The sequence below is a fragment of the Scyliorhinus canicula genome, chromosome 7, assembly GCF_902713615.1.
Source record: "Scyliorhinus canicula chromosome 7, sScyCan1.1, whole genome shotgun sequence".
NCBI classification, from domain to species: domain Eukaryota; kingdom Metazoa; phylum Chordata; class Chondrichthyes; order Carcharhiniformes; family Scyliorhinidae; genus Scyliorhinus; species Scyliorhinus canicula.
This window is the reverse complement of record NC_052152.1, coordinates 195,614,068-195,758,246: the sequence shown is the minus strand read 5'-3', so window position 1 is coordinate 195,758,246 and position 144,179 is coordinate 195,614,068. Positions and strand designations below refer to the sequence as shown.

The 144,179-nt window shown below is 46.6% G+C and overlaps 2 protein-coding genes across 2 annotated transcripts; both read left to right on the top strand.

The window, feature by feature from the left end:
• Nucleotides 1-15,371: 15,371 nt before the first annotated feature.
• fam83d (family with sequence similarity 83 member D) lies at nucleotides 15,372-38,106 on the top strand. Its single transcript, XM_038803594.1, has 4 exons — nucleotides 15,372-16,017; nucleotides 34,071-34,238; nucleotides 34,523-34,647; nucleotides 36,127-38,106. The coding sequence occupies exons 1-4, from the start codon at nucleotides 15,544-15,546 to the stop codon at nucleotides 37,130-37,132; spliced, it is 1,773 nt and encodes a 590-aa protein (XP_038659522.1). The 5' UTR covers nucleotides 15,372-15,543; the 3' UTR covers nucleotides 37,133-38,106.
• Nucleotides 38,107-45,941: 7,835 nt separating this feature from the next.
• Nucleotides 45,942-137,899, top strand: dhx35 (DEAH-box helicase 35). Its single transcript, XM_038803593.1, has 22 exons — nucleotides 45,942-46,036; nucleotides 59,812-59,939; nucleotides 69,202-69,294; nucleotides 70,372-70,449; nucleotides 73,822-73,926; nucleotides 78,473-78,534; nucleotides 85,028-85,097; nucleotides 87,766-87,825; nucleotides 91,029-91,141; nucleotides 94,740-94,836; nucleotides 102,508-102,666; nucleotides 105,728-105,938; nucleotides 108,586-108,710; nucleotides 110,615-110,669; nucleotides 113,372-113,467; nucleotides 119,030-119,124; nucleotides 121,594-121,671; nucleotides 124,830-124,959; nucleotides 128,417-128,498; nucleotides 129,856-129,927; nucleotides 130,269-130,380; nucleotides 136,997-137,899. The coding sequence occupies exons 1-22, from the start codon at nucleotides 45,997-45,999 to the stop codon at nucleotides 137,033-137,035; spliced, it is 2,100 nt and encodes a 699-aa protein (XP_038659521.1). The 5' UTR covers nucleotides 45,942-45,996; the 3' UTR covers nucleotides 137,036-137,899.
• Nucleotides 137,900-144,179: the final 6,280 nt, after the last annotated feature.

The following is a 144,179-nucleotide window of genomic DNA, read 5'->3' as shown; positions in this document are numbered from 1 at the left end:
AGAGCTTTCCAAAATTTGTCTAAAAATAAAAGCTGTACTAGATATATTGACATATATATTTATATACGTGTGTTAAATGTTGTTTATATTTTTATAAGTGTCTACGTTTCATTTTATGCCCCCAATTAAAACAAAATCAGTTGATCTAAATGACACCCATTTCAATTCAGCTTCACCTACAGAGATTTTCCTATTGTCAACTGCATACACAAACCACGGACCTGTCACTGGGCAGTGATGATGTATCACCCTCTTGTGGAATAAATATGAGTGGTCTAGCCGCATCAGATCACCAGGTGACAGCTGACTTAGTGGACTGTGCTGGAAAAAGTGAAGGCTATTTGTTTGGTTCTGGGATATGGACATCACTGGTAAAGCCGCAGGTTTTTTTTTTTGCTCACTCCCAAAGGCTGGTAACCAGTCAAGTTTCGGTTGTTTATACAAATGAGCAACTTGCAAGGCTATTTCAGAGGATATTAAGAGCCAAGCACGCAGAGTGGACCGGAGGTGTGTGTAATCCTAAACCAGTGTCCCCTCCTTGATCCGTCCGAGATTTGATGACATGCTTTGATAGTCATGTTTTTTTGGCATGAGCCCCACAACTCAATGAGTGCTGGGTACAGGACAACCACTTTGCTATTGTACCGAACAAGGAAGATGTAAATAATGATAGACTTGCATTTATATGCTCACAATGTCCAAAACACATTACAACCAATTAAGTATTTTTGAGGTGTAGTCACTGTTATAGAATGGACAACATGTATTTATATAGCATCCTTAACATTGAAAGGTGCTTCGTGGGCGGCACGGTGGGGCAGTGGTTAGCACTGCTGCCTCGCGGTGCCAAGGACCCAGGTTCGATCCCAGCCCCGGGTCAATATTCGTGTGGAGTTTGCACATTCTCCCCATATCTGTGTGGGTCTCACCCCCACAACCCAGAGATGTGCGTGGTAGGTGGAATGGCCACGCAAAATTGCTCCTTAATTGGAAGAAAAAAGAATTGGGTACTCTAAATTTATAAAACAAAATTAAAAGGTGCTTAGTGGAAGCATTTAAAGCAGAGTATGATCCCAAGCCAAGGAAGGAGATTTTAGGCCAAAAGACCAAAGCCTGATCAAAGAGGTAGGCTTTCAAGGTGTCTTAAAGATGGACTGCAAGATAGAGAGGTGGGCGGATGTAGGTATTCCAGAACGTGGAGCCCAGGCGACTGAAAGCGAGCCATCAGTGGTGGAACGATTTGTGGTGAACGTGTTGCTGCTACAATTCACCATTGTATTGCATTGTATTGTATTATGTTGATGCCCTTGTGGGCTCCGCCTATGGCTCCGCCCCCTCCGCCTATGGCTCCGCCAATCGATTTCTCCAATACTGGAGCTGTTCCCTGATCGCTGGGTGGTTCCTATGCGTCCGTTGGCCTTCCTTTGTCCTGGCTCCTGCTGGCGCCGGGGAGTCTGTCTTGGCCCCGATCGCTTCAATGTATCTAATTGTTCCTGGGGATTGCTCATTAATATGTAGATGGCTATTGGTTTCGGTTCTGTCTGGGTTCTGCAAGTCTTAATACACAGGAAACCTTGCACCTGCTGTTTTCCTGTGGCTGGCCAATTTTCCCTGTATTCTTTGCGGGCATCCATTTTGGAATCGGGATGTGGCCACCCCAGGTGGGTACAGCATACAACGACAGCCAATGCTCCTCTCCCCCCCTCCCCCGCACGATCCCCCTCCAGTTCCTCGATTCCCTCAGCGCCATGGCCAGGGGTTCGATCGTCAACGCAAACAGCAGGGGAGACAGGGGGGCGCCCCTGCCTCGTCCCCCGGTACAACCGAAAGTTCTCCGACCTCCCATTCGTCACCACACTCGCCACCGGGGCATTATACAACAGCCTCACCCACCTAATAAATCCCTCACCAAACCCGAACCTCTTCAAAACCTCCCAAAGGTATCTCCACTCCACCCTGTCAAAGGCCTTCTCCGCATCCATCGACGCCACTATCTCCGCCTCCCCGTCCACCGCTGGCATCATTATGACATTGAGAAGCCTCCGCACATTAACGTTCAACTGCCTCCCCTTCACAAAACCCGTTTGATCCTCGTGAATAACCTGCGGCACCACATCCTCCACCCTCCTGGCCAATATCTTGGCCAGCAGTTTCGCATCCACATTGAGGAGCGAAATCGGCTTATATGATCCACACTGAAGGGGGTCCTTATCCCACTTCAGAATCAATGAGATTAACGCCCTGGGCATCTTCGGGGCAAAGCCGGCTTCCCCTCTTCCCTTGCCTCATTCAAGGTCCTCACTAGCAGTGGGCCCAGCAGGTCTGAAAACTTCTTATAAAATTCCACCGGGAACCCATTGGGTCCCGGTGCCTTCCCTGACTGCATACTCCCCATCGCATTAACCAGCTCCTCCAGCTCAACTGGCGCCCCAAGACCCTCCACCTGCTCCTCCCCGACTCTCGGGAACTCCAGCTTGCCAAAAAAGCGGTCCATTCCTCCCTCCTCCACTGGGGGCACTGACCGGTATAACTCCTCATACAAGGTCCTAAACACTCCGTTAATGCCCCTTGCACTCCGCACCAGACTCCCTCCTCCATCCCTCACTCCCCCTACCTCCCTCGCCGCCTCCCGCTTCCGGAGCTGGTGCGCCAGCATCCCACTCGCCTTCTCCCCGTATTCGTATACCGCCCCTTACGCCGTCCTCCACTGCGCCTCTGCTTTCCTGATGGTCAATAGATCAAACTCCGCTTGGAGACTACGACGCTTCCTCAATAGCCCTTCCTCTGGGACCTCCGCGTACCTCCTATCCACCCTCACCAACCTCTCCCTCTCCCTTTTCTTCCCCCTCTCCCTATGTGCCCTGATGGAAATCAGCTCCCCTTAACCACCACCTTCAGCGCCTCCCAGACCACCCCCACCTGCACCTCCCCGTTATCATTTGTTTCTAAATACCCCTCTATGCACCTCCGGACCCACCCGCATACCTCCTCGTCCGATAGCAGCCCCACCTCTAACCTCCACATCGGGCGTTGGTCCCTCCCCTCCCCCAGCTCTAGATCCACCAAATGCGGGGCGTGATCTGAGATGGTTATCGCCGAGTATGCCGTCCCTTCCACCCTCGGGATTAACGCCCTGCTAAAGACAAAAAGTCAATCCGCGTGTAAGCCTTGTGGACATGAGAGAAGAACGAGAATTCCCTAACCCCCGGCCTCATGAACCTCCAAGGATCCGCCCCTCCCATCTGGTCCACGGACCCCCTCAGCACTGTGGCCGCCGCCAGCCTCTTACCCGTCCTGGACCTGGAGCGATCCAGTGCTGGGTCCAACACTGTATTGAAATCTCCTCCCATTATCAAGCCCCGCGTCTCAAGGTCTGGAATCCGGCCCAGCATACGCTGCACAAAGCCTGCATCGTCCCAATTTGGGGCGTACACATTAACCAGCACCACCCGCTCCCCCTGGAGCTTACCGCTCACCATCACATATCTGCCACAACTAACCGCCACCACACTCGACGCCACAAACAACATACTCTTCCCTACCAAGATGGCCCCTGGTTCCTCGCGTCCAGCCCCGAATGGAACATTTGCCCAACCCACCCCTTTCTCAACCTTACCTGATCCGCCACCCTCAGGTGCGTCTCCTGGAACATAGCCACATCCGCCCCCAGCCCCTTCAAATGTGCGACCACCCGGGCCCGCTTGACCGGCCCATCCAGCCCCCTTACATTCCATGTGACCAGCCGAATCGGGGGGCTATTCCCCCTCCCTCTCCGCCGGTCAGCCATAACTCTTCCTCGGCCAACCACGTGCCCGCAGTCCCCGCACGGCCCGTTCCCCACAGTGGCAGATCCTCGTCCTGACCCCTCCTAATACCATCAGTTCCCCTTCGGCCCTTCCAGCAGCAACCCGGTACCCCCCTACTCCCCCCCCCCCCAACACCCCCCCCCCCCCCCCCCCCCCTAGCTAGGGCCCCCCCCCCCCCCCAGCTGCGTTGCCCCTCTCGTTGTACTTCCATAAGTCAGCTGACCCCGGCTGCTCCCACCACCCCAACGACCCCCCCCCCCCCCCCCGTGTAACACTACCACCCTTCCCCCCGATCGGCACAGTCCCCTCCCAATTCCGATTCCAGTGTGGGAAAAAGCCCGCGCCTCCAGCTTAAACCCCGCCCCTCGACCCAAAACGCGGGAAGAGAAGGCCCGCGCCACAACGGGCCTACAAAACATCCCCCAAGCTTTCCCACAAGAAAAAGAAAAACAAAACCCAACACAAAAGAGCAAGGGAGAACAGAGCCTCCGAACACTGTACATCAGTCCCCAACCCCCCCTTAACCCTCAGCCAGAGCCCAGCTTCTCTACCTGGACAAAGGCCCAGGCCTCTTCCGGGGAGTCAAAGTAATACTGGCGGTCTTTATAAGTGAGCCAGAGGCGCACCGGCTGTAACAGACCAAACTTTACCCCTCTCTTGTGCAGCACTGCTTTCGACCGGTTATAACCGGCCCTTTTTTTCGCCACCTCCGCACTCCAGTCCTGGTAAATTCGGACCTCTGCATTCTCTCACTTGCTGCTCCTCTCCTTCTTGGCCCACCTCAGCACACATTCTCGGTCGACGAACCGGTGAAACCGCATCAGCACTGCCCTTGGCGGCTCATTCAGCTTGGGCCTTCTCATCAACACTCGATGGGCCCCCTCCAGCTCCAAGGGCCCTTGGAAGGACCCCGCTCCCATTAGCAAGTTGAGCATCGTGACCACATAGACCCCCAAGTCCAATCCCTCCAGCCCCTCCGGGAGGCCCAGGATCCACAAATTCTTCCGCCGCGAGCGGTTCTCCATTTCCTCCAGCCTCGCCTGCCATTTTTTGTGGAGTGCCTCATGCGACTCCACCTTCACCGCCAGGCCTAGGATTTCGTCCTCATTCTCCGAGGCCTTTTGCCGGACCTCGCGGATCTCTGCTCCTTGGGCCGTCTGAGTCGCCGTGAGCTTGTCAAGTGAGGCCTTTAGCGGTTCCAGCAGCTCAGCTTTCAGCTCCCTGAAGCAGCGATGGAGCAGCTCCTGCTGCTCCTGCGCCCACTGCGTCCACGCTGCCATTTCCCCACCCGCCGCCATCTTGGCCTTCCTCCCTCGCATCTTTCTCTGCTCCAGAGCCAATATTTTGACCGCCCCGCTCCTGGTCCAGTCCATCCACCGGCAGGGAAGCGTAGCTGATGTCTTCCCACACCTGGAAAAGTCCGCCCAGCGCCGTTACGTGCCCTCAAAAGAGCCTAAAAGTCCGAAAATAGCGGGAGCCGCCGAACCCGCGGCTTAGCTCCGCATCACCGCAACCGGAAGTCGAGTACACCGATTGTAAACTCTATGTCATCCCCCAACCCTGCGTTCCTCTCTTGTTAGGACTGGATTTCCAGTGTAACCTCAGAAGCCTGACCCTGAAGTTCAGCGGACCCCTGCCTCCTCTCACCGTATGTAGCCTCGCAACCCTGAAGGTCGCCCCTCCCTCGCTCTTCGCGAACCTCACCTCCGACTGTAAACCCGTCGCCACCAGGAGCAGGCGGTACAGTGCCCAGGACAGGACTTTTATCAAGTCGGAGGTCCAGCGGCTCTTGAGGGAGGGGATCATCGAGGCCAGTAATAGCCCCTGGAGAGCCCAAGTAGTGGTCATCAGGACCGGGGAAAAGAACCGGATGGTTGTGGACTACAGCCAGACCATAAATTGTTTAACGCAACTCGTACCCCCTTCCCCGCATAACGGACATGGTTAATCTGATTGCACACTACCTGGTTGTCTCCATGGTAGATCTGAAGTCCACATACCACCAACTCCCGATCCGCCCGGAAGACCGTCACTACACTGCCTTTGAGGCAGACGGCCGCCTCTTCCACTTCCTCAGGGTCTCTTTCGGCGTCACCAATGGAGTCTCGGTATTCCAAAGAACGATGGAGCGAATGGTTGACCAGTACGGGCTGCGGGCCACATTCCCGTACTTGGATAACGTGACCATATGCGGCCATGATCAGCAGGACCACGACGCTAACCTTCAGAAGTTCCTCCAAACTGCCCAAGCCCTCAATCTCACCTACAACAAGGAGAAATGCGTTTTCTGCCTGCCATCCTTGGCCATGTCATGGAAAACGGAGTCCTAGGGCCCGACCCCGACCACATGCGCCCCCTCCTGCAACTCCCCCTTCCCCACTGCCCCAAGGCCCTGAAGAGAGGCCTGGGGTTCTTTTCATATTCTGCCCAGTGGGTCCCAACTATGCGGACAATGCCCGCCCACTTATCAAAGCCACCATCTTTCCCCTGATGATTGAGGCCCACCTGGCCTTCAGCCGCATCAAGGCAGACATTACCAAGGCCGCGATGCACGCGGTGGATGGGTCCATCCCCTTCCAGATGGAGAGCGATGCGTCGGATGTTGCCCTGGCTGCTACCCTTAACCAGGCAGGCAGGCCAGTGGCCTTCTTTTTCCGTACCCTCAACGCCGCCGAGATTCGACACTCCTCTGTCAAAAAGGAAGCTCAAGCCATTGTGGAAGCTGTGCAGCATTGGAGGCACTACCTGGCCGGTAGGAGGTTCACGCTCATCACCGACCAACGGTCGGTAGCCTTTATGTTTAACAACACACAGCGGGGAAAGATCAAGAATGATAAAACCCAAAGTGGAGAATCGAACTCTCCACTTATAATTACGATATCGTGTTTCGTCCTGGGAAGGTCAGTGAGCCCCCAGATGCCCTGTCCCGCGGCATATGCGCCAGCGCGCAAGATGACCGACTTCGGGCCATCCACGATGACCTCTGTCACCCAGGGGTCACCCGGCTTCTCCACTTCATCGAGGCCCGCAACCTGCCCTACTCCATCGAGGAAGTCAGGGCCATGACCAGGGACTGCCAAGTCTGCGCGGAGTGCAAGCCGCATTTCTATCGGCCAGACAAGGCCCACCTGGTGAAGGCATCCCGGCCCTTTGAGCGCCTCAGTGTCGATTTCAAAGGGCCCCTTCCCTCCACTGACCGCAACCTGTATTTTCTCAACGTCGTTGATGAGTACTCCCGTTTCCACTTTGCCATCCCATGCCCCAACATGACCGCAGCCACTGTCATTAAGGCCCTGCACAGCATCTTCACCTTGTTCGGTTTCCCCACTTACGTCCACATTGACCGGGGCTCCTCGTTTATGAGCGACGAGCTGCGTCAGTACCTGCTCGGTAAGGGCACCGCCTTGAGTAGGACTACCAGCTACAACCCCAGGGGGAACGGACAGGTGGAGAGGGAGAAGGCGACGGTATGGAAGGCCGTCGTTCTGGCCCTACGGTCTAGAAATCTCCCAGTTTCCCGCTGGCAGGAGGTCCTCCCCGACGCACTCCACTCCATTCAGTCGCTCCTCTGTACAGTCACAACCGTCTATTTGTCTTCCCCAGAAAATCCACCTCCGGGGTCTCTCTTCCGTCCTGGCTGCGACACCGGGGCCTGTCCTCCTCCGGAAGCATGTGAGGAGCCATAAGTTTGACCCCCTGGTTGAGAGGGTCCAGCTCCTACATGCCAACCCTCAGTATGCCTACGTGGCACACCGCGACGGGACGACAAGATACAGTCTCCCTCCGGGATCTGGCACCCGCCAGTTCCCCAGCGACCAACACCTACGCACCCCCCCCCCCCCCCACACTGACACCGCCCCCGCCCCTACATCGCCTACACACCCCTCTCCCCCCCCCATCGTCAACAAGCCCAGCACCCGTGCCCGCTGCGACGAGTCCGACGCCCGTGCCCGCAGCGAAGCCGGAGCTGAGGCGATCGCAGCGAACGATCAAGGCGCCAGAAGATATCTCAGAAGATTGTGGAGCTGGAGGAGGTCACACAGACAGGGGTTTTCCATCGGCTGAAACAAAACCTCAAAATTCCCACAGGGGCAGGAATTCTGTTAAACTGTTGCACACATCCTGGCTGTCGGAGTGTATGTCTGCGGGGGTTGAATTAGCTAGCCCATGGCTGTGAGTTCTGCTGCTTGTGAACCTAGGTGGCCGGGCAATTTTAAAGAGATCTCTTCTAGTGGGCGTCCCTGCCCGTCTTCCACGTAAATTCCACAACCAGTAATTCTAACTCCATTTTCGATTGTGGAAGAACCGTCTACATCAATTTTTAAAGTATCCCTTGTGGTTTGGGAATCCGGTGTCTTACTGCCTGCTAGTGGGTGTAGTGACTTTGGGATAAAGGGCCCTGTGTGGTGTTGAGCTGCTATGATCTGGCACTCAGGCGGGGTCCCTGCATATTGGAGATTATCGGCCAGAAATGTGTGGCTTTTGGTGCGTTTTACCGTAATGTCCCTGCCTTGTAATAGTCGTGTCCAGCGAGCTGCTCTGATTTGGCTGACTGAACTGTCCTTTAGTCTACCGTCTAGTAATAGTTGAGTGGGGGTGTGCTCGGTCAAGATCGTGACTGGGTTGAGGCCTGTAATGTACGCCAAGTACTGTACTGCCCAAAAGACTGCAAGCAAGTGCCGTTCGCAGGCTGAGAATCCTTGCTCTGCGAGGTCTAATATTCTTGAGGCATAGGTTACAGGTCCTAAGTGATCGTGTTGTTCTTGCAGGAGCACTGCTGATAGGGTTCGATCAGTGGTTGCTACTTCTATGGCATAGGGCAAGTCTGGGTCTGGAACTTGTAAAGCGGGGGCTATGCCTAGGGTGCGTTTTAAATCGTCGATGGTGTCTGTGTGCTGTGGAAGCCATTCCCATGGGGCGTTTTTTTAAGGAGCTGTGAGAGTGGGGCTGCTTTGGTGGCAAAACCATCTATATAATTTCTGCAATATCCTACCAAACCTTAGACTGACCAGAGTGCAGTGCCATTTTAGGGCAGGGGCAATTTAACGATGGACTCGGTCCGTTTTTGCTCAATTTCTCTCTTCCCGTGGGTGATGATGGTGCCTAAATAAAGAGCCTTTTCCTTTAAAATCTGGGCCTTTTTGGGGTTTACTTTACATCCGACTGATTCCAGTAGGCCTAGTAATTCAGGCCTAGTAATTCAGATAGGGGGCGCGATTCTCCCAGCCCTGCGCCGGGCCGGAGAATCGGCGCAACCGCGCCACGCCACCCCGATGCCAGCGCATGATTCTCCGAGGTGCGGAGAATCGGCGCCATTTGCGCCGGCGCGTTTAGTGCAGTGCCGGTCGAGGGCCGCTGTTCTGGGCCGGTCTGCCGATTCTCCAGCCTTGATGGGCCGAGCGGCCGCGCGGAAATGGCAGAGTCCTGCCGCGCCGTTCACAACCTGCTCGCACCTGGCGGGGTCGGGGGGCAGCCTATGGGGCGAGGAAAAGCGCTCTTTCAATGGGGGGGCATCCGATGGGGTCTGGCACGTGATCGGGGCCCACCGATCGGCGGGCCTGCCTCTCCCTCCCTGTTCTACTTTGTTGCACGTGCCGGTCCCTGAACCCCCATGCCATGTTGGGTCAGGGCCGGCACGTTGAGGAAGTCCCCACGGATGCGGGGCTTGCCGCGGCCCAACTGCGTATGTGCATTTGGCGCCGGGAACGGAGGCTGGAGCGGCATGAACCGGAATCGGTAATTACCAGAATTGGTAATCTCCGCGCCCGTTTCGCGCCATTATGAAACACTACGGCGTTCACGACGGCGCGAACACTGTCTCCATTTCGGAGAATCGCACCCAAGTGCTCTACGTATTCCTCTTTTGTGTCCGTTTGCAAGAGCAGATCATCTACATATTGTCTGAGGCATTCGGGTCGGGAAAATTTAGGAAGTCCGTTGGCCAATTGTCGGTGAAAAATTGGAGGGGGAGTTATGGAATCCTTGCGGGAGGATTGCTCTCCCACGTATACTGCTGCCCTTGAAACGTAAATGCGAATTTATACTGGCAGGCCCTGTCTAACGGGATGGACCAAAAACCATTGCTGATGTCCAGCACTGTGGAATACTTTGCCTGTACTCCCTATTTGAGCATGGTCGCTGGACTCGTGGCAACAGTGGTGGCTGCTAAAGGGGTTACCTTATTAAGTTCTCATAGTCGATCGTTAGTCGCCATGAACCATCGGGCTTTTTTACGAGCCAAATTGGGGCATTATTTGTGGAAGCTATGGGTCGAATTGAATAACTCCTTGGTCTAACAAACTGTTAATAACCTTCGAAATCTCACCCTCGGCTTGCTGTGGGAAACCGTATTGTTTTTGCGGCTTTGGATCGGGACCTGAAATCTTCACTGTACCTGGGATCTTCCCACAGTTGTGTTTGTGTTGTGCGAACGAAGCTTTGTGTTTTATGAGGACCTCTCTAATCGTGTGGTCTGCACTATTGGTTGTGGATTAAACCAATAGTTCCCTACTGAGCAAATCCTGTTTTCATAATCCCCTACTGTGAGCGTAGCGGGAGCCCTAGCTGTTTTAGCCATTCGCCAGACACATTTGTTTACTGGGTCAAAAGAAAGGTTATGGGAGCTCATAAATCAATGCCTAAAATGTGCTCTGCGGTTTGGGGTAAGTCAACTAAAATAACGAGGTGTTTGGTGCTTAGGTTCCCTATCTGGATGGGTACGGGAGCTGTGATATATCGTTGTTGTATGTGGCCTGTGAATCCATTCAGGGTGATGGTGTCTGTGATGGGCCATTTGTCCTGTTGAAACATGGTGGAGGAGTTTAAAGTGGTGCGGGATCCTCCTGTGTCCCAAGGAAAATTGACTGTATGTCCCCGGACTGTGCCTGTAACTACTGGTCTGCCTGATTTGTCCCAGCGTGTGTTACAGACCCAAGTTGGGGAGTCCGAACACCGTCAATCTAGGGAGTTAAATGCTAAGTTGTCTGAACGGGCGTTAACATTATGCATGGGCTTAACATTGTTCCTGGGTGGGGGGTTTGGTTGTTGATATCGGTGCTGGTTCGGGAGGGTTTTTTTGGCAATCGCAGGCGTAATGTCCTACGTGGCCACAATTGTAACAACCTCGTGGTGCCTGTGCTCTGGGGTGCTGTCCCTCGTGTCTACCCTCGTTTATCCATGCTGGGTCCTGGCTAGTCCTAACTGGGTGCATGTTTGCTTCTATCTCGTCCTGATCTGTCTGTCGGTGTAGGGTTTGTTCCCATGCTCTAGAAAGTCGTTTAAGTACCCAAACCTCATTGTGTGTGTGGTCTGCGGGGTTGTAGTTTACACAAGCCTTTTGACCTGCGTCTGTGGCATGCGAGACTAAGGTGCGGGACCATTTAGTGGTGTCCTCCTCATTTAGGTGTGCGCGGTTCAATTGTCCGTAGACTGCATAAAATAAATCCATAGACAACCATCAAAGGCAGTCAGATGTTCTCCTTCTTTTGCCAGCAGTGATTTAAACACTCGACTGTATCTCCTTTGTTATACCCGATGGCATCTAATATGGCTGTTTTCACTTCCTGTAGGGTTCCTCCTGCTACATTTTGGGGTTCTGGCAAAGCTGACCTTACGGACTGGCTAAGGCTCATAACTATTAGCTTTACTCCCTCCCTCTCATCTGGGCCGTACATAACTTTTTGTTGGCGCATCGCCTCAAAGAAGCTGTGCGGGTGGGCTGGAATGGAATAATTTTCTTGCAAGCGTCTCTTAAGTGGGTTATGGATAGTGGGGTGGTGTAAACGATATCAGGCTCCTCCTGATCAAATGACTTTCATTGTGGGATAACGTGATTCATGGGGGTCGAATTGTGAGTGGGGGTGTGTGCTGCCTGTGCAGTTGGTGCTGCTGGTGCTTTTCCTTTTGGGGCGTGGGTGGTTTGATTTTGATTTCCTGTGTCCTCTACGTACCTTTGGGCGCTTTTTTTTTAAACTCTTCTCAATTGGGAGCATCTTCCTCATCTAAATCCTACCCGAAAGTTTACCTGAAGCCATTCTGTACTGAGAGTAGCGACTGTAACTTTTCTATCTTCTGTTGGCATTTAGCATGGTCAATGGTACTCTGCCTGTACACAATTCTAACGCGTTTACCTAGATACGCATGCGGGTTAGTGCACACTTCCGAAATTCGGTTATTTGGTCGATATGGGACTTGCACTTGTGATTCTTTCTCTTTCTCGCAATTGGATTTAAAGTTTGTAGGTTCTCTCGGCGTGACAAAGTCACTTCTAATCGAGTCCCGGCGGAGTCGCCAATAATGTTGCTCTATTTATTTAACTTGGTGAACCACAAGCCTTTCCCTTATATCGATCAAATGACCACACAACCAGTTAGTTAGTTCAAAAGATGGTTTATTTACATGCACAAGGGTTATCTCAACATGCAAACACAATATCTACTATGAGTTAAACTACACCTATCAGCTACAATAACCTATATTTAACTTCAGGGTGACTGGCACTGTGCAAATGGATAAGGCCTTTATCTGGATTTCACTTGGCTGGTTCGAAGAAAGAGGCTCTGTCTTTGCTGTGCTCATCCGTCAGATAACGATCGTTGGTCTTGAACTTAGCTGGCTGTTCCTGCTGCAATTGGGTGGCACAGGCCGGATCCATGAGAGACCGAACCACATGGCTGTATCCTCTTTTATCCCTCTGGGATTTTGCGCTCTTTGGGGCGGTCCTTAATCTCGGATCCAATAGTTCGACAGGGCTCTGATCACTCTCTTTGATTTCGGCCAATAAAGGGGCGGGTGCCTTGGTAGCTGGGCGGGTCCTTAGCGGTCATTGACCTTGGCAGTTGTGCTTTCTGAGCAAGGGAGTGGCGCCGATCAGTCTGTGGCTGTACCTGTTGCTTGATTGGAGTTCTATTGTCCCAGAAAAATGGGCCATCAAAATGTATACGAGCGGGGGCTTCGGTCAGGTCTGGTTACCTGTGTTTTAGATACACATAGGCTGTGTATCTGTCTGAGTCCTGGGTTGGCCACAATTCCCATGGTCCTTTGCAGGTGGCTATCTTAGATGGCTACAGATCCTAGAAGAGGTGCCCACATTCACAGGTAATGAATATCTGGCCCTATACAATTGGGTGTTAACTTAAAAGTGCAAATGGGGCTAAGGCCTGAGAGATTGTCCACACCTCAATCTCTTTCCCCCTCCAGAATGAAAGGCTGCCTTTTCGATGCTTCACAAACTCAGTCTTGGGGGGGGGGGGGGGGGGGGGGGGCATGGTTTGGGGACAATGTAGCATCTCTCGCAATGGGTGGCCCTGAATCTTGAAGTAGCCTTGATGGAACAAGGAGAATTACTGGAAGTCTACCTTCATAGACTTAGGTGTGCAGCCTGGGGAGGGGGAAACAATAAATCTCCAATCTTGCTGAAAGAAGATACGTGTAGCCAAAGCTCTTCATCTGACACTCATCAGGACAGACGCAAGAATATCTGAATTTCAGATAATTGCAGCAATATTTAGTCCAAATTTTTAAAAAAAAACAATTTTTAGTCCAGGAGAAAAGTATACTGATTGGTTGCCAAGTTGACTCTAACTGGCCAAAGTGTTGCCACGGAGAAAGCAATGTGGAATGAAAGGTCCTCCAAGCTCCTGGGTAATTCAGGAAAAAAAAAGGTACAAGGCTTGAACATATTCCTTTTCTTTGCAGAGAATTAGCCCCTGCGTATTAGCGTATCACACTTCAGGGCAGAACAATGGTTAGCACTGCTGCCTAACGCTGCCGAGGTCCCAGGTTCGATCCCGGCTCTGGGTCACTGTCCATGTGGAGTTTGCACATTCTCCCCGTGTTTGTGTGGGTTTTGCCCCCACAACCCAAAGATGTGCAGGGTAGGTGGATTGGCCACTCTAAATTGTCCCTTAATTGGAAAAAATGAATTGGGTACACTCACTTTATTGTTTTTAAGTGTATCACACTTCTAGCAAGTATAAATGAACCACATGACACTCGACTGATTATTTGACATTGGTTGTCAGTGTAGCTATCAGCACACTTGGAATTATTCAGCAATTGCTGCACAATCGCAGAATTACCTTTAACAGTAGACATTGTGTCTATTGCTAAATCACCAATTCTTTCTCATACTAATAGTCCAACATGTTCTGAAATGCATCCTTCTATTTCAGACTATAGGCATGGGATTTGGTTCTTAGACACATATTCTGGCATCTGTTAATTAGAGCTACACCTGAACAGGTTACAGAGTAGGCATTTTACTCCTAGGCATGAATCCAACCTCTCTCAAAATTCTGACACATGACTGATGTCAGTGGTACAACGTCATTTATATTTTAAATTAGCATATCCCATCTGTTAACCCTTTGTTCCACACAACGATCAAGTCTCAGGTTCAATGCTGTGGTGTTCTTTGTGTTGCTTATTTAGGACGGCTGGAATAGTGTTCTACAAAGACCACAGTATAGATTTTACTTAAACAAAGCTCTGATTTTATTGACATTAAACTAGGTTTTGACACTTACTCCTTTTAGAATACAGAATTGATCAATAACATCTAACTACACTCATCTACTGCTAATTCATTACTGATAAAAACTATAATCTAACCTTCTCACGCTAACTGCTCTTATGACCTTCACTAGCTGTCTCCTCCATACACTCCTCCCCTAAAGTCTCGCATTACTGCCTTATATAGTAGTATCTGCAGCTCCCTCCAGTGGCTATTCATGGTACTACATTAACCCTTGTCATGCTGATAGTTATGATAATACCACAAACGCTTTGTTCAATGGATCAGGAATGAATGGAATATATATATGTATATTGCTACCTAGTGTTGCCAACCCTAACTGGATGTTTTCCTGGAGATTTCATCACGAGTTTCAGATCCCGCCCCACACTCCTGGGACTGGTCTACCCTCCAAGTCGGCCTTCCTACAGCCAATTGGAAAGCGAGCAGATGTTTTAACCAATAGGAATGGCCTTAACTGTGAGTCAAACAGCCTTTTTAAACCCACCACCCCTCCAATTCTGTAGCAAATAAACGTGCATTCAAAAGAAAACGAATAAGAAACACAATTTTGTTGACTGTCCCTCTGGGGTTTATTTTGCGCCAGAAGATGAATTGTCAATTTTGTGGAGTGTCCCGGCCACTGTTTTAGGGGTTGGTAATATCACGTTCTATAAAGTTTCGACTCCCAACCAGCAGCCAGCACTAAATGTTGCAATTTCAGCTAAATGTTACTGTCTCCGGGTCCGCTCTATGTTGTGACTTGCCAGGGTAGATTCGACATGAAAATGGAAAACTACAGAAGGAGGAGGGGCTGCCTCTCTCTGCTGAACCAGCTGGAGTGGGCTGAACCCTCACTGCTGCCGTTTTGGGATGAATTTAAATCCAAGAGCCAATCGCGGTCGGGGCTGTCGTCGAAATCCGTTAAAGAAAAGACAAAGTTCAGAATAAGGAAGTGGGCAGTGGGAGGAGAAAGAGCCGGGGAAACTGGTTAGACAGCTATAGCTGCAGCCAATCGCCTCTGGAGTCCCTGGTTTGAATCATTCCTGGTTTGAATCATTCCTGGTTTAGTTCAATAAAGTGACTGTACTGCTCAGTGGAGTTTCACCCGAAGTGTCTCTTGGCCACAGGGGAGCAGAGGCAAATCGCTGGGGGTTAGGGGGTATCTGATAGCAGGCTCTGTGCCTGGGGTCTCCGGCTCTGCCTGCCCCCCACCCACCCACCATGAATGAGTCCCAGTGTCTGGATGACCTGCCAATAGTCTCCAGGTGGTCGAGCGCTCCCAGGCAGGAGGTGGGACTCCGGGAGTTTTACAGCGAGTCCCAACGCCTGGCTTTGGAAGAGCTGATCTCCGGGGGCCAGGAGGCTTACACCGTCTTCCTGAAGAGGGAGAGGGTCCCGGGCTTCCTGTCCACCCAGGAGATCGCCGGCATCTTGCAGTCCACCATCAGACCCCCTGAGCTGGACAACGAGTCCCTGGACCAGTCCTACAGCGGCTCCAACGACTGCTCCTCGGGTACCTATTTCCCTGATGTCTCGGACATTGAGGTGCCGGTGCTGGACATTGGGTGGCCGGTGTACCCGGACAACTGGTACCGGGGGGTGACCCAGGTGGAGGTGTATTTCCAGCCCAGCTATGGAGAGCTCATCTACAGCTGTAAGGAGGCGATCCGGAAACTGATCAGGAAGGCACAGAAGGTATTGGGATTGGAATCTGCTGCATTACATCTGCTAAAATTGTTCTTAATTTTGGACCATTCGTTTAAATATTATATTATATTATTGTTATTATATATTATAATATATATATAATATATTACTAAATGGCCAACTTTTCTATCTAAAAAATATTTGTTTTTTTCTTTTATAAAGGCTGAAGTTAAGCTTTTGAACAAAGTGCTGCACAGGTTTATCTGCAAGGACAAAGCTTGTGGAATTGAAGGGACAATGGCAGCATGGACAGTGGCAGCATGGATTCTAGGCTGGCTAAGTGACTGGAAACGAGGTGGCTGTTTTCCGGGCTGGAGATCTCCAGCCTTTAATGCTGGCACCCCCTGTGCCTTTCTGTGTTCTGCATGTTTCTTCTAGACTGGGGTGTGCAGGCCACAATTTCATAGCACGCTGGTGACACCAAGGTCGGAAGTATGGTGAACTGTGAGGAGGATGGTGACAATGCCTTCAAGAGGACTTAGACTGGGGGGTGGGGGGGGGGCATGTGGCGCAGTGGTTAGTACTGCGGCGCTGAGGACCCAGGTTCGAATCCCAGCGCTGGGTCACTGTCCGTGTGGAGTTTGCACATTCTCCCCGTGTCTGCTTGGGTCTCACCCTTCACAACCCAAAGATGTGCAGGTTAGGTGAATTGGCCTTGCTAAATTGCCCCTTAATTGTGAAAAAAATTAATTGGGTACTCTAAATTTATTTTTAAAAAGAGGACTTCGACTGGGGGGAATGGTCAACCGGGTGGTGGATGACATTTCAGTGCAAGGGAGTGTGATGCCCTTTGATGTTGTTTCCTTTTGGTCAAGTCACCGATTTACCTTCTGTCCCCGTTGAACACCGCAGGGGCGAGGGTGCCTTACTGATGCCATTAGTCACATTTTGGTTTAATGTCTTAAGTTTAATTTGTGATTTGGTTTTGGTTTAAGACTGTTCCCTTTAAGGGACTGTCCCTTTAATTTGTCCCTCAGTTCATTTTATTTTATTTACTTAGTTCTTTGTGTTGCAAAAATAGTTGGTAGGTGTTACAGCCCTCACGGAGGTCATGGGGTGTGGACCATTCGGTTCCCCATGACATCCACAGAGTACAAACTTCCCCGGTAATGGGGCGGGTCGTCCCCTTTAACAACTGGAGCCCTCATAATATAAAAACCCCGACCTCTGTGCTAGGCAAGGAGGGGGACCCTTCCGGGGAGTGGAGAGATATTGTGTATAGACAATAAACCAGTATTATTGCAGCTTTATAAATAGAGGCATAGAATACAAAAGCAGGGACGATATGGCACACTCTAGTAAAACACTAGCTCCGCCAAAACTGGAGTACTGTGTCCAATTCTGGGCACCACACTTTGGGAAGGACGTGGAGGCCTTTAGAGAGGGTGCGGAAAATATTCACAAGAGTGGCCACAGAGATGAGGGACTTCAGTTTGTGTGGATATATTGGATGAGAGGAGGTTTGATTAGAGGTATTTGAAATCCTGAGAGAATAGATATGGAAAAGCTACTCCTATTGGTGAAAGGATTGAGGAAGCAGAGGTCAGAGGTTGAAGTTGATTTATGGTGACATGAGGGGAATAATTATATATGCATCAAATAGGCATCTGGAATGTGAATGTGTGTGTGTGTGTGCTGGAAGCAGATTGAATTGTGGCTTTCAAAGGGATTTGGATAACCATCTGCTGAAGAGGAAAAGATTTGTCCATATTTGGCAGGGGGGAACATAGGACCAGCCGAGTTGTGCTGACAGACAGCTGGCTCAGACACGCAGTCAAAATGCCTCCTCCTGTGTTTGTAAGTATTGTATGGATGATGAAAGTGTGGTGGGGCCCAGGGTACTCATCCTGGATTTTCCCACGTGGTTCCTAATCTCAAATGGCACCCCGGGTGGTATAGGTTTGCCAGATAGCTTTCAGCCCTGGAATTTGGAACACATTATCAATCTATTTTTGCCTTATTATGACTTGGAACCATCCTGACTGATTCCACTTGGAGAGCTTGTTCTGAATATTTTTTATCACCAATTTGCTCCCTTTTTGAGCAGTTTCCAGATGTTCTAATGTAGGGGTGGGCAAACTTTTCCGTGCAAGGGCCACATTCAGAAATTCACAATTTTAAAGGGCCGCATCGTCTATTAAGTAAAATAATTACTTCACCCGGTTATGATTCTGGGCGCCTCATATAGAACATAGAACAGTACAGCACAGAACAGGCCCTTCGGCCCTCGACGTTGTGCTGAGCAATGATCACCCTACTCAAGTCAACGTATCCACCCTATACCAGTAAGTAACCCAACCCAACAGCAGCCCCCCCCTCCCCCCCATTAACCTTAAAAAAAAATTTTAATTTAAAAAAAAAAAAATTTTTTTTTTTATTAATGACTTGGTGGGCCGCATAAAGACCTTTGGCGGGCCGCATGCGGGCCGTAGTTTGCCCACCCCTGTTCTAATGGGATTAGGGTTCACTGTATGCCACTGATCTCTGGCCGGTACAAATCTGGACACACTGCATGGCAATTTTCTCAGCAAAATGGGATACGTGAACAATTCCTCAGTACGCAAGGGGGAGAATTCAGAATGTCCAATTCACCTAACGAGAATGCCTTTCGGGACTTGTGGGAGGAAACCGGAGCACCCGGAGGAAACCCATGTAGACGCAGGGAGAATGTGCAGACTCCGCACAGACGGTGTTAACGGCAGTAAAGTTATTGGACTAGTGGTGGGATTTAAATTTAATTAATAGATCTGGAATTGAAAGATGCTCTTAGAAATGACAACCATCATATATTGTTGCAATGACCCATCTAATAAACGGTCTAATAACTTTTGGGGAAGAAAGTCTTACCTGGTCTGACCCACTGTGGGCAGCACGGTAGCACAGTGGTTAGCACTGTTGCTTCACAGCGCCAGGGTCCCAGGTTCGAATCTGGCTTGGGTCACTGTCTGTACGGAGTCTGCACGTTCTCCCTGTGTCTGCGTGGGTTTCCTCCGGGTGCTCCGGTTTCCTCCCACAAGTCCCGAAAGGCATTCTCGTTAGGTGAATTGGACATTCTGAATTCTCCCCCTTGTGTACCCGAACGGCCGCCAGAATGTGGCGACTAGGGTATTTTCACAGTAACTTCATTGCAGTATTAATGTAAGCCTACTTGTGACAGTAAAGATTATTATTATTATTAACTGTGACTCCAGATCCACAGCAATGTGGTTGAATCTTAACTGCTCTCTGAATTAGCCTAGCAAGCCACTCTGTTCAAGGGCAATTAGGGATGGGCAACAAATACTGGCCTTGCCAACGATGCCTGCAATCCATGAGAGGTAAAAGGAATAATTACATTCATACGAAGACGGTTAAAGCTGAATCCCAGAAATAATTCTTCAGACTGATGTGGAATGGTGTTCCGAGAGGTGCAAAATCAATTGGAATGTTTCAAAAGGAGAGAAACATTTTGGAAATAAATGTATTTTCGGATATCGCTGGCTGCGAGGTATTTAAATAGCTGCCAAGGCTGACAAATTACTAGGCTTTGGAATGGAATAGATGGCCTGATATGTTCCATCAGTTTCATGGAAAAATTGTGAGTCTAGCTCAGATACTGTGGCTTGTACATAGAACATACAGTGCAGAAGGAGGCCATTCGGCCCATCGAGTCTGCACCGACCCACTTAAGCCATCACTTCCACTCTATCCCCATAACCCAATAACCCCTCCTAACCTTTGTTTTGGACACTTAAGGGCAATTTAGCATGGCCAATCCACCTAACCTGCACGTTTCTGGACTGTGGGAGGAAACCGGAGCACCCGGAGGAAACCCACGCAGACACAGGGAGAGCGTGCAGACTCCACACAGACAGTGACCCAGCGGGGAATCGAACCTGGGACCCTGGCGCTGTGAAGCCACAGTGCTAGCCACTTGTGCTACCGTGTAGCGGTGCATGCGCTTGACGTTTCGGCGCTAGACTGTAAAGATGTCACATTTGTGTGTCATTGAGTCAGGCACAGAGTGATACATATTGGTAGGTTGGGTGCAGCTGAGTGACCTCATTGGATTCAGTGGCTATCTCACGTTGAAAAAGTGAGTACTACTATTCATTTAGGCATTTAACACCTGCAATGGAATAAGATTACAGGATGTCTGCGAGAGGTTCAGTGTTCATGGGGGATTTTGTTTTGTGTTTTTTAAAAGCTTGTGAATTATTATAAATGGTAAGTTTTCATGCGTCATCTCAACTTGAGATTTGCATTGGTTTAAAATTCTAAAGTTAGTTGGTCTTTCGTTCCTCCATGCAGAGGGAGATGTAGGTAGAAATGGACATTTGCTGCAAAGAAAAATATTAAATACCCCAGGTACTGGAAATTTAAAAAACAGAAAATGCTGGAAGTGCACAGTAAGTCAGAGACAATAAACAAACTAACTAGTGTTAACCTTCGTACAGTGGTAATTCTCACCTCAAAAGGCAGTGTGGGTTCAAATCCCACTCCAGAAACTTTTTAAAAAATGTTTTACATTTTATTTTTTTAAATTTAGAGTACCCAATTATTTTTTCCAATTAAGGGGCAATTTAGAATGGCCAATCTACCTATCCTGCACATCTTTGGGTTGTGGGGGTGAAACCCACGCGTCACGGGGAGAATGTGCAAACTCCACACAGACAATGACCCAGGGCCGGGATTCGAACCCGGGTCCTCAGCAGTGTGAGACAGCAGTGCTAACCACTGAGCCACCATGCCGCCCCCACTCCAGAAAGTTGTGCACAAAACCTAGAGTGATGCACCCATTGCTGCATGGTCAGAAGGCACTGTCCGAGACCCCTTTTGAGTGCTGTATAAGATCCCATTGTTTTTCCAGATGCCCTGGTCAATAATTATGCATCAATCTACACCAATAATAATCAATTTATTATTGCCAAAAGTAGGCTTACATTAACACTGTAATGAAGTTACTGTGAAAATCCCCTAGTCGCCACACTCCGGCGCCTGTTCGGGTACACGGAGGGAGAATTCAGAATGTTCAATTCACCTAACAAGCACGTCATTCGGGGCTTGTGGGAGGAAACCGGCCCACCCGGAGGAAACCCACACAGACACGGGGAGAACCTGCAGACTCTGCACAGATAGTGACCCAAGCGGGAATCGAAAACCCACACAGACACAAAGAGAACCTATAGACTCCGCACAGCCAGTCCCAAGCGGGAATCGAACAGGTCCCTGGCGTGTGAAGCAACAGTGCTAACCACTGTGCTGCCCTGCCACCCATCTGGTCATTTAATCACTATTCTGTTGTGGGACCTAGTTCTAGGCAGAAACGCTGCCATTTGTTTCCACAGTATCTGCACAGGGTGTTTGTGTTTAACAGTACATAATTGACCTACATTAACTTTCGGTCAAGCAAAATCTTGGCATTAAAATTCTCATCCTTGTTTTCAAATCCTCCATGGTCTTGGCCCTTCCTATCTCTGATATCCTGCAGTCCCACAACCTGTCAAGATTGTGCTAATTCTGACCTCTTGTTCATTCCCAATTTGAGAGACCCATATGCATTCCTTAGTTATTATTGACTCATGTCTTCATTTAATATTTTATCCATTACTTTTTTTCCCAGCAAAAATATTTTTTCCTCTTTGGTAATTTCTGCAGGAGATTACCTTATTACCCAATCAAAAGACCAATTCGTAAATCTGCTTCCATATCCCTGTCAAAGCAGGCATTGTATGAAAATAATGTGGTTTCTGTCCTTTGATTTTTCCCTTCAGAGGAAGTACATAGTACATAGAACATACAGTGCAGAAAAGGGCTATTCGGCCCATCGAGTCTGCACCGACCCACCTAAGCCCTCACTTCCACCCTATCCCCGTAACCGAATAACCCCTCCCAACCTTTTTGGTCACTAAGGGCAATTTATCATGGCCAATCCACCTAACCTGCACGTCTTTGGACTATGGGAGGAAACCGGAGCACCCGGAGGAAACCCACGCAGACACGGGGAGGATGTGCAGACTCCGCACAGACAGTGACCCAGCGGGGAATCGAACCTGGGACCCTGGCTATCCACTTGTGCTGCCGTGACATGGTTATAGTTGGTGTCTTCTCAGAGAGATCTTAGAGATTGGGATAAGGCTTTGTATGTGTAGCTTCAAGTGGAAGCTTTCATTCTATTTCTTATGTTGTTTTAGTCAACCAACACACTATCTTGACTGCATCACGGTAGTGCAGTGGTTAGCACTGTGGCTTCACAGCGCCAGGGTCCCAGGTTCGATTCCCTGCTGGGTCACTATCTGTGCGGAGTCTGCACGTGCCCTTAGTGTCTAAAATGTCGAGGAGGGGTTATTGGGTTACCGGGGCGGGGGGGGGAGGGGGGTAGGGTGAAGTGATGGCTTAAAATGGGTCGGTGCAGACTCAATGGGCCGAATGGCCTCCTTCTGCACTGTATGTTCTATCATTGCTTGCAAATCTATTGAGCTTTCAGAACCTTTATTGGTTACTCTTTTGGACAAGGCCAGGCAGGTTTCTACTGAGAGTTCAAGTGCATAGTAATGCATTTTTTAAAGTTTAAAAACTTTGGTGAATGATTGAGTCTTTCAGTAGCTTCTCTTTTGTAGTAACGTGTTAATTACACCACAATAATATGAGTTGTTGAACACAAAATGATCTGAAGCTGAATAGGGCGCAGCTTCTCACAGTCCAATTATAGAGTATCTTATTTGCACAGCTTTACAGGATGATGGAAGGGAACACATTTTTAGCAACTCTGGTTTAAGAATTATAAGATAAAGCTGCCAACCAAAGGTCAGTAAAAATATTCATCTGAAGAGCTTTATAGATCCACTAAATACCAGTCTTGATCTGGCTACTGGAAGCAAATACACCTGGCTGCTGAAGAATCCCAGCTGGCCAAGGTACTGAATCACCACGCTGTCCTGATGTGAAACATAATAATAATCTTTTATTGTCACAAGTGTGAAGTTACTGTGAAAAGCCTGATGTACCATCAATTGGATTCAAGACACGATTAGGATCCGAACTGTGGCTTTAATCAGCTAGTTGTTAGCCTGGTGGTCGACTACAGAGTAAGGCCGACCGCCGGGAACTCTGGGTACTTATACCCCGCCTCCGAGGCGGGGTCTACTTGCCTCTCGACCAATTGGTGAGCAGTCACATGACTAGTCCCAGCCAATCGGACGAGAGGCACATGACCAGCCAGAGCCAATGGGAAACCCATGCTCTGCACCAATGGCAGTGCTCACATTCATACCACCACAAAGCCCCTAGCCGCCACATTCCGGCGCCTGTTCGGGTAAGCTGGTACGGGAATTGAACCCGCGCTGCTGGCCTTGTTCTGCATCACCAACCAGCTAGCCCACTGAGCTAAACCAGCCCTATATGGCCTTTGCTGGACCAATGGCATAATTTTTCATAGCATGGTAACTGTGGGGGAAACCGGATGCGTAAACAGTCAAACTGCTATTACAATGATTTCCCGCTTTTGCCCACCAGTAATGGTGCTCCAAAGTATCCATGGAGCAAGGGCTCGGGAGGTGGGGCTGTGTATAATTGCAGAATGAGGAGGCTACAGTTGCATATCCAAAATTCAGCACGCTCAAACCTGAGACCATGTCGGATTTCCACGGATTTTAGACATCCAATCTGTACACAGCCTGAAACTAATAAAGATACTTTAATACAATAAATTCCCCAAAATAAAACAGATATAGCAGTGGTACAAATCCTGAACAGTGGTTAGCACTGTTGCTTCACTGCGCCAGTGACCTGGGTTCGATTCCCGGCTTGGGTTACTATCTGTGTAGAGTCTGCGCCGTGGCTGCGTTGGTTCCCCTCCCACAAGTCCCGAAGGACATGCTTGTTAGGTGAGTTGGACATATTGAATTCTCCCTCGGTGTACCCGAACAGGCGCCGGAATGTGGCAACTAGGGGACTTTCACAGTAGCTTCATTGTAGTGTTAATGTAAGCTTACTTGTGACAATAATAAAGATTATTATTAATTATAATTGCTTCACTACTGGTGGCTATGCCCTCCGTTACACAATCCCCAAACTCTCTCTGTCTCTCTTTTCCTCCCTCCTTTTTTTAGGATTCTCCTTAAAATCTACCTCTTTGCCCAATCTTTCGGTCATCTGTCCTAATAGCTCCTTATGTGGCTCAGTGCCCTGTTATGTCTTGTGAATTGCCTTGAGTTATTTCACTATGTTAAAGGTGGTGTACAAACATAAATTGGTGTTGCAAAGAACTTTAGAATCTGCATGAAAGCAATGTACAAACACAGGTTTGTTTGTTCTTTTTAAACATGGATATAACATAATCCTGTGAGATGTCACAAACCAAGCTTTGTGGACTGGTAAAATGGCCTCATTGTGGTAAATGGGAGGAGTGGGAATGCAAAGAGATGCATGTCGCAAAAGGAAGGCGAAAACAATGCCACTTAACTCCCCGTTATGGCAGTGTATACCGTTGCTGGGAGCCTGTCATTGTTGCTGTGGAGATGGCAGACTTGGTAGCCATGAATAGGCAGCTTGATGTTTGGGTGTGTGTGGTTTATACTGAGGGTATAGGTCTGAAGGGATAGGTTACAGGGTGACGATTCACCCTCGAGGAATAGATGCACCAATATACAGAGGGAGAAGCTTGTAGGGTTTCAGTCATTCGAGCCTGTGGGATTGGATTACTGCCTGCAGTTCTCTGTCACAGACCTATTTTTAAATATATATGTGCGCCTATTTATCAGCTGCCTTTGGGTGAGGTTGTAAAATAATCTGGAAAGCTAGAAAACCAGGTTCTTTCAGATGGTATTTTTTTCAGATTTGTTCATGGGATCGTAAGCATTGCTGGCAAAGCCAATAATTAGTGACCATTCCTAATTGCTCTTGAGAAGTTGTTGGTGTGCGGCTTTCCTGAATCGCTGCTGCTCATGTGGTACTGGTGCACCCTGTTGGGGGCGGGGTGGCGGGGGGGGGGGGGGGGGGGGGGGAGTTCCAGGATTTTGACTCAGGTTAACAAATAAACAGCAATGTGTTTAATAATAATCTTTCTTATTGTCACAAGTAGGCTTACATTAACACTGCAGTGAAGTTACTGTGAAAATCCCCTAGTCGCCACATTCTGGCGCCTGTTCGGGTACAGAGGGGGAAAATTCAGAGTGTCCAAATTACTTAACAAGCACGTCTTTCAGGACTTGTGGGAGGAAACCGGAGCACCCGGAGGAAACCCGCACAGACACGGGAAAAACGTGCAGACTCCACACAGACAGTGGCCCAAGCCGGGAATCGAACCCTGGTCCCTGCCGTTGTGAAGCAACAGTGCTAACCACTATGCTACCGTGTTTCCAAGTCAGGATGGTGTGTAACTTGGAGGGGCACTTTAGGTGCATGGGAGCACCAGCAGGGAACATCAGCACCTAATTGGGCTTCTAGGCGATAGAGATAGTGGGTTTGAAAGACGCTGTAAGAAGAAGCCATGGCGAGTTATTGCAATGCATCGTGCCGATGTGTGTGTTGCTGCTGCTGTGCGGTGCTGGTGGAGGGAGTAAATCTGAAGTGTAGTGCATTCATTCCACACTTCTCCATAATGTGGAGTATAAATACATTCCCATTTTCTTTGTAAACACTTCAGTTTAGCTATCTCCACAATTCCCAGTTATTGGTTTCCATTTACACCCATGTCAGAGCGAATGTAACCCTTTCTCCATTAACAAAACTCTCATACCTTTTCTCAGTTTGACTGAAATTGAATATCTCACAATTTTAATCGCTTCTAGCTTTTTAAAACTTGTTCCGAGGGCAGGCAAATGGGGTTAGCTTAGATAGGCTTTTTGGTTGGCAGGGACCAGTTAGGGCCGAAGGGCCTGTCTCCCTGCTGTTGAATCTATGACATAAAGCCATAAGCTCCTTTTTTTTCCCAATGTTTTTATTTGCTATGCTTTCTGTCTTTTGTTTTGGTTAGACCTGTAACGGCAGTCTTTTCTTTTTTTTTGAAAATGTTTTTATTGAGCTTTTAACATCACAAATTCTCAGGGCCAAACAAGACCAACACCCCTATTAACAAAGTTCTGACTGACAACAGTAACAATAGCCCCCCACTTAACGAAAATAGCTCTCTTGCAGACTTTACATTGACAGACTTGGCCAAAACACACACTTAGTGGAACATTGTGGTTCAGGCATTAATTTACCAGCAAACTAGTCTCTTGTAGTTTTCCTCCCTTTTGCCTGTCTCCAGTGTTTCACTTTCCCCCACCCCTTCCTTTCTCTTCCTTGTTCCATGACTTGCTCTGTGTCCTCTTTTTTTTTTTTTCCCCCTCTCCTCCCTATGTGTTGGTTGCTGCCCATGAACAGGGCTTGAAACAAGTTGGAGAAGAGCTTCCATGTCCTGCGAAAGCCTCCTTACGACCCACGGATGGCGAACTTTACCTTTTCCAGCCTGAGGAACTCCGCCAGGTCGGACAGCCAATCTGCAGCCTTGGGTGGTGCTGCTGATCGGCAGAATATCATTGAGTCTTTGGTGGGCGATCAGGGGGGCAAAGGCTGGGGCGTCAGCCCCCCCTCCCCATGAAGAGCTCCGGCTGCTCTGATACCCCGAAGACCACCACAAGTGGGCTCGGCTCCACCCTCATTCCCACAGCCCTGAACATGGCCTCAAAGAAGGACGTCCGGTACCCGACAACATAGAACATAGAACGATACAGCGCAGTACAGGCCCTTCGGCCCTCGATGTTGCACCGACATGGAAAAAAAACTAAAGGCCATCTAACCTACACTATGCCCTTATCATCCATATGCTTATCCAATAAACTTTTAAATGCTCTCAATGTTGGCGAGTTCACTACTGCTGCAGGTAGGGCATTCCACGGCCTCACCACTCTTTATGTAAAAAACCCACCTCTGACCTCTGTCCTATATCTATTACCCCTCAATTTAAGGCTATGTCCCCTCGTGCTAGCCACCTCCATCCGCAGGCGAAGGCTCTCGCTGTCCACCCTATCTAACCTCTGATCATTTTGTATGCCTCTATTAAGTCACCTCTTAACCTTCTTCTCTCTAATGAAAACAACCTCAAGTCCATCAGCCTTTCCTCATAAGATTTTCCCTCCATACCAGGCAACATCCTGGTAAATCTCCTCTGCACCCGTTCCAAAGTTTCCACGTCCTTCCTATAATGAGGCGACCAGAACTGTACGCAATACTCCAAATGCGGCCGTACTAGAGTTTTGTACAACTGCAACATGACCTCATGGCTCCGGAACTCAATCCCTCTACCAATAAAGGCCAACACACCATAGGCCTTCTTCACAACCCTATCAACCTGGGTGGCAACTTTCAGGGATCTACGTACATGGACACCGAGATCCCTCTGCTCATCCACACTACCAAGAATTTTACCATTAGCCAAATATTCCGCATTCCTGTTATTCTTTCCAAAGTGAATCACCTCACACTTCTCCACATTAAACTCCATTTGCCACCTCTCAGCCCAGCTCTGCAGCTTATCTATGTCCCTCTGTAACCTGCAACATCCTTCCGCACTGTCTACAACTCCACCGACTTTAGTGTCGTCTGCGAATTTACTCACCCATCCTTCTGCGCCCTCCTCTAGGTCATTTATAAAAATGACAAACAGCAACGGCCCCAGAACAGATCCTTGTGGTACGCCACTCGTAACTGAACTCCATTCTGAACATTTCCCATCAACTACCACTCTCTGTCTTCTTTCAACTAGCCAATTTCTGATCCACATCTCTAAATCACCCTCAATCCCCAGCCTCCGTATTTTCTGCAATAGCCGACCGTGGGGAACCTTATCAAACGCTTTACTGAAATCCATATACACCACATCAACTGTTCTACCCTCGTCAACCTGTTCAGTCACCTTCTCAAAGAACTCGATAAGGTTTGTGAGGCATGACCTACCCTTCACAAAACCATGCTGACTATCCCTAATCATATTATTCCTATCTAGATGATTATAAATCGTATATTTTATAATCCTCTCCAAGACTTTACCCACCACAGACGTTAGGCTCACCGGCCTATAGTTTCCGGGGTTATCTCTACTCCCCTTCTTGAACAAAGGGACCACATTTGCTATCCTCCAGTCCTCTGGCACTATTCCTGTAGCCAATGATGACCTAAAAATCAAAGCCAAAGGCTCAGCAATCTCTTCCCTGGCTTCCCAGAGAATCCTAGGATAAATCCCATCAGGCCCCGGGGACTTATCTATTTTCACCTTGTCCAGAATTGCCAACACTTCTTCCCTACGCACCTCAATGCCATCTATTCTAATAGCCTGGGTCTCAGCATTCTCCTCCACAATATTATCTTTTTCCTGAGTGAATACTGACGAAAAGTATTCATTTAGTATCTCGCTTATCTCCTCAGCCTCCACACACAACTTCCCACCACTGTCCTTGACTGGCCCTACTCTTACCCTAGTCATTCTTTTATTCCTGACATACCTATAGAAAGCTTTTGGGTTTTCCTTGATCCTACCTGCCAAAGACTTCTCATGTCCCCTCCTTGCTCGTCTTAGCTCTCTCTTTAGATCCTTCCTCGCTTCCTTGTAACTATCAAGCGCCCCAACTGAAACTTCACGCCTCATCTTCACATAGGCCTCCTTCTTCCTCTTAACAAGAGATTCCACTTCTTTGGTAAACCACGGTTCCCTCGCTCGACCCCTTCCTCCCTGCCTGACTGGTACGTACTTATCAAGAACATGCAATAGCTGTTCCTTGAACAAGCTCCACATATCCAGTGTGCCCAACCCATGCAGCCTACTTCTCCAACCTACACATCCTAAGTCATGTCTAATGGCATCATAATTGCCCTTCCCCCACCTATAACTCTTGCCCTGCGGGGTATACTTATCCCTTTCCATCACTAACGTAAAGGTCACCGAATTGTGGTCACTGTTTCCAAAGTGCTCACTTACCTCCAGATCTAACACCTGGCCTGGTTCATTACCCAAAACCAAATCCAATGTGGCCTCGCCTCTTGTTGGCCTGTCAACATATTGTGTCAGGAAACCCTCCTGCACACATTGTACAATGAACAACCCATCTAATGTACTCAAACTATATCTTTTCCAGTCAATATTTGGAAAGTTAAAGTCTCCCATAACAACTACCCTGTTACTTTCGCTCTTTTCCAGAATCATCTTCGCCATCCTTTCCTCTACATCCCTAGAACTATTAGGTGGCCTTTAGAAAACTCCCAACAGGATGACCTCTCCTTTCCTGTTTCTAACCTCAGCCCATACTACCTCGGAAGAAGAGTCCCCATCTAGCATCCTTTCCGCCACCGTAATACTGTCCTTGACTAGCAGCGCCACACCTCCCCCTCTTTTGCCCCCTTCTCTGAGCTTACTAAAACACCTAAACCCCGGAACCTGCAACAACCATTCCTGTCCCTGCTCTATCCATGTCTCTGAAATGGCCACAACATCGAAGTCCCAGGTACCAACCCATGCTGCCAGTTCCCCTACCTTATTTCGTATACTCCTGGCATTGAAGTAGACACACTTCAAACCACCTACCTGAACACTGGCACCCTCCTGCGAAGTCAAATCTGTGCTCCTGACCTCTATACTCTCAATCTCCCGTACCCCAAAACTACAATCCAGGTTCCCATGCCCCTGCTGAATTAGTTTAAACCCCCCCAAAGAGCACTAACAAATCTCCCCCCCAGGATATTGGTGCCCCTCAGGTTCAGATGTAGACCATCCTGTCTATAGAGGTCCCACCTTCCCCAGAAAGAGCCCCAGTTATCCAGAAATCTGAATCCCTCCCTCCTGCACCATCCCTGTAGCCACGTGTTTAATTGCTCTCTCTCCCTATTCCTCATCTCACTATCACGTGGCACGGGCAACAACCCAGAGATAACAACTCTGTTTGTTCTCGCTCTGAGCTTCCATCCTAGCTCCCTAAAGCCCTGCCTGACATCCTTGTCCCCTTTCCTACCTATGTCGTTAGTGCCAATGTGGACTACGACTTGGGGCTGCTCCCCCTCCCCCTTAAGGACCCAGAAAACACGATCCGAGACATCACGTACCCTTGCACCTGGGAGGCAACATACCAAACGTGAGTCTCTCTCGCTCCCACAAAATCTCCTATCTGTGACCCTGACTATTGAGTCCCCAATTACTAATGTTCTACTCCTTTCCCCCCTTCCCTTCTGAGCAACAGGGACAGACTCCGTGCCAGAGGCCCGTACCCCATGGCTTACCCCTGGTAAGTTGTCCCCCCCACAAGTATCCAAAACGGTATACTTGTTACTCAGGGGAACGACCACAGGGGGTCCCTGCACTGACTGCTTCTTCCCAGTCCCTCTTACAGTTACCCATCTATCTCCAGTCTTTGGTGTAACTACTTCCCTGAAGCTCCTAACTATGACCACCTCTGCCTCCCGAATGATCCGAAGTTCATCCAGCTCAAGCTCCAGGTCCCTAACACGGTTTTTGAGGAGCTGGAGTTGGGTGCACTTCCCACAGATTAAATCAGCAGGGACACTGACGGCGTCCCTCACTTCAAACATTCTGCAGGAGGAGCATTGTACTGCCTTCCCTGACATCACCTCTAGATTTAAAAAAAAAACAAGAAAAAGAAAAAGAAAGGAAGAGCTTACCCGATATTCCCTCAAACCCTGCTGCCGCTAAAAGGTAAGCAAATTTACAGGCACTCACTCACCTTCACGACAGGCCCCTGCCCCCGCTTCCCAACAACCGTGGTTTTTTTTTGGTTAGAGGAGGAGGTAGGGTGGGAAACACTGACGAAGTGTTTCGGGTTTAACTGTCACTTGACAACAGCCCCTCCACAAACCACCTTCAAATTAGGCTGACCGCACTGCACGTATGCAAATTTCCCCAGAACAGCTGATCAGTAGCTCTGCTCTGCTGCCCTCTGCTGGATCAAAGTCTGGGGCAAAACCAGAACATGTGGGTGTGGTTGGCTGGGATTTGTCCCCCACCTCCAGGAAGAACCCACCCATTTCTGTTCTCATGAGGTGTGCCCTGTGCACCACCTTTAGTTGCATTAGGCTCAGCCCTGAGCATGTGGAGGTGAAGTTTGCCCTGTGCAGTGCTTCGATCCAGAGCCCTCACCTTATCTCTCTGCCTAGTTCTTCCTCCCACTTTTTCTCTGTCTTCTCCAGGGTTGAGCATACCTCTTCTAAAGTTGTTCATGTATCTCCGCACAGTTCCCCTCCCCTTGTTCGCCCGCGTTCAGTAGTCCTTCCTATAGTGAGTGTCGTGGTATCTGGGGGTACGTCGTTGTTTCCTTGTGGAGGAAGATTTTGACCTGTATGTACCTCGGGTCATTTCCTCTTAGGAGTTGAAACATCTCCGTGAGTTCCTCCAGGATCGCTACTCTACTGTCCGTGTACATGTCCCTAACCATCAGTGCCCCCTCGTCCTGTCTCCACCTCTTGAAGGAGGGGTCCATTGTTGCGGGGGTGAACCTGTGATTATTGCAGATGGGGGATATGGTGGACATTTCAGTTAGTCCAAAGTGTTGTCTCGCTTGATTCCACATTCTGAGTGTGGCTACTATTGCTGGCTTGTCCAGTATCTGGCCGGGGGAGATGCGAGTGCGGTTGTGGCTAGCGCTCCGAGTGATGTCCCTGCACAAGAATTTTCCTCCATTGTCACCCATCCCGGCTGCTCCCGGTTCCTTGACCCATCCCCGCACTCATTACCACAGGCCGCCCAGTGGTAGAACTGGAGGCTCAGGAAGCCAAAGCCTCCTACATTCCTCCTCTTTTGCAGCACCTTCTTCCTAATGGGTAGCACAGTGGCTTCACAGCGCCAGAGTCCCAGGATTGATTCCCCGCCTGGTCACTGTCTGTGCGGAATCTGCCCGTTCTCCCCGTGTCTGCGTGGGTTTCCTCCGGGTACTCCGGTTTCCTCCCACAGTCTAAAGACGTGCAGGTTAGGTGGATTGGCCATGATAAATTGCCCTTAGTGACCAAAAAGGTTGGGAGGGGTTATTGGGTTACGGAGATAGGGTGGAAGTGAGGGCTTAAGTGGGTCGGTGCAGACTCGATGGGCCGAATGGCCTCCTTCTACACTGTATGTTCTAATCCTCGCCTGCTGCCCCCCCCGTCCCCGTCCCCGTCCCCCGAGCTCCCCACACGCACAAATGCCATGATTGACTTACCAACTGTGTTGAAAAGGCTTTGGGGATGTAGATGGGGAGGGATCTGAACAGGAAGAGGAAGCTGGGCAGAACCTTGATTGTCTGCACTCTCCCCGCCAGGGAGAGTGGGTTTCAGCCCTGACCCTGCGGGTCCTTTGTATCCTTTGCCTCCATCAGACTCGTCAGGTTCCACTTGTGGATCCTTGTCCAGTCGTGGGCTATTTGAGATTCACAGGTAGCACAATTTGGTCTGGGCCAGTTTGAACAGTAGACCTGCACATCTTTTGGGTTGCGGGGGTGAAACCCACGCAGACACAGGGACAATGTGCAAACTCCACACAGACAGTGACCGAGGGCCGGGATTCGAACCCGGGTCTTCAGCGCCGTAGGCAGCAATGCTAACCACTGTGCCACCATGCTGCCCCTTCCTCCTTTTTAAAAAGCTTTTTTTTTTCTCCTGAAGTTATAACCGGCAATGGCCGGCATGTTTCGGATGATGGGGGCTTCCTGTCCCGCTGTCTGAAGAGCCAGCAGGAAACATATCGCCTGCAGCTATCTCACACTTCAAGGAGCATTCATTGGCTACAGGCGGGATTCTGCAACTTTAGACTGTGCCTTTACTGTGCCTTTCCGCTCCATGTTCATATCCATACACCTTTTTTTGTCAATGCAAATCTGCCCCCTCCCATCCCCACGTACCATCTATCTCCTCTTCTTATATTCATTGCATCTTTGCTGAAGTCTCTCCTCGGTCTCTCTAAACACCGTTCCACCCCCTCTAATGCAGTATAATGTACAACACATTTTCTCCCTCTTTTAGCTCTGAAGAGGAGCCAAAAACGTATTTGAAACTTTGCCTCTTGTTTTCTTTCCCTACAGATGCTGCCAGACCCGCTGAGTTTTTCCAACATCCTCTGCTCTTGTTTCAGATTCCAGTATCCGCAGTATTATTTTGCTTTTATTATAGAGATGACCAGTGTTTGCTCTTTTGTGTCTTAGCAACGGTTTTTATTGTGCTTGCGTAGAATTCTGGCCATTATGTGTGCGCCAAGGTTGGCAGGCCATGGTGCCAAACCCGGGAACAAGGTGGCTCACCCTCGTTCACTCAGACCTTCGAGTCTTGCTGGCAGGACAAAATGTAATAATAATAATAACCTTTATTGTCGCAAGTCGGCTTATATTAACATTGCAATGAAGTTACTGTGAAAAGCCCCGAGTCGCTACATTCCAGTGCCTGTTCGGGTACACAGAAGGAGAATTCAGAATGTCCAATTCACCCAACAAAGCACGTCTTTCGGGACTTGTGGGAGGAAACCGGAGCACCCGGAGGAAACCCACGCAAACACAGGGAGAACGTGCAGAATCCGCACAGACAGTGACCCAAGCCGGGAATTTAACCTGGGACCCTGGTGCTTTGAAGCAACAATGCTAACCACTGTGCTACCGTGCCATATATCTATGTGCACTTGTCAGATACCTTTGGGCAAGGGTATAAACTGACCCTGAAACCTCTGCAGTGTTAGCTTTTCTAGATAGCTCAATGAGGCCATACAGCAGGATTGGTTTGAAGGACCATTTTTTGGAATGAGGTAAGCCTGTAGTATCGAAGGCCGTATCAGACAGGAGGGAGGACCTCAGTGGTAGTGTGTGCTCTTGCAGTGATGGCTGCTAAAGTACCCTTTCCACCGTCTTGTTTTACTGCTATCCCCTATTTGATCATGGCATGTATTACACTTCTAGGGGAATACCAAACCGGTTATGGAGGAACTATGACTGTGGATAGAGTGGGGGTTTCAGATTGCAAAAGCACAGCCCCTGTGTTGTGCATTCCCTCAACGTCAACCCAAAATCCCATGCGAAAATCTGAAATGTTACGTTCTCATTTTCGTTGTTTTTGCCCTGCAGGTCATCGCCCTGGTCATGGACTCTTTCACCGATATTGACATTCTCAAAGACCTTCAGGAGGCTTGCCGGAGGAGACGCATCCCTGTTTACATCCTCCTCGATCACTCTGGGCTCCCACAGTTTCAGCAAATGTGTCGGGACGCTGGTGTCCGTGTGGAGGAGGAGGTGGTACGTATTTGAATGGAGGTATTAAATGTGATGCGCCCTTTCAGAAAATGCAGCCACTGACCATCGAGCAAGTGTGGAGCAGGAGGGGGAGTGAGAGGAATAATCCACGGCGAATTTTCCACTCTTCCGCTGCTGTTCATAACAATGCAGGGATATGATTCAGAATTGTAGTCTTGCCTATCAAATAATTATTATATAGAGGTATGCCCATGAAAATGTGTATATCTACAGCGGTCTGTTCTGACGGGCATCGTTTCAAATTCATTCATTTGCTTTCTTTCCAGAGGATGAGAGTCCGCACAGTAACGGGATGCACTTACTGCACAAGGACAGGGGCCAAAGTTATCGGCAGAGTCCATGAAAAATTCATGTTAATTGATTGTGATAAAGTAGCCACCGGCTCGTACAGGTAAAAATTAAATGGCGCTTCTAATCTGTGAATATTCTTTTTTTTTTATATTTAAAATTTTTTTTTTTTAGAAATTTAGAGTACCCAATTAATTTTTTCCAATTAAGGGGCAATTTAGCGTGGCCAATCCACCTAGCCTGCACATTTTTGGGTTGTTGGGGCAAAACCCACGCAAACACGGGGACAATGTGCAAACTCCACACGGACAGTGACCCAGAGCCGGGATCGAACCTGGGACCTCGGCGCCGTGAGGCAGCAGGGCTAACCCACTGCGCCACCGTGCTGCCCTATCTGTGGATATTCTGCAGTTGGTCTACATTTTGTAAATTTTAAGTAGCCGGTTTTATCCTGATTTAGTTCCTTTTTTATATTTTAGTACGACCGACCTAAAAGTGGGTGTCCAATTAAAATAGTTTCTTTTATGGGGGCGAGGGTGGTGAGGAAGTGGAGGAGTTCAGTGAATGTTCTTTGCCTTGAAGTAGGAGGCCTGTGTAATGCTTTCAGTAACCCCCTCTGCAGTATACTCTTAAACTGTGCAACAAACATTTGGAGGGCATTTTGCCCAGTGGTAAATCATGATACTGTATGATGAAAATCATTCAACTGACTGCAGCATTGAATGTCAAAGCTGACTTTCGGTACCTCAGAATGGGAAGCAGAAAACCAGCCGTGGTTGCCACTCTGATGCCTTCAGTGTATGTAATAATAATAATCTTTATTGTCACAAATAGGCTGACATTAACACTGCAATGAGGTGACTGGAAAATCTCCTCGTCGCCTCACTCCGGCACCTGTTCGGGTACACGGAGGGAGAATCAGAACGTCCAATTCACCTAATAAGCGTGGCACCGTGGGTTAGCACTGCAGCCTCACCGCGCTGAGATCCCAGCTTCGATCCCGGCTCTGGGTCACTATCCGTGTGGAGTTTGCACATTCTCCCCCACATCCCAAAGATGTGCAGGGTAGGTGGATTGGCCACGCTAAAATTGGCCCTTAATTGGAAAAAATTAATTGGGTACGCTAAATTTATATTAAAAAAATTTTTTTTTTTTAATTCACCTAACAAGCACGTCTTTCAGGACACGTGGGAGGAAACCCACACAGGCACGGGGAGAACATGCAGACTCCGCACGGATAGTGACCCAGTGCCGGGATCAAAGCTGGGGCCTCAGCGCAGTGAGGCTGCAGTGCTAACCACTGTGCTACACTGCCGCCCCACGGTGTGTAGGCACGTGGTTTCAGAATATCCACTTGGATGAGGCTCCAGGCTGACAGTGGATCAGAACCTCGGCAAAAGTTGTTGACCACAGCAGGAGGGAAATTGGGGGCGGGTGGGGAGGGAAACACTTTGGGTGATGTTGGTTAAGCACAAATTATTTTTGAAATCAGTCCTTAAAGCAATCATTGTGCGTCATCTTTAAAGTCCCGTGTCCGTCTTTTTTCTCCGCTCATACTTTGCCGTGTCTCGTTCTTCCGCAGTTTCACCTGGACGGATGGGAAGCTGAATCGCAGTAACTTGACCGTGCTCTCGGGGGAACTGTCCGAGTTTTATGACGAAGAGTTCAGAATCCTGTACGCCCAGTCGCAGCTCATACCAACCTGGCCAGCAGGCTGTGGGAATCATGCCACCTATGAAGAGGCTGCAGCAAAGAGGTTGCTGCCTCGAGGCCCCTCATTCACTAAAGCCTTGGAGAAAAGGATTATATGTTCTCCAAATAAGCGTAAACCTGAGGTCCTGGAGCAAATTGATGAGAAGAAGCCGCGCTCACAGAGGTCTGTTGGCTCCGATGACAGTCGTGCATCTGAAGCATCTACCATTGGCAATAAAGCCCCACTTAAAGCCCCACTTAGAAACAATGAGGTACGCAAGCTTAAGGAAGTGAGGAGCATTTCTATGCAGACGGAGCTTGAGGTGCAGCCAGGGATTGTTGTGATCAGTGCTTCCACACAAAGCTGTATTTCGGCGAAGGAGGTGGCAACCCAAACTGCATTCTTATCAAAATCGATGGCAACTCAGACCTGTGCTGAAGTGGTCACTGCTCCTGTACCGCTGTCTCCCAAGAAGATGTTGGATGCAGATGGATGCCCAGCCAGTGGAGAGCCAACCAACTCACCCAGTCAGCCTCCTCCCTCTCCAACAGATTCCAACGATGGCTCCAGTAGTTCATCATCCCCGGCCGCCTCCGAGGTTCAGGCGGGTCGTGGTTCTGTCAGTTATCCTTACACAGGAATCCACAGTGCAAACTCCTCGCTGAGGAATTGCTTTCAGAAACTCACAAAAGAACGACAGTTTCACTACACCACCATTCGTTCCAAACTGGACAGCATGGTTGCCATCCTCTCTCGGAGCCGACACCTGAATAAGTTCCACGGCGGTGAGCTGGGCCAGTACGGTGCCAGGGGCAGTAGAGAATTGATGACCAGGAAGAGAGTTTTGGGCTTCAGGGAAGTATCCACCTTGGCAAATTTGGCACTGCGGAACTAATCATTTCAATCTGTGCCCAATTTAACATTTTCCCAGGTTCATGCAAATGAATTGGTGATTGGTAGAACTTTGACATTAGCAGTGCAATATTTAGTCAAGGGGTTAATGTCAGTAACCAGATATAATGCTGGTTGAGCCGGTGATTCTATAGTAATATGTTCAGTAAGCAGGGAAATCTATGATGACTGTACACGCCAGCATGTACGAGGGAGAAGGACTATTCCCAGTGTTGACACACTGCCTCCCTCTAAAATAGACTCTTTTTAAAAAGAAGAATCTTTCTCCGGGTGTTGCTCGGCAGGTAGCACTATCCCCTCACAGAATCCAGGATTGAAGCCCCACTCCAAAGCCTTGAGCTTAAGATTCCGGCTAATATTCCGGTTCAGTACTGAGGGAGCACCTCACTATCTGAGGTGCTGTCCTACAGAAATGATGTTAAAACCAACTCCTATCTGCCCCCTCAGGTGATGTTAAAGATCCTCTGCAATCGAAAGATCCCAACAATCAAAACCTCGGGAGGTCATGAAGACGTTCTTAATGCAAGCCTCTCTTTCCTTACGGGTCTTCAGTGCCTTGTTACATTTTATATTCCAAAGTCTCATGTATGACCGGTGAAGACAAAAGAGCAACGATCAGAGGAAAAGCTGTGCCAGTGATGGTGGCCGCAGCAATTCAGAATTAAATTGGGGTCTATCCTGAAGCTGTGGGTCCAATCAGAATTTTGAATCTAGAATGATTTCATGAGCAAAAGTGCAAACAAGAAAATGTTAAAAGTTGAATCCAAAACCTGCCATGTGGAAACATTCAAATGTGTCACCTCCGTTGCACTTCCAGAATACGATTTTTGACATTTAACTCTGCACTTCTTTGAAGCCTGGCGCGGGATTCTCCGTCGCTTTTTAAGACAGCGTGAACGGGCCGCTGCCAGGAGAAATTGTGGCCCCTGTAAGGGGCCAGCACGGCGCTGGAGCGATTCACGGCAATCCAGCTGCCGATCCCGGCGCGAACTGTGCGCCGTGGGATCCGCGCATGCGCAGTGGCACCGGCCCCGCGCATCATGGCGCAGGAGTACAGGGGCCGGCACGTAGGAAAAGAGGTCAGGGGACAGAGAGGCCGGCCCGCCGATTAGTGGGCCAGTCCGCATCAGACGCTCCCCCTGGGGTCAGAGCCCCCCCCCCCCAAACAGGCTGCCACCCGACCCTTGCACGCAGAGTTCCCGCCGGCTGGACTCAGCGTTTTCACTGCGGCCGCTTGGCCCATCCTGGGCCGAGAATCGGCGGACCGGCCACGTAGAGCGGCCCGCGACCAGCGCCGTGCCAAACACGCTGGTGCCAATAGCGCCGATTCTCCGCTCTGTGGAGAACCGCGTGCCGGCAGCATGGCCCGGTCACGGGGATTCTCTGGCCTGGCCCCAGGCTGAGAGAAACCAGCCCCTGATGTTGTAATTCAAAAACATTGTTGACCAGGTCTTCAAGTTTATATAAGAGGGAGTTTCCTTTTTGATCATTTCAATTCTAAATTCAAGAACTGACTTGCATGATTCCTCACAGAAAAATGGGAACCAGAAGACTTTCAGAAGGTCTTTCATAAATGTTATAATCTAGGGTTATGACACTCTTTGCTGTAAGTTCGCCATAAATAGCGATATAGAGAGAACAGTCCATTTGGCCCAACAGGTTTGTGCAAGTGTTTCTGTATCACACAAGCTTTCTTGCACCTTGTTTCATCTAAACATAGGAATATATCCAGGTATTTCTTTCCATCTCTGCGGTGGCACGGTGGCGCAGTGGTTAGCACTGCTGCCTACGGTGCTGAGGACCCAGGTTTGATCCCGGCCCCGGGACACTGTCTGTGTTGGGTTTGCACATTCTCCCCGTGTCTGCATGGGTTTCACCCCCACAACCCAAAGATGTGCAGGGTAGGTGGATTGGCCACGCTAAATTGCCCCTTAATTGGAAAAAAATAATTGGGTACTCTAAAAAATTTTTGAAAATAAAAAATTCTTTCCACCTCCAATACTCATCCAGCTTCCCCCCTTAAATGTATCTTTGGCATTCGCTTCATCTAGCCCATGTGGTAGTGAGTTCCACCATATTCACCACTCTCTGAATAAAGAACTTTCTCAATCCTTATTGGATTTATTGTATCCTATAAAAGCTCATGGCTTTTATTTTTTTTAATATAAATTTAGAGTACCCAATTCATTTTTTCCAATTAAGGGGCAATTTAGCGTGGCCAATCCACCTACCCTGCACATCTTTGGGTTGTGGGGGCGAAACCCACACAAACACGGGGAGAATGTGCAAACTCCACACGGACAGTGACCCAGAGCCGGGGTCGAACCTGGGACCTCGGCGCTGTGAGGCAGCAGGGCTAACCCACTCCGTCACCGTGCTGCCCTTTGGCCTTTTATTTTATACCGTCCCATAAGTGGAAATGTCTTTGCCTGGTCTTGCCCAATGCTTCTGATCAAACGCCCGTAACTTTGTAAATTATTTTATATTTTATGTTCAAGTTGAGGAACATTGGTTTTGGATGCCCATGCCCACTTCTGGTATCTGGGGGGGGGGTAATAATTGCAGTCCCTGTTAACACTAGTACAAAACTGGATACAAGTTTTTTTAAAAGCAGTTGAATAATTTCTGTCCCATTGTCAATTGGGCACTTCCAGTTTGGATGTTCTACTTGGTGATCCCTCTAATCTGCCTCAGCCATAAGATACAATGTCTGTACCATGACATTTTTGTTTCTCGTATCAACTTTCCTGTAGCTTCCTGTGAGCTGAAGTAACAATTCATGGCCAAGTTAGCGAAGAATTTGTGCCCACAGCCGTGGGAAATGGCTTGAGACTGCCTTAACCAATCACTACCAAGTCCTTATCCAAAGGAGTTTGAAATAGATCCAGGTCCCGGTGGGCGAGTATCAAATTCACTGTGTGAGCTGGAACTCCCCATCGCAGTAATTCTAACGCCACACCTACTAGTGATGGACTTGATCTTAAAAGTAATTTCTGCTCCATATATGTTCTATTTATAAATAAAAAATTATTTTCAAACATGCCTCAAAGATGTGGTATTCTGCAAACTGCGTTATAAAAAGCAACCCCAGTCAAAGCAACCCCGTTGCATTAGTACAAGCCGTATTGTTCTCTACTCCCAGCCTTTGGGTTCAAGGGGCTTGCTTGTAAATGACGTAGAAAACTGAGACTGCCTTATCTAACATTTTGATTTGTGCGTTAATGCCTCAACCGTTAAAATGGAGGCTAAAGGTGTAAACTTGATGGCCATTTAATGTGTGGCTGAGTTATCTGATGCTGCGCGTGTGGTTTATTTTCTGTTTTATCAATGCTCTATATTGTCTTTTTACTTGTGCTTTATTTTGTGCTGTAAAATTAAATGAAGGGTCGATGTTCACTGCCACTGTGGGCTCTCGGACAGCAATTCCAGTGTTGCACTTCAAGTTGTTGAAGCTCCTTCATCTGAGGATTCTTGCTATTGGAAAATTGGTTGATTTCGGATTTCCAGCATAAATCTCTAGGTAGCAAGATTGGCCAACCGACGGGCAGCACGGTGGCGCAGTTGGTTAGCCCTGCAGTCTCACGGCGCCGCGATCCCAGGTTCGATCCCGGCTCTGGGTCACTGTCCATGTGGAGTTTGCACATTCTCCCCGTGTTTGCGTGAGTTTCGCCCCCACAACCCAAAGATGTGCAGGGTAGGTGGATTGGCCACGCTAAATTGCCCCTTAATTGGAAAAAATGAATTGGGTACTCTAAATTTGTATTAAAAACAAAAGATTGGCCAACAGTAGGGATACAACATTGTTCAAATGCCGATGACTCATTTTAATGAACTGATTTTTAAAAAATTGTATGTTATGTAGTACTGTAGGTCCTGTTTAATTAGCAACTATGACTTTGAAATTTAGGATTATTTCACGGAATTCTAAATTAGAGTATGCTGCGTGGCAATGGATTTTATTTATACTGGGATGCATATTTTAGTCTATGTAGTTGAAGGTGGTGGGTGGCTGAGTTAATCTAAACACTAAATGGTACACGGACTTTGTTAATAAAAAAATGTTATAGAAAAACATCACTTGTTTTGTCATTCTTTTAGTCATGTGAAATACGCTGATATTTCTTTACCAAAGGAAGTGAGATTTTATTTTTTTTTAAACAGTAGAAACTTTCAGTATTCCTTCCATAAGAGCACCAAATGACAGGCTATTCATCGCTTGTACATTCCACATATAGTTTATGCTCGGATTAAATTTGTGTTTTTTTTTACTGCCTGTGATCAATTTGAATGCAAGGGTTTTCTAACCCTTGGAATGATTGGCCAAATTCAAATATTTCCAGCAGCATGCTTTTGGAGTTTTAAAATGAAAAGTTTTTTTTTACCCACACTTGTCCCAGGTCATCTCACACACTCAGCACTCTGTCACACACACACACACTGGATGAAGGTGAAGGTGAAACAATATGATTACAATGTATAATTACCTCAGTCTCTCTCTCGTGCCAGGCCAATGAGTTGATGTTTTAGTTCGAGTGAAGGTCTTGTAAAGCAGAGGATCCTCAATAAACTTCCTGTAGTCTAATTTCCAGGAGGCTGGTTCTCAGGTGAACTTGAAGTTAGAACAAGTTGGGTGGAGTTGGCCTCCCACTGTTAAGGTGTTGCAATATATTACTTTAGCTGCTTAGATGACTTGGATCTGGTTTAATGATTTTCCGATAGAACTCTATCTGCAGAACAGCTTTTTGCTGTTATTTTAAAGTAGACAACAAAATGGCCTCCTCCCCTTAAGGAAGGAATAATGATTGTGCACTTTGTACAAGTTCAAAGCCTTTTTTTTTCAAAAAGGGGTGGTGTGTTGTTTACACATCCTGGGCTGGATTCTCCGATCCTGCGGCTTGTCCGCAGGATTCATCTGTTCTTACGACCAGAAAGTCGGTGCCGCCCCCTCACTGACCTCCGTCTGGTGGGGGGGCTAGCAGCGGTGCAATGTAAAGCCCCCAGCTTTACCTGTAGATACGGCTGGAGAATGGCTAGGTCCGAGGCCATGCCACATGGGGCCGGCCGCGCGCGGTTCTGGCCTACCAAAAACTGCCCCCCTGTAACCAGCCTCGTCACCCCTGGACCATCCCCCACTAGTCCCCCCCCCCCCCCAGCTCCCGACAAGCCCCCCTCCCCGTGCCAGCGGAACTGCTCCCCCTCCGACTGCGGCAATGCTGGACTCCGTCTGCAGCTTCCTTGCGAGGTCCCTGAGCGGTGTGAGCATAGGTGTCCCATCGGGGGTGGAGCATCAGGGCAGGCCCTCGGGTGATGTCCTGACACCGTCCATACAGCGTGCAGCGTACTCCCCGAGTATGTTGTTTTTGAGGGGGCGGAGCATTGCTAAAACGGCGCTGCCACCAATTCCGGCGTAAACTGGGATTCTCCGGCCAATCGCCGAATGCAATTTCAGCGATCAGAGAATCCAGCCCCCTATGTTTTTGTTTGACACCCTGAAATTCATCCAGTTAAGTTTGGATGAGGAACCATCATAATACAATGGAAGATAGATGGAATCCATCCACATTTGTTGAACATACATTGGGCTATTAAAAAATGAAAATCACTTATTGTCACGAGTAGGCTTCAAATGAAGTTACTGTGAAAAGCCCCTAGTCGCCACATTCCAGTGACTGTTCAGGGAGGCTGCTACGGGAATCGAACCGTGCTGCTGACTTGCCTTGGTCTGCTTTCAAAGCCAGCGATTTAGCCCAGTGAGCTGAACAGCCCAAGCTTCCCAGCATCGTATTGTGGAGGTACCCCTAACATGCATTGGGGAGTCCCACTTGGACCTTCAGAGGTACCATTTGCATGGCAATTGCCCAGAAATGCACAACTCAATTGTTTTTCCCTTGTTCAAACACAGTTTATTAACCTTATAAAGCAAATTTTCACACTCCTTCATAAGAGACGAATAAAGTTTATTTAAATTTAGAGTACCCAGTTATTTTTTTTTTCCCCAATTAAGGGTCAATTTAGCGTGGCCAATCCACCTAACCTGCACATCTTTGGGTGAAACCCATGCAGACACGGGGAGAATGTGCAAACTCCACACGGACAGTGACTCAGTTCCGGGATTTGAACCTGGGTCCTCAGCGTCGTAGTCCCAGTGCTAACCACTGCGCCACGTGCCACCGGAATACAGTTTATATTTCAAAAATGACTGCTTATGAGAACCCATAATCTCTCAATTTATTCCCCCCCCCCCCCAATCCATCCATCCCTTTAATGTCTAAGTCCTTGGTTTGTGACTCTTTCAAGCCAGATTGTCCATTCAATTATATTATGGTATTTACGGTGATGCAATGGCCTAATGGCATTGTTGCTGGACCGGTAATCCAGAGGTAATGCTCTGGGTTCGATAGCCGCTGTGGCAGATGGTGGAATTTGAATTCAATAAAAAATCTGCAATTAATAGTCTCATGACCACAAAACCATTGTCAGTTGTTGTAAAACCCCATCTGGTTCACTAATGTCCTTGAGGGAAGGAAATCTGCCAACCTTACCTGGTCTGGCCTACATGTGACTCCAGACCCACAGCAATGTGGCTGACTCCGGGATGGACAATAAATTCTGGCCCAGCCAGCAATGCCCACATCCCATGAACGAATAACAAAAAACTATAATATTATTCCCAAGATATTCTGTTACTACCTAACTATGAGCTCTTTCTAATCTATTACTACAAAGTAATTTTAAAATATATTTTTACAGTACCCAATTATTTATTTTTTTCCAATTAAGGGGCATCTTTGGGTTGTGGGGGTGAAATCCCCACAGACACGGGGAGAATGTGCAAACTCCACACGGACAGTGACCCAGGGCCGGGATTTGAATCCGGGTCCTCAGCGCCGCAGTCCCAGTGCTAACCATTGCACCACATGCCACCCTACTACAAAGTAATTAAGATGAGGAAAGCTGTTTGGTCCATCTTAATTCATCAATCTTAAAAGGCTCCATATTCCCGAACTTGAAGTATCTAATTGTTTCTTAAATTATTCTAAGGTTTTTACCTTCACTGTTCCATCTGGATGTATTTTTCATGCATTAATCACTCGTTGTGTCATAATTAAATCAAGTGTTTCCTGCTGCCCTAGTAAACTGATGACTTGTGCTTTTGGAAATCACCTTGAATTCATTTTCTACTTGTGCTGCTATTTCTCTCCAAATCTATGTGCAGACAGGCATTGTTCTTGTCATCAGACTTCATAATTTGCATATAAATATGTTTCTCTGTTAAATTATGCGTCAGCTGCTCCATAAAACATTCCCCAATGTATTTTGGTCTGCCCGGAGTGATTCCTGGAGTGTTCCTAATGCTCTCATGGATCTCTTCACCATTCATAATGGTAGCCTTTATTAACACTGTTGCTCCCTTCCCCTTTCATGCCACCCCTTTCTAATATACTCTTTATATTGTGCGGAAATAGCCCTTGGCCTGCAACAAAGTCCCTGTAATTGTTACAATGCCCCTCCATGAGCTGGACTTATTACAGTATCTCCAACTCCTCACTTTAGCTGGAATACTCCAAACATTGGTGTGAAGACAATTTGTTTGATGGGTCATTTCCTCACACCTGTCGATTCAATCATAGAATCCCTACAGTGCAGAAGGAGGCCATTCAGGACATCGAGTCTGCACCAGATCTCTGAAAGCATTCTAACTGGGCCTACTCCCCCACCCTATCCCTGTAACCCCATAACCCGACCTATCTTTTGGACACAGGGACAATTTATCGTGGCCAATCCATCCAAACCTGCACAACTTTGGATTGTGAGAGGGAACAGAAACACCTGAAGGAAACGCACGCAGACATGGGGAGAAAGTGCAAACTCCACACAGACAGTCACCAAGGTTGGAATTGAACCTGGGTCCCTGGCGCTGTGAGGCAGCAGTGCTAACCACTGTGTTACTATCAATTAACCATCTTACCTCATTCCCCCTCCAGCACCTTAACCCTTTATTTACTCCCATGCCATTTCCTTTTGAATTTACCCTACCCTTACAACACTCATTTAAATTCTCCCGCCAGTTTGTAAATTCTGTTTCCATCTTTTTCAACAAAAATCATATTTCAGCTGTTTTGTAGTTTCAGCATTTTGCATTTTTCAATATCCCCACCATCTAATCTATTCTTGATCAGGGTCCACCATTCATTCCTTTATTTAGCCTACTTGCAGGCCAGCTATTGCAAAGCAAATAACAACTTGTGCAACCTTCAGGTTTGTTATTTCCTAAAGCAGCACGGTGGCGCAGTGGTTAGCATTGATGCCTCATGGCGCAGAGGTCTCAGGTTTGATCCCAGCTCTGGGTCACTGTCCATGTAGAGTTTGCACATTCTCCCCATGCTTGCATGGGTTTTGCCCCCACAACCCAAAGACGTGCAGGGTAGTCGGATTGGCTATGCTAAATTACCCCTTCATTGAAACAAATGAATTGGGTACTCTGAGGTGTGATATTTCCCTTTTTAAAGATGAAGACATGTTGAGCATCAATGCGATTGTGACTGGAAGGAGTGCATGCAGTGCAAATAACAACTTGTGCAACCTTCAGGGATGTTATTTTTAAGATAAAGACATGTTGAGCATCAATGTGATTGTAACTGGAGGGAGAACATGCAGTGCAAATGACAACTTGTGCAACCTTCAGGTATGTTATTCCCTTTTTTTTAAAGATGAAGACATGTTGAGTATCAATGTGATTGGAACTGGAGCGAGTGCAAATCTGCAGAGGCTGTGGGGAAGGAGCCTGACAGTCCATTGATGACGTAGCGATGATTGACAGGTCTCCCCGTGACCTTTCACACCAAGATGGCGGCCCCCATGTCAGCACCGAAGTTTTGGAAACCAGGTAAAGATGAAATGCCGAGGGGAATGTGATCAAATCCGGGGCGGGAAGAGCGGGGGGAAATTATTGCACGGGAGCAGGCGCCCCGCAGAGCCCTTGGGTTAAAAAACACCTTTGGAAATTGAACGCAAAGCGGGCGCTCGGCAGCTGCCCAGCAGAGTGGGTGTGTTATCCCAATGTGTAGCCAGGGGTGTGTCGCAGTGAGGTGCCGGGGGACCTGCTCACACTCTCTGTCTCCAGCCTTCATTAATCTGCAAGGGTTTCCTGTCATGCCCGCCCTATTCTGCTGCGATTCCTCCACTGGCGACTCGTGTGTCCGAAGGAGAGAGTCTCTGACCCCTGTCTGGGGCGAAGGGCTGGTGATCACATTTGTAAAGAATTGATAGTACTGTAATGCCAGCGCCTCTCAACAGCCACAGGATTACCCCCAACGTGCCCGGCAGCCAGTGGGTTGCTTTTCAATAGCCACTGGTGTCGTGCTGGCAACCATGGCAGTCAATTTTACACAGTAAGATCCCACTTGTAGCAAATTACCAGTTCATCTGTTTTGGTGGTGTGGATTGAGGAAAAAAATGTTGGCCGGGGCGGGGTACTTCCTGACCCTTTTCCAGAAGTGCCAGCAACCCTGTTATGTCCAATTGAACAGATACTTGAGCCACCGGTTTTTACCTTTCATCTGAAAGTCAGCATCTCTGACAATAAGGCACTCCCTTAGAATTGCACTGCAGTGCCAGCACTTGAGCCCTGGAGGTAGCTCTAAGATATTAACACTGACACAAGGTGATGCTTGAATCATGGCAATGTGAATTTGGTACTCTACCTGTTTACCATTCCTCATGGCCAAGTCTAGCACCTGACTCTCATATTTGTTAAGATCAGCATACACCATCTAATGATTAGTCTGTACAGTTCAATTTCAGATAGTGGATTTATCAATGGTGGTTCATGAGGTAGTTACAGATGCGTTATCCCATTGGATCCTGCTAATTAATCCTGTCAAACAGACTCCCTAATTTCCTTTTACTGAAATCCACTATTTTTCAGCTTCACAAATCTACATCAAAGACCATTCCATTTGTTGATCACTTTGTGAAGAATTCCTTGAAATCAGTCAGACAATTTTCCTTTTACCAGTTTGTGCCCTTTATCCTACTCTTATTGTTTCATGCTTTGGATTGTGTTTAATTTTATTCTGGTTACCACTTTGCACACATCCATAAGATAATCTCTTTTTGTTTCCTCGATTTGATGCTGAAAAACTCTCTAGTTTCTCTAGTCTTTCCTGAAGTTCAGCAAGGGTCCCCAAGGATTATTCTTATTGCTGTTCTGTGGATTATCTCTAGAGCCTGTATCTCTGTGGACAGAACTAGATATGTGGTATTCATGATGGCGGCTGACTAGAATACTGCCATGTCTGAGCATAATTACATTTGTTTTGGGTCATTCAATATTCTATTTGCTTTGTTTGTTGCAGTTCAACACTGCTCTAATATTAAATATAAAATCCATTAAAACCCTCTTTTTTTTCAGTTCCTCCCTTAACATTCTCAGTGACATTCATTGAGCTAAAAACATTTCCATTACAGAAGACTGTTATTTGGCTATTATGTCTGAACCAGTCCTTTATTCGACCAATCCGGCATGGTAGCACAGTGGATAGTACTGTTGCTTCACAGCACCAGGTCACTGTCTGTACGGAGTCTACACGTTCTCCCCATGTCTGCGTGGGTTTCCTCCGGGTGCTCCGTTTCCTCCCATAAGTCCCGAAAAACTTATTAAAGTTAGGTAATTTGGACATTCTGAATTCTCCCTCTGTGCACCCGAACAGGCGCTGGAATGTGGCGATTGGGGGCTTTTCACAATAACTTCATTGCAGTCCTAATATAAGCCTACTTGTGACAATAAAGATTATTATTATAGATTATTATTATCCTTTGGTTCTGCTCTTTTCCCATAGCTCTGTATCTTCCTGTGCTTCAAATATTTTTCTAGTACCTTAAAAGATGCAATGCCACCTTAGATATTCTCCATGGTGAAGCATTCCAAACTTCACCTAACCTCTTTCCTTACTGTCCTAATGAAGATTTTAAATTGGTGACCCCTCATCACTTATTCCCCAACCAGAGTAAATAATCCCTTCTTAGTCATTTTTTCAGAACTTCATAATTTTAAAAAAGCATTTACTAAATTTCCCTTTACCATTCACTGTTTCTGTGGAAATAGACCATCTATATGGGGTCTTTCCTCATAACCAGAGTTTCACATTCTTGTTATATTCCGTCTAAGAAATTTATGTCCTATCTGTAATGAAGTGAGCAAAACTGCACACGTTTTTCTAATTGGCCAAACTGCGACATTATCCTTGTTTTTTTAGTGCACTCGTGCACCATTCCCATTTTTATAAAATTGTATATGTAAATAGATGTTAGGGCGACATTGTGGCTCAGTGGTTAGTACTGCTGCCTCACGCCACCGAGGACCCGAGTTCGATCCCAGCCCCGGGTCACTGTCCATGTGGGGTTTGCACATTCTCCCCGTGTCTGTGTAGGTCTCACCCCCACAACCCAAAGATGTGCAGGGTAGGTGGATTGGCCACGCTAAATTTCCCCTTAATTGGAATAAAATAATTGATTAAAAAAATGTTTGCATGCCTTCATCTACCTACACTTTCAGAGAATTATGTATTTAAATCGCTAGATCTCTTTGTTCATCCACCTAAGTAGACCTAACAATGACCTTAGCATATAGCTTCTCACCACCCTCCATCTGAGTGACATCTATTTACTCTATTTTTAAAAACATTTGGAGCACTCAATTCATTTTTTCCAATTAAGAGGCAATTTAGCATGGCCAATTCACCTGTGAATGTGAATCTAATTCACTTGTTTCTCAGTCCGGAAGAAACAATCTCGAACACGTCCGTACTTCAGAATATTCTTTATTACGATCGGGGCCGCTCTCTAGGTATTCCAAAGAACCACCTCTCTGAGAGTGCCAAAGTCTTGCTCAAAGCACCTTTCCTTTATATGTTTTTTAAGGGGTTGTCTCTTACATTCACTTGAGCTGGCCCCAATACAGATTACAGCTTGTTTTTATCAAATGTCCAGTACATGACATGATTAATTTGTTATTGTCATATATTTTCAATACATAATCCCACAGACATTGAGATAGACATTTTGCGGTTATCTAGTGGCACAAAAGCGTATAGCAATTTTAGCAAAACACCAGGTGTCCAGCCATGATTTATAAATGGCTCTTACATTGGTTATCACAATAATTCCAATACATGATTTTACAAACCTTGAAGTTATCTATTGGCATATGATAATGTAGCAGCTCTAGCCTAACTAGTAGCTTAATTGGTAAATGGTAGTTATAATTGCAAGCGGCCTCCATCTTTCATATCTCATCATCCGGCCATCCGCCTTGTTTCTCAAGGTTGTGTGGCTTATAGTCACACTCCCTTACCTTGAACATCCTGCAATGGCTTCAATAACATATTCTTACATATTCGTTTAATTTGTGATGTCCCACCTGGTTCTTTCTGTTTCTGGCTATTAACCCTTACTTCACATACTTCCCTGCTTCACATTCTCACTCCCCCCTTTGATCATTCCATGATCACACAGCCCTCAGAAACTTATCCTTGAGAGTCTGAAGAATGCCTCCGGGAACTCTAGCTCTACATCCTCATACACATTCTCGGCACGTGCTAAGTCCTGCGGGTCTAATGGGGAAAGCCGCTGCATCATCTGTGGCATCACAGAAGCACCTAAACGATTACAAAAGCATTTAACACAGGTTATAATAATACACAGCAAAATGCAAAAAGCGATAAAGATAATAAATCCATGAAACAGATAGGTGGTCCAGGAGCTAGACCACAGCCATCCCCAGTCGTCTGAGGAGGACTGGCGGAGTCTCTCTACCCCATCCCGAATGTGGTCCACTAGGTGAGTAATGTTCTCCGAGCTATCAGGGATATAAGTACAGCACTCAGAACCCACCACAGCACATGTACCTCCCTTGCTGGCGAGGAGGTAGTCTAAAGCCATGCGGTTCTGTAAGGCAACCGTCCGAACAGCTACTAACTCTGCGCTGAGCTCACTGAGTCCTTCTGCAGTATCATTGGCCACCTGCTCCAATATATCCCGGAGCTGGGTGACTTTTTGGAGAGATCTAATACTGCCGAACTGCGGCCAAAGGACAGTAGCTATTGCCTCCCAAGGCACAATGGCCCTAGTGGATCGGGCATGGGGATGGTCGGATAGGTCTGTATAATGGGTAATACCAGGGACTACAAAGCCCATATAGCAAGAACCCGACCAATTTTCAGGCAACCAGGGATATGCTTTCTGTCCGCATACAAAATAGGTATCATTGTACGAGCTCAAGTTCCCCTTGGCATCCGTCAGCATGATTCGAGTCAGTTCCCCCCTCCAGGGGCCGCCACTAGTCTGGTTCTTCACTGCTGACCAATTAAAGGTGAACAAGCCCTTTTGTGTAAGATTAGTTATGTGTGGTGGCCAAATCAGGGTCTGGTTACATTGGCTAGTACCTACTGGGTAGGTCCCATTGGCATGATCCTTTTTAAAACATATACTGCCTTTTGGAAATTTAGCATACTTGGGGAGGATCAGGTAGGGCGGCTGACGGGTTGCATTAAATTTTGGCCACCACCCTTGAAACCTGTTCATATTGAACCCAGCCGACTGCCAATCTATCATATCTTGTGTATCATCATCAGAATCGGTATGATTACGTCGCAAAGCCCATTCTGCAACTTCCTCGATCAAATAGGAAAGAGGGACCAAGGGAATACCCCCATGGGCATGGCTGGGAATATGCGTACATACCCAACAAGAGGAGATATTCAATTTCTTTGCATAAGTATAAGACATAAACAGGAATTAATTTGCAGTCACGTGGTGTGTTGCCCGCTTCCTCCTGGTAGGCGGGTATGGATAGTCTTAGTATGGATAGTCTTATCTGCAGGAACTCGTGGCCTGCTTTTCCTTGTACATCGGTAATCCCTTTTCCTCGTACACCGGTAATCCCACCGGCAAGCGTAGCGATCGCAGGTCAGGGATCCGTGGGTAGTCAGCAACCGAGGCTTCTGCTCGTCTTGATGAATAATGGTGGTACAGGTATCCACCGGAGTTGCCGTCCATAAGATCTCATCTGTGGTGCTGTTTTCTACTGTGGTCGTCGTCTGCAAGGTCTCATTTGTAGTTTTGTTGACATAGCTAGAGGTGTCCTTACGATGATGACGCAGAGATGTATCCTTCCGATAAAGGCGCAGCATCCTTGAGCTGGGTCTACATCGCCGGTCTCGAGCGGTCGCACGCAGTAGTGTGCTGGCAAGGATCACGAAGACAAAAGGCAGTCTCATCCTGTAATCGAACGATCAGCCACATATACCTAGAACTTGAAATGAGAGTTAGTGATCACGCAAATTTTGTAAGTTTACAATGGTGCATGTGAATCCATGCATTACGTCCTTCAATTTTGACTGCTGTGGGGGTAGTTAGGAGAACTTGAAATGGTCCCTCCCAACGTGGTTCCAACCCCTTCCGTGTCCAATTGCGGATCATCACATGGTCTCCCGGTTGTACAATATCGGGGCTAACTAAAGGTGGCACTTCCTCTTGCGTGGCACGTACTCGCAAGTGGAGACTCTTTAATACTTTAGTCAAGGCTATTATATAATTAGCCATTTCTGTAGTCATGTGGTGGAACTGAATGTCTCGGGATGTATGACAGTCCCAGGGGGTGCGAAGGGGTCTTCCGTACAAGATTTCAGCGGGGCTCAATCGAGTTTTTCCCGCAGGGGTGGTTCTGATCTGGAAAAGTGCAACAGGTAAAAGTTTGAGCCAGGTGGCTCCAGTCTCTGCTTGCAGCTTAGCAAGTTTGGTTTTCAAAGTCTGGTTAGCTCTTTCCACGATCCCAGCTGCCTGGGGTCTGTAGGTGCAGTGTAACTGCTGTTTAATTCCTAGTTGAGTGCAGAATTCTTTATTGATCTGTCCCACAAAGTGAGGTCCATTATCAGAGCTTAAACAATATGGAAGTCCAAATCTTGGTACAATTTCACGCATAAGAACTTTTACTACAGTTGAAGCCTTATTATCTACAGTAGGATAGGCCTCTATCCATTTACTAAACACATCAACAATCACTAATACATGCTTATAACACTGACATCTTTCCAACTCAATGTAGTCCAGTTGCAGGGTCTCAAAGGGACCCTCGGGCAATGGTGTTTTTCCCTGCTCACAGGGGACAGCCTTCCCAGGGTTATACTGCTGACATATCAAGCAGCGACTGCTAATTCGTTGGGCTATCTCCTGCAGTCTGGGATGCCACCAGGTTTTTAACAATATATCACCTGTAGCGCGAGCACCACAGTGAGTTGCAAAGTGTACACATTCGGTCACCCAGGCTGCCAAAGCATCGGGCATACATGTCTGCCCTGCTGGGGTGACCCACAGCTTACTTTCTTTATCATATATACATCCCAATTCTTCCCATGACTTTTTATCGCTAGCAGGAGCGTCCTCCTGTAGCTGGATTACATCAGTAATAGTCGGCATAGGTTTTTCAGAGGGAGACTTGCTTTTTGAGCTTTTAGTCTGGCTCATCATTTTAGGCACCACCATGGCTTTTGACTTTGAGACTTCTTTTGCTTGGTGGTCTGCCTGCCTATTTCCTTCATCTACTGGAGTTTTTCCTTTCGTATGGGCAGTACACTTTATCACTGCTACCTTTTCTGGGAGCATAAGAGCTTGGAGTAACTGGGTTACTAGCTGTTGATGGGAAATTGGGGTGCCAGCGGATGTTAAGAATCCTCTGTTCTTCCATAATTGTCCAAAATCATGTACAACTCCAAAAGCATATCTGGAGTCTGTATAAATATTGATTTTTTTGTCTGCTCCTAATGCACATGCGCGTATTAATGCGAATAATTCTGCTTGTTGTGCTGAAAACGGAGTCTCAAATGCTGCTGCCTCTACTGTTTCCCCATGCTGATTAACCATTGCATATCCTGATAGTCTCTCCCCCCTTTCACTGATGGAAGCACTTCCATCTGTGAACATGGTTAGGTCTGGGTCGTTAAGAGGGTGAAAATTCAAAACTTAAGATTTGTAAGTTCCAATTAAAATGCATCTTCAGCTGTGTGGACTGTTCATTACTTTATCAGAATTTAAAAGACCAGAGTTCACAGGCAAACCCGCATGGGAGTGTCAAGACATCTTCTGGATTACACACAAAAAAGCTTGTTGAAAGGGTTAATTGTCTTGCAGAGACAAAAAGGGGCGTATGGTGGGTGGATAAATTGGAATGATGCCATTCGTATCTCTAAACTTTTTTTTAATTTTTCACTCAAATGGCTGGGAGTAAAAGTTGGAGTGCTGCCAAATTCCCGTTATCAAGTTTTTCAAGGAACACAATATGTTATTGAAACTCATGGACATATTTCATTTACCCATCTGTTGTTTATAAGTCATTCTGCAATCTCATAATTAAAACATCTGCGTTGTGAGACAGTTTCGTTTCACCCTACTGAAGACTATCTGTGTCAGGGAAGTTCCAACCCTGAACCAATGAAACACGGCTTGATCACACCTGTCACATGCACTTCAACCATCCCAACCTCCGCTGAACACCACAAAACCAATACTTTCCTATTCCTACACACGTGATCTCGCACCCTGACCAAAATTCTCTGTGTATCAAAATTACCCTTCAGTGACAATGCGCAGACAACCCGAAGCTTTCAAATAATCACAGCTCGTAAAAAGTCAAGGTCTGAGGTCAAAGTCTGAATACAAAGACAGTGAATAGTTCAGAACAATGTTTAAATGCCTAAAACTCTCTCTCTCTCTCTCTCTCTCTGGAACTCTTGTCGCTCTTTCTCTTTATCTAACTACCCCTGCCCTTCTCTGTCTCTCCCTGACTCGCTCTCTTTCGCCCTCTCAACTTTCGCTGTCTCTATCAGTCTCTCTCTCTCTATGTAACTCTCTCTACGTAACTCTGTCTGTCTCTCTTTGTCTAAAATGGAACAAAATTAAAATACAGAACAAAATTTTTCATTCTCCTTCGAAAACTTTATCTGTGTCATTCCATTTAAGTCAATTTCCACTGATTAATTTTAGAGGCATTAGCTTTTCTTAGAGATGTATATTTCTTTGTGCAGATGACCTGCTTGCTGAAATGGTTACATTTTTGTACAGAATCAAAAGTGTTGGAGAACTTGGCATGGTGCCATCTCCGTCTACTATGTGACCTTAGACATTACCCATCCTTTCTTTCAATTTTCAATGCTCGTTATTTAACCGGTTTTTGGAAAGAGACATTACTGGATGTTTATTTTTCTTTTATTTCAAATGAGTTGAATTACTGCTGAATTTATCTGGACGGCTTGAAATGATCTGAAGTTAGTCTCGACATGTATCCATTCTTAAGTTTCCAACCGTAACCTTGCACTGATCTTCCTCCCCATTTTTTCGTTCTGGGAGTGGATGGGTTAGTCATTCTCAGATATTCCTGAACAAAACCAATTGAGTGTTTTAGCCCCTTTCTGATCTTTTGGACTTCACTTAATTTGATTTTTTTTTCTCTCCTTGAGACATTCCGGGACAGTTGTTAGCCGTAATTGTTGGCAGTTTTGTGAGGTCTTTACACTATCTTTACCCACTTGATTGCTTTGTTTAAAGGAGTTAGAGCTCAATTCCTTTTAACCAGCCTGTCTTCCAAATGGTGTGAAGGTTGAATTTATCATTTGTGCTTCTAACTTTATTTGTCTTATCTTTACTTCTGTGTATCTCACCATTTTTCTCTGTTCCACAGAAATCACACCCATCTTTGATCATTGTTTTTTTTTACCAGTGTATTTTGCTCTTCAAAAACCAAAAAAAAATTTTTTAAACTGACTTTTTTACTAATTTGGCCTTGATACTAGATTTATTGGATGTTACCTCACCGTCTGTCCGCCTTGCCAAGTGATTCTAATTTTAGGCGGTCAAAGGTTTGACTACTCGCCTTGTCCACCGGCTCGAGCGGCGTCCAGCTCAGCAAATCCTTCCAGACTTACACTAAATGTTAGGGGTGAAAATATTCACACAAAGGCCTGAGTATCAGTAACAAAGCAGTTTATTATGTCAGAATTCTGGGAGATAAGATTTGGGAACTCCGCAGTCCCGGACAGCACCTTATCTCACTTAAGCTTAAACTTACATGGATTAATAAACAGATTGAAGGCGGATAGCCTAATGACTTGGTACTTTTTCCATATGTGCCTTCCTTTTTTTAAGACATTGGCTGTTTTAACTATTCATTTTTCTGTCAATTTTATACCCAATTTTAATGCATTAGTTTTCCCCCAGTGGCCATTTTTCTTCTAAATTTTTATGCAATTCTCCTGACAATTGTCTCAGTTGCTTGGAATATTCCGGATATTGTTTACACAAGGTTTGAAGTGCGCTTCCACTATCAGAGGTTGTATCTAACGTATTACCCATCTCTACACTATTGGCAGTTAATGATCCTTGCGATTATTGTTAATTTGGTGAAATGGTCCTGGACCACTTTATTCAATCTTGAATTTAAACAGAGTTATCCTGCTCCGTTGCCCAATTCAGGCAGGCTCATTCGTGCCTGCAAGCCTATCTAACTACAAGGTTATAACGTCCTTGTTATAGTTTTAACTTAGGGTTGATCACGCACCCCTCTAAAGCCTCTTATCGCGGGGGCACTTTTAAACAAAAGCAAGGATCATGATAATGCCGAAACCTCTGTTGTGGCTATTAACTACCAGGGCTACCACCCTTCCTTACGACACTAGTCCCTGACTGTGTCCATGGCTATAACTGTAGGGGCCAACTCCCTCCCTTAAACGGGTTCGCCGGACTGACCTGGATTTCGTAGGAGCGTCCCTGAGCACTGGCAGCGGGGCTGAATCGCGGACGGTACAGCGGAGGGGAATACCAAAGTGGCAAAAATTCTACTCACAGTGGTGGCCCAATTCCTCCTTCGCTCCCGAACTCGACCAGTCGCTTACGCCGTCAGCCTCAGCGGAGACTCTTTGAAATCCCACTTCTGACACCAAATGTGAATGTGAATCTAATTCACTTGTTTCTCAGTCCGGAAGAAACAATCTCGAACACGTCCGTACTTCAGAATATTCTTTATTACGATCGGGGCCGCTCTCTAGGTATTCCAAAGAACCACCTCTCTGAGAGTGCCAAAGTCTTGCTCAAAGCACCTTTCCTTTATATGTTTTTTAAGGGGTTGTCTCTTACATTCACTTGAGCTGGCCCCAATACAGATTACAGCTTGTTTTATCAAATGTCCAGTACATGACATGATTAATTTGTTATTGTCATATATTTTCAATACATAATCCCACAGACATTGAGATAGACATTTTGCGGTTATCTAGTGGCACAAAAGCGTATAGCAATTTTAGCAAAACACCAGGTGTCCAGCCATGATTTATAAATGGCTCTTACATTGGTTATCACAATAATTCCAATACATGATTTTACAAACCTTGAAGTTATCTATTGGCATATGATAATGTAGCAGCTCTAGCCTAACTAGTAGCTTAATTGGTAAATGGTAGTTATAATTGCAAGCGGCCTCCATCTTTCATATCTCATCATCCGGCCATCCGCCTTGTTTCTCAAGGTTGTGTGGCTTATAGTCACACTCCCTTACCTTGAACATCCTGCAATGGCTTCAATAACATATTCTTACATATTCGTTTAATTTGTGATGTCCCACCTGGTTCTTTCTGTTTCTGGCTATTAACCCTTACTTCACATACTTCCCTGCTTCACATTCTCACTCCTACTCTGCGCATGTTTTTGGGTTGTGGGTGTGAGACCCATGCAGACACGGGGAGGATGTGCAAACGCTACGGACAGTGACCCGGGGCTGGGATCGAATCTGGGTCCTCGGTGCCGTGAGGCAGCAGTGCTAACCACTGCACCACCATGTCGCCCTAACATCTATTTACTCTAACTCTTTGTTTCCTGTCCATTGATCAACATTTATCCATACTGTTATGTTTCATCTTAAACCAAATATTTGGATTTTCCTGGCGGGCCTTTGTGAGACAATATGCACCCACTTTTTCTTCCAATGGATAGTGAATTTCAACGCAAGTGTTGGAACATTATTGACCTAATATTGATACTGAAAAATGTAAATCAAATGTCCGTGACAAGGCAACAATACTGTGCAAAGTTAAAATTGTTATAGTGCTTTACTATCATGGCTAGGCAACAAGGTGACAGACTTTAATAAACACCACTCATCAAATAAGTATTCTTGCATTCCATGGGCATGAATGGAGAGGTTTCGTACCTTCAGATGTTAAGAACCCAGCTGATTTATAACTGGATGGAAAGATCCCAGAATGAAATCCTGGCTCAAAAGACCGTAACTTTTTAAAAATAGAACATGGAGGAACAGAGTCACAGGACCGCTAAGTAATTTTAACAAGAAAAAAAATATTAAACATGCAAAAATTGGATTATGATACAAAAGCCTACTCGCCCCTTAAACACAGGTTTTAGGATTAACATGGATGGCAAAGTGCATCTTAATCTGCAGTGGTCGGGGCAGCACGGTGGCCTAGTGGTTAGTACAGCTGCCTCACGGCGCTGAGGTCCCAGGTTCGATCCCGGCTCTGGGTCACTGTCCGTGTGGAGTTTGCACATTCTCCCCGTGTTTGCGTGGGTTTCGCCCCCACAACCCAAAAATGTGCAGAGTAGGTGGATTGGCCACGCAAAATTGCCCCTTAATTGGAAAAATTAATTGGCTAATCTAAATTTATTTAAAAAAAAAAAATCTGCAGTGGTCTCATTAACACACAGATGACTGTGGACAAATACACTCTCTACTCTGAACCTCAAGTAAATGATTGTGGACGTCTCCTCAGAATCCCCCCAGATTGTCAAGTGAGGGTTTCCAAATTCCGCTCTCAAAAACATGCTTTAAGATCGTCTCCCAGGGCAGCACGGTGGCCTAGTGGTTAGTACAGCTGCCTCACGGCGCTGAGGTCCCAGGTTCGATCCCGACTGTGGGTCACGGTCCGTGTGGCGTTTGCACATTCTCCCCGTGTCTGCGTGGGTTTCGCCCCCACAACCGAAAGATGAGCAGAGTAGGTGGATTGGCCACACTAAATTGCCCCTTAATTGGAAAAAATAATTGGGTAATCTAAATTTATTTTAAAAAAAGAAAAAAAAAGATTGTCTCCCATAATTATGCTTCCCATAGCGGTTTGCGTTCTAAAATCCAGACCAGATTTTCCAAATGATACTTTTAAACAACGGTTCCGCTCCACTTTTAACAGTGAATCCAGTCCAGGATTTCACACCAGCCCCTTGAGGAATTCTTTATCTTTTTAAAATAAATTTAGAGTACCCAATTCTTTTTTTTCTCATTAAGTGGCAATTTAATGTGGCCAATCCACCTTCCCTGCACATTTTTTTTGGGTTGTGGGGGTGGGACCCACGCAGACACGGGGAGAATGCGCAAACTCCACACGGACAGTGACCTGGGGCTGGGTCGAACCCGGATCCTCAGCGGCGTGAGGCAGCAGTGCTAACCGCTTTGTTGCAGTGCTAACCACTTCGCCACAGTGCTGCTCAAATTTTTTTGTCTTAACTGCTACGCAAACTGCTCACAATTGCTTTAACTAGCAATTCCAATATTGTATTGAATGGCATCAGATGTATAATTTACCTCTGAAGTCTGCTGTCCCACTTCAAATCTGGTTACTGCAATTGTTTCTTTAACTCAGAACACTTTGTTTACTCTTCCTTGAATTCTTCTGAACAACACCTTAGCCTCTGTTCACTTTACTCCAGACTTCTTGGACACGTGAAAATATTCAGTGACCCAGCCTCCACTGCTCTCTGGGGATGGTTATTCCATGGAATAACAATCCACTGAGAGGAAAAAAAAAAATTCTCCCCATCTCTGCTGTAAACGGGAGACCCCTTATTTTTAAATTGTGTGCCCTGGCCTCTCATCCTAGTCTCTCCCGTGGGGTAAATACCCTCACGGCATCCTCCCTGTCAATTCCTCTCAGAATCTTGTATGTTTTGATAAGATCACCTCCCATTCTTCCAAACTCCAAGGGATACGGACCCAACCTTTCCTCAGGTTTTTTGAATCCACAACATTCTCACTAAATCATGTAGCTGCTGCTCTTAAAGAAATCGGGAGAGGCCACTTAATTGTAGGGTTACATCGTTAGACCAGTGAGAAGTCTTACAACACCAGATTAAAGTCCAACAGGTTTGTTTCAAATCACTAGTTTTTGGAGCACTGCTCCTTCCTCCAAAAGTGCTCCGAAAGCTAGTGATTTGAAACAAACCTGTTGGACTTTAACCTGGTGTTGTAAGACTTCTTACTGTGCCCACCCCAGTCCAACCGCCGGCATCTCCACATCATCGTTAGACAAGATTGTCCTCGCACCAGGTTCTGTCTCGGGCAATGGAGAGGGAAAATCAGCCATGTTTCCGTCCAGTGGCACCTTCTGACATCTGCGAATGGTGGGTGAACCTGCGATGTGTTTTATGATCAAATAACCGGCTGACAGCTTTGAATGTCTATCTTTGGGAATGTTCATGGGTTGATCCCATGTGAACTTGAAATTTGGCAGGAGTGCGAGTCTTCAGGAAGGAAACAGAGAAGGGTGAAATGATTACTTCAGATAAAAAATGCCAATTTAAAATTGAGTTTGACTGCATCCCATTTCTTAGGTACCGAGGGCCCTGGAGTATCTGAGGAGCGAGTGAGTTCTGCCGAAGCAAGTGGAACGGCAGTGATTTACAATCGATATGCATCCCTCTCCATAGAGCAACAGAGGCAAAAGCTTCCTATCTTTAAGGTATATTTTATAATGTAGTTATTTACATTTACCTCGTCCAACAGTGATATTCATTGTGAGAAATAGATGGAGGCGGCGGGTGTAGTGGTAATCTCGCTGGACTAGTAACCCAGAGGCTCAGGCTAATGCTTCGGGGAACACAAGTTCAAATCCCACCATGTCAGGTGGCAGGAATCAAATTCTATCTATAAATCTGGTGTGTGAAGCTAGTCTCAGTCATTGTGACTAACATCGATTGTTGTAGAAACCCATCTGGTTGCCTAATGTCCCCCAGGAAAGGAAATCTGCCATCCTTATGTGGTCTGACCCATACGTGACTCCAGACCCACAGCCATGTGGTTGACTCTTAACTGCTCTTCTGAAAAAGCCACTCAGTTCAAGGGGCAATAAGGGATGAGCAGCAAATGCTGGCCTTGTCAGCAACACCCACATCCCATGAAAGAGTGAGCAAAATTGTCATTGTTTTGCTTGCCTTTGTGATATTTTAATTATTTGGAGCCAGGTTTTAACTTTTTTCTCAATTCTCTGACTATGACTCTAAATGACAGGAAGGGCTATTTTTAAGTTTTTTTTTCCTGAGGGAAGAGTATTTATTTTAATATAAAGTATTTCAGTTGTTTCATATTTTCTAAAAGGCACAAGAGTGGCTTGGATTTTCCGCGCAGCCAGCGAGCCAGGAAAAACGGCATTGCCTTCCGTGAATACAGAAGATCCCACCGCCAGCCATTGGCATTCTGCCACCGGAAAATTGCCATGAGGGGGGCCAGAAAATCCCGGCCAGCGTCTTATGGTGATAAATCCCCAAAGCTGTATAGAGCCAACTAAAAAATGTTTTGACGTATAATTGCTGTTGCTGTGGTTGAAAACAAATGCAACAACTGATTTGGGCGTAGCAACAACAACTTGTATTTATTTTAAAAAAAAATTTAGAGTACCCAATTCATTTTTCCCAATTAAGGGGAAGTTTAGCGTGGCCAATCCACCTATTCTGCACATTTTTCTGTTGTGGGGGTGAGACCCAAGCAAACACGGGGAGAATGTGCAAACTCCACACGGACAGTGACCCAGAGCCGGGATTGAACCTGGGACCTCGCGCCTTGACACAGCAGTGCTACCACTGTGCCACCGTACTGCCCTGACAACTTGTATTTATGTGGCGCCTTTTTTTAAAGTAGTTTTATTCCAAACATAGCAAAACATAGGGAACAAATGCAACTCGTATCAGCCAACCGAACGATCAAATATAGTGCAACAGTTTGTCTTTTTCCATTTTAGCAAAGTTTGGATTTGATCTATTGTCACTTGTACTGAGGTACAGTGAAAAGTATTGTTCTTTGTATAGTCCAGACAGACCGTTCCATACATGACAAAAACATAGGATATACATAAATACAGAATATAAATACATAGGCACAGGCATTGGGTGAAGCTTATGGAGTGGAGAACTACTCAGTAGAGAAGATGTGTGAAGAGATCAGGTCAGTCCATAAGAGGGTCGTTTAGGAGTCTGGTAACAGTGGGGAAGAAGCCGTTTTTGAATCTGTTAGTGCGTGTTCTCAGACTTTTTTATCTCCTGCCCGATGGAAGAAGTTGGAAGAGAGAATAATCTGGGTGCGTGCGGTCTTTGATTATGTTGTCTACTTTCCCAAGGCAGAGGGAGGTGTAGACAGAGTCGATGGATGAGAGCCGGGTTCGCGTGATGGACGGGGACGGTGTTCACAACTCTCTGTAGTTTCTTATGGTCTTGGGCCAAGTAGTTGCCATACCAGGCTGCGATGCAGCCTGATAGGATGCTTTCTGTGGTGCATCTGTAAAAATTGGTAAGAGTCAATGTGGACATGCCGAATTTCCTTAGTTTACTGAGGAAGTATAGGCGCTGTTGTGTTTTCTTGGTCCTAGCGTCAACATGGGTAGACCAGGACAGATTGTTGGTGATGTGCACACCTAGAAATTTGAAGCTGTCAACCATCTCCACCGTGGCCCCATTAATGCAGACAGAGGTGTGTAGAATACTTTGATTCCTGAGGTCAATGACCAGCTCCTTAGTTTTGCAGATGTTTGAAGGAAAGATTGTTGTCGTTACACCATGCCACTAGATTTTCTATCTCCCTCCTGTACTCTCACTCATTATTGTTCGGGAACCGCACTATGGTCATGTGATCACCTAACTTGTAGATGGAGTTGGAGCCAAATTTTGCCACACAGTCCTGTGTGTATAGGGAGTATAGTAGGGGGCAAAGTATAGAGCCTTGCGGGGCCTCGATATTGAGGACTATAGAACATACAGTGCAGAAGGAGGCCATTCGGTCCATCGAGTCTGCACCAACCCACTTAAGGCCTCACTTCCACCCTATCCCCATAACTCAGTAACCCCTCCTAATCATTTTAGGACAATTTAGCACAGCCAATCAACCTAACCTGCACGTCTTTGGACTGGGGGAGGAAACCAGAGCACCCGTAGGAAACCCATGCAGACACTGGGAGAACATGCAATCGAAGCTGGGACCCTAGCTCTGTGAAGCCACAGTGCTAGCCACTTGTGCTACCGTGCTGCCCAATCTATCGTGGAGGTTGTGTTGTTTAGTCTTACTGATTGTGGTCTATGGGTCAGGAAGTCAAGGATCCAGTTGCAGAGGGAGGAGCCAAGTCCGAGGTGTTGGAGTTTTGATGTGAGCTTGGCTGGGATTATGGTGTTGAAGGCGGAGCTGTAGTCAATGAATAGGAACCTGACGTAGGGTACTTGTTGTCGAGGTCTAGAACTCAGCCAATTTTGAGCAGGACCAGGAAATAGGGGAGTGGTTCACATGCCTCCTTAGGCACCGTTCGCACCTATCCTCCACCCAGGGACAGAACTCAGTCATGCGCTCTAGTCAGGTACGCCCTATGTACCACCTTAAGCTTTATCAGGCTCAGCCTGGCGCAAGGAGAGGTGGAATTTAATCTGTACAAAATCTTACTCCAGAGCCCTCCCTCCAGCTCGAGTCCCAATTCCTCCTCCCAAGTCCTCTTTGTTTCATTCAACAGGGCCCTACTTTCTCAAGCACCTGCCCGTATATATCCGATATCCTCCCTGCTCCTATCTCATCCTGAGACAACATCCCATCCAGTAGTGTAAGTTTTGGCAGCCAGGGGATTGCAGAGCCCCCCCCCCCCCCAAAGTCCCGCATCTGCAGGTATCTGAACACACTCTCTCTCAGAAGTTGACATTTTTCCATCAACTCCTCCAGTCCCACAAACCCCACGTCCCTGAACCTCTCAGCCTCCTTCTTCATCCACGTTTTGTGTGTTGCATCCATCCCCGATGGAATGAATCTGTGGCTACCGCATATTGGCGCCAGGACGGACATGCGCCCTCAGTCTGAATTGTAGCCTGAATTGGTTCCCGATTCTCAGTGATGCCACTGCCACTGGGCTTGCCGAGAGCCTGGCTGGTGAGAACGGAAGAGGGGCAGGAACCAGCGCCTGTAAGGACGGCCCTACGCATGAGACCTCCTCCATTTGCACCCACTCCCCGAGCCATCCCCGCACCCTTTCACTATTTGCCGCCCAGTAGTAGAACATTAGGTTAGGTACTGCTAAACCTCCCTTGTGACGTCCCAGAGATATTATAGAATTTACAGTGCAGAAGGAGGCCATTCGGCCCTTCGAGTTCACACCGGCCCTTCAAAAGAGCCCACACCTCCACCCTATCCCCATAACCCCACCTAACCTTTTTGGACACTCAGGGCAATTTAGCGTGACCAATCCACCTAACCTGCACATCATTGGACTGTGAGAGGAAACCCGGAGCACCTGGAGGAAACCCACGCAGACACGGGGAGAACGTGCAGACTCCGCACAGAAGGTGACCCAAGCCGGAAATTATCCTGGGACCCTGGAGCTGTGAAGCAACAGTGCTAAACACTGTGCTATCGTGCTGCCCACCACTGTGCTACCGTGTCCTGCAGGACGGCTCTGTCCACACAAAGGCCAAACTTAATTTATTCATCTTGGCGAAGAAGGACCTGGGGAGAAAGATCGGAAGTGATGGAAACACAAGTAGGAATTTTGACAGGCTATTCATTTTGATCGTCTGCACTCCCCCTGCCAGGGAGAGCGGGAGTGCATATTCCCCCCCCCCCCCCAGTTCCATTATCTTTCCCATGCTGGCTTCGGGATCAGACACGCAGAGCAGCTGATCAGCTGCATGGAGGAATGCTGCCTGCCTCCTCTTTCTAGGCCTCTCCACCCCTTAGTTGACCTAAGCACAATGGCCAGAGGTACAATTGCTCGAGTGAACAGCAATGGGGACAACGGGTATCCTTGCCTTGTGCCCCTGTGCAGCCGGACGTAGTCTGAGCTCACCGTGTTTGTCCAGACACATGCCACGGGAGCACTATACAAGATGAATATTGGCCCAAACCAAAATCTTTCCAGGACCTTGAAGAGGTACGTCCATTCCACCTGGTCAAAGGCCTTCTCTGCATCCATGAAGGTGATGTGGAGTTGCCGGCGTTTGGACTGGGGTGGGCACAGTAAAAGTCTTACAACACACAGGTTAAAGTCCAACAGCTTTGTTTCGAATCACGAGCTTTTGGAGCGCAGCTAGTGCCTCCCAAAATGTAGAGGGCTGTGGGATACACTGCACTTAACATTGGCGGGGAGGGTCCAAGCGGTGAAAATGAATATTCTGCCGAGGTTCTTGTTTACTTTTCAGGCTCTCCCGATCTTTATACCAAAGGCCTTTTTTCGGAAAGTGAACACAATCATCTCTGACTTTGTATGGGCGGGGAAGGTGCCGTAATGGGTCCGGTTTGAGGGCTATGCTGGTGGCAGTATTGCTACTTGCTCCGAGTAGATATTCAGGGAGCCTAGTGGTGCAGTCCACGGTGAAGATATAGAATCAGCTGAGGAGGCATTTTAGGGTGGAAGGGATGTCGGTGCTAACGCTGTTGTGCGAGAATCATGGGTTTGAGCCGGGGGGGATGGATAGTGTATACAGGAGGTGGAGGGAAGTGGGGCTGGTCAAGGTGAGGGATTTGTATTTGGAGGAAGGGTTCGCCAGTCTGGAGGAGCTAAGGGAGAAGGTAGAGCTGCCGAGGGGTAGTGAGTTCAGGTATCTACAGGTTAGGGACTTTGCACAAAACGTCTGGAAGGGGTTCCCTATATTGCCAGGATACACCCTGCAGGAGCAATTGCTGCTTCCGGATGTGGAAGGGGAGGGATGAATTGGGGATATATATAAGTGGCTGGGGGAGCAGGGAGGCGAGCGGGTGGTGAAGATCAAGGAGAAATGGGAAGCGGAGTTGGGAATGGAGATCAATTGGGGAGTATGGAGTGAGGCACTGCAAAGGGTAAATGGAATCTCCTCTTGTGCAAGGATGAGCCTGATACAGTTTAAGGTGGTGCACAGGGTGCATAACACCCGGGCGAGAATGAGTGGGTTCTTTCAAGGGGTAGCAGATGAGTGTGAGTGGTGTGGGCGGGGGCCAGCGAATCATGCGCACATGTTTTGGGGTTGTGAAAAATTGGGAAGATTCTGGGCGGGAGTGTTCGCAGTCTTAGCCAGGATAGTGGAGGAGGGAGTGGACCCGGCCCTTTGGTGGCGATATTTGGGGTTTCAAGAAGCCGGAGCTCATGGAGAGGAGGAAGGCCGATGTCTTGGCCTTCGTCTCTCTGGTTGCACGGCGATGAACTTTGCTGGGGTGGCGGTCGGCATCGCCGCCGGGGGTAGCAGCATGGTTGGGTGACCTGTACGACTTCCTATGGTTAGAGAAGATAAAGTACGAGTTAAGGGGCTCAGCAGGGGAGTTTGAGAAAAGGTGGGGGGCGTTTGTGAGCATGTTTGAGGAGCTGTTCATCGCAGGGGAGGGGGTGATGGGGAGGGGGGGGGGGGGGGGGTGAAAAAGGAGAAAAATCTGTACAAACTGTATAGTTGATTGTTGGGAAGAATGTTTCCCGGGGTGTTTATTTGCTGTAACCTACTTTGATACAAGTTTGAATAAAAGGCGTTTTTTAAAAAAAATGTAGAGGGCGAAACCTTCCCATTCTGGTTGTAACTCACATAATTTCCTATGGCTTAGGCCATCATTTCACAGAAGTTCTTGTCTGCAAGGCATGCCGTATCCAGCCTCCAAGCAGGGCAATGGGCCTGACTCGACTCCAACCTCACATCCACATAATGTGGCGTATGATCTATTTACAATTGCTGAATATTCAGCCCCACTCCCCAGAAGCAGCGACTTCCCCACCACAAAGACATCTATTTGAGAGAACACCCGATTGACATGAGATATGAAGGAGAACTCCCTCTCTCCCGGATGACTGAAACTCCAGGGGTCCACCCCCGCCCATCTTTTCCATGAATACTGCCAATTCTCTCACCATTTCCGAATTAACAAAAAAGCTCGGATTTGACCTGTCCAACTCAGGGTGCAAAACACCCGGGATCTCTTGACTGGACTATTTAGACCCCTCATGTTCCATGTGACAGTCCTGGCAAGGACCTCTGAACCCCTCTCTATTAGGGTCAGCCCCGTGCACCTCGTGGATAGACTGCTGCATGCCAAGGCCTGTCTCTTTGCCCGGCCCATCCTAGATGGCTGCTGCCCTCATTCGACTCCTTAAACATAAAGACCTGCATGGTCAACATGCTGCCCTCCCTCCCCATCCTCACCCCGCCCCCCCCCCCCAGATTATCGATTCCCCCCTTCCCCCTCCCCTCCCTTCGATCTGTCAGCCTACCCTCTTACTCCCAAGAACCCCCCATCTCCCAAAAGACACATGAACCCAGCAGACTCTGACATAATGACTTATTCCCCCCCCTCCCTCTCCCTCCACCCCGTCAGACTGTACGTAACAACAAAGTGCACGGGAGAAAGAAGTGATAGAGAAGTAGGGAGGGAAGTCTAGAATTTAGTAGCCTGGCAGCCGAAGGCACGATCAGCAGTGATGGAGCGAGTGAAATCGGGATGCTTAAGAAGCCAGCAACGATAATGCTGTGCTAATAACGATAACAGTGATGGCCTGAGGGCAGCACGGTGGCGCAGAGGTTAGCACTGCTGCATCACGGCGCCGAGGTCCCAGGTTCGATCCCGGCTCTGGGTCACTGTGCATGAGGGGTTTGCACATTCTCCCCGTGTTTGCAGGGGTTCTGCTGCCCCCACAACCCAAAGATGTGCAGGCTGGGTGGATTGGCCACGCTAAATTGCCTCTTAATTGGAAAAAATGAATTGGTTACTCTAAATTTAAAAGAAAAAAAAATGGCCTGAACGTCAGAGTAACTCCCCACTCTTCGGATAGTGCCACTGGATCTTTTACATTCAGCTGGACAGAAAGTTGAGGCACCGAGTTAACATTTGATCTGAATGCTCTCAGTCTTGCATTGAAGTGTCAGCCCTGATTAGACACTCAACTCCTGGAAGCGGGGCCCAAAACCAATTTTTTTTTGAGTGCGACCACTGAGCCACTTTGGAATGCAAAAACATGAAGTCTCTGACTGTTTGGAACTCACAGGAAATGTGCATTGAAATCCCCATTGACACTGTGGAATGTGTGTATTTAGGCCCTTTGCCATGGTAAGGAGACACAGGTGCTGGTTCTCTGATGGGCTCTAGTGGCGGAATTCCAGCATTGCAACACCAAAAAGATGGAATATGTGAATGCTTTTACAGTGCATTTGAGGCTACTATACATTTTCTTCCTTGCTGCCCAATGTGGGCAAATTCAGTGGCAGAAACCATCTCGCTGCTATTCATAGAATCTAGTATTTACAGTGCAGAAGGAGGCCATTCGGCCCATTGAGTCTGCACCGGCCTTGGAAAGAGCACCCTACCCAAGCCCACACCTCCACCCTATCCCAGTAACCGCACCCAATCTTTTTGGACACTAAGGGAAATTTAGCATGTCCAGTCCACCTAACCTGCACATCTTTGGACTGTGGGAGGAAACCAGAGCACCCGGAGGAAACCCATACGGGAATGGGGACAATGTGCTGACTCCGCAAGCCAGGAAGCGAACCTGGGACCCTGGAGCTGTGAAGCAACTGTGCTAACCACTGTGCTCCTGTGCTGCTATTGTGTGCAGTGGCTGAATATCACAACTAATCTCTGAAATCTTCGCCAAATATATCTATGCAACTAACATTCCAGATCTAGATGGCTGTGTTCTGGGGGAAATCCTTCTCCTCCCAGCATCACAGATGCCAGTCTTGAGCCAATTCAGTTCACTCCAGGTGACATTGAGGAATGGTTGAAAGTACTGGATACAGCAAAGGCTCTGGGCCCTGGCAACATCTCAGCTGTAGTAGTGAAGACTTGTGCTCCAAAACTAGTTGTACCCCTGACCAAGCGGTTCCAGTCCGAATACAGAACTGGCTTCTACCTAACTCTGGTGAAAATTGCCCAGCTATGTCCTTTCCACAAAAAGGAGTCGAAATCTAATCTGGCCAGTTACTGCCCCATCAGTCTACTCTCAATCATCAGTACATGTGCTGTTAACAATGCTTCAAGTGTCACTTATTCAGTCTAACCTTGTTTAACAATGCTCAGTTTGGGATCCACAACGGCCGCTTGACTCAAGACCTTGGCCTTGGTTCAAACATGGACCAAAGAGCTGAAATCTCGGGATGAGAGTGACTGCCCTTGACATCAAGGCAGCATTTGACCAAGTGAGGCATTACGAAGCCCTTGCAGATTTGAAAGCAGTGGGAATCTGGGATAAAACTTCCCACTGGTTGGAGTCATAGGTAGCACGGTAGCACAGTGGTTAGCACTGTTGCTTCACAGCACCAGGGTCCCAGGTTCGATTCCTGGCTTGGGTCACTGCCTGTGCGGAGTCTGCCTGTTCTCCCCGTGTCTGCGTGGGTTTCCTCCGGGTGCTCTGGTTTCCTCCCACAAGCCCCGAAATACGTGCTTGTTGGGTGAATTGGACATTCTGAATTCTTCCTCTGTGTACCTGAACAGGTGCCGGAATGTGGCGTCTAGGGGATTTTCACACTAACTTCATTGCAGTGTAAATATAAGCCTACTTGTGACAATAAAGACGATTGTTATTATAAATGCTGGCCGTGCCACACCCTGTGAATGAATTTTAAAAACTTGTGCTTCTCATTCCTTCCCCACGAATCTGTCCTTTTTTTTCCAAGAAAACTGCAAATCGTTGAATTAACTAAGATTCTGGGACATCATGGCATAGTTCAGTAGTCCCAGTGAGGCCTTTGCAAAGTCATCCGTGCTTTCATCTAACAGTAATCATTTTCAATGAAGTTTTATTCTTTTTTTAGCACAGAAATCACATCCTTTATTTGGTGGAAAACTATCAGACAGTGGTGATAGTTGGCGAAACCGGATGTGGAAAAAGCACTCAGATTCCCCAGGTTGGTATTAAAGTTTCTCTGTGTCTCACTGAATGAGTTGCCACTGGGGCAAGTGACGTATTACAACGTGGATTAACTCACAAAGCACATTTTTACTGCCTAGAGGATATTTTGTGTAGAATTCTGACACACAGTAAATCATAAGGAGCTTTCAAAAACAAACTAAAGGTGTACTTGAAAAGGAAAAAAATTGCAATGCTTTGGGGGAAGAAGTTATATTAATTGGTTAGTTCTTTTACAAAGTTAGTAAAGGCACGATGGGCCAAATGGCCGCCTCCTATGCTGCATCATTCTAAGTGTAGAAAATCACAGGAGTTAAAAAAAAATTTTTGGAGCACCCAATTCTTTTTTTCCAAATAAGAGGCAATTTAGTGTGGCCAAAATCCACCTACCCTCCACACCATTTTGGGTTGTGGCAGACACGGGGAGAATTTGCAAACTCCACACAGACGATGACCCAGGGCCAGGATCGAACCCGGGTCCTCGGCGCCGTGAGGCAGCAGAAATCATGGGATTGTTGATGGGTTTCTGAACCAAACTGCTTTTCTAAAGCATTCTGCTTTTTAAAAAAAATTTAGAGTATACCCAATTCATTTTTTCCAATTAAGGGCAATTTAGCATGGCCAATTCACCTACCCCGCACATCTTTTTGGGTTGTGGGGGTGAAACCCACGCAAACACGGGGAGAATGTACAAACTCCACAGGGACAGTGGCCCAGAGCCGGGATCGAACCTGGGATCTCAACGCCGTGAGGCAGCAGTGCGAACCACAGTGCCACCGTGCTGTCCCCGCATTCTGCTTTTTTACAAGACTGAAAGGAAAGCCATAGCAAAAATTGAAAGTTGTTTGGTTTGCTCTGCCCTTCATGCTCAGCAGCATTGAGTTGCATTAATTGATTAAGCGAGTGTTTAAAAGGATGGAAGATGTTGCTCAGAGAGTTAGTTTCAGTGAGGAAATTCATCTGTTTTGAAATGTCTTCCACAGTTGCCTCTCAAAAAAATGTAAAGTGTGTATTAAGGTAAATTACTAACAGGGCTGACTGCTTCTTTCTCACCCTTCTAACCATGTGTTGACAGTATCTGTTGGAAGCTGGATGGACAGCAGAGGGCCGAGTGATCGGCGTGACACAGCCCCGTAGGGTGGCAGCTATTTCCGTAAGTAGCTGGCTCGCATTGTGTTTCTCTCAGATAAGCATGGGAGTACGTCCTCTTGCAACTGGGAAGGTTGTTAGACTGAAATCTTATGGGTTTGTTCAGGGCACTTCCCCAAACGTGTTTGAAGGCTTTTTAAGGCTTTATAAATTGTTCCCTCATTTAGTCGCCAAATGAACCATTGTTCACCCATTTATATAATAATCTTTTATAATAATTGTTTATTGTCACAAGTAGGTTTACATGAAATTACTGTGAAAAGCCCCGAGTCGCCGCACTCCGGCGCCTGTTCGGGTACACTGAGAGAGAATTCAGGTGTCCAATTCACCTAACAAGCACGTCTTTCGGAACTTGTGGGAGGAAACCAGAGTACCCGGAGGAAACCCACGCAGACACAGGGAGAATGTGCAGACTCCACACAGACAGTGACCCAAGTGGGAATCAAACCTGGGACCCTTGCGCTGTGAAGCAACAGTGCTAACCTCTGTGCTACCTGAACTACTTGGACTTGGCCATTGGAAATATCATTTTAAAATGTGCAGATGACACCAAATTGGGAGGTATAATTAATACTGAGGAAGATTGAGATAGCAAGTTGTTGTGTGCTGGAAAGCACTGTCTGAAAGGGCAAAGGAAGCAGATTCAACAATAACTTTTTTAATATAAATTTAGAGTGCCCAATTCTTTTTTTCCAATTAAGGGGCAGCTTTGTGTGGTCAATCCACCTAGCTTGCACATCTATTTGCATTGTGGGTACATAGGGTACATAGAACATACAGTGCAGAAGGAGGCCATTCGGCCCATCGAGTCGGCAGCGACCCACTTAAGTCCTCACTTCTACCCTATCCCCATAATCCAATAACCCCTCCTAACCTTTATGGTCACTAAGGGCAATTTATCATGGCCAATCCACCTAACCTGCACGTCTTTGGACTGTGGGAGGAAACCGGAGCACCCGGAGGAAACCCACCCACACACGGGGAGAACGTGCAGACTCTGCACAGACAGTGACCCAGCGGGGAATCGAACCTGGGACCCTGGCGCTGTGAAGACATAGTGCTATCCACTTGTACTACCGTGCTGCCCAGACACAGAAAGAATGTGCAAACTCCATACAGACAGTGACCCGAGGCCAGGTTCGAACCTGGGTCCTCGGCGTCGTGTGGTGCCCTTCAACAATAACTTTGAAAGGGAATTGGGTTAATACTTCGCAAGACTGAATCCGGTATGAAATCTCAATCTTCCCAATTGCTTTTCCAACCTTGAATTCTCCATTGTACCTTTAATGTTCGGTGCGTTTGCGTGTATATATGCACACAGTGCGATCATTAATTTGAATGAAGCTTGATCCTGACCAGTTCAGATTTATGGCATTGGATAGTAAAGGGAAACTGATCTAATTTAATCACGAAAGCGTACCTAATAACAATCAAGTGGAACAGAATTATGCATTACGAATTTAGGTCGTGAACATTAAATTGACATTTTGCCTTGTCATCTATGAAAAGCATTGGATGCGATACCATCAATTCCTCCTGTCCTCGGAGCACTCAATAGTTGTTGGCATTCCTTGGTTAGCAGTAATAAATCTGAATTCCAGACTTGCCTGAATAAACCTGACCTGGCTGCACCCTAACTCACAACATGTATCATTCACCAATCATCCTGAAATGGAATTTTAAATTCTCATCCTTATGTTTAAATCCCTCCGTGTTCTCGGCCCTCTGTACGTTTCTGTAATCTTCTCCTGCCCCACAACCATGCAAGAGCTCTGCGTTCCTCCAATTCTGGCTCACCCCCTGGTTCCTTCTTTTATGATCAAGTGAGGAGGGTCAAAAGGCTTCACTTTCCCCCCTCCCCATGTTTGACCGCAACTTTTTTTTTGTTTAAAGAGGATATGCGTACCGAGATCGTACAAGAACCAGTCGGACAGGTTTTCTTGAATTTAAGGAAGAAAGAAGCTGCAAACGAATATGCAGCCTGTCGTTTGAAGACTTGGCTGACTTCAGGCTGAATTTGGTGGTCTTGTGGCTTTCCTTTGGTAGTCTTGATGCACCAGAAAACTGGTGCGGCGGGACGGAGAATCCTGTCGTCAGACTTCGGCAGATGATATTCCTGGGTTTAATTCTTTTGAGAAGTCTCTGTCCGCAGCAGGGACGTTCCTGGATGATCACGGTCAGCAAACGGAGTTCGGAGTTTGCAAGGTGGATTGGAGAGGGAGGGAAGCAGTGGGGGGTTGGGTGCGGGGTGAGGGGTATTCTGTCTCAGCAGATTGTCTTCACTTCTGAAGAGAAAACAAGTGCTTAAACACACAAACGGTTGGCTTGTCATGTGATCTTCTCTCTCCATCTGCCCAGGGATCCAGATAATCCAAACCTCTCAGATACTGAAGCAGTCCATGTCATATGCAGCAAGACCTGGACAACATTAACAGGCACATGGGAACACTGCCACCTGGGAGTTCTCCTCCAAGTCACTCACCACCCTGACTTGAAAATATATCGCCGTTCCTTCACTGTCGCTGGGCCAAAATCGTGAAGCTCCCTGGTGTCATCTGCACATTTTAAAATTATATTTCCAATGACCAAGTCCAAGTAGTTCTGGTAACACAGTGGATAGCACTGTTGCTTCACAGCACCACTTGGGTCACTCTCTGTGCGGAGTCTGCATATTCTCCTTGTGTACTGTAGCAGTTCAAGAGGGCAGCTCACCACCACCTTCTCAAGGGCAATTAAGTCTGAGCAATAAAAGTGCTGGTGTAGCAAGCAACACCAAAACACTGTGAAAGTAATTTTTTTAAAGTCATTGTTAGTGTACGCTAAGCCAAGGTTAACTTGTTTAGGCCCTGTCTATGAAGCTCTCTTAACCAGGGCCCCATTGTCCAAGTGTTTAGGCTAAATAGTTTGTTCCAGCCTCAGGTGACTTACTAATGTGACGGCAGGTGTAGATCCATCAATGTTCCCTGAGGTCGTTGTCTTTGGTGGATTTGCAAACATGCTGTTTCCATTCCAATTAATTGGAATGTGGAATGTGCTGTAATGCAAATTGGGTAAACCATATTTGGCTGGGAGCTACATGACCGTTAGTCTCTGTGTTCAAAAAGTCTCTATTTTTAAAAGTTCAATTCGGGTTTACAGCTGCTGGAATAAAATCTGTTATTTGACATAAAGCACGTTTTCATGACACTTTGTGTAAATGCAAGTTATTGTTGGCCGGCATGACTACTTTGAATGACTGGTCTTGGTGCTGGAAAGGAATTTAGGGGTACAGCTGTGATAATATGGTGAGGCGAGAACTCGGAGAGCTTCCCACTGCCAGCTGGTAATTCCTGAAACCAGATTGGTTCATGTTGATCTTTTTCTCCTGTGCCCGAAGGTGGCAGGACGAGTAGCAGAGGAGCGTGGTGTGGTGTTGGGTCACGAAGTTGGATACTGTATCCGTTTTGACGACTGCACCGATTTCCATGCAACGAGAATAAAGGTAGGGTAACAATTGTTAATGTGTGTCACCAAGATTGGCGCAGTTGGTTAGGGCAGTATTGCACAGGCTGGGAGATTCGCAGTTATGAACCCCCCCCATGCCAAGCTGACTGTTGCCAGCTGAGAATTTGTTGAGTCACTCTCCAGTCCAAAGAGCCCAATCCGTTTGCTTTTCTTCTCCGAGTCTGATTGCTCCTTCCATCCTCTTCCCCAGAAAACAGCATGTTGGGACATTGAATTTTTTCAAGGCTCACTTCCATTGATTTTCAATACGCCACCCACTCAATGATTATAAGGGGAGACAGCATAATGCGTGTGTGTGTGTGTGTATCTTTTTCATTTCTGCCAATCATCTTTTCATTATCACTTGAATCAGAGCTGATTGAGATGTATAAAATCACGAGGGGCATAGATAGAGTAGACAGGAAAAAACCTTTCGCTTTGGTGGAGGGATCAATGACCGGGGGCTTAAATTTTTTTTTTAAATTTTAGGTACCCAATTATTTTTTTCCAATTAAGGGGCAATCCACTGACTCTGCACATCTTTGGGTTTGTGGAGGTGAAACCCACGCAGACCTGGGGAGAATGTGCAAACTCCACACGGACAGTAACCCAGAGCCGGGGTCAAATAACGGCCCTCGGCGCTGTAAGGCAGCAAGGCTAACCACTGTGCCGCCCAAGGGGGGCATAGATTTAAGGTAAGGGGCAGGAGGTTTAGAGGGGATGTGAGGAAAAACGTTTTCACCCACAGATGGTGGGAGGCTGGAACTCACTGCCTGAAAGGGTGGCGGAGGCAGAGACCCTCATAACATTTAAGAAGTTGTTATGGGCCAGGGTTTAGAGAACCCTAAAGTGTATCATGGAGTTCACCTCACCCACAACTTTGAATAGATTGTGGTTATGGGGAGCACGCGGGCCCACTCTGCAGGTGTGATGCAACAGAAATGTACAGCACTTTTAAATTCAAACAGTGTTTATTTATGAAACCAGTTAACTCTTTATAAACCCACAGTAAACATCTTAACAACTATCAGCACCAATAAATCCCCCCAAAGAATACAGTACTCTCTATGTAACTCTTAATCTTTCCTTCCAACATCCATAAGACAAACATAACCTTTTTTACAGAAAGACATCAGGTTTAACTTCACTACTGAGTACAGTTACCACTTTGAAAACACCAAATGAACATTCTTTAGCTGGCAGACATTCATACACATCTTGCTTTGATTACAGCTTCTCCAAATCTAAAACAAAACTAAACACACCCTGTAGCTGCGAGCCCAAAGTGAAAGTAAAAGCAGACAGACAGCCCAGCTCCACCCCACTCTGACATCACTGATAAACACCCATTTCTTAAAGGTATATCCACTACAGCTATTTTAATGAACCACCATTTCTTAAAGGTACTCTCACATAACAAAGTATTTAGATGTGCATTTAAGATGCGAAGGCGTACAGAGCTATGGGACGAGTGCTGAGAAATGGGATTAGAATACATAGGTGGTTGTTTTTGACTGGCTCAAATGCGGTGGGCTGAAGGGACTTTTCTGTATTGTAGACCTTTTTGACTCTTTGATTTAATCAAACTCCAGTACATCTCCTGCTACATCCAGTAATTATATACTTTTAATCTGGAGTACTGTCAGATATAACAAAATATGATAACAAAATATAACAAAATAAATTATACACTGTCATTTTCATTGTGGGCTATAGTACAAAGCAGGCGATATTACATCAACCACCCGCTCGTTCGGCGTCTTATTTCTGCAGTGGCTGGCCCAATTTCTCAAATCACGAAAATGTATTAAGTCTGCAGAACCAAGTATGAGAAAGTTTGGACACCTGTGACAAATTCTAAGAGTTCTAATCTTACTTCAATGTTTAGAAATAGCAGGGGTGGCATAATGGCCCAGTGGTTAGCACTGCTGTCTCACGCCGCCGAGAACCCGGGTTCGATCCCGGCCCAGATCACTGTCCATGCGGAGTTTGTGAATCAATGCAAGAGAACTTTGGCTTTTGGATCCTATTCTGCCGACAACTGCACTTATATTTTTAAATGGTCCCAAAGCCAAATGTGTCCATTAGATCACGACTTATAGTCAGCAGCATATCCAATCCCTGCTCATCAGTTAAAATGTACCAGACCATCATTGACAATAGGCGACTGGGCATCATTGAATTTAACCCCCCTTCCCCCTCCCCTTCCAAGACTCGGAAAGCTTGAAGGTGGTGAGACTGTGGTGGTCTAATTTTATAGACAACAGCAGCCTTCAGGTCGTTCAGCCAGCTTTTCTTTATGTGCTGGTGAGAGATGACAGGCTGAGATCAACCTTGTCCACACACTTTCTATCAGTAGTCAACTGATAGCAACAGTCATTAGTTGCAGTGGAGATTGTGCCTGATATTTAATTGGCAAATGCATTTGGGATCCCGCTACCACAGGGGGCATACTTACCACCCAAAGGCTGTTGCAGTGCCGGTATTAACCAAAAGACCCCTATACCCGTTTAAAAATAAATTTAGAGTACCCAATTTTTTTCCAATTAAGGGGCAATTTAGCGTGGCCAATTCACCTACCCTGCACATCTTTGGGTTGTGGGGGTGAAATCCACACAGACATGTGGAGAATGTGCAAACTCCACACACACAGTGACCCGGGGCCGGAATCGAAGCCAGGTCCTCGGCGGCGTGAGGCAGCAGTGCTAAAAACGACCCATATACCTTAACGTACCACATGCTACTCTGCTTAGTCTTCAGTAATATTCTTATACCACCCCATCATTTCGACCATGTTTGATCCTCATTAATCTATATTCCACTATTCATTTCATATTTTTTCTCCTCAGTTTCCCGTCATAAAAATCACTTATTTGAGCTGGTAAGGAAGCCATATTCATCTATTTAATGGCATATTCTGCACGGTTTGTAGTAGACTCATTAATTAATCCCTAATAATTGATCAAATCTGGCATCTGATTAGTGCTTGATCACCTCAGGTTTTACTTTCTGCCCAGGGCTGACTATAAACACTGAGGTGATCTTGAAGTCTCCTCGACACGTGCAGTATCTGACCGACCGAGAGATTGCATGCATAGGTGGATGCAATGCATGGCTATTGGAGATTGAAATTTGGACACTCTTAATTTGTGTGGTTTAGTATCAGACTGCAAACTGTGTTTACCTGATGAACCATTAAGGGAGCTCTCTGCATTAATATTTTACTTGACTGAATTACATTTTTCAAAACAAAATTATTTTCATTGAACTTTGCTATATTCACTCTGTCCACTATTCCTTGGCGAAGGAAGCGAGCGTCCCTTCTCCCTTGGGACTTTCCCAATCATGGCTGGTATTGAACCTCTGGGAGCTATGTTATTGTGGCATTGATTGATTAGGCATTCTCCTGATCAGATGGTCAGGCCAAAATCTTACCACAAGGCAATTCATAGGCATAAGCAGAGACCTGAGTCATGCCACGCTATTGGTATGCCATTGTGCCACATCAATGGCAGGGTCACATTAAAATGGTTGACACAATATTCTACATTAAACTACAAACAGAAAATTCTGGAAATACCAGCAGGTCAAGCAGCATCCGTGAAACAGAGTTAACCTTTCAGGTCAATGACCTTTCATCCAAACTGGGAAAAGATAGAAATTATAGAACCATAGAATCCCTACAGTGCAGAAGGAGGCCATTCAGCCCATCGGGTCTGCACCGACCCTCTGAAAGAGCACCCTATCCTCCACAACTCCACCTAACCTGTACATCCCTGGACACTAAGGGACAATTTTATCATGGCCTATCCACCTAACCTGCACATCTTTGGACTGTGTGAGGAAACCGGAGCACCCGGAAGAAACCCACGCAGACACGCAAACTCCACACAAAGAAATGTAATAGGTTTGGAGCAGATGAAACGGAGAGTGGATAAAGGACACAAGGGATGAGAGGGTAGAAGACTGGATATTAAATGGGGGAGAGCCAAAGGATGTTGTAATGGGGCAAGTACAGAAGCTGAAGTTGTGCCTAGCGGAGGTATAAATGGCAGAATAATTTTTAAAAATAAATTTAGAGTACCCAATTCATTTTTTCCAATTATGGGGCAATTTAGCGTGGCCAATCCGCCTACCCTGCACGTCTTTGGGTTGTGGAGGTGAAACCCACGCAAGCACGGGGAGAATGTGCAAACTCCACACGGACAGTGACCCAGAGCCGGGATCGAACCTGGGACCTCGGCGCCGTGAAGCAGCAATGCGCCACCATGCTGCCCTTAAGTGACAGAATAATAAACAGCTACCATCCAGTAACAAGAACTGATGAAAAGCCAGATTAGTACCAAAACATGCATGCAAAGAACAGGCAATAAAATGGGGCAGATGTTACAGTCTGAAATTGTTGAGCCTAAAGTCTGCAAAGTGGCTAGTTTGAAAGCTGAGGTGTTGCTCCTCCAGCTGATGTTGAGCTTCATTGTAACCCTGCAGTAGGCTAAGGATTTCTGAATTGAAACACTGATTAATCCTGTATTGTTGTGTCCTAGTTTCTTACAGATGGGATGCTTGTCCGGGAAATGATGGCTGACCCTCTATTGAAGAAATACAGGTAACTATTGAAAGAACGATTCAGTTTTGGGCTGCTACTGTGACTCAGCATTTTTAAAAAAAGTGTGATGTGGAATTGCAAGAAAAATGAATAAACACTGTGCAGCACGCTGTTTTGCAGCTGACACAGGCTCACACCTGACTCTAAATTAGTCAACGTTGTTTAGCATGCACTTTCATTCAGTTCTTCTGGTTGAGAATTATTTTAAGCTTCACACATTTTAGATCAAAACTCTCTGCCTCATCAATGTTAAATCAAATAGAAATAAAAAGCAGTGCAGTTCAACATCCGATATTCTTTCATTCAACATCCGATATTAATTTCCAGGGTTGGCAATGAGTTAAATAGATTGTAAACTAGAAGAATAGAATACCAAGCCTACTGTAATATGTAATATGTATCTCTGGTGTAGATTGGTCTGCTTTTAATGCTGAGAATATTAATCATTTATATTTAATTGACACTATTTCCTGGTAATTAACTTCCCACTTGATAAATGCACAGTGGTCATGTCTCAGCTGTTCATTGTTAAGTGTGAACATTGACACGTATCGATGATGTGCAGCCCACAGTCTTCAGAGCTCTACAGCAGATGAGTAAAAGCTAAATACCGCGGATGCTAGCGATCTGAAATAAAAACAGTAAATGCTGGAAAAGCTCAGTGGGTCTGGCAGCATCTGTGGAGAATGTTACAATCCCAGCTGATGTTAATACCGGACAAGACAGATCCTCTCAATGACTTTTTTAATAAACATTTTATTGAGGTATTTTTTGGCATTGTAACAGCAGCAATATAAACAATGTGACATGAAAATATAAACATAGTGCAAATACCACCTCCCTCCCCAACAGATCCCACCATTAATTAACCCCCTAATCTACGCTAACCTAACTCCCTCCCTCTGCTGATGATTAATTCTCCGCGAAGCAGTCGATGAATCGTTGCCACCTCCGAGCGAACTTAATTTTCTCCAAAAAGAGAAAGCTAGCCTTGTCCGATAGCCAGGTCTCTGACTTCGGGGGCTTTGAGTCCCTCCATGCTAGTCATATCCGCCTCTGGGCTACCAGGGAAGCAAAGGCCAGAACGTCTGCCTCTTTCTCCTCCTGGATTCCCGGATCCTGCGACACCCCGAAAATCGCCACCTCTGGGCTCAATGCCACCCTTGTATTTAATACCTTGGACATGACATCAGCAAACCCCTGCCAAAACCCCCTCAGCTTTGGACACGCCCAGAACATGTGGACATGGTTCGCTGGTCCTCCTGCACATTTTGCACACCTGTCTTCCACCCCAAAGAATGTGCTCATCTGGGCCACTGTCATGTGGGCCCGGTGAACAACCTTGAATTGAATCAGGCTGAGTCTGGCACAAGTTGCGGTCACGTTGACTCTACTCAACGCGTCCGCCCAAGGGCCCTCCTCTGTCTCTCCCCCCAGCTCCTCTTCCCACTTTTGCTTCAGCTCCTCGGTCTGCGTTTCCTCTGATTCCATAAGTTCCTTGTAAATGTCAGAAACGCTCCCCTCACCTATCCATCCTCTGGAAACTACCTTGTCCTGAATCCCCCTTAGCGGCAGGAGTGGGAAGGTTGATACCTGACTACGCAGAAAATCCTGCACCTGCAGATATCGAAATTCGTTCCCCCCCCCCACCAATACAAACTTCTCCTCCAGTACCCTCATACTTGGAAAGCTCCCCTCTATAAACAAGTCCCCCATCCTCTCAATCCCCGCTCTCTGCCATTTTCAGAACCCCCAGTCCGATGCTCCCACTCCTCCCACACATCTCCTCTATTGCCCCCAGACTCTCAAGGCTGCCACCACCACAGGGCTGGTGGAGTACCGCGCCGGCGGGAACGGCAGAGGCGCAGTTACCAGCGCCCCCAAACTTGTGCGCTTGCAAGAAGCCGCCTCCATACGCACTCAATGACTTTTTAAATAAATCTAGAGTACCCAAATATTTTTTCCCAATTAAGCGCCAATTTAGAGTGGCCAATCCACCTACTGCACATCTTTTGGGTTGTGGGGGTGAAACCCACGCAGACACGGGCCGAATGTGCAAACTCCACACAGACAGTGTCCTAGGGCTGGGATCGAACCCGGGTCCTTGGCTCAAGTGCCCTAACTGAGCCTTCATGTCTCATCCTAACATAAGCCTTCTTCTTCCTCTTGACAAGTGCTTCAACTTCCTTAGTAAACCACGGTTCCCTTGCTCGACAACTTCCTCCCTGCCTGACAGGTACATACTTATCAATATGAATATGTCATACCACAGCCCAAAAATGCCTCCATTGTGACATCCACACGCAGCAAATATGTCCCTCCAGAATGGGAATCCTCTTTGGTGTTTTCTCTTCCCTGACCTAGGGACTTTGAGGCCATTGATAGCCCCTTCATACACAGAACTCAGCACAAACCATGATCCACCTTGGAATTTTCCTGGTTCAGTACGGCTCATGTACACTCAGAATCATGAAGGCAGCATGAAAGAAGTTGGGGCGGCACGAAGGCGTTGTAATTAGCACTGCTGCCTCACGGCGCCGAGGATCCGGGTTCGATCCCGGCCCCAGGTCACTCTCTGTATGGAGTTTGTACATTCTCCCCGTGTCTGTATGGGTCTCACCCCCACAACCCTAAGATGTGCGAGGTAGGTGGATTGGCCACGCTAAATTGCCCCTTAATTGGAAAAAAATAATAATTGGGTACTTAAAATTTTTAAAAGAAGCAAGTTTGAGATAAAGATAGTTGGACCAGCCAAGTTTGTTTCTTCACAACTTAATTCTCACACCTTAGCATCCATCGGGATTTTGCTTGACAGATTATCCTGCATTAAGACCTTTCTTGTGTCTAATGTAAATTTGCTTTTAACTAATTATATGTCAGACTTGTCTTGTTTTATTTTCAGGTAATTTATTTAAGTGTTGTCTTATCTACCCCTTAAATACCTTTAGACATTCCCAAGGGATCGCTATATTTGTCAAATTCTCTTTGTCCAATGTAACAAATTTGCAGAATTATTTCTTTTGGGCAGCTTGTAAATAAAATATAGAGGAATCAATGAAAATATTATGAGGATCACAGGAGTCTGGTTTGTACCTGTAACCTAGATAAACCTAGATATTTTAGTTCCAATGTGAACCTATTTAAAATGCACAGGTTAATGCTGATGGTAAATTTACACTAATTAATAAAACTAGGCTTATGATTCTTCATGGGACATGTTCCTGATTTGAGCCTTACTGTGTGTGTAACTAACGAACTTGTGTTCATCTGGGCTACTGATTTTGGTCACAGAATGAAAGAGGTAAATATGAGGTGGGAAAGAATGTAAATAAAACACCTATCATGGAACTCGCACGTGGGGTTGGTTTCCCGTCATGCCACACCAGATTTCGGAATTCTCCATTTCGCCGGCTGTTCAATGGGGTTTCCCATTGTGGAGTAGCCCCACGCAGTCGGGCAACCCCCGGCTGCCAATAAAACGGAGAATGCTGACGGCGGAGAATTCAGCCCATGGTATTGTAGGTGGGTAGGATTTGATATTCTGGCTCCTCCCTCCACCATGCCAAATCAAGTGCGTTGCCAATATTTAACCCTTTTAGTTAGACGTTTCCCAGAGTGAAGTTGGAAACTGAATTAATCCAACCCAACAGAGCATTTTTATCCAAAAACCGATTTGAAGGCTAGCATTGCAGGAGACCAAAGAGTTGACATGTGGGCCATGGTGAATCGGAAGGGGGGAATCGTTTGCAAATTGAGAACAACAAGGAGGAAAAAATCTGGGATGAGGATCAGTAGTGAATTTTTTTATTAACTCCAGGCCTTGCACCCAAAATATCCAGGCTGGCACTCCAAGGCAGCTGAGGGGGTGCTGCACTACTGGAGGTATCATTTTTGGATGAGACGTTAAACTACGTCAGCCCTCCCAGATGGATGGAAGCAGACCAGTCCAGTGACACTATTTCAGAGGGGCAGGGGAGTTATCCCTGGTGTCTTGGCTAATATGTACCCTCCATTAACACCACAAAAAATATATTAGCCAGTCATTATCTTATTGCTGTTTGTGGGAGCTTGCTGTGCACAAATTGCTGTCTTTCCTAAATTACAGGAGTGACGTTTCCAAAGTATTTCATTGATTGTAAAATACTTTGGGGTGTACTGTGGATGTGAAGAGCTCTACACAAATGCAATCTTTCTTTATTCAAAGATGTTTATTTTTAGCTATCAAAATCCATGGAAGGAATTTACTGACCTCTCCTGTGGCAGGTTTGGCACAGGGGCATTTAATCAGGTGGAAGGGTGATGGATAGGGGCCCTGCCCCCTTGCTGCCATTGTCCTGAGTAGTTTGTGGCAGGAAAGCCCCTGGACGGCTTTCCTGCCCGCCACCAATTGAGCCACTTAAGTGGACAATCCCCCACTTCGGGAACCGGCATGCAGGAAGCCCAAAAGGCAATCCATGGTGTGTTTGTGGACGTCCAAGGGTTCCTTTGTTGTCGGGCACTCAGTGACTGATCGAAGGGCCTAGCATTAGGTAGAGGGGGGGAGGGGGGGGGGGGCTGCTGAAAGCCACCTTGTGCCCATGCTGCCAACAATCTCCCTCAACACCTCTTCCCCAATCACTCAGGTTCGTGGCGATCCTAAGCCTCAGGTAGGTGTAGTACTGGTAACGGCCACCCTCTCCCCAGTACTGCTGCTGCACACTGAAGAAATGTCAGCCTATAATTGACCAGCTCAGTGAGCGGGATTTCCACCCTCAGGATCCTTGATCCCGAGGAAGGACCTCACCAATCAATTAAGTGCCTGGAGCAATGTGGGGCTGTGCTGCTTTCCAGTGCACAGGCATGACCTCCATCAGCTCGATTCCATATTTTATCATCACTGAACCTCTAGAAATGTTAATTTTGTAAATTTGTCACACTGCATGTTACAAAAAAGATTGCAGACTTTCCATCTTTTTTCTTTATTTTTTACCATACCTGTGTAATCTGGTGATATATTTTATGTGCGGTACTTTAAGGATCCTCCTGTTAACCCCTGATGGTCACCTGTTTTTTCCTTTTAATTTCTGTTTTTCTGCTATTTCAATTTTTGTACATGGGTAATTAATGGCTTTAAGATGAACTTCACCTTTAATTCACGTGGCTGGAAAACTGAGGATTGACTTATGACCTCAGGCAAGGCAGGTTACAAAGAGCTATTTATATTTCGCATCAGCAGATTTTTTTTTTTGTAAATTTAGAATACCCAATTCATCTTTTCCAATTAAGGGGCAATTTAGCATGGCCAATCCACCTAACCTGCACATCTTTTGGTTTGTGGGGGTGAAACCCACGCAAACGCGGAGAGAATGTGCAGACTCCACACGGACAGTGACCCAGAGCCGGGATCGAACCTGGGATCTCGGCGCCGTGAGGCAGCAGTGCTGACCCACTGTGCCACCGTGCTGCCCAAGCAGAGTCAAGGAGGATCAGTGATGACACACCGTGAAGGGCGTAGTTGTTGGCCAATGGACTGTTTCAATTTGCCAGGCCTTATCGAAGGCCCCTGCCGAATGGTCGGGGTTTTCTCTGGAATGTTCCTTCCCCTGTCTGACTGTGCTTGCTTTTACTTTCATTTTTGTAAGAAGCTGGAGGGTCACAGCCCTGATCTCCCTCTCTCATGGAAGGGATTCTTTCTGAAGATCCAAAGTATAGACCTTTCTCTCTCCACAACCAGCTTGAACTGCAGGAAATTCAGTCCAGCCACCAGCTGTAGGCCGGGTCAGTTGTCTAAATACCCTTTTTTAAAGCTCGTGGGGAACTCTTCTTATCTCAGTAAGGCGCTCGGTCATTTTGGTGGAGTTGGAAACAAGTAAGAATTAAACAGGCCTGGGGAGGATCCTTTGAGTGAAGGCCCAGCTTAATAAAAGATAAAGTTACTCCCCAGAGGGAATTCTACAGCCTGGGAGTTCTTACTCAATGTTGCTCTCAGATTATCCTCGTTAGCAATCCATCTGATAGCTTTGATCACTAAGCATGCTGCAACAACCTCAACATCGGAAGCAAGGACATTCACCTTTCATTTCATAGTTTAATTCCTGTTATTTTTACCCCTCCCTCTGTGTGTTGTGTGTCAATGTGTGTTTGGGTAGAGGGTGGGATGGTAAACGGGGGAGGGGGGGTAGTAGATTAGCTATTCGTTCTGTTATTCTGTTACAATTATTGCAAATTTCAACTCTGTTCCTGTTATAAATAAACAGTTATTGTGTTCAACTTACAAACCTGATGGCTATAATGTATTGTGTACTCTAGAACCCAAGGAGTCTGCAAAGTTTATACAAATTATTGGTTAATTCACTTATGTTGGGACTCTGGGGTCTGTGAGACTGGATTTGACCGCACACTAGCTCAGGGTGTCGTAACAGTGTTCACCTCCGTACTCTTGTGTACCAGAAACATGATGATTGTTTCATATGTCTGACTTTCTAATGTATTCTTGTGTTTACCCTTATTTCAGTGTCCTGCTGTTGGATGAGGCCCATGAAAGAACTTTGTACACAGACATAGCTATTGGCTTATTAAGAAAGGTCAGCATTCAGTAATGCACTTTGAATATGTTTGGTGAATGAAAACCTCAAGATGTTTGGTTCCTGGAAGCTAGGATCTGAGATTGTAGAAGAAAACATTTTCAGTTTGTATTAAACTTATCAAGGTTGAACCCTGCGGGGGAGGCCCCGCAAACCACGTTCATATGTTTTGGTCCTGTCCAAAGCTGGAGGATTACTGGAAGGAGGTGTTTAGGGTAATTTCTAAAGTGGTGCACGTGAAACTGGACCCGGGCCCTCGGGAGGCCATATTCGGGGTGTTCGGACCAGCCGGGGTTCGAAACGGGCGGGGAGGCAGTTGTTGTAGCCTTCGCCTTGTTGATCACCCGAAGGCGGATCCTGTTAGGGTGGAGATCAACCTCTCCACCCTGTGCCCTGGCGTGGCAGTGCGGCCTGCTGGAATTCTTAACGCTTGAAAAGGGCAAATTTGAACTGAGGGGAAGGATGGAGGGGGTTCTACAATTCATGGGTGTTATTCATTATGCACTTTCGAGAATTGGATCACAGCGAGCATTTGTGGGGCTGGGGGTTGGGAGGGTTGGGGGGAGCGAGACTGTATGCATTAATGGTGACTATGGGTGATTCCTGATTCCTTTTTGACATTTGTTTATGTTAACATGGGGGCTAATGTCTGGGGTTTGGTGGGACGATGGGATCATTGTTATTGATATGGGGATTGACATTACATTCATTACTGTTTATTGTTGGATGTAAATTTTGGAGAGAATGTGAAAAAGGAGGATAAAAAAATATTTTAAAAAAAAACTTATTAAGGCAGCACGGTGGCACAGTGGTTAGCACTGCGGCCTCATGGCGCCGAGGTCCCAGGTTCAATCCTGGCTCTGGGTCACTGTCCGTGTGGAGTTTGCACAGTCTCCCCATGTCTGCGTGTGTCTCACCCCCACAACCCAAAGATGTGCAGGTTAGATGGATTGGTCACACTAAGTGAAGTTTTTTACCCAATTATTTTTTTCCAATTAAGGGGCAATTTAGCGTGGCCAATCCACCTAACCTGCACATCTTTTGGGTTGTGGGGGTGAAACCCACGCAGGCACTGGGAGAATGTGCAAACTCCACACAGACAGTGACCCAGGGCCGGGATTCGAACCCGGGTCCTCAGCGCCGTAGGCAGCAATGCTAACCACTGTGCCACCGTGCTGCCCGGAAATTTATTTTTAAAAAACGTATCTGTAGATATTTCTTGATTTGGAGGTGGTACAGTTGTTCACACTGCTGCCTCACAGCGCCAGAGACCCGGGTTCAATTCCGACCTTGGGTGTCTATCTGTGTGGAGTTTGCACTCTCTCCGTGTGTCTGCGGGGTTTCCTCCGGGTGCTCCGGTTTCCTCCCACAGTCCAAAGATTGGCCATGCTAATTTGCCCCTAGTGTCCAAGATGTTCAGGTTAGGTGGGGTTAGGGATGGGGGGCTGAGGGGGAGTTAGCCTGGGTGGGGTGCTCTTTCAGAGGGTTGGCGCTGACTCGATGGGCTGATTGGCCTCCTTCACTGTAAGAATTCTATGTTTCTATTCTATTCTGTGTTTCTAAGAAGTACACAGCAGGGCTGGGATTGTCCCCTACCCGGCAGGGCGGGGGGTCCCGGAGTGGCGCCAACCACTCTGGCGTCGGGCCTCCCCAAGGGTGCGGAATTCTCCAAAACCGGCGCCAACGGCCTTTGATGCCCGCACGCCCCCGATCGCGGGCCAGGCCACCGTGGGGGCACCCCCTGGGGTCCGATTGCCCCACACGCCCCCCCCCCCCCCCCCCCCCCCCCCCCGGGAACCGCTCACGCCACCAATCCCGCCGCCACCAGAGGTGGTTGAAACCACGGCGGTGGGAGAGGCCTCTCAGCGGCGGGACTTCGGCCCATCGCGGGCCGGAGAATCGCCGCAGGGGGCTCGCCGATCGGCACGGTGCGATTCCCGCCCCCGCCAATTCCCGTGTGGCGGAGAATTGCAGCCACGGCGGGGGCGGGATTTTCGCCGGTCCTGGCCGATTCTCCGACCCTGCGGGGGGGGGTCAGAGAATTTCGCCCCAGATCTATCACTGCCAAGAGAGAGACGTGTGATTTCTGGATGGTCATTAGATTATATTTATGGGGGCAGCACGGTGGCCTAGTGGTTAGCACAACCGCCTCACGGCGCTGAGGTCCCAGGTTCGATCCCGGCTCTGGGTCACTGTCCGTGTGGAGTTTGCACATTCTCCCCGTGTCTGTGTGGGTTCCGCCCCCACAACCCAAAAACGTGCAGAGTAGGTGGATTGGCCACGCTAAATTGCCTCTTAATTGGAAAAATGATTGCGTACTCTAAATTTATTTAAAAAAAGATTATATTTATGAATCATTAAGATTAAATAATATACAGCCCACAATACCTCTGTTCTGTTTTATATTTAAAAAAAACTATTGACAGCCCTAACTCTGAACCCGTGTCTGTACCTAGCTGATTCTATCTTGCTTTCCCCTCTGCAAGCATATCTTGTCCAATAAACATACCTACTGCTCCCTAACATCCAAAGTCAAAAACAGTGCTGAAATCTGTCAAAGGATTGGACAAGCCAAAAGCTTTTTTAGTCCGAAAGATCTCAGAAATAATGCATTAATTTTGATGACAAAAATGCATTGATCGTCATATACACTCTCCTTTCTGTGCAGATTCAAAAGAAGAGAGGAGATCTTCGACTTATTGTGTCCTCGGCTACACTGGATGCAGAGGTATGTCCTACAGATGCAATGTATGTATAAACCCGGAGTAGGTATATCATTCCCCTCCCTATCTCTGTAACCTCCTACAACGCTCCAGATCTGTGCTTTCAACTACCTCAGTCTTAAATTCTGAAATTTACTACCCAAAACCTAATGCATCTTTACCTTTTCCACCTACTCCTTTAACAAGTTTTTGATGACCTGCCCTTGTATCTCCTCATGTGGCCTGGGTCACTTCAATGAAGAGCCTTGGAATGCTATGCTATGTGAAGCGTGCATTTTGAACGCAAATTGTTGCTGTTGCATCTCGTGGACTAATTTGAACTCAAGGCTGCACTTAAAGGCACAATTGGGACAGGAGGATCACTTCTTTGTGTGATTGGAAGACCAGTAACACATTTGTGGGTGTAATGTAAGGTAGAAATGGGGACAAGTCACTCAATTGTAGATTGCCTCCCAATAATCCCCTTCGCTTAACCAATCTGCTACAGGAAAATACAGGTTATTGAGTTAAATTTCCATGGTAGGAGGTGGGGGAGGGGCTTCTGATTATCCTATCACAACGTCAGCGGAGCCTCCAGCAAAAAGCCATTCATGTGTGGTTTATGAATCTTCCACTGAGGTTACAAAAGACAATCGGAAGAATCTTACCCATGTACTTAATCCATGTTACCTACGAACATACAAAATAGGAGCACAAGTAGGCCACTCGGACCCCTCAAGCCCATTCCACCATTTGATAAGATCATAGCTGATGTGTTTGTGTTTCGAGTTCTACACTCCCTCAATAACTATTGATTCCCTCTGCCTTAAAAATATTCAATGACCCAGGCTCTACCGCCTTCTGAGACAGAGAGTTCCAACGTTGCACAGCCTCCTTGAGAGATAAATATTCTCCTCATCTCTGATCCTAAAAGGGCGACCCTTGGTTTTAACACAGTGTCCCATAGTTCTGGACTCCCCCAAAAGGGGAAACATCCCTTCCACATCCACCTTGTCAAGACCATTCAGGATCTTAGATACTTCAATCATGTCATCCCTCATTCTTCTAAACTCCAGTGGAGACAAGCCCAGTCTGTCTATCCGTTCCCGATAAGATAGCCCACTCTTTCCAGGTGTCAATCTGGTAAAACTCCACTGATTCACGTTCAACACGTCTACATCCTTCCTTAAATAAGGAGACCAAAACTGCGCACAGCGTTTGAGATGTGGTCACCAACACCCTGTCTAACTGAAAAATAACGTCCTTACTTTGATGTTCAATTCCTCACGTAATAAAGGATAGCATTCCATTAGCCTTATTAATTACTTGCTGTACCTGCGTACTAACTTTCTGTGACTCATGCAGCGAAGTTATGCACATTGGTCGGAAGAATAAATGAGTTGAATATTATCTGAGTGGAGAAAGACTGCAGAAAGCTGCAGTACAGAGGAATTTGGGGGTCCTCGCGCATAAATCACAAAAGCTAGCATATAAGTTCAGCAGGTAATAGGGGAGACAAATGGAATGTTGGTCTTTATTTCAAAGGGAATGGAGTATAAAATTAGGAAAGTCTTGCTAAAGGCACTTGTTAGACCACAGCTAGAATATTTTGAAAAGTTTTGGTTCCCTTATCTAAAGAGAGGTATACTGGGATTGTAGGCAGTCCAGAGAGGATTCACTAGGTTGATCCTGAGTATGGAGGGATTTTCTTACGAGGAGAGATTGAGTAGGTTGGGCCTGTACTCAGGGTGGCATGTGGCGCCGTGGTTAGCACTGGGATTACGGCATTCACAACCCGGGTTCGAATCCCGGCCCTGGGTCACTGTCCGTGTGGAGTTTGCACATTCTCCCCATTTCACCCCCACAACCCAAAGATGCACTCCATTTGTTAGGGCAGCACAGTAGCACACTTGGCTAGCACTGTGGCTTCACAGCGCCAGGGTCCCAGGTTCGATTCCCCGCTGGGTCACTGTCTGTGCGGAGTCTGCACGTTCTCCCCATGTCTGCGTGGGTTTCCTCCGGGTGCTCCGGTTTCCTCCCACAGTCCAAAGACGTGCAGGTTAGGTGGATTGGACATGCTAAATTGCCCCTTAATTGGAAAAATAAAATAATTGGTTACTTTAAAACATTTTTTTAAAAGTATAATTTTTTTTTTTTAAAGGTTGGGCCTGTACTCATTGGAGTTTAGAAGAATGAGAGGTGACCTTGACAGGGTAGATGTGAGAGGTTGTTTCCTCATGTGGGATAATCTAGGACCAGAGGGCATAACCTCAGAATAAGTGGTTTCCCATTAAAGACGGAGATGAGGAGGAATTTCTTTTCTCAGAGGGTAGTGAATCTGTGGAATTGTTTACCATAGAGGGCTGCAGAGGCTGGGTCATTGAGTACGTTCAAAGCTGCGATAGACAGATTTTTAATCAGTGAGGGAAGCAAGGGTTATTGAGATAAGGCGGGAAAGTGGAGTTGAGGATTATCGCATCATATCACATCAGTCATGATCTCATTGAATGGTAGAGCAGACTCGATGGGCTGAATGACCTATGGCTTATGGTCTTATGCACAAGAACACCTACATCCCTCTGCACCTCGGAATTCTGTCGATTTAAGTCATACTCTTTTTCTATTCTTCCTGCCAAAGTGAACAACTTCACATTTTTCCACATTATTCTCCATCTGCCAGATTCGTCCCACTCACTCAACCTACGTGTGTCAGTCTGCAACCTCCTTATGCCCTCTTCACAACATACTTTCCCATCTATCTTTGTGTCATCTTCAAATTTATCTACCATTTCTTCACCCCCCTGATTTAAGTCACTGATATAAATTATAAAACATTGAGGCTCCAGCACGGGCCCCTGCAGGATTCCATTAGTCACAGCCTGCCAATCAAAAAAAGACCCATTTATGCCTACTCTCTGCTTTCCGCCAGCCAGTCAATCTTCTATCCGTGCTAATATGTTACACCCTACACCATGAGCTTTTATTTTCTGCAATAACCTTTGACGTGGCACCTTATCAAATGTGTCCTGGAAATCCAAGTGTGACATGTCTACGGGTTCCCCTTTATCCATAGCATATGTTAATCCTTCAAAGAACTCCCCCTTTGTTTTTGACCCACAAGTGATGAGAATCCAGTCTTGCAGTTGTATGTTGTGACAGGAATTAAAACCTTGTAATGTTGTTCCACGTGTCAATGATGATTTCCTACCTTTACCTCTCTTTACTGCAGAAATTTCGAGGTTTTTTCAATCTTAACGAAAGCACAGACCCGAGTAAGGATACGTGTGCCATCCTGACCGTGGAGGGCCGGACATTTCCAGTTGACATTTTTTATACTTTGAGGTACATTGCGGGGCTCTGGGGTAGGAGCACGGGCTTGGGTTGGTGGATAATTCTCTTCAAGCAGTTTCCGCCACCGTGAGGCTGCAATGCTAACCACTGTGCCACCGTGCTACCGACTAATTAGAATTAATGGAAAGAATGGCACTGCTTGTGATGAGACAGAAATGAGCTGATGCCAGGTTCCAGTCAGCCCAACCCCAAGACATTGGCGCGCGCGTTCCTCCGGGTAGTGTCTTCAGCCCAATCACCTTCAGCTTCTTCACTGATCTTCCCTCCAGCATTAGGTCAGAAGCGCTGCTGTTTGCACAATGTTTAGTATCATTCATGACACCTCTGATGCTGAAGCAGTCCGTGTCCACATACAACAAGGCCTGGACAATATTCAGACTTGAGCTGATAAGCAGCAAGTAACATTTGCATGTGCCAGGCAATGACCATCTCCAACAAGAGAGAATCTAACCATCTACCCATGATACTCATAGGTATTACCGACACTTAATCTCCCACCATCAACATCATGGAGGTCACCATTGACCAGAAACTGAACTGGACTAGCCATATAAATATGTGGCTACAAGAGTGGGTCAGAGGCTGAGAATCCTGCGCTAAATCAGTTGCCTCTTGTCTCCCAAAAGTCTGTCCACCATCTGCAAGGCACAAGTTAGGAGAGTGATTAAATACCTTTCTGGAGTGCTTGCCCGGATGACTGTGATTCCAACAACACTCAAGAAGCTTGACACGACCCAGGACAAAGCAGCCGTGTGATTGGAACCCCAACTACCACCTTCAACATCCACTCCCTCCAACATTGACACACAGTGGCAGCAGAGTGTACCGCATACAAGGTGCACCGCAGTATTTCACCAAGGCTCCTTCGAAAACCGCAACCTTCACCACCTAGAAGGACAGGAGCAGTAGATGCACGGGAAAACCACCACCTAAACGTTCCCAACCAAGCCACACGCCACTCTGACTTGGAAATGTATTGCCGTTCCTTCATTGTCATTTGGTTAATATCCCCCCATAACAGCACTGTGGGTGTACCTGCAGCAGTTCAAGAAAGTGGTGGCAATTAGGAATGGGCAACATGTTGGCCTTGCCGGCAGTGTCCATATCCCATGAATAAATATTTAAAGTTTGATTAGGTCATCCAGGTGAAAAGTGGCCAGGTTGCCTTTTGTGCTGTCAGTCAGTTGTGTAACTCAGCCAGTATCGATCTTCAGCTCGCAAATTAACTGCATTTTATGTGTTAATATCTGGAAAACTGCATGATAGGCAGGACTATTATAGCCTGTGCATCGAACCTGTGCAGGAATTGAAATGTATGGAGTACACTTGTTACCACCTTCTGAGTTGAGAAGGCACAATAATACTCTTTATTAATGTCACAAGTAGGTTTACATCAACACAGCCATGAAGTTACTGTGAAAAGCCCCTAGTCGCCACACTCCGGCGCCTGTTCGGGTACACTGAGGGATAATTCAGAATGTCCAATTCACCTAACTAGCACATCTTTTGGGACTTGTGGGAGGAAACTGAAGCGCTCGAAGGAAACCCAGGCAGAGATGGGGAGAACGTGCAGACTCCGCACAGACAGTGACCCAAGCCGGGAATTGAACTTAGGACCCTGGCGCTATGAAGCAATAATGCTAGCCACTGTGCTAGAGAGAAAAAGACAGTGAGGGTGATTTTGAGCCCACATTAGCTGTCAACGTAAACGGCTACATGGACCCAAAATCTCGCATGAGTCAGAAAGCAACGTAACAAGATTCCTGCCCTCATTCCAATAACTTTAAATATAATTAAAAAGGGTTCCCCGCAATATGTTCCCCCTCACTGAATATTCATATCTCGCCAACATGACGTCATATCGGCAAGGTTTACAACAGGTATTTTAAAATTTGAAGCACTTGAGGGGAACCCTCTGGGGGCACAAAGTTAGGTATAGCCCCCAGGGGGTGGGGGGAGAACATGCCCGGGCTGTGCCCACGGCCCCCTGAAAGTGCCAGCCTGGAGTGAGAGTGGAGGGGGTGGTTTGATCACCCTGCTCCTTGTTGGGGGGAAGGAGGGTCTAAAAGCTGCCACCTGGTCCCTGCATGGTGACCATAAGACATAGGAACAGAATTAGGCCACTCAGCCCTTCGAGATTGCTCCGTCATTCAATCATGGCTGATATTTTTCTCATCCGCATTCTTCTCCCCATAACCCCTGATCCCCTTTTTAATCAAGAACCTATCTATCTTTGTCTTAAAGACACTCAGTGATTTGGCCTCCACAGCCTTCTGCAGCAAAGAGTTCCACAGATTCATCACCCTCTGGCTGAAGAAATTCCTCCTCATCTCTGTTTTAAAGGATCGTCCCTCTAGTCTGAGATTGTGTATCCTCTGGTTCTAGTTTTTCGGACTAGTGGAAACATCCTCTCCACGTTCACTCTATCCAGGCCTCGCTGTATCCTATAAGTTTCAATAAGATCCCCCCCTCATCCTTCTAAACTCCAACGAGTACAGACCCAGAGTCCTCAACTGTTCCTCATATGACAAGCTCTTCATTCCAGGGATCATTCTTGTGAACCTCCTGTGGACCCTTTCCAAGGCCAGCACATCCTCAATGTTCCACTCAATCCCTTCCCATATTTGTCGGGAGACACTCGAAACATGAAAGGTAAAGTCGCCATGGTCCCAGATGAACATAGGCTGCTTTCCCCTTTGAGGGGGGGGGGAGAGCTGACTGGTGGCGATTTAACCTGAGGATCACCACACCTCAGGCAAGGGGCAAAGTGGAGAAGGCGGGGCTTCATGAGTATCCTCAGTCGGTACGGGAATTGAACCCACACTGCTGGCCTTGCTCTGCATCCCAAACCAGTTGTCCAGCCAACTGAATATGATGGGATGGGGAATGATAACTTCATGGCTTAAACACGCAACCTAGATTTTAGTACAGTATTAAGAGTGCTGGCGTTTGGAGGGTACAGAGACCCTGTCCTCTCTGGGAGAAGCGAACAATCCGATGGCACTTTCCAAAGGACCCTGACCGATATTTATTCCTCAGTCAGCATCACCAAATGCAGATTATCTGGTCATTTATCTCATTTCTGTTTGTGGGACCTTGATGCACACAAATGTTATAAACATGTTTCTTACACACTTCAAAAATACAAAAAACCCTTTTGGGGTATTCAGTGATCATGAAAGTTGTTAAATAAATTCTCAACACCTTTTTATTTTCTCCCCATTTTCCTCCCCTCTTTTCCTCCCATCACAAAATCACAACTCTTCTTTCAAAAATTTTTTTCCTTTCAATGTGTCACGTTTCACTCATTCCACATCATCCTCTGTCGTGGAGAATGTCAGCAGGCATCCTTATTGTGACCAGCAGGAGGTGCAGCAGAGTAAGCCTTTGCTTTGACCTCGTTGCTTCTTTCTGGGGCACAGCTAAGATCAGGAATTTGATTTGGGTGAGGAACTGAGAGTTTGGGTTGGTGGGAGGTTTGAGACTATCACGGAGACAATTTTCTACTCGTCATCAAATTTCACACAAAACTCTTTAAACCTTAACTGCCTATTGTAATGCGATTTTTCTTTTTTTTTCGTACCCCTAGTCCAGTTCCTGATTACGTGAAAGCTACAGTGGACACAGTTACGAAAATCCACCAGAATGAGGCAGACGGGGATATTCTAGCATTTCTAACTGGCCAGGTACTTCTTTTTTCCCTTTTCATCTAATTGTTTTCTTCTGGCTTGCTAATTGGTTGGTGCATGGATGTTAACGGCATTGGGAAAGAAACTTACGGGGGCGGCATGCGGCGCAATGGTTAGCACTGGGACTGCGGCGCTGAGGACCCAGGTTCAAATCCCGGCCGTGGATCACTATCCGTGTGGAGTTTGCACATTCTCCCCGTGTCTGCGTGGGTTTCACCCCCACAACTCAAAGGTGTGCTGGTTAGGTGGATTGGCCATGCTAAATTGCACCTTAACTGGAAAAGAAAAATAATTGGTCACTCTAAATGTATCAAAAAAAAGAGAAAGAAACTTACTACCCGGGGTTTTGTGGCCTCTAAAGGAATGGCCATATTGTTTTAGTAATGATTTGTTGGGGACGCTGTTGTAACCACCTATGCGCACTGACTTTGAAAACCTGCAGTTCCCCTCGATGACTTTTTTGGCCAGTGTTCTCCCCTCTGTCTCGCTTGAAAGTCTGCCAGACACTGTAACCAGGTTGCTCTTCAAAATTTTGGTCAAGTGGCTATTGTCAATGTGCAAATGTGAGCCGACTACTGTCGATTGCAGCCCGATCTCAATCTGTTCTCATTCACTTACTGGTGCTTTCAGTTGAGCCACTGGATGGTCACAAGTCACAATAATAATATTTAATGAAAAAAGAAAATCGCTTATTGTCACAAGTAGGCTTGTCACTAGGGGCTGGTTTAGCACAGGGCTAAATCGCTGGCTTTGAAAGCAGACCAAGGCGGGCCAGCAGCGCGGTTCATTTCCCGTACCAGCCGCCCCGAACAGGCGCCGGAATATGGCAACTAGGGGCTTTTCACAGTAACTTCATTTGCAGCCTATTTGTGACAAGCGATTTTTTTTTTTTTTTTAATAAATTTAGAGTACCCAATCATTTGTCCAATTAAGGGGCAATTTAGAGTGGCCAATCCACCTAGCTTGCACATTTTTGGGTTGTGGGAGCGAAACCCACGCAAACACGGGGAGAATGTGCAAACTCCACACGGACAGTGACCCAGAGCCGGGATCGAACCTGGGACCTCAGCGCCGTGAGGCCGCAGTGCTAACCCACTGCGCCACCGTGCTGCCCTTTGACAAGCGATTTTCATTTCATTTTTTCATTTCAAATGAAGTTACTGTGAAAAGCCCCTAGTTGCCACATTCCGGTGCCTGTTCGGGGAGGCTGGTACGGGAATGGAACCGTGCTGCTGGCCTGCCATGTTCAGCTTTAAAAGCCAGCTATTTAGCCCTGTGCTAAACCAGCCCCTATCACAAGTAGGCTTACATTAGCAGTGAAGTTACCGTGTAACACCTCTAGTCGCCACACTCCAGCACCTGTTCGGGTACACAGAGGGAGAATTCAGAATGTCCAATTCACCTAACCAGCATGTCTTTTGGGACTTGTGGGAGGAAACCGGAGCACCCGGAGGAAATCCACGCAGACACGGGGAGAGCGTGCAGACTCCGCACAGACAGTGACTCAAACCGGGAATCGAACCTTGGAGCCTGGCGCTGTGAAGCAACAGTGTTACCCACTGGGTTACCGAACCGTCCAAAAGCTTTGCCGAAACCCGGGATCGATCCAGGGACCTTTCAATCTTCCCAACTGAGCTATTTAGGCGCCATAGCAGAAAACATAGCCAATTCTTCTCTCATAGATTCAGGCATTACTTCTCCAGGTATTCATTCTCAGAATATGAACAAGTTCAGGGCAGAATTTGAGTGATCCCTTCCAATCCGTGATCAGGATGCTTGTAGCCAGGTGTGTGCATTTTTTTACCCTCTGAGTGATTTGTGTTTTCCACCTGAATTTCAAATACATTCCAGCAGCAGGCTTTTTGATGATTTAAAAAAATAAATAATTGTTATTTATTATCACACGCTTGCCCAGATGTACAGAACGTGACGTCACAATTACTCATCTCGCTCTCATTTTCACACGCATAAGGATTAGATACAGGTTAAGTTAAAGCGGGAATTAAAACTGGAATTTAGAATTCCAGTCGCTTTGCGGATCTAGGCCTACTTTTTAGTTGTGTTGATACTTTAGTTAGCGTGGAGGTGTTTTAGAAAGAAAGGATTCTCATGAAGTTGAAATGAAATGAAAATTGCTTATTGTCACGAGTAGGCTTCAAATGAAGTTACTGTGAAAAGCCCCTAGTCGCCGCATTCCGACGCCTGTTCGGGGAGGCTGGTACGGGAATCGAACCGTGCTGCTGAGTAGCCTCTTGCAAATGAATAGCCAGGATATTTGTTCACGGGTGGACTTGGAAGCTGGAACAAATAGAGTACTTCAGCTGCATTAGACAAAGTCTAAAGATCCCCTAGGCCTCAAATAAAAGCAAAATACTGCATATTCTGGAGATCTGAAATAAAAACAGAAAGTGCTGGAAAGGTAGTTCCGAAGAAGGGTCATTTGGGCTTGAAACATTAACTCTGTTTCTCTTTCCACAGATGTTACCAAACCTGCTGAATTTTTCCAGCGCTTTTTGTTTTTCTTCCAAATTCCTCAAATACTAGTTCATCCTTAAACAATGGGATGTTTAAAGTACACAGGTGGCTGCGAAGTATCCTTCTGCAGGTCTGTGTTTAACTAAACACTGGCCACAGAATCGATTACTGTCCATAGTTCAAATTTCCATCGTTTAAAAAAATTTTTTTTTTACAGTACCCAATTATTTTTTTTTCCAATTAAGGGGCAACTTAGCGTGGCCCAATCCACCTACGCTGCACATCTTTGGGTTGTGGGGGTGAAACCCACGCAAACATGGGGAGAATGTGCAAACTCCACACGGGCAGTGACTCAGAGCCGGGATCGAACCTGGGACCTCGGCGCGGTGAGGCAGCAGGGCTAACCACTGTGCCACGTGCCGCCCTAAATGTCCATCCTTACATGTTAAGTTGCATCCATCTTAACATGAGTTTGTGGCCACTTCTACAAAATATAATCTTACAGTCCATAATATCCAATATCTTCAAGCTTGTACTGTGTTTGACAAATGTTATCTGCAAAGCTGGCATTTATTACCCATAGCCAGTTGCCCTTAAAGATGTTGGTTGGTCTTCTTGGGGAGTTCCAGGAATTTGACCCAGTGACTATACAGCGAATATATGTTCAAGGCGGGTGAGTCGTAATAATGTTCCCATGCATCTGCTGCCCTTATCCACCTGGATCAAGATGATCACAGGTTTGGGAGTTGCTTTGATTAAATATTGCCTCGTTTCTGCAAGTGCAACCTGTAGATGGCATAGACTGCAGCTGCAGTACATTGATGGTGCAGGGAATGGATGTTGAAGATGGTAAATGGGGTGCCAATCAAGCAGACTGCTTTGTAGCTCACGTATCACTAAATAGCTAAAACCATAGCCGTGTGGTCAAATCTGTTCTATATGATTCAGCTACTAGTTAACCTCATTAACCATGCACTGCAATGTAAACAGCAAGTGAAGCGGGAGATGCACTAGTTGGTTTGCGTTTTATAATATCTGGCAAAGGCACTGCGTGATAACAAATTCAGTTGCTCAAAGAAACCAGAGTCTGCAAAGCGTATTGATTTTTCAGTCGTGAAGGCTGGGAGGGGAAAGGTTGCTGACAGTAATGTTAGTTGCCAGGCAACCATGTGGTATTTGCTCGCACTAGATCTCCATTGACTGACAAATGGAGCCAGTGGCAAAAGCCTATGTTGCCTTAAAGAGGAAAGCATCCCTTCGGGTTATTATGAATTACTGGCAGAATATTTTCCCATATATGTCATTATAAGCCTCAATCCAAAGTCCCCTTCTTGGTAACTCCTCACTCATTAACTTGCTTTTGGGGTAAAGCAGTGAGTGACTGTCTTGTATCCCGCATCTAATTAATATAGAAACCCACAAATGTTGCATCAACAAACTTCCTTTGATAAAATTAATGGCTTGTGTAATTGTTCTGAGTGCCTGGAATTGATCTAACAAATGTTTGCATTGAATGTTTAAAAATAAATGCTTTATCAATAACCTGTGCTGTCGTGATAGCTTTCCGCCTCATTCCCCCCCCCACATCCTGTGGCCGCTGACTCGTACACAGGTGCTGCCAGGTCTCTGGTACCTCAAGCAAGTGGCCATTTGTTTTGTGTGAATCGAGACAGTGAGCAATGGTAATCGGTTTGAAAGTGGGGTCGTCATGGCTGAGCTCCAACTTGCTCTGCTCCATATATGTACCCACGAGTACTACTGGCAGTAAGTTGTTAGGCAGCAGTCAGGAATGACAGGATCTTATGAATTTGTTGTGGCCATGCCCAACAACCCCGCATCCCCACACAACTTTGCCTATGACACTCAGTTTCTGATGCCTTAACCAATTTCAGCCAGGATGGCAATAGAGAATTGCAGTCAGCTTCAACTCCTGGGAGCAACTCAAAAACTTCATACGAAAGGAGACAAGGACATATCCACAACCGCCACGACAGACGTTACTGGAAGAGTTACTGGACACAAGCATCCTAGATAAAGGGAACTGTAGCGACATGTATGAACGACTGGTAGAAAGGGCCGACACCGTACTGGACGCAACAAGAAAGAAATGGGAGGAGGACCTGGGGATTGAAATAGGGTGTGGACTCTGGAGCGAAGCACTTCATAGGGTCAACTCCACCTCCACGTGCGCAAGGTTCAGCCTGACGCAACTAAAAGTGGTACATAACAAGAACTCGTACGAGTAGGTTCTTCCTGGAGGTGGAGGATAGATGTGAATGGTGCCAAGGAGGCCCGGCCAACCATACCCACATATTCTGGTCTTGCCCCAGACTTGCGGGGTACTGGACAGCCTTCTTCGAGGCAATGTCCAAAATGGTGGGGATGAGGGTAGAGCCATGCCCAAGAGTGGCGGTCTTCAGGGTATCAGACCAGCCAGATCTATTCCTGGGGAGGAGGGCGGACGCCCTTGCCTTTGCCTCCCTGATCGCCCGCCGTAGAATCTTGTTCGGCTGGCGGTCAGCAGCACCACCCAAAGCTGCAGACTGGCTGTCCAACCTCTCAGAATCTGACGAGGAAACAGTAACAAACTTGGCAGCTACAGGAGCCGAGAACAAGGAAAATCGGGCGAAAGGCGGGACGAACGGCTGAAGCGGAGGTGATCGCCAGACGACAACGGCAGCGAAAACCGTCCGGGAGAAGCAAGCGACAACACCAATACCAGATCCATTCGCGTATTGCCCTCTGTAATTGTTCTGCATTTGTTTCCCCGGCGCCCAAATGTATATGTACCCTCCCCCCCCCCCCCCTCCTCCAGTTTCCCTGCCTCCCACAAACAGATGCCTACTGATGTGCTAAAAACAACACTGCCAATTGCACAGAGCTGCTGTTGTTGAACTAGCACATAATACCCTCCCAGTTATTTTATTCTAACTTTTTTTGTTGTTTGTTTCGTTTTTTGTGCGTGTTCCCTTCTCTTCTATATGTATTCTATTTTGTGTACATAATGGTAAATATACTTTATTCAAAAATCCAACAAAAAACATTTATTAAAAAAAACTCCTCTTGGGCGAGGGAGTGGAAAAACCTCATTGAATATCCAGTTCCTGATTTCTGGCTTGGGTCACTGTCTGTGCAGAGTCTGCGTGAGTTTCCTCGGGGTGGTCCGGTTTCCTCCCACAAGTTCCGAAGGAGTTGTTTGTTAGGTGAATTGGACCCTCGGTGTACCCAAACAGGCACCAGAGTGTGGCGACGAGGGGATTTTCTCAGTAACTTAATTGCAGTGTTAATAATAGAATATACGGTACAGAAGGAGACCATTTGGCCCATCAAGTCTGCACCAGCCCTTGAAAAGAGCACCCCACTTAAGCCCACACCTCCACCCTATCCCCGTAACCACACCCCACCTTTTTTGGACACTAAGGTCAATTTAGCATGGCCAATCCACCTAACCTGCACATCTTTGGACTGTCGGAGGAAACCCACGCAGACACGGGGAGAACGTGCAGATTTTGCACAGACAGTGTCCCAAGCTGGGAATCGAACCTGGGACCCTGGAGCTGTGAAGCAACTATGCTAACCACTGTGCTACCGTGCTGTCCCGTGCAGTTAATGTAAGCTTACTTGTGACAATACAGATTATTATTATTAAAACTCAAAGCCTGGGTTTAGATGTGGAGATAGTAGCTTCAGAGCGAGAAACAGCGCAGATAGAGGCGGACCTGATGAGTTAAAATGGGGAGGGTGGGCAGGGAAGGGAGCAGCTGAGGGCGGAGCTCTGCAAAAACAGAGTGAGAAAAGAAAGAGTCACCAAGTTTTTTGGTTGATAAGTAACTGATTATTTGAATGATCGATTCTAAATTGCTTTCAGATTAAAGGTAAATAGGAGAAATATTTTACAAATTAAATATCTAAAGGTCAGTCGGAAATTTAAAAAAACACAACTGAAAAATGAATGGTATAAAATCAAGATGCTGGGTCAGACAAGGTGTTGTACCTGCACGATATGGGAGCTGGTGGACCCCATTGAGGTTCCTGATGACCACATCTGTAGCGAGTGTTGGTTGCTCCGGGAACTCCGGCTCAGAGTTGATGAGCTGGAGTCTGAGCTTCGGACACTGCGACACATCAGGGAGGGAGAGAGAGTTATCTGGAAGCTGTGTTTCAAAAGACAGTCACCCCCCGTTAGATTAACTACCTTGAATCCTGCTCCTAGTTCGTATGTTCGTATGATAGGGACTTGGGCAAGGTAACAGGTGGGTGCTCAACACCCAACAAGCATCATCCCATCACAAGTGATGAAAATAAAAGTGAGAGAAATAAATTAATGCAGCAAGTCACCTTTTACTGAAAATTATTTTGAAGATCTAAAAGTTTGTAAAAATCAGATTCAATGTACAATTTATAAAAGCAAATGGCAGCTGCTCTAATCATGATGAGAAATAAGTGTTTTAGTTGCTAAAACTCCTGGTTTTCATTACTGGGGCATACTTGTTTATTTTTAATCACATTTTCTTCAGATATAGATCATTAGGACAAGCATCTCGGCTGTAAGATGTCGGCAATGGATGTATATCCTAAAGGCAATGTGGCTTTAATACCCCCCCCAAGTGCACTTTTTGTTTCCTTTTCTATTTATAAATTCAAAGTCCCCAATTGTTTTCCAATTAAAGGGCAATTTAGCATGGCCAATCCACCTACCCTGCATTTCTTTGGGTTGTGGGGGTGAGACCCACGCAGACACGGGGAGAACGTACAAACTCCACACAGACAGTGACCCGAGGCCGGGAGCGAACCGGGGTCCTCGGTGGCATGAGGCAACAGTGCTAACCACTGCACCACCGTGCCGCCCCAGTGCACTATTTTTAACGCATTTGTAACACTTCAAATTAATGTTAATGCAGTTGTTGGCCGGTTTACCTTGAATGCTTTAATAACCCAGGCACAAATTAATGTAGCTGCTTTAATAGGCAGTGCAAAAATAGAACACCGAGGGAAGTAAAGATGTTTGGTCAGTTTTTTTAAAAAATGACAGAAGAGGAAATGATGAGTGGTGCAGACTGAGTAGGAGAAAGCGAAATAGCCACAATTTTATGACGGTTTCAGTTATCTTTTAACATGGTAGATGTAGAGTGTTGCAGAGTAAAACTAGTAAATGCATTGAGATTCCTTTTCAGTCATATTTTCGCTCTGCAGGATGAAGTGGAGATGGTGGTTTCCATGGTGATAGAGCAGGCCCGTGCTCTTTCTCGCAGCGGGATGAAGAAGCACCTCCGTGTTCTCCCTATGTATGCAGGGCTGCCTCCTGGCGAACAGATGAAAGTCTTTGAAAGAATGCCCCCTAACTGCAGGAAGGTGAGATTGCGCACGCACACACACATCTCCTGTTAGAAGTGGCGTCCAGCTCCCAGTCACTTCATTATATTTACTTTGGCCAAAATCTATCCTGCGGTGACTGACTTCAATCAGGGTGGGAGTGGACACATTGCCGTTGGTGCCTGAGCTAGCGAGGGCAGAATCAGCCAAAATATCTCTTCCGAGTCACCATATAAGACGGTTGGGATCAGGAGGGGACAGAATCAATTTGGTAGCGATGCTTTCCATGATCAAATCGTCTGCCTACACTCATTGACCAGGGTAGTTAACATATGAAGAATTGCTGAAGTACTAAAAGATACGCAGTGACCTTTACGCCATACTCTGTCAAAGAGCCAACACCTTTAAAGAAAGAAAGAAATTCCACATATATTTCACTTATATTTAACGTTTTATGTCCTCAAATGTTTTAGTGCCAAATAATTATTTCCTAACTGTTGTTTTTGTAGGGGACAAAGGGAAGATTTGGTAGGCGTGTGCAAGATTATGACAGGTTTGAGTAAGGTAGACAAAGAAAAGCAGTTCTCAGTTGCTGATGATACAGGGCCGGGGGGGGGGGGGGGGGGGGGGGGGGGGGGTGGGTCACAGGTTTATGGCTTTGGCAAGGGATGCAAGAAGAATGTGAGGAAGAAATGTTTTACACAGCGACCACTAATGGCCTGGAGCATTCTGTCCAGAGGATGATGGAAGTGCAGATGAGCAATGCTCTCATCAGGAAATTGGATGGACACTTGAGGGAAATAAACTTGCAGTGCTACGAGGATAGAATGGGGGGAGTGGGACTGACTGGATCGTTCAACCGACAGCTGGCATGGACCTGATGGGCTGAATGGCCTCCTTTGACCTGTTTTGACTCTGTGAAATGTGGAAGCCAATGTCCACACAGCAGTGTCCCACAAAGAGAGAGCGAGGTGATCTGCTTTGGTACTGCTGGTTGAGGGCTAACCATTGGGCAACATTTGAGAACTCTCCTGCTCTCTTTGAAAAGTGCTCGGGGACCTCTCATGAACAGGCAGATAGGAACTCCATTTATAATAACAATAATCTTTATTACTGTCACAAGTAGGCTTACATTAACACTGATGTAGAGATGTCGGCGTTGGACTGGGGTGAGCACAGTAAGAAGTCTTACAACGGCAGGTTAAAGTCCAACAGGTTTGTTTCAAACACGAGCTTTCGGAGCACTGCTCCTTCCTTCATTCACCTGAGGAAGGAGCAGTGCTCCGAAAGCTCGTGTTTGAAACAAACCTGTTGGACTTTAACCTGGTGTTGCAAGACTTCCTACTTTACATTAACACTGCAATGAAGTTACTGTGACAGTCCCCTCGTCGCCACATTCCGGCACCTGTTTGGGTGCACAGAGGGAGAATTCAGAATGTCGAAATTACCTAACAAGCACGTCTTTCGGAGCTTGGGGGAGGAAACCGCAGCGCCTGGAGGAAACCCACGCAGACACGGGGAGAACGTGCAAACTCCACACAGACAGTGACCCAAGCCGGGAATCAACCTGGGATCCTGGAACTGCGAAGCAACAGTGCTAACCACTATGCTATTGTGCAGTTTGAACATCTCAGAAAAACGCTTCCTTGCAACACTCACACAGGGCTGCATTAAATTGTCAGGCTGTGTGCTCGAGTCCTAAAGTGGGGCTTGAACCCTGAAGTTGAGGGCACTGTATCACCTGCACTGGCTCATTTGCATGGTTAACAGGCAGATCAGGTGGCTGTCGGAATGATTTTAAATGGATGTCCTTTGCAGACAACACCACAAGCTACAAAAAAAAGTTTGAATTTTATTATTATTTCGGGGGCAGCATGGTGGTGCAGTGGTTAGCACTGCTGCCTCACGGCGCCGAGGTCCCAGGTTTGAACCCGGCTCTGGTCACTGTCCGTGTAGAGTTTGCACATTCTCCCCGTGTTTGTGTAGGTTTCTCCCCCACAACCCAAAAATGTGCAGGCTACGTAGATTGGCCACGCTAAATTCCCCTTAATTGGAAAAAATGAATGGGGTACTCAAATTGTTTTTAAAAATTATTACTTCCTGTATGCCACAAGCCAAGTGATTTGTTCCAAAGTTCAATTTACACTCTGTGTGGACAGTTTTTTGTTGTGTAGTACATCACTGTGTCAGCATGTGGCGCTGTCCCCTTGCATCTTCTAAACCAGGGACAGTGAGAGCTTGATCATGCAGTGGAAAAAGAGGCTGTTCAGCCTGACATGCCTGTGCTGGCTATTTGAAAATGCTAATCCCCCAGCTCTTGCCCCATAGTCGTGCAAATATCTTCCTTTTTGTGTATCCAATTCCTGCTTTGAAAGTTACAATTGAATCTGCCTCCACCACCCATTCAAGGAGGCATCTTTCAGATCGTAACAACTAGCTGCGTAAAGACAATTCTCTTCCTCAGTTCCTCTCTCTGATTCTTTTGGCAATTCGTTTCAATCTGTGCCCTCTGGGTACTGACCTTCCCGCCACTGACTAGCTTCTCTAGTCGCTCCACATAAACTGAAGTTCCTCAGCCCTGGTATAGGGGCAGCAGGGTAGCATGGTGGTTAGCATAAATGCTTCACAGCTCCAGGGTCCCAGGTTCGATTCCCGGCTGGGTCACTGTCTGTGTGGAGTCTGCACGTCCTCCCCCTGTGTGCGTGGGTTTCCTCCGGGTGCTCCGGTTTCCTCCCACAGTCCAAAGATGTGCGGGTTAGGTGGATTGACCATGCTAAATTGCCCGTAGTGTCCTAAAAAGTAAGGTTAAAGGGGGGGTTGTTGGGTTACGGGTATAGGGTGGATACATGGGTTTGAGTAGGGTGATCATGGCTCGGCACAACATTGAGGGCCGAAGGGCCTGTTCTGTGCTGTACTGTTCTATGTTCTATAATCCTAGCAAATCTCTGCATCTGCTCGAGAACCTTGACATCCTTTCCAAGTTGTGGTTATGCAATACTGCAGCGAGTTATAAAGATTTAGCATCGCTTCCTTGTTTTTGCACTTGACGCCTCTATAAAGACACAGCACCGGTTGCATATTTCCTCCTTTCTCTTCGCAGATAGTGGTGGCCACCAACGTTGCCGAAACCTCAATCACAATTAACGGAATTGTTTTCGTCATTGACTGTGGCTTTGTGAAGCTCAGAGCCTACAATCCCAGAACAGGTATTGAGTCTCTCGTGGTCACCCCAGTCTCCCAGGCTTCTGCAGCTCAGCGAGCGGGGCGGGCTGGTCGAAACCGCTCAGGAAAGTGCTTCAGGCTGTGTACAGGTAAGAAAGTACCTGACAGTAACGTTAACTTAAAGCAATCCTGAGGCTCGCTGGATTAGACGTGAAACCGGCCCTGGTTTACGCGATGGAGCACTCCACTGGACAATGCATGCATCCATGTATTTCTTTACAGGAAATTAGTTTTTAAAATTTTATGTCAAAAGTAAATAGGTGTTTACATAGTATAGTATACATCCACACACTCACATGCACCTCCTCATACAGCAATTGTACCGACTCCACTGCTTCAGGAGGCTGGGTCGGAGTGTCAAGTTTTTTTTGGGTTTTTAAAATAAATAAATTTAGAGTACCCAATTCATTTTTTCCAATTAAGGGGCAATTTAGCCTGGCCAATCCACCTACCCTGCACATCTTTGGGTTGTGGGGGCCAAACCCACACAAACACGGGGAGAAAGTGCAAACTCCACATGGACAGTGACCCAGAGCCGGGATCGAACCTGGGACCTCAGCGCCGTGACGGAGTGTCAAGTTGAAAGATTAAAGGACGAGGAAGACATGAGCGTTCCTTCTTTCGCTCCACCTTCTGCATGTGGACCGATTCCATAAGAAAGGAGCTTGCTCCAGACGTGGGTGTATCTTCTACGGCAGGCGTGTAGCCCAGCTGTTACTTTTACACAGATCCATCTGTTTAAGTCTGACCCTTCCACCGCTAACTGCATTGAAATGCTTTGCTTTTGCTTTCGTGTTAAGCTCTGACTTTCGGTGCACTCATGCGTTTGGAGGAAATGTCTCTGCCTTTTCAACAGATATGTTAATCTCTTTATTTTAAACTGGGTTTCTCCTTTATTAATATATGAATGCTGAATGAGTTTGTGTACTGATACTTTACAAATCCAAAGGATGAAAGGAATCCCAGTGACAAAATGAAAGACCTTCCTGTCCTTATCTTACAAGGGTCATGGTACCAGCTAGTGTGCAACATTTCAACGGCAGAGTTAACCATCACTGATTGCCCCCAGATTTATGGACAGTGAATTAAGCTGCTGAAATCCATGACTTTTTTTGTAATTATAAATTTAGAGTACCCAATTCATTTTTTCAAGAACAAGAAAAAACAACAACGAAAAGTACAGCGCAGGAAAAGGCCCTTCGGCCCTCCAAGCCTGTGCCGACCATGCTGCCCGTCTAAACTAAAATCTTCTACACTTCCTGGGTCCGTATCTCTCTCTTCCCATCCTATTCATGTATTTGTCAAGATGCCCCTTAAATGTCACTATCATCCCTATTTCCACCACTGGCACACACTGTAGCACAAGTGATTAGCACTGTGGCTTCACAGCGCCAGGGTCCCAGGTTCGATTCCCCGCTGGGTCACTGCCTGTGTGGAGTCGGCACGTTCTCCCAGTGTGTGCGTGGGTTTCCTCCAGGTGCTCCGGTTTCCTCCCACAGTCTAAAGACATGCAGATTCGGTGGATTGGCCATGCTAAATTGCCCTTAGTGTCCAAAAAGGTTAGGAGGGGTTATTGGGTTACGGAGATAGGGTGGAAGTGAGGGCTTAAGTGGGTTGGTGCAGACTTGATGGGCCGAATGGCCGCCTTCTGCACTGTATGTTCTATGTTTTTTTTAAAAAACACCTTCTCCGGCAGCAAGTTCCAGGCACCCACTACCCTCTGTGTAAAAAAACTTGCCTCGTACATCTCCTCTAAACCTTGCCCCTCGCACCTTAAACCTATGCCCCTAATAATTGACCCCTCTACCCTGGGGAAAAGCCTCTGACTATCCACTCTGTCTATGCCCCTCATAATTTTGTAGACCTCTATAAGGTCGTCCCTCAACCTCCGTCGTTCCAATTAAGGGGCAATTTAGCGTGGCCAATCCACCTACCCTGCACATCTTTGGGTTGTGGAGGCGAAACCCACGCAAACACGAGATAATGTGCAAACTCCACAGGGGCAGTGACCAGAGCTGGGATTGAACCTGGGACCTTGGCGCTGTGAGGCAGTTGTGCTAACCACCACGTCACCCTGAAATCCATGACTTACCATGTGATACCCCAGTGCAATTTCTGTATGTCCTTCTGAGACAAGTATTGGGGATCAAACTGTTTCAAACACCTCCCCTTGTTATAGAGCTAGCTGCGGACATGATTGGTATCCCATCCAGAAATATTCTATCCCTCCACCACTGGCACACAGTAGCAGCAGTGTGTACCCATCTATACGATGCACTGCAGCAACTCGCCAAGGCTCCGTCAGCAACACCTTCCAAACCTGTGACCTCTACCATCTGGAAGGGCAAGGGCAGCTGATACCTGAGAACCCTACCACCTGGAGGTACGCCTCCAAGCCGCCCACCATCCCAAGTCGGAAATCTGTCGCCGTTCCTTCACCGTCACTGGGTCAAAATCCTGGAACTCCCTCACAAACAGCACCGTGGGTGTAGCTAAACAACGTGGACTGTAGTGGTTGAAGAAGGCAGCTCATCACCACCACCTCAAGGGCAGTCAGGGATGGGGGCAGAAATGCTGGCCTCGCCGGCGATGCCCACTTCCCCGAAAACAAATTTAGAAAAATTAACGGCCTCACTTAGCTTTCTGAAGTTTCAGCATGCAACCTGGCAATTTGGAGTGCAGGCTTCAGGATGTTTCTCATGTTTTTTTTTTCTTCTAATTCCCGTGCCACGTTAGAGGAAACCTTTGAGAAGCTGCCGGAATCCATGGTGCCAGAGATGCAGCGCAGCAACCTTGCTCCAGTCATACTCCAGCTAAAAGCACTGGGCATTGACAATGTGCTGAGATTCAATTTTCTGTCTGTAAGTAATTACTGTATCTCTCGCTAACATCTATTTATTATCAAGCGAATGTAATCCAGAGCGTGAGGCCAGCAGAACTGAAATGTGAAGCTTGCGGGTTAAGTCTTCCAATAGGAATTTGTTACAGCTCGTGAAATTAGGCCACGAGCAAGCCTGCTGAGTTACTAATGGTCGATTGCAATAAGTAACTTGAAATGAGGTTCTTTGAATCGGGGATGGTGCAACGGGTGAGGGCTCCCGTTCTACGGTAGCTCTCTCTTTGCATTCTCACATCAATTTAAAATGATATAATCTGCACATGAAACTTCTACAATGGGGTGACTGCCTCAGCATTGGAAGAGCCTTCTCTCCGCTGAGTCTCACATGCCACACCTCTGTGTGGATATCTTGCTGTTTAGGAGGGGTAGGGAGCATCTGAATAAAATGCTCTCACTGCAACGCTACATATGTCGAATTGACATGATACAGTTGCACCCTAAGAGTTTCATTTGCTCCGGGTTAACAACCGTATTGAGTGATGCGTAAAGTAATTTTGTACAAAGCCCGACAATAATCACAGAAAATGCTGGAAAGCACTTCGCAGTTCGGGGAGCGTCTGTGGAGTGGGAAGCAGTTAAATGCTGGAAAATACTCAGTTACATTCTGTTTCCGTCTCCGCAGATGCTGTCTAACCTTCTAAATGTTTTCCAGTATTTTCTGCTTTTATATCAGGTTTGCAGCCTCCGCAGTAATTTGCTTTTGTGCAAAGCGCTGAGCTACCAGAGTAAGAGGAACGCTCACATGTACTGTAATTACTGTCTATTTTAAATAAAACACAGCAGCCACTGCGGCACAATTAGTTTGTGCTAAAAGTGACCCTGGAACCTCAGCCAGCGATGATAATTATTGAGTCTGATAAGGAAGAGTGTGAGGCGCAGTCTAGAATGTTATAATGAAAAGTGGGACATTTCAGAATGTGCGATTCTGAGGGTGTGGGGCACATCGCAGAGCAAAGTGGAGCACATCAGAATGTTAACGAGAAGTGTGTGAGATATCAGATATCGGGGGCCGGTTTAGCTCACTTGGCTAGACAGCTGGTTTGCGATGCAAAGCGAGGCCAGCAGCGGGGGTGCAATTCCCATACAGGCTGAGGTTATCCATGAAGGCCCCGCCTTCTCAACCTTGCCCCTCACCTGAGGTGTGATGATCCTCAGGTTAATTCACCACCAGTCAGCTCTCCCCCCTCAAAGAGGAGAAAGCAGCCTATGGTCATCTGGGACTATGGCTACTTTACCTTACTTTGCAATGAGAGGGTCGGGACCTATCAGAGTTTCAGAATTTTGTAGCTAAGCATGCAGTATATCACAGTGTTACTGTGCCAGATAACCATCAGAATGTGGCGCAGTGGGGTAGCCCTGCTGCCTCACGGTGCCGAGGTCCCAGGTTCGATTGAGGCTCTGGGTCACTGTCCGTGTAGAGTTTGCACATTCTCCCTGTGTCTGCGTGGGTTTCGCCCCCACAACCCAAAAATGTGCAGTGTAGGTGGATTGGCCACACTAAATTGCCCCTTAATTGGAAAAATGAATTGGGTACTCGAAATTGTAAAATGAAAAAAAAGAATGTTACTGTGAGAGTGGGGGATATCAGAATTTTACAGTGAAAAGTGTGGAATATTTCTGTTACAATGAGAGAGCTGGGGTGTATAAGGACGTGTTACAATGAGAAGTGTACCACACTGGGAGGAGGGTGGTGACATTATTGGATTAAGACACAACACAAAAATTATAATTGCTTGCAAATGTAAGAATCTTATAACAGTTTATGCAATAAACCTTGAGTATGTGTATGCTATATAAACTCTGGGGTTGTGATACCCATGAAACAAGTCAAACACCTTTATACAGTATCCTTTGTTCTATTCACAGCCTCCCCCAGCCCAGTCAATGGTCCAGGCACTAGAACTGCTTTATGCACTAGGAGGTAAGGATAGGTTTGTTTTGGGGATTTCTGGCAAAATTCACCTTCTCTGTCGGTCATTTTTTTAAATAAGAAGTAAGTAAAATTCTTCGAGATATGGAACATGTACCCAACATGGAATTCAAGCATATTTCTTTTTGTTTCACTAATTAGTTTCTAGCACCTGCTGCCTGTCTGATGAGGAGTCAGACTCGCTCTTAATCTGATGACCAACTATTGATTCTCCTGCCTGCATGGTGCCGTTGACAGAATGGAGTCTGCAAGGATACAAAGCCATTTTGTTTAATTATCTATTAGTTTCCTTATTTCCAGTCGCAACAGATCCACTGGGTTAAGACCTGTTTTTGGTGGGTGCTTCCTGCAAGCTACACATTATAGCCTGGCTAATATTCACAACTTAGGGGGGAAGTGGGCACTTGCACAATTCTGGAAGTCCTTGATGTGTATGGGATCACACGATATCTGGGAATAAAACCCATCCAGCAGGTAATTAAAGCAGTTGGCACTGATCACTCATCAAGCCGTCCATCAAATTCCATTGACTCTGTTGGTTAGCGTGGGCAGCACAGTAGCACAGTTGTTAGCACTGTTGCTTCACAGCGCAGGGTCCCAGGTTCGATTCCCAGCTTGGGTCACTGTCTGTGCGGAGTCTGCACGTTCCCCCCCCCCCGTGTCTGCGTGGGTTTCCTCCGGGTGCTTCGGTTTTCTCCCAGAGTCCAAAGATGTGCAAGTTAGGTGGATTGGCCGTGCTAAATTCCCCTTTGTGTCCAAAAAGGTTAATTGGGGTTACGGGGATAGGATGGAGGTTTGCGGCTTAAGTGGGGTGGTCTTTCCAAGGGCCGGTGCAGACTCGTGAGCCAATGGCCTCCTTCTGCGCTGTAAAATCTATATTCTATGTTAACACCTATGTCAGATGTGGATTGGGTCAGTGTTGGGGGCAGGGTCAATGATTCTTTGCGTACTTGTTGATGAACAGCCCTGTGGCCAAGAACGTCCAGTTGTTGGCTTCTAAGACCCTCCTCAGCAGTTAGTCTGAAGACAGCAGGGATAGTGAGCTAAACCAGTACCAGCATTTTAGTATTTCACAAGTGTACAAGCATGAATTAAAAATCAATGTTATCTTAAGAGATAGAGCAGGAAGGGAAGCACGGTGGCTCTGTGGTTAGTGCTGCTGCCTCACGGCGCTGAGGTCCCAGGTTCGATCCCGGCTCTGGGCCGCTGTCCGTGTGGAGTTTGCACATTCTCCCCGTGTTTGCATGGGTTTCGCCCCCACAACCCAAAAGCTGTGCAGAGCAGGTGAATTGGCCAAGCTAAATTGACCCTTAATTGGAAAAAATGAAATGGGTACTCTAAATTTAAAAAAAAGAGAGATAGAGCAGGATAAACTGCTTTGTTAATTTGTATTTTTGAGGCGGATAATAAAGTTTGTCTTTTTAAGTATAATGTTTGTTTACCTGCTTAATGTTAAGTAAACTGCTGCCTTATATTCTGAGTCTCGGTCAGATGAGTTTATTTTCCACATACTGAAGGAAAGGAGGCTGTGCCTGTTGGCATCAAATTTTTCCTGTGAATTGGAATGCAGTGGCATTCCAGCCCCTGGGTCTTTTTACATTTGCCTGAGTATTAGGCAGATAAAGCAATATGCTGCTCGATCAGGCGCCTCTTACATTGACCGTGAACCCAAGTAATCTAGCATAAAACTATAACACTATTCTCTTTAAGGGGGAAATGGAGGGGGATCTTTTTAGAGTTCAATTGACGCACATTGGCGTAACAACCGCTGACAGTGCTATGAACTCATTTAATTTATGAGCCTTAAAGTAAAACATTTCCATCCAGTCTGTGCTTATATTGAACCCAGACCGTAGAAGAGTATTGTTCAGGGGCAGCACGGTGGCGCAGTGGGTTAGCACTGCAGCCTCACGGCGCCGAGGTCCCAGGTTTGATCCCGGCTCTGGGTCACTGTCCGTGTGGAGTTTGCACATTCTCCCCGCGTTGCGTGGGTTTCGCCCCCACAACCCAGAGATGTGCAGGGTAGGTGGATTGGGCACACTAAATTGCCCCTTAATTGGAAAACAATGAATTGGGCACACTAAATTAAAACAAAAAGAAGAGTATTATTCAATCTCACCATGATGGTTAGTTGCCTGGAGAGAAAGCCCAAGATCCGAATCAGCCTTGAAACGGTAGCACAGTGGTTAGCACTGTTGCTTCACAGCTCCAGGGTCCCAGGTTCGATTCCCAGCTTGGAATCGTCTGTCTGTGCGGAGTCTGCACATTCTCCCCGTGTCTGCTTGGGTTTTCTCCGGGCTCTCCGGTTTCCTCCCATAAGTCCCGAAAGACATGCTGTTCGATGAATTAGGACATTCTGAATTCGCCCTCTGTACCCGAACAGGCGCCGGAATGTGGCGACTAGGGGATTTTCGCAGTAACTCCATTGCAGTGTTAATGTAAGCTTACTTGTGACAATAAAGATTGTTATTATTATTAAACCTCACTGGCATCTTTATTGCTTGCAAGCTTCCCATTTCGAGAGCTTATTGGAGGGAATGAGAGGCTACTTTTTCATTTTCCAAAGTTAATTCGCTTTTGGAAACAAATTAATAATTACACAGACAGAATGATAGTCACACAGCCTGAGATATATCACCCCACAGCTAGATCACGTCATTAATTGTAGAATTTGCTCTGTGTGCCATTTCCAGGTCTGAACGATCAGTGCTTCCTCACCGACCCTCTTGGCCTGCGCATGGCTGAATTCCCTCTGAATCCCATGTTTGCTAAAATGCTGCTGGAGTCAGGTAAGCCTCTGAATCAGGATAGTAATGTGTACCAGCAATAACAGGCATGCCTTCAGTTAAACCCGAAGTTCTGGAATTCCTGTCTTAAACCTGTCCACCTCTCGGGCTCTCTGCTCCTTTCAAGACGCTCTTTAGCTTTTGGTTAACTGTCCTGATATCTTCTCGGTGTCCAGTTTTGTGCAATAATAGTCCTATGAGGCGTTTGACTGGGTTAAGGGTGCTTTATAAATTAAAGTTGTTGCTATAGAAGGATTGTTTTACTGTCTCAAAGGAAATATCCACCTTGACTAATATCCTATTTGTCGGGGCGGCATGGTAACACAGTGGTTAGCACTGTTGCTTCACTGCGTCAGGGTCCCAGGTTCGATTCCTGCTGTCTGTGTGGAGTCTGTGTGGGCTCAAAATAACCCTCAGTCTTTTTCGCTCCAGCACAGTGGTTAGCACTATTGTTTCACAACGTCAGGGTCCCAGCTTCGATTCCTGCTGTCTGTGCGGAGTCTGCACGTTCTGCCTGTGTCCATGTGGGTTTCCTCCGGGTGCTCCGGTTTCCTCCCACAAGTCCCGAAAGACGCGCTTGTTAGGTGAATTGGCCATTCTGAATTCTCCCTCCGTGTACCCGAACAGGCGCCGGAATGTGGCGACAAGGGAATTTTCACAGCAACTTCATTGCGGTGTTAATGTAAGTCTACTTGTGACACTAATAAAGATTATTATCAATATTGTGTCACTTCCAAGAATGTTTCTGGACACTGTTTACATGGATTATTTAACAAGGGACTCCCATTGATAGAGTGTGGTGGAGCCAGAATCCATCGTGGCTTTCGAAAGGGAAATTATTTTTCAAAATTGCAGGGCTGCAGTAAAACGGTGGGGAGGAGGGCTGGCTAACTGCATTGTTCTTGCAGAGGGCTGGCATGGACAGGGCGGGCTGTGGACCAGCCTACCTGGAGAAAGAGGAGGGGGGGAGAAAAGCATTGTGCAAATTGTTTGTTTCACAGACGTGCACATTATGGGGGTAATTTTAATAATATCCCAGCTGGCAGGGAAGTGATGGGATTGGGCCGGCTGTCTCACAATCAATGGCAAGCAAAATGGAGCCATCCTGAACCAGATACATAGAACATTACAGCACAGTACAGGCCCTTCGGCCCACGATGTTGCACCATCCTGTGAAACCCTTCTAAAGTCCCTCTACACTATTCCCTTATTGTCCATATGCCTATCCAATGACCATTTGAGTGCGTTTAGTTTGGCGAGTCCACTACTGTTGCAGGCAGGGCATTCCACACCCTTACTATTCTCTGAGTAAAGAACCTACCTCTGACATCTGTCCTATATCTATCTCCCCTCAATTTAAAGCTATGTCCCCTCGTGCTGGACATCACCATCCGAGGAAAAATGCTCTCGATGTCCACCCTATCTAATCCTCTGATCATCTTGTATGCCTCAATTAAGTCCCCTCTTAACCTTCTTCTCTCTAATGAAAACAGCCTCAAGTCCTTCAGCCTTTCCTCATATGATCTTCCTTCCATATCAGGCAACATTCTTGTAAATCTCCTCTGTACCCTTTCCAATCCTTCCTATAATGTGGCGACCAGAACTGCACACAATACTCCAAATGCGGCCGCACCAGAGTTTTGTACAACTGCAACATGACCTCATGGCTCCGAAACTCAATTCCTCTACCAATAAAAGCTAACACACCGTACGCCTTCTTAACAACCCTCTCAACCTGGGTGGCAACTTTCAGGGATCTATGGACATGGACACCGAGATCTCTCTGCTCGTCCACACTACCAATAATCTTACTATTAGCCCAGTACTCTGCCTTCCTGTTATTCCTTCCAAAATGAATCACCTCACACTTTTCTGCATTAAACTCCATTTGCCACCTGTCAGCCCAGCTCTGCAGCTTATCTATGTCCCTCTGTAGCTTGTAACATCCTTCTGCACTGTCCACAACTCCACCGACTTTAGTGTCATCTGCAAATTTACTCACCCATCCTTCTACGCCCTCCACCAGGTCATTTATAAAAATGACAAACAGCAACGGCCCCAAAACAGATCCTTGTGGCACACCACTAGTAACTGGACACCAGTCAGAGCATTTCTCATCAACCACCACTCTGTCTTCTATCAGCTAGCCAATTTCTGATCCAAAATCTGCTAAATCACCCTGAATCCCATGCCTCTGTATTTTCTGCAATAGCCTACCGTGGGGAACCTTATCAAATGCTTTACTGAAATCCATATACACCACATCAACTGCTTTACCCTCATCCACCTGTTTGGTCACCTTCTCGAAGAACTCAGTGAGGTTTGTGAGGCACGACCTACCCTTCACAAAACCATGTTGACTATCTCTAATCAAATTATTCCTTTCCAGATGATTATACATCCTATCTCTTTTAAACCTTTCCAAGACTTTTCCCACAACAGAAGTAAGGCTCGCTGGTCTATAGTTACCGGGGTTATCTCTACTTACCTTCTTGTACAAGGGGACAACATTTGCTATCCTCCAGTCCTCTGGCACTATTCCTGTAGACAAAGATGACTTAAAGATCAAAGCCATAGGCTCAGCAATCTCCTCCTTAGCTTCCCAGAGAATCCTAGGATAAATCCCATCCGGCGCAGGGGACTTATCTATTTTCACACTTTCCAGAATCGCTAACACCTCCTCCTTATGAACCTCGAGCCCTTCTAGTCTAGTAGCCTGTATCTCAGTATTCTCCTCGACAACTTTGTCTTTTTCCTGTGTGAATACTGACGAAAAATACTCATTTAGCACCTCTCCTATCTCCTCGGACTCTACGCACAACTTCCCACTACTGTCCTTGACTGGCCCCACTCTTACCTTAGTCATTCTTTTATTCCTGACATACCTATAGAAAGCTTTAGGGTTATCCTTGATCCTACCTGCCAAAGACTTCTAATGTCCTCGCTTGGCTCTTCTTAGCTCTCTCTTTAGAGCCTTCCTAGCTAACTTGTAACTCTCAAGCGACCCAACTGAACTATCACGTCTCATCTTCACATAAGCCTCCTTCTTACTTAAATAAATGAACAGAATTTGATTCATCCTCTGTTGAATATCTTCTGTAAGGTTGTTGCTAACTCTCACTCACCTAAGGGCGACATCTCTACAGACTGCCAAAACTAATACTCAATTTGTAGCCTACCCACTTCTAGAGAAGTGAAAGCTGAGGGGGTGGCCAAATAAAAGGCTTACATACAAACATACAAAATAGAAGCAAAAGTCAGCCTTTTGGCCCCTGAGCCATTTAATAAGATTCGATCCGTTTGTGTCTCAAGTTCTGCATTCCCGGGTGGCATGCTGGCGCAGTGGTTAGCACAGCTGCCTTCGGTGCTGAGGACCCCGGGTTCGATCCCGGCCCCGGGTCACTGTCCGTGTGGAGTTTGCACATTCTCCCCGTGTTTGCGTGGGTTTCACCCCCACAACCCAAAGATGTGCAGGTTAGGTGGATTGGCCACGCTAAATTGCCCCTTAATCGGAAAAAATTAATTGGATACTCTGAATTGTTTTTTAAAAGTCAGGGAAAGGATATATAGATCTATAAGATCCTCAATTATCTAAACAAGGTGAACGTGGAACGGATGTTTCCTCTTGTGGGCGAGTCCAGAACTAGGTGGCACTGTTTTAAAATTAGGGGTCACCTTTTTAGGACAGAGATTAGGGGAAATGTTTTCTCTCAGAGGGCTGCGCGACTCCGAAACTCTCCGCCTTAGAAGGCAATGGCAGAGGGGCTCATCAAATATTTTTAAGGCAGAGATAGATGATTCTTGTGAGGCAAGGGAACCAAAGGTTATTAGGGGCAGATGGGAATGTAGAACTGTTTTCTAAGGTGCCGTGAGGCAATAGTGTTAACCACTGCGCCACCGTGCTGCCCTCCTTTCCCTGACTTTAGTAGACCAAAACGAGGTGCCATGAATATAAGATTGCCATATACCCAATGAAGAATTCAATAGCAACTTCTTTTTGTACAGCACCGTTAACATAAAATATCCCGAGGCTCTTCACGAGATACTTCGTTATCTGAAGAGCAATTAGAATGCGGACTTTGCTACCACATGGAATACTTGGTGTGACGAGCATAGATGTTATAAAGAAAACTTAGGAGAGCAGCACGGTGGCGCAGTGGGTTAGCACTGCGGCCTCACGCCGCTGAGGTCCCAGGTTCGATCCCGGCTCTGGGTCACTGTCCGTGTGGAGTTTGCACATTCTCCCCGTGTTTGCGTGGGTTTCGCCCCCACAACCCAAAAATGTGCGAGGTGGATTGGCCACGCTAAATTGCCTCTTAATTGGAAAAAATTAATTGGGTACTCTGAATTTAAAAAAAAGAAAAAGAAAAAAAGAAAGAAAACTTCGGTAAATCCATGAAGGAGAAAGGAACACAAGAATTTGCTTATCTGGTGAGATGTAATAAGGCGGGTGGAGGTGATTGGACCATAAAAGCCAGCACGAACCAGCTCAGCCTAATGTCCTGTTAATGTACTGTGAATTCAATGTAACAGTATGTGTCCATTGCAATGGTGTCCTACTGCAAGGACTGCTTATCCCCAGATCCATTTTCAAGTACAGATCAGAGAGCGAGTGAGTGTTTGAAAATGCACGGCTGATACTTTTTCAGGCCTGGTGAAGTCTCTTTAGCCGCAATGGTGTTACACAAAGCTGGTATTGCATGTGGATTTCAGGACCTGTGGCTTTGCCTGTGCCCTCCAAATCAATACACATTCCTTCAACCCATCAGCCACCGAGCTTTCAGTTAGATAGTGGCGGGGGAGGGGATGTTTGCAGGAGGTGGCATGTAAAAATCAAACACTTCCTAGCACAACCTGGCTTCCAGCAGCCCAGCTTTCAGAAAAAGAACACTTGACATCAGCTTGTTTCTTTAATTTTAACAATTCATCAATGTTGCATCAAGATTTATTATATGTGAGTGCAGTACAAGTTAGCAAGAACATAATGGCTGAAGTACATTGGCAAACTTGCATCAATGAATATGTCTCTGTGGAGTTTGCACGTTCTCCCCGTGTCTGCGTGGATTTCCTCCCGGGTGCTCCGGTTACCTCCCACAGTCCAAAGTTGTTCAGGTTAGGTGGATTGGCCATGCTCAATTGCCCCTTAGTGTCCAAAAGGTTAAGTAGGGTTATGGGAATGGGGGGGGGGGGGGGGGGGGGGGGGGGGGGATTAGCGGTAGTGGGCCTAGGTAGGGGTGTCCTTCCGGAGGGTCTGTGCCGAATGGTCTCCTTCTGCACTGTAGGGATTCTATGAATATAAACTGTATAGTGTCTGTATACCAGTGGTCATGGTGCTTGCTAGAGGAGTCTATTGAAACATTAAGAACAAGCTGATTTTGGCTGACACCTACCTCAATCAGAAAGTGGTACGCAAGTGTGGCGGAGAGAAATAAAAATGCGCAGGGAAAAGGTATTTTTTAAATAGACATGATCGCCTTCGTCACATTCACTTGTGACATTGTGACTAATACAGATGCACAATGCAGGTGATAATTACTAATCTTTTCCTTTTTCTTTTAATTTGAGGAAACTTTGGGTGCTCACAGGAGATTTTGAGTATAGCGGCCATGATGCAGATACAGAATGTGTTTGTGGTGCCCCCAAACCAGAAAGGTGCAGCGGTAGGTTCGGAAGTTTTATAAAAGTATCACAACTTGCCCCCCCCCCCCCCCCCGTATTTTCTACTGAATCTCTGAGTACAGATTGGCCTTTGCACTGTAAGAAAGCTGTAATGTATCCCAGGGGAACTAGGTTATATTTAGTGGAGTGGGCATTGGGGTTTAATGGACTGAGTTACAATGTAATTTAAGGGTTCCCATGGAACATAAAATGTGTATGTGCATAATAGTTATTTATCACAAGTCAAATTATTTAATGATAATGGGTAATTGAGTTACAAAGCCCTGACTCACTCCATGCATTATTTATCTGTACGTCACCAACTCCTGTGTTCCTTCGTTATAATGCACATAATGTGATTTTATGAAGTTGAAGTTTATTTTTATTCCCAACCACCACCTATCTCCCCCTTCCTCATCATCGCTGTTCTTTCGTGAAGGGGTTGACTTCTTGCTCAGGTGTAGTTTTACATGTACCAGTTATCCTGCAGCATCTTCTCTGTCACTCATGTGTGCACCTTGGCGGTGATTATCAGCGGGCTATTTGACAGGTGAGGGCGTCACAGCCAAACTCAATTCATTGGTCACCCAATGCCCATGCAGCATTCTGGGCAATTTCCACCTCACCCTCATAAGGGCACCGAGTAACAGACTTATTGCAGTCCCATCCTGCAATCAGTTAAATCATCAAATGGGATTGAACCCAGAATTTCCCTGCGTCTCCGGGGTTCAGCTATCCACTTGATAAACACATTGGAGAGGTGTCAGTGGATCCTTTAAATTATTTTGAAACTACTATGTAGCAGAAGAGGTTCAAATCATGTCGCAATGCACGAGGTCTGTGTGCTTTATATAAATATCATTTGAAGCTCACTGCCCCATATTTGCTATTTCATGTACATTCGGTAATTAGGTTTTCTTTCTCCTCGTTTTAAAAAAAAATCATTTTTTCCTTCGTCTGTGTGCTATGTTTCATGTTGAATGTTTTTCTGAGGTTGAGGCAAGTTGCTGTAAAAGCAGGCAGCTGAGGGATTACTGCATCACGTGGCACATCCTGTGGATTTGCACGGTTTCATTTTACAAGGTTGCAGTGGTCACTGCACACTATATAGCATCATAAATGTACTCCTCTGTACCTCGGGGACATAGAAGCATGACTGAGAGTTGAGGGAAAAGAGATTCATCTGGCCCATACAGTTCTCCCATAGAGCATCTTTTCATTTGCCCCATTCATTCCTAACCAGAAGATAGTTTAGCACTGTGCGATACATTGCCCCTCAGATAAATGCGTCTGGCCAAAACTGGAAGCAAATTATCATTTCCATTTTGCAGGGTGAAAAAACGGACTATGTTCTCTGTAATTGTGCTTGTCGCGAATTTCACTTTGTTTCAGTTTTAATTAAGGAAGCAGAGATCGTCTTTTGTTCCGAGGTCAAGGTGATTTACTCATTTTAAATTGCTAATGGGCTCATCACTGTAAATAGCAGAGGCTTGTTGTAATCTGAACAAGGTGATTGTTTATTGTACCAAGAACACAATACTGCGGATGCTGGAGATCTGAAATAAAACATTTGTTTATTGCGACTGTCTGGAAGGTGGTGAATTCAGTGCATTCCAGCGAACAAAAAGGGGATGTTCCTAGTAGGAAGCTGTGATTTTCTTTTGAGCTCCATATTTGCCCAAGTGTATATATCACTATAATTAGTGCCCATAACATTTTTCAGCATAATTTTCAACAAGTAACGGAGACATTTTTCCAAATCTGAAAACATTCAAAGGATAATTAATCTGTCGTCGACCTTTATCAGAATGCATCTTTATATATGCATATTATGCAAAAATATTTTTGTCAGACTTTTGAGTTACATATATGCATTATACTAAATGACGCATTTATTCCATGCTGTAAAATCTCCTCAGAATTTAAAGCTGCCATTCTAAATTGAGGCTGGTATTGTAGCAAAAGCGCCCCCCCCCCCCCCCCCCCCCCATTAAATTCAGTATACAAATTACTGCAAGTAAGGGAATCATTAATGCGGCGAGTGTGGGTTACAGCAGGTGAAACACAGAGACAGGAGCCATTCAGCCCCGAGAGCCTGTTCAATGATTCAGTTAGATCGTGGCTCATGTGTATCTGAACTACATTATCCGGCTGCTGGCAAAGCCTCTGAGTCAGAACGGTACGGGAAACATTGTGAAATTGCTCAAATAGAAAATGTCTATATAAAACCTGAAATTGTGACAGCTGCTTTAGTCAGCTGCTGGAACCTGTGTACAATTGGTTATAAGTAAAAGACAGCATGAGAGCATTTCTCTTTTGAGAGGGGGGGGGGGGGGGGGGGGAGAGGTGGGGTATCAGAGGCTTTTGCTTAGTTTTTTTCCATCTGGGGCATGCTATCTGTTCCTGTGGTTTAATTTTGCTTCAGTGCTTTTCTGCGTATCTTACTGTATTTTTCTTAATTCCCCTTCAAGGCCCGAGAGCACAGGAAGTTTGCAGTGGCTGAGGGAGACCATCTGACAATGCTGAATGTCTATGAGGCCTTCATCAAGGTTTGTCACCAGCCTTTTTGTGTCCAGGTTACACCAGTCATAGAATTTGTGCCATGTCATGTATAAACCAATGTGAGATGGCTATAAGCCTACACTGCAAGAAAACTGAAATAGCACCATTTGCCCTGGAGTCTTCATATCCTGAAAAAACTTTCACTAACTTTATGACTCCTGGGAGCCACAGCAACGCCTGATGTTGGAATAAACTTTGCAGGCCAGAAAATCCTCGGTTTCATTCCAGATCTGCACTGAGTTAACTGATCTCATCTCAGCAAAGGGTAAAAAGACAAGCAGTGCCCTAACTTCTGTTTATTGTCCAGCAAAACCCTTACTGAACTGTGCACATGTGTGGATGTGCTGTGAGGAAAGGATCAGGCCAAGAGGTTATTTTCTTCAGAGTTCAATAGCTTACCTACAGTTTTACTATCTAGGGTTCACACATGAAGATTGGCCACTTGGCTGTGAGTGTCTGTGTTCTGTAATCCAGCAGTGAAGCCAACACCTTCAGGAGAAGAGAAGAAAAAAAAGAGGGTGCAAAAATTCGTTCTTTTTTTTAATAAATCAATTTTTTCCAATTAAGGGGCAATTTAGCGTGTTCAATCCACCTACCTTGCATATCTTTGGGTTGTGGGGGCAAAACCCACACGAACACAGGGAGAATGTGCAAACTGTCAACTGTCCACACGGACAATGACCCAGAGCTGGGATCGAACCGGGACCTCGGCGCCGTGCGACTGCAGTGCTAACCACTGCGCCACCGTGCTGCCCTGAAAATTCCTTCTTTAAACAAATGTTGAGTAGCTTGCATCAAGAGAGTCCAAGTCTGCCTCTTTGCAGATTGCTGCACGTGGCTTTGTTGCTCAACTTTTTTAATTCATCGACTGAAAAGATTTTCTTTTTTATTTAAAAGAAAATAAATTTAGTGTACCCAATTCATTTTTTCCAATTAAGGGGCAATTTAGCGTGGCCAATCCACCTACCCTGAACATCTTTGGGTTGAGGAGGTGAAACCCACGCAAACATGGGGAGAATGTGCAAACTCCACACGGACAGTGACCCAGAGCCAGGATCGAACCTGGGACCTCGTTGCCGTGGGGCAGCAGGGCTAACCTCTGCGCCACCGTGCTGCGCTCTCTTTTTACAATTTTAAGTACCCAATTCTTTGTTTTTCCAATTAAGGGGCAATTTAGTGTGACCAATCCACCTACCCTGCACATCTTTTTGGGTTATGATGGTGAGACCCACGCGGACACGGGAAGAATGGGCAAACTCCACACGGACAGTGACCCGGGGCTGGGATTGAATCAGGGTCATCGATCATCGCATTTACAGTGCAGCAGGAGGCCATTCGGCCCATTGAGTGTGCACTGGCCCTTGGAAAGACCACCCCACTTAAGCCCACACCTCGACCCTATCCCTGTAACCCCACCTAACCTTTGTGGACACTCAGGGCAATTTCTCATGGTCAATCCACCTAAACCTGCACATCTATGGGTTGTGGGAGGAAACTGGAGCACCCGGAGGAAACCCACGCAGACACGGGGAGAACCTGCAGACTCCGCACAGACAGTGACCCAAGCCGGGAATTGAACCAGGGACTCTGGAATTGTTAAACAACTGTGCTAACCACTGTGCTACCATGCAGCAGTGCTAACCACTGCGCCACCGTGCCGCCTCGACTGAAAAGATTTGAATTTCAGTGACTGGACAGCCAGATCCCAATAAGCAGAGCTCAAGGTGGCTGCATTCTGGTCTCTTTTCATCATTCCACCATTGGCAGCCGTGCTACCTACCTGCTCTGAGATTTCCTCCGAAAAATATCTACCTCTCTCCTCTCCTTGAAGACGCTCTTTGCAACCTACCTCTTCGACTAAGCTTTTGGTCACATGTCCTAATATCTCCTCTGTGGCGCTGTGTCAAATTTTGTTTGAATGTTTTCCTGTGAAGCACCTTGGAATGTCTTTGTGTTAACAGCATTATAGAAATGTAATCTATTGTTATATTTGAGTGACTAATGATGTGAGTGAGCAGTATAATAACCACTGTCTGACATAGCGTCATAATGGCGCAGAAGAATGATACATGGCCCATCGAGTCAATGCCATGCCTCTGTAGAACAATCCAATCAGTCCCATTGCCCTGCTCTATCCTGGTAGCATTTATTTCCCTCAAGTGCTCATCCAGTTTCCTTTTGAAACCATTCATTGTCTCTACTTCCACCAACCTCATTGGCAACGACTGCCACTTTCTGTGTTTAAAAAAAAAAAAATTCTCCCCTTTGTAACTGATTCATTATAACTGCGTCAGAAGTAAATGCATTTGTTTGATTAAGCGTAAAGGACAGAAGGACAAGTAGAAGTGTTTGTATCGGAGCTGGGAGCCACACCAGTTGAGCAAACGTCATTCCTGGATTTGTGATACTCCTCACAGCTATCCCAAGGTAAGTGGGATGTCCCAACAATATCCATCACAGCTGAAAGGGGACAGCGACATCCTGTTTTCTCAACCTGGTAAAATCGGCTGAATTCTACAGGAAATCAGTCTCCTGCACCCAGGTGCCAACCTAACTTCCACCCGTTGAAAACTCTGTGGAAGGTAAGGCTATGCTACGTGGCACAGTGAGGCCTCTGCAGGAAGTGGTGAGACTTGTGATCTAGCAGAGAGCAGGGGAATATGGGTTTGCGAGAATAAGATGAAGAATGGTCAAATTGACTCTTGAAAGAGGATGTAACTGGGCTAAAATAAAATGGAAAACAGTACATAGGGTAGAGGCTCAAATATCCATCAGTGCCGCCCTGAGTAGGTTAGCGCTGACATCAGTTCTTTTTTTAAAATAAATTAAGAGTACCCAATTATTATTTTTCCAATTAAGGGGCAATTTCGTGTGGCCAATCCACCTAACCTACACATGTACTGACATCAGTTCTGAGGAACGATTTACACCCAAAGTATTTTCTCTGTACAGATGCTGAGTGACCTGCTAAACATTTTGTGTTCCTCGTACTTTAAAACCTCAGCGAGTGGGTGACTGCTTGCCATTACTACCTCGTTACATTGTTAAACCCTTTACTTTTTGGAGCATAATCATGCGACTGCTGTGAATGATGAGTTAGAGATTGACGCGGTCAATGTTCATATATTTTCTTTGTCCGTTGCAGCACAATAAAAACTCACAGTGGTGCCAGAAACATTTCTTAAATTACAAAGGACTTGTTCGAGCCACGACAGTCCGGGAGCAGCTGAAGAAGTTATTGTCCAAATTCAGAGTGCCGAAGAAATCAAGCGAAGGTATTAACACGGTGGAGTATTTGAAATTCCTTATACAGGTCACAGCCGAGTAGTTAAGAGGACAACCATTGTGTTGTCAGCTGGCTGGGCTAAGGCAATAATTAATAACAGTTGGAAATGGCTGCTCACAATTCTGTGACAATTATGTCAGAGTATTGTGTTTGCTGTCAACAAGATTTTGGTTCTCCACTGCTGACGGGGGATAGTGAGGAGGGGGGGCATGTCTGTTGCGGAATTTATTTATTCAGGTTTAAAATAGCGGAAGCGACAGCCTTTTGGCCCAGGTTAGTGAGAAACCCTTCTTAGATTTTATTTTTGCTCTTATCCATAACTATCTCACAGTTCCAACTAAAGCAACAGTGAATCTGCACCCTGCGTTATATTAACCAGTTGATGAGAAAAGGTAGCAGGGGTTTTTTTTGTTCTCACAGAGAAGTATCTGGCTTCTGTCTGCTACTTTACCCTGCCTCACCCTGGTGGATGGACTAACCCCTGTGTGCTACCGAAACCCTGAATCATGCCTTTGATACTTGACCATTCCAAGGTTCTCCTGACTGGTCTTCCACATTCTACCCTCTGTAAACTTGTGGTCATCCAAAACACTCTTGCCTGTGCCTTAACGTGCACCAGATCTGTTTCCCCTATCACCCCCTATGCTCGCTGATTTATATTGGCTCCAGGTCAAGCAAGTTTTCAAAACTCTCCGTGACCTCACCCCCTCCCTATCTCTGTCACCTCCCCCAGCTCCACAACCCTCCGAGATATCTCCACTAATCCTGTTCTCTTGAGCATCTCCAATTTTATTTGCTCCACCATCACTAGGTTTCCCTTCAGTTGCCTAGGTCCTAAGCTCTGGCATACTCTTCCGAGACCTCCCGCTGTACTGCCTCTCTTCCTTAGCTTTCCTTCCTTAGGAGAGTCCTTTTAAAATCTGTTTGTTTGGGGGCAGCACGGTGGCGCAGTGGTTAGCACTGCTGCCTCACGGCGCCGGGGTCCCAGGTTCGATCCCGGCTCTGGGCCACTGTTTGCACATTCTCTCCATGTTTGCATCAGTTTTGCCCCCAAAACCCAAGGTAGGTGGTTAAATTGCCCCCTAATTGGAAAAAACGAATTGGGTACTTTACATTTTTTTTTTAAATCTGTTTGACCAGGCCTTTAGTCACCTGACCTAATACATCCTTATGTGGGTCAGTGACACACTTTTATAGTGCTCCTGTGATTTGGGATTTTTTAAAATTTGGAGTACCCAATTATTTTTTTTTCCAATTAAGGGGCAATTTAGCGCGGCCAATCCACCTAACCTGCACATCTTTGGGTTGTGGGGGTGAAACCCATGCAGACATGGGGAGAACGTGCAAATTCCACACGGACAGTGATCCATGGCCGGGTTTCGAACCTGGGTCCTCGGCGCCGCAGTCCCAGTGCTAACCACTGTGTCAAATGCCGCCCTTACTGCAGTGAATTAATAATAATAATTAATAATAACCGCTTATTGTCACAAGTAGGCTTCAATGAAGTTACTGTGAAACGCCCCTAGTCGCCACATTCCGGTGCCTGTTCGGGGAGGCCGGTACGGGAATTGAACCCGCGCTGCTGGCCTTGATCGGCTTTACAAGCCAGCTGTTTAGCCCACTATGCTAAACCCTCCCCTATTATTGGAATTACCTGTGTTGGAATTACAGGTCCAACATCATATCCTATTGGTCAGTCCACTGCACTACTGGCTCCTGAAATCCGGATCGATCCTTGGTTTAATCTCCAGTTCCAGGGAGTGAAAGTATGTTACAACATGACATGGAGGAACCCTTGACGAGGTTAATAATAATCTTTATTATTGTCACAAGTAGGCTTACATTAACACTGCAATGAAGTTACTGGGAAAATCCCCAAGTTGCCACATTCCGGCGCCTGTTCGCGTACACTGAGGGAGAATTCAAAATGTCCAATTCACTTCACAAGTACGTCTTTCGGGATTTGTGGGAGGAAACCGGAGCAAACCCACGCCAACACGGGGAGAACGTGCAGACTCCGCACAGACAGCGACCCAAGCCGGGAATCAAACCTGGGTCCCTGGCGCTGTGAAGCAAAAGTGCTAACCACTGTGCCACCGCGTTAATATAGGGCAGCGTGTGGATTTACTATATGTTTCACTGAAATAAACGGCAAAGCAGGAGTCCAAGAATTCATAAGAAAGACGTTTATTCAGCATAACAGCAGTATTCACACAGGACCCGGTCACACATCTCTGGGTCCTCACTCCTTTTTGTCACCTGCTGGTTAACTCACAGTCCAATCAGCACCAGGGAACAATCACACCCAGCTGGACGAGTCCATGCGCGTTATAACATTCATTGTTGCTTCAATTAGAATTCTGAGAAATCTGTTGCGTCACGTCAACATTTAACTCCTTGGGTGGCAGCACGGTGCACACGTGGTTAGCACGGTTGCCTCACGGCTCCAGGTCCCAGGTTCGATCCCGGCTCTGGGTCACTGTCCATGTGGAGTTTGTACATTCTCTCCGTGCTTGTGTGGGTTTCGCCCCCACAACCCAAAGATGTGCAGGCTAGATGGATTACCACTTAATTGGAAAAAATTAATTGCGTACACAAAATTTTTTTTTTTAAAAGGGCAGGTGGATTGGCCGCGCTAAATTGCCCCATAATTCAGAAAAATGAATTGGATACTCTAAATTTATATTTAAAAGAAAGCATTCAACTCCTTGCAATATGATAACATAAGACATTCCTTAAGAAGAAAAGCATCATCTACTCCATATGAGTGTTTTGCTGTTGTTATGAGCATTTTAGTTCATTAAATGCAAGAATCATAGATCATAGAATTTACAATGCAGAAAGAGGCCATTTGGCCCATCGGGTCTGCACCGGCTCTTGGAAAGAGCACCCCACTTAAACCCTCACCTCCGCCTTATCCCCGTGAACCAGTAACCCCACCTAAGCTAAGGGCAATTTATCATGGCCAATCCACCTAACCTTGCACATCTTTGGACTGAGGGAGGAAACCGGAGCACCCGGAGGAAACCCACGCAGACACGGGGGACAGTGCAGACTCCGTGCAGACAGTGACCTAAGGCGGGAATCGAATCTGGGACCCTGCAGCTGTGAGGCAACTGTGCTAACCAATCTGCCCTTGAAACCATTAAACGGTAATCAGGCGTTGCATTTGTTGACTGTCCAAATAGATTATCGCAAAATGTAATCCTACTGACCCCGATGCATGACAACGGCGAGATTAATGATTAAGAGCGGCTGTCAGAACAATGGCACAGCCCCACCACGGAACCAGCCAGGCCCCAACCTTGTGTCAGCCTACTCCAACCCCTCTCCAGCCTCAACCCACTCCACGGGCCCAGGTTAACAGAACATGGGTAAAGTAGTACTGTATACTCCTGCAGCTGTCTGAAATGAGAAGTTACCTGCTTTACACACTCTCTCCTCAGGTGACCCAGATCCTATCCTGCGGTGTATTGTTTCAGGCTTCTTCGCTAATGCGGCAAAGTTTCACTACTCTGGATTCTACAGGTAACCACCCAGGCAGTTTTGCCATCATGTTCTTGATTTTTTTTCTCTCTCTCATGACCTTTCAATCGCATTTAATGAATCTAACATCCATCATTATAAAGCAATTGGATGTCATGCATATTGTCTTTGATATACTGCATAGTTTTCATTATAACTCTCTTTGATAGGTGCCATGTCCTGACACTTTTTGAAACATGCTGCTTATGGCTGCTCTCTGTCTTTAACTTTTTAAAAATAAATTTAGAGTACCCAATTCATTTTTTCCAATTAAGGGACGATTTAGCGTGGCCAATCCACCTCGCCTGCACATCTTTGGATTGTGGGGGCGAAACCCACACAAACACGGGGAGAACGTGCAGACTCCACACAAACAGTGACCCAGAGCCAGGATCGAACCTGGGACCTCAGCGCCGTGAGGCAGCAATGCTATCCACTGTGCCACCGTGCGGCCCTCTCTGTCTTTAACTTGGCTCAGCTTTGATACCCCTGTGATCGAATGGCTCACACATAAATAATGACCATTTGAGTGAGCAGAGGCAACACCTTCGGAAGAAAGATAAAAGGAGAAGAAAAATTCTCCCTCTGGGGCAACTCTATAATGAGGCATCCGTTTTACAGCACCCTCCATTATAATTTAGGGGAATGGCAGTGTAGTCGTGATGTCACGGACTAGGCTAATACCCCGGGGAGCATGGTTTCAAATCCCATCGCAGCAAGTAGTGGAATTTAAATTCAATTACTAAACCTGAAATGTAAGGCTAGTCTCAGCAATGGTGACCATGACAAGCATCATTAATTGTGATTTTTAAAAAATCATCTGGTTCACTTATGCCCTTTTAATGAAGGGAATCTGCCATTCTTACAGGTCTGGCCTACATGTTACGCCAGACCCACAGCACTGTGCATTGAAATGGCTGAACAAGCCACTTAGTCCATGGACAATTAGGGGTGGGCAGCAAATGGTGGCCTTGCCAGTGAACCCCACATCCCACAAAATAATACAGATTGAAAAATTAAATTAAGTTATAAAATAATCTGTACTCGAATATACCCTGTACATTTTACTATGACATCTTCTAGTGTAAATGGTAGCCATGATGTGGAGATGCCAGCGTTGGACTGGGGTGAGTGCAGTAAGAAGTCTTACAACACCAGGTTAAAGTCCAACAGGTTTGTTTCAAACACGAGCTTTCGGAGCGCAGCTCCTTCCTCAGGTGAGGAAGGTGACATTCACCTGAGGAAGGAGCAGTGCTTCGAAAGCTAGTGTTTGAAACAAACATGTTGGACTTTAACCTGGTGTTGTAAGACTTCTTAATGTAGAATGCAGCTGTAAGCACAATCTTTTATTTTTTTGCAGGACCATTCGAGATGATTATGAGCTTTATATTCATCCAGCTTCCGTATTGTATGGCGAGAAGGAACCGCAGTGGTAAGTTTAACTCTATGACGATTATATCATTTTTATTCGATCATAGAATGGTACAGTACGGAAGGACTAAGCCTCTGCTGGTTCTCTAAAAGTTATCGAATCAGCCTCATGCCGCATTAGTATCCAGTTCCCCATTCCGCATTTCAAGTATGTATCCACTTCCCTTTTGAAAATTATTTCTGAATCTGGTTCCATCCCATTTCCAGACCGTGCATTCCAGATCGTAACATTTGGGGTATTAAATGTTCGTTTTTGTATGAAGTGGGGGAACCTTGTAGCAGCCTGTGAAATCAAAGTTTGTGACTTTGTAAAGCCCTCATTGTCACTCTAACTGTCGCCAGGGTTGTCTATAACGAGATCATCCAGACATCCAAGTACTTCATGAGGGATGTGACCGCGATCGAATCTTCATGGTTGTTAGAATTAGCCCCGCATTTCTATCGGAGAAGAACAGTAAGTATCTGTCTACTCTTTGCTCTGTTTCTTTATTTATTAAAAAATTAGAGTACCCAATTCATTTTTCCAATTAAGGGTCAATTTAGCGTGACCAATCCACCTACCCTGTACTTCTTTTGGGTTGTGGGGGTGAAACCCACGCAAACACGGGGAGAATGTGCAAACTCCACAGGGACAGTGACCCAGAGCCGGGATCGAATCTGGGACCTCGGTGCAGTGAGACTGCAGTGCTAACCACTGCGCCACCATGCTGCCCCTTACTCTTTGCTCTGTTTGGGACTGTACCCTGCAGCATATCCTGTCACTGGAAGATGGGTGGCAAGAGTAGAGTAATTGCCTTGGATAATGAACTATAAAACTTAATACCATCATGAGGCACAGCTCTCTTAGGGTTATAAGAGTGATTTATAGGGCGGCATATGGCGCAGTGGTTAGCACTGGGACTATGGCGCTTGGGACTCGGGTTCGAATTCCGGCCCTGGGTCACTCACTGTCCGTGTGGAGTTCCCATTCTCCCCATGTCTGTATGGGTTTCACCACCACTACCCAAAGATGTGCCGGTTAGGTGGATTGGCCATGCTAAATTGCACCTTAATTGGAGAAAAAATAAATGGGTACTCTAAATTTATAAAACAAAGATAAGAGCGATTTATGATGTCACATCTGAACCCAGAAATATTGCGGGTTAGAGTGGAACAAATACAGCATCTTACCACATCTGCAGGAGATTCTAAAGTGTGAATTACTTTTATGGTGTAGATGCTGTTACTTTTTAGGTAACTAGGAAAGTTTATGAAGTTAACCTGTATTTTGTTTTGGTGGTTGTGGGAGGAATATTGGCCATTCTCCCCATGTTTGTGTGGGTTTCGCCCCCACAACCCAAAGAAGTGCAGGCTAGGCGGATTGGCCACACTAAATTGACTCTTAATTGAAAAAAATGAATTGGGTACTCTAAATTTATAATTTTTTTTTAAATGCGGCTTGACAGTAGGTGTTGATTGGCTGTTGGACTAAGGGGCTCATCGTGGCCAAGCTCTCTCCTACCTTCACCCGATGACCAAATATGTACATTTCCAGCCGAGGTCACTAATAACAATCTAGAGTACGAGCTCTCTGCTTGATGAGGGCAGCAGGGTAGCATGGTGGTTAGCATAAATGCTTCACAGCTCCAGGGTCCCAGGTTCGATTCCCGGCTGGGTCACTGTCTGTGCGGAGTCTGCACGTCCTCCCCCTGTGTGCGTGGGTTTCCTCCGGGTGCTCCGGTTTCCTCCCACAGTCCAAAGATGTGCGGGTTAGGTGGATTGGCCATGCTAAATTGCCCTTAGTGTCCTAATAAAAGTAAGGTTAAGGGGGGGTTGTTGGGTTACGGGTATAGGGTGGATACGTGGGTTTGAGTAGGGTGATCATGGCTCGGCACAACATTGAGGGCCGAAGGGCCTGTTCTGTGCTGTACTGTTCTATGTTCTATGTTCTATGAAGGTGGAGTGAAGCCAACTGTAGCACCCATTGTCCCCCAGCCGAAATCAGTGACGTTGATCTCAGATTGGAGATTGAAACTGGGGCAAGAGTGACAAATGGCTCATTTGGGAAAGGCATCATGTGACTAACACACAAACATACAAATTAGGGGAAGGAGTAGGCCACCCGGCCCCTAATGTCTGCTCCGCCATTCAATAAGATTATGGATGATCGGCTTGTAACCTCAACCCCACATTCCTGTCTACCGATAACCTTTCACCCCTTTGTATTTAAGAACCTATCTAGCTGGGCCTTAAAAATATTCAAAGACTTTGCTTCCACTGCCTTTTGAGGAAGATAGTTCCAGAGATTTATAATCCTCTGATGGGAAAAAATGTCTTCCCATCTCTGTCTTGAATGAGTGACCTTATTTTTAAACAGCGATCCCTAGTTCTAGATTCTCGAACAACGAGAAACATCCGCTCCACATCCACCCTGTGAATACCCCTCAGGATCGTAAAGGTTTTGATGAAGTCGCCTTTTACTCTTCTAAACATGAGTGGATGAAACCTAACTGCAACCTTTCCTCGTAAGACAACCCACCCATTCCTGGAATTAGACTAGTGAGCTGTTGTGTCCGCAGGATTGATGCCAGGAGACACAGAGGCTGAGAAACTAAAGGAGCTTTATTAATGAGATTGCTTCTTTACTCTGCACGAGTGATCAGTTAACGCCACTTCCGGTGTTGTCACGCATTTATCATGATACAGTGCTCAATGCTGCTTCTCAGAAATCAATATGATTGCGTAACGTTTTCTTCCCCTTTAAATAGAATGTCCCCAACAAATTTTAACAAGTGCAACATAAACAATAATCAAACAACAATGATCAATAATTCCGATGGTTTGGGGGGTCGGCATTCTCTGAATGATGCCGGCAAACCTCAGGTGTCTGCTTCTTGGCACCAGCCATAGCCTCTGGCGTTTCTGACGTATGTACGTTGTTAGTATTTGTTTTGACCGGTGTCAATGTTGTAGCTCAAGGTTGACCCTGTGCTTGGTCTGAAATTGAGGTGTCTGTTTCCTCAACCGGTTCTGTCGGTGTCTGGGTTTCATGAAGGTTCAGGTCAGAATCTTCTGCAGTTGAATTGGGAATCACTGCAGGTTCTATCTCCCACGGACTGGTTCTCCTGCCAACAGTTGGTCCGCATGCCTCCTCCAGATGACATCATCCTGGGTCTGGACGATATATGAGACATCTGTGCGATGTTCATTGCGGGACCCCATTGCTGCCTGTAGAGTATTTCCGAGCCAGAGTTTCTTGTCCCTGGCAGAAGACAATAATTATTTTTTTTTAAAATTTAGATTACCCAATTATTTTTTCCAATTAAGGGGCAATTTAGCGTGGCCAATCCACCTACTCTGCACATTTTTGGGTTGTGGGGGCGAAACCCACGCAGACACGGGGAGAATGTGCAAACTCCACACGGACAGTGACCCAGAGCCGGGATCGAACCTGGGACCTCAGCGCCGTGAGGCGGTTGTGCTAACCACTAGGCCACCGTGCTGCCCAGAAGACAATACTTTGGCTTTGTTTTACTGCTGTTCAATCTGACCTTGTTGTTTCTTTTGAACAATTTATTTTGGCCTTGGAGATTTCAGTAGGTCGAATGCCGAACGTAATTGTTGCTTCACCACCAATAACGCTGGAGAAATATTTGTTGACGAGTAAGCAGCATTCCTATACATGAGGAGGAATTGATTTAGATGTTTGGCCAACGAACCTTGTTCCCCGGTTGCCTTTAATGTGGGCTTCATTGTTTGCGCAAAGCATTCTGCTGGTCCATTCGTAGCAAGATGGTCCGGTGAAAACCAAATATGTTGTATAGCGTTCGCAAGAAACTTAAATTCTTGAATTCTCACTAATTGTTCAGGAAATCCAAATCTACTGAAGACTTCTCCTAACCTCTCGATCATCTTTTCTGATGAAGTTGGCTTCATTTATGGGCAGCACATTAGCATAGTGGTTAGCACAATTGCTTCACAGCTCCACGGTCCCAAGTTCGGTTCCTGGCTTGGGTCACTGTCTGTGTGGAGTCTGCACGTTTTCCTTGTGTCTGCGTGAGTTTCCTCCGGGTGCTCCGGTTTCCTCCCACAGTCCAAAGATGTGCAGGTTAGGTGGATTTGCCATGCTAAATTGCCCTTAGTGTCCAAAATTACCCTTCGTGTTGGGTGGGGTTACTGGGATATGGGGATAGGGTGGAGGTGTGGGCTTGGGTAGAGTGCTCTTTCCAAGGGCTGGTGCAGACTCGATGGGCCGAATGGCCTCTTTCTGCATTGTAAATTCTATGATCTATGGTGACTTCTGGCCACTTTGAGTGAGCATCGACTGAGACTATTACTCATGTCCTTTAAAAGGTCCTGCATAATCAACGTGCACCTGTTGTCCAGCCTCTTTCGGCCATATTCAAAGATGCAGTGCCACTAATTGGGTTTTTTTCTAAGCTGGAAATGCTGGAAAATCGCAGCAGGTCTGGCAGCATCTGTAGGGAGAGAAAATAGCTAAGCAGTAGGGAAGATACTGGGATCTATCATCAAGGAAGAAATAGCGTGGCATCTGGATTTCTACGGGTCAATTTTATCATGGCCAATCCATCTAACCTGCACATCTTTGGGCTGTAGGAAGAAACCGGAGCACCTGGAGGAAACCCATACAGATACGGGAGAAAGTGCAAACACCACACAGACGATCACCCAAGGCTGGAATTCAACTCGTATCCCAGGCACTGTGAAGCAGCAGTGTTAACCACTGTGCCGCCATGCCGCATGTTTGCTTCTCCAAGCGCTCTTTTAATCACCTTGCAGGGCAATCGTTACTCGTGTCCGCCGAGCCCTTCCGCTCCGGAGCACGGGGAGAACCTTTCTTCAAAGTCCATTTTCCCAACTTTTCCGACTACTTTTCCTCGTCCTCAGTGGCTTGCAAGCGCTTTTCGACTTGCCCACTGCCAGTTTCTGTGGTGTGTCCGCAGGATTGATGCTAGAAGGCACAGAGGCTGAGAAACTAAAGGAGTTTATCAATGAGATGCGTTAAGTACAGCCTGTTCCTTTACTCTGCAGTTACCTGGTTACCTGCACTGGCAATCGTTGACGTCACTTCTGGTGAGGTCATGACATATCATACAGTGCTCAATGCTGCTTCAGCGCGGCTACTCGGAAATCAATATAAATACACAACATGAACCTTTTTTTTGGTTTTCTAAAATAAATATAGAGTATCCAATTCATTTTTTTCCAATTGAGGCCAATCCACCTACTCTGCACCTTAGCGTGGCCAATCCACCTACTCTGCACATCTTTGGGTTGTGGGGGCGAAACCCACGCAGACACGGGGTGAATGTGCAAATTCCACACAGACAGTGACCCAGAGCTGGGATCGAACCTGGGACCTCTGCGCCGTGAGATAGTAGTGATAACCACTGTGCTGCCCCTTGAACCTTCTCTGAACGTAGCTGCAGTAAGTCCCCAGTCCATGATAGCAAGGAAAGAACTTGCGTTATCTCTCAGACATCCTAAAGTTCTTTGTGTCCAATTAGCGGTCGGCCCTCAGCCAGGGAGAGGGAAGTCACTCTCTTGATTGCCTACTGGAAAGTACATGGATGTGGCCATTGTGAGTGAGCGGGGTAGAATCAGACATGGCGATGGCTGTGTTGTTGAATGAGCTGTTAACACTCAATCATTTCATACTTGAAGAACGGCTTCTTTTGCTCAGGCAAAAGAACCACTGAGTGGAACATAACCTTCTGGTTAAGTGGGACTGCACTCTCCTGGTTCCATTCTTATCTATCTAAACATGGCCAGGATATTGCTTGGAATGACTTGTCTTCCTGCCCCACACTGTTATCCCTGGTGTCCCCCAAGAATCTCTCGTTGGCCCCCACCTTTTGGTCGCCTGCATGCTGCCGCTCAGCAAAACCACAGCTTTTGTTTACAAACACCGACAATACCCAGCTCTACCCCACCACCACTTCTCTCGACTACTCCACTGCTGGCTGAGCTGTTGTCTCAGCTTGCCTGACATCCTGTGACAAGGTGAGCAGAAACTCTTCCCCCCCACCCCCCAACCCAATTAAATATTGGGGAGAATGAAGCCATTGTTTGCAGTCCCCACTCCAAACTCTGTGCTCTAGCTCCCGACCCTACCTCTGCCCCTTGCAACTTTCCGAGATAAAACCAGACTGTCCACAACCACATGTCGCATTGGACTTCAAGATGATCTTCTGGCCACATATTCATGCCATCACTGAGACTGTCTATTTCCACGTGTGGAACATCGCCCAGCTTTTCCCCTGCCTCAATTCATCTGCAGTTGAAACCATCATTTGTGTTTTTGTTACTTCTAGACATGGCTAATCCAACACACTCCTGGCTGGTCTCCTATATTCCACCCTCCGTAAATCTGAGGTCGTCTAAAATTCTGTTGCACATGTTCTCGCCGGCACCGAATCCCACCCACTTACCACCCTTATGCTCGCTGACCTACATGGGCTCCTGGTCAAGCAACGTCTTGATTTTAAAATTCTCATCCTTCTTTTCAAACCCTTCCATAGTCCTGCTTCTTCCTATCTCCCTGATAATAATCTTTATTGTCACAAGTAGGTTCACATAAACGCTGCAATGAAGTTACTGTGAAAAGCCCGATTGCGCAAATTCATGCACAGCAGCTGGCTTTTAATAATGCCGGCTGCAAGCAGCCTTCAAGAAGGCCACAACCATATAAGAAAATGAGGCCACACTGCACATGCGTGCCCGTTCACCGATGAGCGTGCGCAGTGCGGCCACATTTTAAAAATATGGTCGCGGCCTTTTTGAAGGCCGGCTGTTGCGCGTAAATTTGCGCAATCGGGAGGGCCGCGGCGCTCCCGACACCCGCCCACGACCCACCCGTGTGTCGCGACCCCGACTGTGAAAATGCCTGCTGTAAAGCACCTTGGGACATTTGCTTAAGTTAAAGGCACTGTGTAAATAGAAATTGTTATGTCATAGCAAGAGTCGCTGCCTGCAGGAGAGAGAAAGGATGGAAACTGACAAAAAGAGAATGTTTTTCAGGTAAATCTTTACGCAGCTAATCTGTTTCTGCTTTTGTTGTTTATTTTCAGTCTATTTCTCAGAGGGCAAAGAAAGCTCGAGTCACCTGATTGCTCCAGCGACTCCACTCGGACCTGCAAGTGGCGGGTCCATCAGCTACTTGCAAAGCCAAATTCTGTTTATTTTCCCCATCTGTTTGTGAATGAATTTTGACGCAGCCCATGCCATCAGATTATTTATTGGTTACAGTTAAAAAAACAGATTTCAGATTGCGCCCAGTCTGCAGGTCCAGGGCCCTGGCATTCCAGGCACTGAAGGGGCAAGGCATATTCATGCTCGTATCTCTTATTTGCTGGTGGATCCTGTTTGATGATCATGGGCCTGTAGGTTTAGAGAGGGGTTTTTTTTTAGCACTGTTGTCTCGTTTGAGCCTAAATCCTAATCCATGATACCAAGATCTGCTTGTATCAGCAAGGTGAGATACATACAAATTAATTGGAAGCATGTATTTAAACTCACTTGATATGTGGTCCCTGAGACTCCATGGTGCACACTTATTTAGTCAGCAGGACAATAAGCTTGTACATCCATTTATAGTTCAACCTATATATATATATACAGTCTACATAGTCTTTACCTGACTAGTTTGTGTCTAAGCTGTGAAGCTGAGAACATTATAGGCTCCAGTGCAAAGTATCTTGTAAAAATATCTCTTAGAAAAATAAATACACTCAGCTTTCGAAATCAGGGCTTCCAGTGTGATCTGTGGGTGTTCACAGTCACAATAAATGCATACTTCCTTATTCATTATTTAACCGTCAGCTTCTTCTATGAAGAATAGTGCTTTCAATTACATTCGTGAATGAGTATGTTGCCTTGATCTCTGTACATTGTATGCATTCTGGCCATGATGTGTTCCTTTCTGAAGTGTTTTTTTTTTAAAGATAGCAAAATAAATCCATGCCTTAAGTTCTTGTGTGGCTCTGTGCCTTCTTAACAAAAGCTTTTGCGAGAGTGTGAATTTTTGGCCTGTTTGCTGCAGTCTGTCATAGTTCTGCGGAGCTTGACTATGCTCAGTGGTCGAGCATCGGCCTGCTGATTAGAAACACCCTGGGCGCGATTCTCCGCTCCCCAGGCCGGGTGGGAGAATCGCGGGAGGGCTGCTCTGCTCCCCCCCCCCCCCCCCCCCCCCCCGGGCGATTCTCCCACCCCCTCCAAAATGGCGTGTCGCATTTTGCGACATGCCACTCGGAGAATCGCGGGTCACCGCTTTTCATGGCGAACCGCGATTCTCCGGCCCGGATGGGCCGAGCGGCCTGCCGTTCCAGACATGTTCACGCCGGTGGCAACCACACCTGGTCGCTGCCGGCGTGATCAGCGCGCGACAGGTGACTTTGGGGCCTGTGGGGGGCGGAGAGGGGATTGAGCACCACGGCTGTGCTCGGGAGGGGACTGGCCCCCACCGATCGTCGGGCCGGCATCTCCAAGAGACGCACTCTTTCCCCTCCGCCGCCCCGCAAGATCAAGCCGCCACGTCTTGTGGGGCGGCAGAGGGGAAGACGGCAACCGCGCATGCGCGGCTGACGTCATTAGGTGCCGCCGGCCGCGTCATTCTCGGCGCGCCGCCTTGACGTCAGCGTCAAGGCCTGGCGGCCGAGTCCTCCGCAACGCTGCTCCTAGCCCCCCTGGGGGGGGGGGGGGGGGGAGAATAGGGAGCGAGGAGCGGCCTCCGACGCCGTCGTGAAACACTCCAGGTTACACGACGGCGTCGGCCGTTGCGGAGAATTCCGCCCCTTGTTCTAAAACCCACCACATCTCAAACACTAGAATTTTTGCTGGCAACTCTCTCTCCCAACAATGTTATACCTGCAGAATATATTCCTTTTTTTAAATAAATTTCGAGTACCCAATTACTTTTTCCCGATAAGGGGGAATTTAACGTGCACAATCCACCCTACCCTGCACACCTTTGGGTTGTGGGGGTGACACCCACGCGAACAGGGGGAGAATGTGTGAACCCTACACGGACAGTGACCCCGGGGCTGGGGTTGAACCCGGGTTCTCAGCGCCGTGAGGCGGCAGTGCTTCCACTGCTCCATAGTGCCGTCCTAAATATATTCCTTTTCTTGCAGGATTTTAAACATAATTCATGGAATCCCTACAGTGCAGAAGGAAGCCGTTCGGCCCATCGAGTCAACATCGGCGCTCTGAAAGAGCCCTGTCCCCGCAACCCCGCCAAAGCTGCATATATTTGGACTGTGGGAGGAAACCGGAGCACCCGGTGGAAAGCCACACAAACACGGGGAGAACGTGCAGACTCCACACAGTCACCCAAGGCCGTAATTGAACATGGATCCCTGCTGCAGTGAGGCAGCAGTGCTAACCACTGTGCCACCGTGCTGCCCACCACTTTCTGTGTGACTGTGTCTGAGTGGGTTTCCTCCGAGTGCTCCGGTTTCCTCCCACAGTCCAAAGATGTGCAGGTTAGGTGGATTGGCCATGCTAAATTGCCCCTTCGTTTCCAATAGAGGGCAGCATGGTGGTTAGCACAGTTGCTTCACAGCTCCAGCGTCCCAGGTTCGATTCCCGGCTTGGGTCACTGTCTGTGCAGAGTCTGCACGTTCTCCCCGTGCCTGTGTGTGTTTCCTCCGGGTGCTCCGATTTCCTCCCACAGTCCAAAGATGTGCAGGTTAGGTGGATTGGCCATGCTAAATTGCCCTCAATGTCCAAAAAGGTTGGGTGGGGTTACGGTGATAGGGTGGAGGTGTGGGCTTGGGTAGAGTGCTGTTTCCAAGGGATGGTGCAGACTCGATGCGCCGAATGGCCTCCTTCTGCATTGTAAATTCGATGATTCTATGAAAAGGTTAGGTGGGGTTATGGAGATAGGGTGGAGGAGTGAGCTTAAGTAGGGTGTTCCTTCCGAGGGCCGTGCAAAACTGATGGACCGAATGGCCTCCTTCTGCACTGTAGGGATTCTAACCATCACTTGAATCGAGGTTATTGTAGTATGTTTTTCTGACCGCAGAAGGATCCAGGATTTCCCCTTCCAACACCCCAGTGAAAATTCTCCAGCTCCTTCCTGTTCAGCTACTTATTTGACAGGCCTGACCTCATGAAAGGTTTCCCCTGGCACCAGTTGTTTTTTTCTCTGCCCCTTGGAATCTAAAGAGAGAAAAATCACCACAGTTAAAAATGGTCAATTTAATACAAAACGGAATTGGAATCAAGAGTTGAACGTCAGAAGGTTTGCAATCTGCCAAGTGTCATGTCAGGTATCCTGTCACCTGCAGTGACAACCAGTCGACGTGTTCCTACTCTGCTTTCGGAGGAGAGTTGCTCTTGGAAAAGCACTAAAGGGAACCAACAGGATTCCAGAGAGAAAAAACTAATGCTGTGATGTGTGATCAATAACTACTGAAACGAGGATGTAGTCCAAATTGAAGGCTTTAATCAATAAGATGTTTCCCCAGCAGCTCGAGTACAGAAAGAGGCCGGTTGCTGGGAAACACGGGTTCTTATACCCCGCCTCACTGGGCGGAGCTATTTTACATTCCAACCAATGAAAGGCAAACACTTGGGCCAATGAGCAGCGAGCCTTCTCCACCAATGGTAGCTCACACTCCCAGGTACCGTAGTACCTCTAATCATACTACCACATGCTGGAAAATACAGGGAAACCTACAGATACACAAAGGGAAGTGGTGGGCTCAGTCAGTCCTCTGAAGTAGAGAAAAATACCGTTTCAGCAAAATCTTTTATGGGTGGTGCAGTGGTTAGCACTGCTGTCTACGGCACTAAGGACCCGGGTTCAGTCCCGGCCCCGGGTCACTATCTGTGTGGAGTTTGCACATTCTCCCTGTGGCTGTGGGTTTCGCCCCCACAATCCAAAGATGTGCAAGCTCGGTGGATTGGCCATGCTAAATTGCCCCTTTAATTGGAAAAAGATAATTGGGTACTCTAAATTTTTTTTAAAAGGCAAAACCTTTTATTTTGACTGGAATTTGTGAAATTGAATCATTTTCACGTGAGAAGAGGAACAAGATGTTAATTTGTTGAACACCTTTCTGGCAAAGGAAAAAGCTGGAGCCTGTCTGTCTGAACATGGATTTATTCACAAAACCCTGTGTATAACATAACTGCGGACTGCTGCTCCTTCCCACACAGCCTCCCCCAGCACAGATGGAAACTGGTTCTTATACATGTGCCCTAACCTTTCCGCAATTAGTATCAGCCGCTCTTAATCGTAGCCAGAGCATGCACTTGATTGTCGCAGCCTCTGCAACATTTACACAAGACGTCCCACTGAAAAAGACAGGTAAGTGGAATGAGGTGTTGAGCGCAGTCTGCTCACCCTGGTATTTAAATCTGCGTTGAAGATCACTTTAGGCAGTGGCGGACTGGCCAGGGTATCAGCTTGCCCGATGGCAAGTGGGCCCCTGATGAAGTGGGCACCCTATATCAAATAAAAATGCAATAAAGAAACAAACACAGACAACTGTTTTAGTAACAAAAAGGAATAAGAAAATAAAGAGAACAGGACACAAATAAGCAGTGCATGAAAAGGAACGAAGCAGGGGAGGTAGTGGAAGGATGTGGAATAGGGGGGCCCGGGTCGGGCATAATTAAGGAAATTCCATGTTTTCAGCAAGAGTGTGTGAATTTAAAGATAAAGTTACAATTCGTGATTTGAGATGGTCGGCAACTTCAAAGGATATCAAGCAGTAGTCTTGGTTCAGCCGGTACATCGGTCCGGGGCCCGGGGAACCAAGAAAGGGCCCGTGAATCTCTGAAGGGCCCTTAAAAATTGTAATTAATTAGATAAATAAATCTCCAACTTCTTTCCTGAGATTTGTATTCTAACTTAATAAAATATAATTGTTTTTAAAAAGAGCAATACCAAATAAAAATGCAATAAAGAAACAAACAAATAATCACTCAGTGTATGAAGGAATGAAACAGTCTTAAACGGATGTGAAAAGGAGTTCACACGGGTGGACATAGTTGGAAATCCACGTTTTCAGCAAGAGTGTGTGAATTTAAAGATAAAATTACAGTTCGTGATTTGAGATGGTCGGCAACTTGAAAGGATATCAAGCAGTACATAGGGTCGTGAGGTCACCGAAAAGGAGAAGCGGTACCTTTGACCGTGAATCATGAGGTCAAAGATATTGAAGTGGTAAGCCATGATCGGTAAACTCAAAGGGTTGCGACTTGTAACACTACACTGGTATCAAACTGGACATGTTAACTTTGGTCGTGGGACCATTCCTAATGTCTTACTATAGTCAGACCAAACTTCTAAGTTTCAACAGTTGTCTCAGTTGCTTGCTGGTGTGAACACTGGACAGTGGATTGTCTCCTCTTCTGAAGCTGCATAGGCCACAGTAGTATTGACTAATGAACATAGCCTATTGAAGTGTAAGTAAGTTATTTTATATTTTTTATCAAGTAGGGGTTTATCTGGCGTTGCTTCAAGTTATTCTTGCAATCATCAATATTCATTTTTCCCAATGTGGGCTATTTTTAATTAAGTTTTTATTTCAGGAATATTACCCCTACCAGCATGGAAAAGCATAAATCTGGGTCACTAAAATGCAAAGAACAAAAAGAAGCAGAAAGGAAGGAATCAGCCAAGCGATGCAGGTCTATTACAGAGTTTATAATACCACAAGCACAATCCACATCAATATCCAGTTCTGCAACAAATAATCAAGAAGCAAGAAACAATGCTCAGGGTGATGATGCAATGACATGCGAGTTACAAGAACAGAGAAGAGCTACTTTGAATGTAGAGACAAATACAAGTGCATCCATTACTAATCAACCCAGGCCCAATATTTCTTCTGGCTTCCTTGTTCCGGTATCTGTACTGCCTGTAGTTGCAACATCTGAACACATAGCTTCAACTAGTGACAGGGAATCAGATATTCCTTCAAGCATAAATGACTTGGTTTCTGAAGCACATCCTGTAAATGAACCTACGCAAGAAAATTAAAGATCAATTACTGGAATCTTCCAATATCCATCACGAGCAAAGCTAAAACAGTTTTTTGCTGAACATCCACTTCAGCCACTTGATGATCTGCCATTTGATGCTCGTTTGTATGAGGAAAATTATGAATGACTCAGTCCCAAGAAAATGGCTAACATATAACAAAGAAACAAAGGGTAATCCATCACCCGTTGTACGTGGCTTTAGTGACTACAGGCGTATTAGCCAGAGCTTGACTTTACATGAATCAACAACAACACATGTCAGAAATGCTCAGCAATATATCAGTGTGGTTAATGATGGCACCTTAGATAAATTTTTTGCAGCATCACTAATTAAAAGGAAAGAAGAAGTATTGAAGCAGAAAAGTATTGTCATGAGGATTATAGACATCATAAAGATGTTAGGCAAGCAAGCACTTCCTTTTCGAGGTCACAGAAATGAATCGGCCTACACTCTAGATAATGAGGTTCTGAATCATGGCAATTTTTTAGCTACAGTGCACTTGATGGCAAAATATGACCCCATTATGGCAGCTCATGTTTCTGCAGTGCAAAACAAGTCTAAACACAGAATCAAACGATTAGAGCAACAAGGAAAGGCTCAAAGTAAAGACCGTGGTGGACTTGTTACATACCTGAGTAAAACAACTATAAACATGTTAATGAAAATTATGAAGAATATGATACAAGAAAGAAATAGTCATGAAGTTTCTCAAGCAAATTATTATTGTATTCAGGTTGATTCAACACAAGATAATTCATCCATCGATCAGTTTAGCATTATTATTTGGTATGTGCTTAAAGGTATTATCTGTGAGCGACTACTTTCAGTTGTGCCAAGTAATGATGGAACAGGACAGGGACTTTTTGATCTATTGATTGAAACATTACAGCATCTTAAAATTGACCCCCAAAAATGTTTATCTGATAGCACAGATGGCGCTGCAAGCTACCATGGCCAGTATAATGGTTTACAAAGTAAAATTGCTGATGTGGCTGATCAACATGTTCATATATGGTGCTATGCCCATGTCTTGAATTTGATGATAACTGAAACAACAAAATGTTGTGTGCCTGCAGTTTCTTTTTTCAATTTGCTCCAGAATATAGCAACTTTTGTGAAAGCATCATACAAGAGAATGGCTGTATGGATAGAAGTTGTTGGAAAACATCTAGGACAAGAAAAAATGAAATGATTAAAGCTAATTGGTGAGACCAGATGGTCAGGAAAATCCAATGCAGCAACAACTATATTTGGAC

What these genes read in the sequence shown, in the direction of transcription:
- fam83d (XM_038803594.1), top strand. Translation starts at nt 15,544, where the DNA reads ATGAATGAGTCCCAGTGTCTGGATGACCTGCCAATAGTCTCCAGGTGG. An exon ending in TCCGTGTGGAGGAGGAGGTG is followed by an intron (nt 34,239 to 34,522) that starts GTACGTATTTGA and finishes CTTTCTTTCCAG; the next exon opens with AGGATGAGAGTCCGCACAGT. An exon ending in GTAGCCACCGGCTCGTACAG is followed by an intron (nt 34,648 to 36,126) that starts GTAAAAATTAAA and finishes GTTCTTCCGCAG; the next exon opens with TTTCACCTGGACGGATGGGA.
- dhx35 (XM_038803593.1), top strand. Translation starts at nt 45,997, where the DNA reads ATGGCGGCCCCCATGTCAGCACCGAAGTTTTGGAAACCAG. An exon ending in AAAAGCTTCCTATCTTTAAG is followed by an intron (nt 59,940 to 69,201) that starts GTATATTTTATA and finishes TTCTTTTTTTAG; the next exon opens with CACAGAAATCACATCCTTTA. An exon ending in TAAAATGCTGCTGGAGTCAG is followed by an intron (nt 113,468 to 119,029) that starts GTAAGCCTCTGA and finishes TTTTAATTTGAG; the next exon opens with GAAACTTTGGGTGCTCACAG.